The 144,179-nt window shown below is 41.4% G+C and overlaps 9 protein-coding genes across 12 annotated transcripts in view; 5 read left to right on the forward strand and 4 right to left on the reverse strand.

The window, feature by feature from the left end:
* Positions 1 to 7,032, reverse strand: part of adnp2b (ADNP homeobox 2b) — a 7,875-nt gene extending 843 nt beyond the window's left edge. Inside the window, exons 1-4 of the mRNA XM_080045997.1 lie at positions 6,757 to 7,032; positions 5,906 to 6,027; positions 3,772 to 3,876; positions 1 to 2,853 (exon numbers count right to left, since the gene is read on the reverse strand). The exon at positions 1 to 2,853 is cut by the window's left edge and continues 843 nt beyond it. Coding sequence (XP_079902123.1) covers positions 133 to 2,853; positions 3,772 to 3,876; positions 5,906 to 6,013 — 2,934 coding nt within the window. The 5' untranslated portion in view covers positions 6,014 to 6,027; positions 6,757 to 7,032 and the 3' untranslated portion in view covers positions 1 to 132. The remainder of the gene's footprint in view (positions 2,854 to 3,771; positions 3,877 to 5,905; positions 6,028 to 6,756) is intronic.
* Positions 7,033 to 15,557: 8,525 nt separating this feature from the next.
* azin1b (antizyme inhibitor 1b) lies at positions 15,558 to 22,251 on the reverse strand. The gene is made up of 11 exons (XM_080045476.1): positions 22,084 to 22,251; positions 21,062 to 21,202; positions 20,416 to 20,612; positions 19,972 to 20,145; positions 19,588 to 19,760; positions 19,192 to 19,405; positions 18,984 to 19,058; positions 18,325 to 18,490; positions 17,990 to 18,099; positions 17,137 to 17,342; positions 15,558 to 17,030 (listed from the first exon to the last, which is right to left on the reverse strand). Exons 3-11 carry the CDS (start codon positions 20,515 to 20,517, stop codon positions 16,955 to 16,957), a joined length of 1,296 nt encoding a protein of 431 aa, XP_079901602.1. The 5' UTR covers positions 20,518 to 20,612; positions 21,062 to 21,202; positions 22,084 to 22,251; the 3' UTR covers positions 15,558 to 16,954.
* A 5,607-nt stretch (positions 22,252 to 27,858) lies between these two features.
* atp6v1c1b (ATPase H+ transporting V1 subunit C1b) lies at positions 27,859 to 37,767 on the forward strand. The gene is made up of 13 exons (XM_080046028.1): positions 27,859 to 27,997; positions 29,678 to 29,860; positions 29,957 to 30,024; positions 30,255 to 30,340; positions 31,464 to 31,558; positions 31,759 to 31,850; positions 32,364 to 32,462; positions 32,614 to 32,682; positions 33,934 to 34,026; positions 34,419 to 34,512; positions 34,729 to 34,826; positions 34,988 to 35,111; positions 36,824 to 37,767. The coding sequence occupies exons 2-13, from the start codon at positions 29,729 to 29,731 to the stop codon at positions 36,920 to 36,922; spliced, it is 1,149 nt and encodes a 382-aa protein (XP_079902154.1). The 5' UTR covers positions 27,859 to 27,997; positions 29,678 to 29,728; the 3' UTR covers positions 36,923 to 37,767.
* A 1,207-nt stretch (positions 37,768 to 38,974) lies between these two features.
* Positions 38,975 to 40,891, forward strand: LOC307263816 (uncharacterized protein; the record flags this gene model as incomplete). Its single annotated transcript, XM_080045081.1, has 3 exons — positions 38,975 to 39,101; positions 39,414 to 39,538; positions 40,766 to 40,891. The coding sequence occupies 3 exons, from the start codon at positions 38,975 to 38,977 to the stop codon at positions 40,889 to 40,891; spliced, it is 378 nt and encodes a 125-aa protein (XP_079901207.1).
* Positions 40,892 to 43,021: 2,130 nt separating this feature from the next.
* spire1a (spire-type actin nucleation factor 1a) lies at positions 43,022 to 72,857 on the forward strand. 3 transcript variants are annotated; one of them, XM_080046093.1, is made up of 18 exons: positions 43,022 to 43,462; positions 46,738 to 46,769; positions 55,308 to 55,598; positions 59,456 to 59,581; positions 63,218 to 63,295; positions 63,387 to 63,551; positions 63,764 to 63,850; positions 64,283 to 64,412; positions 66,236 to 66,283; positions 66,500 to 66,663; positions 67,240 to 67,327; positions 67,484 to 67,626; positions 68,858 to 68,887; positions 69,723 to 69,860; positions 69,980 to 70,050; positions 70,425 to 70,452; positions 70,618 to 70,769; positions 70,882 to 72,857. In XM_080046093.1, exons 1-18 carry the CDS (start codon positions 43,123 to 43,125, stop codon positions 71,150 to 71,152), a joined length of 2,382 nt encoding a protein of 793 aa, XP_079902219.1. In that variant the 5' UTR covers positions 43,022 to 43,122; the 3' UTR covers positions 71,153 to 72,857. The 3 variants fall into 3 exon arrangements, with proteins under 3 accessions (XP_079902219.1, XP_079902221.1, XP_079902220.1); XM_080046095.1 differs by lacking the exon at positions 68,858 to 68,887; XM_080046094.1 differs by lacking the exon at positions 66,236 to 66,283.
* Positions 72,858 to 77,173: 4,316 nt separating this feature from the next.
* Positions 77,174 to 79,581, reverse strand: klhl38a (kelch-like family member 38a; the record flags this gene model as incomplete). Its single annotated transcript, XM_080046134.1, has 3 exons — positions 77,174 to 77,463; positions 77,947 to 78,052; positions 78,226 to 79,581. The coding sequence occupies 3 exons, from the start codon at positions 79,579 to 79,581 to the stop codon at positions 77,174 to 77,176; spliced, it is 1,752 nt and encodes a 583-aa protein (XP_079902260.1).
* Positions 79,582 to 85,160: 5,579 nt separating this feature from the next.
* On the forward strand, positions 85,161 to 114,534 carry fam91a1 (family with sequence similarity 91 member A1). Of its 2 annotated transcripts, none has more exons than XM_080044945.1 (24): positions 85,161 to 85,436; positions 86,375 to 86,459; positions 87,132 to 87,283; positions 89,057 to 89,114; positions 90,268 to 90,335; positions 90,658 to 90,771; positions 91,378 to 91,468; positions 92,360 to 92,422; positions 101,037 to 101,143; positions 101,281 to 101,319; positions 102,654 to 102,766; positions 103,314 to 103,417; positions 103,947 to 104,059; positions 104,175 to 104,261; positions 105,069 to 105,198; positions 106,523 to 106,671; positions 107,303 to 107,437; positions 108,248 to 108,361; positions 108,586 to 108,658; positions 109,594 to 109,740; positions 110,239 to 110,340; positions 110,478 to 110,601; positions 110,719 to 110,788; positions 112,018 to 114,534. In XM_080044945.1, exons 1-24 carry the CDS (start codon positions 85,365 to 85,367, stop codon positions 112,201 to 112,203), a joined length of 2,496 nt encoding a protein of 831 aa, XP_079901071.1. In that variant the 5' UTR covers positions 85,161 to 85,364; the 3' UTR covers positions 112,204 to 114,534. The 2 variants fall into 2 exon arrangements, with proteins under 2 accessions (XP_079901071.1, XP_079901072.1); XM_080044946.1 differs by having other exon boundaries at positions 103,950 to 104,059.
* Positions 114,535 to 117,646: 3,112 nt separating this feature from the next.
* On the forward strand, positions 117,647 to 119,612 carry lratd2a (LRAT domain containing 2a). The gene has a single exon (XM_080045184.1). It carries the CDS (start codon positions 118,129 to 118,131, stop codon positions 118,972 to 118,974), a length of 846 nt encoding a protein of 281 aa, XP_079901310.1. The 5' UTR covers positions 117,647 to 118,128; the 3' UTR covers positions 118,975 to 119,612.
* A 20,862-nt stretch (positions 119,613 to 140,474) lies between these two features.
* Positions 140,475 to 144,179, reverse strand: part of trib1 (tribbles pseudokinase 1) — an 8,109-nt gene continuing 4,404 nt past the window's right edge. The window contains exon 3 of the mRNA XM_080046035.1: positions 140,475 to 143,058. Coding sequence (XP_079902161.1) covers positions 142,575 to 143,058 — 484 coding nt within the window. The 3' untranslated portion in view covers positions 140,475 to 142,574. The remainder of the gene's footprint in view (positions 143,059 to 144,179) is intronic.

Genomic DNA, 144,179 nt, shown 5'->3' on the forward strand with positions numbered 1-144,179 from the left:
CATTTTATGCATTGCATGATGAACTTGTCTAATAACTCTTCACACAAAAGGCTGTCATTAAATTATCAGGGTTTTTATTCTGCTTTTCAGGGTTTGCCGTTTTCAGGTAGTTCCATTGACACATTTCTTATCTCATTCCATCTTCTCCACCTGTCCCACACCCTCAACTCTTTCATTTCCACTTTCTACCATGGGTTCTGGTCCATTCTCACCGGTCTCCATGTGCTCTGTTGATTCTGCTGGCTGCTCTGCCGGTTCTGTGGGCTGCTGCTCTGGGATGTCCAGATTGTGCTTGACTTTGCTCAGTTCTGTCATGTTGAAGCCTAGGAACACGGCGGTCGATTTCTTCTTGAGATTCTTCATGCACTTGCTGCGCCTCTTGCTAAAGAGGGCTGCCAACTCTGCTTTTTGGATGGAAAGCCTGCGGCACAGCTCCTCAGACTCAGCTTTGGTCGCGTAGGGGTTTGTGTTGAAGTATTTGGTTACGAAGTCTATGCGCTCGTCAGCGGAGGTGCGCTCGAGCGGGGTCGGCTCCAGCGCCAGCTTCACTGTGGGGTCGATGTGAACCACAGGCTCTGGTGGGGGCAACAACTTCTCCTGCTCTCGCTTTTTGCGCATGGCCACCTTTTGTTGCCTGTCCCGCTTGTTGGCCTCAATGGCCTCCCTCAATGCCGTCTCCAGCCTTTTCTTCGACTGCTGCTCTTCTGGTGTTTCTAAAGGCCCTGCCGCAATCGCACGAGTTGGAGTTGGAGCAAAAGCTTGTTTCACCGTCATCCCGTGTGGCATTTGGATAAAGTAGAGTCCGGGTGGCTGACTGACGACAGGCTGAGCTGGTTTCGGGGGTTGCTGGGGGGCTACTGTGGGTTTGGGTGGCTGTGGTGGCTGTGGTGGTTTTGGTGAACACCGGCATCGCTGAATGTGGAGCATCACCGCCTGCTGAGTGACCTTTCCTGTGTACACTCCATTGCAATATATGCACTTGAATGCCTCAGTCTTGAGGATGGCATGGATAGTAGGGGCTACAAAGTGTTTTTGTTTTAGGTGCTGAAGGTGTTTGGATTCATTCTCAAACTTTTCGTCACAGAATGGACAGTAGGAACTGTTTACTTTCAAAGGCGTGGGGCAGATTTCTTGCTGGCTGTTGGGCTTCAATTTGACGAAGATAAGGTCAAGGGAATTGGTGACCAGGGCTAAATTGACCTCTGTGTCTCCTAGGACCTCTTTTGGTGCGGTGGTGTTGACGTCAAAGTAAGGGAACAGGATTCCTCCGACCCCTTTTGAGTAGACCCTGTACTTCTGCCTCAAAAAATCACAGTATGCCTTGCTTGTGGGGTTGTGCTGTTGTACATGCTCGGCCAGCTGCTTGATTGAAAAGAACAATGCTGAGCAGTACAAACAATTCAGCCCATGCAGCAGGTGTTGGAAGACACTTTTTTCTGACAGTAGAATTTTGCACGTTAGACATTTAACAGTTTTGTCAGGCATTTTCTTTAGGAATGCTGCCCGTGCCGCCACACTTTCTGACTTGATTGCAGTGGATTTTGTCTGGTGAGCAACCTCTGTGTGCATGTCAAAGACATTAGATGGGAAGAGTTCATTGCAGAGGGGACAGGTAACCCATTTCTTAGTTTGTGGTGTGACGTTGCTTGTTTGCTCAACAGGCTTGAGAGGGGTATTTGTGCTCTGAGAGCCGGGCATTGTTACTTGCAGTGGAGCAAAAGTGTATGTGGGCATTCCATTCATCCTTTTGCCAGTCGGGATCAGGTGGCTGAGTAGGGACTGTGATGTCAGCATGGTGCCCTGTAGGGTGACTTGGTTCATTGGTGCCTTTTGCGGAACCACAGTAGGCTTATATACAGTTCCAGATACAGCTGCCAAGTTGGCCTGCAGTCCAGTTGGAAGGAGAATCTGCTGTACCTGAGGAGCATGTTGTGTTTGAGAAGTAGCAGAGGCTACAGCAAATGGTGCCTGTTTCAGAGACAAGTTAGAAACCGTGGGGAGCTGGACCATAGTTTGTCCCTGGGGCAAAGCACCTCGGAGGGCTATCGTGGCACCGGGTTGGAGCAAACCTTTAGCCTCAGCACTAGCTAGCTGAACTAGCGCCGATGCTTGAGGAGGCAGAAAAGCTTGGTTGGTTCCGGGGGCACAGATCAGAGTAGTACTGTTTGTAGTTCCTTGTAATTGCTGTAATTGCTGTAATGTCATCACAGTCCCAGCAGGTTGGCCATTACTCTGTAATACCATTTGAGGTTGCAGTTGTGTCGGAGCAATACTTGGGAATGTGACAAACACACCATTCCCATTAGGTGTTGTTTTAATGGCATAGTTCTTGTTCTCACAAATCAAACTCTGCACTTGTGTGGTGACTGTATAGTGCGACGCCTCAATCAGCATGTGATGCAACATTTGGTCCAAGCTTCCAGTGTTCCGCCTACACACCTTGCAGCAATAGACCTTTACGGATGTGGCGCCTTGCATGTGTAATCTGTAACCAATGTAAGTTTCTGCCAAATTGTCTAGGTGCTTGAGAATTATGTGCTTCTTCATCGCAAAGACCGAAGAGGATGGAAATCCGCATTTTCGACATTGATACCGCTCATTTCCGCGATGGCTTGCTACAGATGTGTCCAGTGCCGATTGTACATGACTGGTAGTGTTAGGTTTATGGAAGAGAAACATGTGCTTCTTGACCAGCTTGGGGTGGCTAACAAAGAGGCACTGAGAACAGGGTGAGAGTGCACAGAATGACTCCGCATATCCATGGTTGCGAGCGATGTGGGAACGGAAGTTGTAGAGGTTTTTTGTAGAGTACTTGCACATGGTACAGCACAGAGGTCGAGACCGATAAGGCCACTAGATGGAAAGAGGGGGGAAAACAGTTGGTTATTTTGATTGATTCGATATGGCAAAACATGTTCTAGACCACAAATCATTCCACATACTCTACTGGTTACTGGTTTTAGCATATTAAAATGACTGTGAGGAGGTTTGGGGCATTATAAATGTACACTATGGTCACTATCTATATTGCAAAAAAAGAGCCACAAGGATAAATCATACTGGTTTAAGCGATTACACAAATTCACTATTCTTAAAATCAAAAACATTGAAATTCACTGCCCATGATCATTTTCAAACAGCACAGCTAATGTATAATGCAACACACAATATACTCACTGGCAGTATTTAAAATGTGTTTTTTTAAAAGAGATGTGGATATCATTGGAGGGGGGAGTTCAACTTAAAACATCTCTGTGTAGGCACAAAATTAAAACGTTTTTACATTTCAATATGTGGAGTGAAGCTGTGAAACAGATTGCAATGTGCAGTGCTGAAGAACTGCCAAAACATTACCCAGTTCAAAAAGTGGCACAAAAATATGGTTTTCACAAGATACAAGGAGGCATAAGGGCTTTGACCAGGTGTTATTTATTCATTTACATATAAATGCTCTTTTCCAAAGCTGTATTCGTCATTCAATTTGTGAATTCAATTATGTATTCCCGTTTTTAAAATTGCAAATAGATTTTTAAATGTTCTTATTCAGGAATTCATTATTGTATTTTTTTATTATATATTTATTTTTATAGTTTCTCTATTTTACGAATGTATGGATTTGTAAACCAATTAATTAATTAAATTAAATTCCTGTTTTAAATGTACAATTAGTTATTCAATAAATAAATGTTCCATTTCAATCTCCACAACCCTGGAGGTCCTCCATAACCTACACATGTTGGTGTTTATAATAAAAAAGTTGTAACCAGGAACCTTTCTCTGTTGTCTGCTAGGGTAGCCATCGGTGAAATCCTCCCATTCAGTTTCTTCAAAGGCCTCTTCGTCATCTGGGCTCTTCTCAGAAGTTTCATTCAGATGCTAAGCAGCAAACAAAACACAAGAAAACTAAACTTAAGTATATGAAACATGCCACAATGTTAACAGTGTCCATTAAAATTCCTACATTCAAAGGTGTTTCCACACAAAGGATTAGCCCTTAGCAGTAAAATATACAAGTCTCAAATATGGACTTAAGTTATGATTGTGCAAAACGGTAAGCCATTCTTCCTAGAGTCTTAATGAGAAGGCATCATATGGTACAAATTAATCACATACAGTAAGCAGTTTTCTGTTTAAAATGTGCACCTAGCTAACATCAAAGCTACTTTTGTGAATATGGGTTAGTTCTTGAGGTATTTTTCAAAGTGTATGGTCTTTTTGGAGGCTTCCATTTCTGCATTATGCTGAGAGATGTTTCCAATATTTTGACCATCCCATTTAAATAAACAAGGGTAAAGCACAAATTAAAAGCACCTCTATATATAGCAATATCACAAACAACACCATCCAAAATGAATTAAGTTGAATCGACAGCTCTCCAAAAAAGTTTCATGAAGTTTGGATTAATAACACGAGTCAACTATGTTAGTTTTTGGTGGAATAAACTTACAACTGAAAACATGTTTCACACATTTAAATTCTAAAAGTGACTATAAATTAGAGCAATCAGATAAACATGGTGGAGTAAATACTGTAAGTAGTGTAGAAGAATCAGACAGAAGCAAATAAAATATGCGTTTCAGCACTGTACTGTACCTAGGTTGCGTTCCGAATCGCATACTCTTTCTTTTTTCTATTCTACATACTACATCCGATGATAAAAAGAATCTAGTTAGGATGCAGTAGGCATACTATTGGAGACATACTTTACTCTCTTATTTCATCATAACATTGCGCCTTGATCTTGCCTCTTGCTTTTATATCCGTCGCATCCCCGTTTGTTTTCATATGGAGGCTTCGTCGATGTGACGTCACTTCACGTGCGCACTGGATTGTGGGCCAGAATCGCCCAAATAGGATGCAGTTTTCAACACTAACAATCTTGGCCGCATGAAGTTGGACATCCGGGTACTTCTAACCATCCTAAATCTGGCCACAAGAATCGGGACATCCTAAATCTTTTTTCTACATACTATATAGTAGAAAGTATGCGATTCGGAACGCAACCCTAGTTAATTTTGACCTCTGCGTAAAACCTGTGTGCTCATAGATGCAGTGTTATCGAGAATTATCAAGATTTGAGTTTTAAATTACAACACAAGCTACCAGAATTAAGTGTACATTTTGAAGTTAGGTACTTCATTTGTCCATAGCACTGCTGAGGTCAATGGATTCATCTGTATCCAGACGTGTTGCTATGGGTAGGGGACGGGGTGTGGATGAAATGATTCATAAAATATAAAAATGTGTGAAAATATCTTATAAATCGAGGTGCGTCATCACATTGATGGAGAAAAGTCATGTTAATCCAACATGGCCCTTATTTTAGCGGTTATTCTCATTGATTTCCAACATCATCAACGTTAGCCCAATACCACAGAATATCAGTAGACATGACATCATATCGCCCAACCCATCGTGTTGCCATAACAACCAAAGAAAGGAATCATTCTGGCAATGGCAAGGTGATCCTCATCATAATCACATTCAAATCAACAGGCCTGATGTTTTCACTTTCAATAGGTATTAACTGTCTATTCAGTCAAGTGATCAGTTCACGATACCCAACTTTATATGCAAGAGACTGCTCAAACTGTAGCTCTGTAATTCATGAGTTTTTGCTATTTTTAAATCTATAATCTGAAACTCTATATTTAAAACGTTTTGATGTTAAATACTGCAAAGAGCCAGTCTATATGCAGCATAATGAGTAAAGTGTTAAAGCTATTGTGAAAATGCAAAAAAAGAGTAAGCTACCATAAACAAATACAGAAAACCACACTTTCTAATGTGAAGTGCTAATTATACCTAATACTAGACTAGTTTAGGTAAGGGCAAAATCGTGGAATTCATCTTCAAAGGCATTGACAGGTGTGTCTTGCTGTGTGCAATCCAAGATTAAACAGACCTGAAGCAGGTTTTGGCAGTCTTCCAGGCCAATCTCACTAAGGATGCTTTTCACCGCCTTGCGAGCCCTTCGGATCTTCTCAGCATTTCCAACTGGAACTTGATACATGACTCCTCACAAGTCTGGAAAACAAGTTCTACTGTTATGGAGCATTGGCACAAATAAATATAATAAAGCTTAAGATACCAACAACTGTATCCATGAAGAATAGCAGACAGAACATGGCAAAAATCTATCACAAACAATGTAATTAGTTGTGGTAAGTTAATACTGGGCAGTTTGTGTCTACCAACAATTTAAAAACAGGCGTATCGTCTAATTCTGCTAAGAATTAAAGTTATTAATCGTCTACGGCGTGCCATTAAATAACGGCAAGCTGTTAACAAAATAAAAACTGTCAAAAAGATAAAATAATCTAAACGCTGTAGTAAGAATGACGTAGTTACAATGATAAATGCAGCATAAAGGCAAAATCCATTGGATCTCTATAGAAAAAATTACAGCATGGCTGTACGCGGATGTTATCTGTATGTTAGTTACTGTGCAACAGCTGATTTCACTTCAGCATCACAGTGCAAGCCTATAAATACTACATTAGTTCTATTCACCTTCTGATGGGTAAGAAAATAAACGTATTTAAGCGAGTCAAAAGTGTGCGTTTTGAATTCGATCACATGCAAACTAACCCTGTCCCTTCACATCACTGCCCTCCGTGCAATCACAGCTGTGTCTGTGTGTGTGCTCGTTAAAAAGCACCTAGTAGCACGCTGAAAGGGACACACAGGGTCACTTTCAGGCAACACTGACTCTTCCCACTTGAGGATGCCCGCAGCTTCCTTGCAAATATTTACCTCTTCCAATTTTCGAGGTAAGTTAACGTTAGTTGTCGCTGTGCCACCTCCGATGGGGCTAACGTTGTCCACTTCCACCGGCCCTCAACTGCGTGCGTCCGTAAGCTGCATCTGCTGCCGGGGCTTCACGCAGAGTCATCCGAGCAGCATCCTCTGTCTACACACACAGCTGTGTGAACATTGCAGTCAAATGAGAATGGTGATGTTTGCGAACCTCCTCGACGTATAAGTATTTTTTTGGTCCTGCTTTTTGTCCCTTTCTTCCCCTATTGAGGAAAAAATGGCGCTCAAGTTCAGGATCTGACGTATCCGTCCTCATTTGCATACTGTACAGGCTGACCAATAGGAGCGCTCGCAGCCCAAAAACCTAAATAGCTTTTTATTATATCACTGAGACTGTAATCCATTATGCCAAAGGTCCATGTGATACATACTATAACCCTGCTTATGAATTTCATGTAATAACAGACTTGTTAATTGAACTTTCTTATTCTACAACAAATAGCTAGGCTAGGGGGCGTGGCTACTGCGACCCCCACCCGCCCCCACCGGCTGTCACGTGTTACGTGACTAAGGCTAACCAATGAGCTGTCGAGAAAATGAGCTAAATGGGTGGTCCTTGTGCTGTGACGTCATATCATGCTACTTTTTTTAGCCAATTAAAATCCGACCACCATTTTGAAAGGAGAGGGAGTGAAATTGAATGGTTAGCTGTATTTTAGATAGCATAGCATAAAATGTTAAGATTTTCTTTTTACATGTTTAACGATAAAAAAAAAAACCGATGCAGTGCAATGCTAGCTTCTACCGCAAAATAATTCAAGATTTTCTTTGTGCGTAGTGCTACCTAGGCCTTTTTCTTAATACGTAGTGCTACCTAGGCCTAAACCCACTTGTAAAGTCAATGAAAATATTTCTCAACATTGTTATGTTTGGCTATTTTCATTTTCGCACAAGTTCAGGCAAATGCAAACCACCTATCTTGATTGCGACCCACCAATTAACCTTTACAAACATAGGTTAGTTCAATTAAAGATAAATCGACGATTCTTTATGTTACTCCAGTCTAACGCTGCTTCCTGATTACCTACAATTTCTTGCGTTACCAATCTTCTTCTAAATAATTTTTGACTGCTGAATCTTTTTATTAGCTATTTTCTCGGAACCACAAGCCCATGTTAAAGCGGTAGTGTTGTTATCAGCCAGTAGGCTACATATCCCTTCGAGACGACACTTGTCGTTTGTTATCTGTCCAATCGTGGAAAACTGGGAAGGCTTTTTGAACTTCCGTAGCATAAGGCATTTAGTGTTAGAGTGACTTAATTTAACACTTGACTAACAAGATCACATCCATTGCTTCCCTTTGTCAGGCAATGCACACCAGGATTAATTGATTTCCTTGGCAATTGGGGCATATGAGACAAGGTAAAGTGTCTCCTTCATGATGGCTGTAGTTACTGATACTTATTGCACTGCAGCATCTCTAACCCTGGCAGAGCAGTCACATCCTAGGCAAGTCTGCCAAATGTCAATCAAGCTGTGGAGACACTAACCCTGCGTTTCGAATCGCATATTCTTTCTTTATTCTATTCTACATACTACATCCGACGATAAAAATAATCTAGTTAGGATGCAGTAAGCATACTATTGGGACATACTTTTACTCTTTTATTTCATCATAACATTGCACCTTGATCTTGCCTATGCTTTTATGTCCGTCGCATCCCTGTTTGTTTTCATATGGAGGCTTCGTCGATGTGACGTCACTTCACGTGCGCACTGGATTGTGGGTCAGAATCGCCCAAATAGGATGCGGTTTTCAACACTAACAATCTTGGCCGGATGAAGTAGGACATCCGGGTACTTCTAACCATCCTAACTCTGGCCACAAGAATCGGGACATCCTAAATCTTTTTTCTATACATACTATATAGGTAGAAAGTATGCGATTCGAAACGCAGGGAAGGACTTTTTTGAGATTTCTTCTTCCTTCTTCTTAAACCAATGCAAGGTTATTCAATTAAACCAATCTGTTAGCGACTGAACAGAAACAACCACCTAAAACTCAAACTCACAACAACCCTCTTCAATCTTACTAAAGAGGGTTGTGAATTGATAGTTACTCCTAAAGCATGTCATTTCACATCCATCACGTCCATGATGTAACCATAGAATTGCAGTAATTGTTTGCTGTTCTGCAGTGCATGGAGTGTGCTTCGTTCCCTGCAGTCAAATAAATGATCCATGTTTGCATTATCATGGCCGCCACTATAAAATACAACATGGTCATTTCCTCTGTTTACACTCTAAAACACACATTCTGACATTTGAGACATTATTAATTGATCGATCCACTGATGTTGCTTATTTTCAATTGTAATTTACATGCGGCAGAGTCTCTCATAAACACTTCAACATAACACACTTAATTGGAGCTATAATGTCTCTCCTTAGAGCAATGTGTCCCTGGAGTTGGCATCCTCTCTCACATGCAACATCAAGGAAACGTGTTAGTTGCTGTAATTCAGTTTGTAGCTAATTTCCCCTGAGGAAATCCATGCCTTCACATTAGACGTCTACACATCAATCTTTCCGTCGATATTCTAATGATGTGGAGGCTGAGAGTGAGCACTCGCTAAATATATCTACTACAACATTTGGCATTGGTGATAAATCAGTTCTACATCTTGTTTTATTAACAACCGGGCAACGATCTACTTTTATCCTCACCAGCAAGTTAGAGCAGAGTGTCTTGTTCAGGGACACACTGACAGGACATGTAGGGTAATTTCCAGTAGTGTTGTAGTACTGGATACCTGTCTTGAGACGGTCGCATATCCTACTTACTCAATATCATCTCGGTCTCAGGCAAAGAGCACAACTACACTTAACTGTATGCAGTATAGTATGTCAATAGAAGAGATGAAAGAAGGATGTGGTTCTTTCAGCTCAATTTGAGGAGTGCCTCACAAGTGTGTCATAAAGGGAGTGGTCTATGTTCCCACAGCCTGATGGCCCCACAAGTAATCTAACTATGTAATAGATAATAGTATGTCTGTGTGTGTGTGTGTGTGTGTGTGTGTCTGTCTCAATCCTTTATTTTTTTACGATTATTTTTTTTGGCATTTTCATGCTTTTTTTTTTTTTGGATAGTTTGAAGAGACAGAGGTGAAATTGGGCAGAGAGGGGAATGACATGTAGAGAACGACAACGGGCCGGATTCGAACCCATGGTCTGCTGCTACCTAACTACCAATTTCAGGAACATATAGCTGTGGGACCATCAGGCATGGGGAACAAAGGGCTGTGGGAACATGGAGCTGAACCCGTCATAAAGTGTAGGACTCGCACTGGTCTGGTCCGTCCCTGGACTTGACTTGGTCTCGACTCAGTCAAGGTAGTCTTGACTACAACACTGCCATACAGTGATGGAAATGACCCAAACTTCCCAATTTCACTACAGCCAGCAAACAATAATCCTGGCAGGCAACCTCCTTATCTGAATTTTGGTAGGAGTGGCCTAAGTTGTGCCACTTTTTACTCAAAGTGACTTTAAAGTGAGGCCTTGACAGTAAAGTCTCCAACTCAAATATATACATATATTTCAGGGTGTTGTGCATCCCTGGCAATAAAAACTTTGGATCTGGAATAAACTGTTGAAGAAATATAGCTTTCGGAAAAAAAGTTGTCTTGTGGCACAACTTGCCCCCGGTGTGGTGTAAGTTGTGCCATTGGAGAAACTACCATGGGGTAAATTGTGCCATTGATATATATCTCATAAACTGTAATGCAAGACAAATCCATTAGACAATCACTTATTTAAGGTTTATCTAAAGTAAATAAAGTAAATATTTTACAAAGATTGAAGGTCAATTTTCTTAAACAAGGCCTAGCAGATCTAGGTGGTTTTGCCTGCAAAGCTAACAATGACAAAGTCACCATCATCATCTTTCTGGCCATCTGAACTCTTGTCAGTGGTGTCGTTAAGTGGAATTGAGATGTCAGTCTCTACTGAGCTACTGTAGACAATCACTTTCTTTTGATGACGAGCGTATACAGCCATGCCAATGGCACAACTCTCAGAAATGTACTTTGCACTAGCTGCTCCGCCCTTGTAGAACCAACTGCCACCTGGCATATGCGATTCCCCCTCCATTTCTGCCTTTAAATCATGTCTCAAAACCCATCTGTACACCCTGGTTTTTCCTCCCCATTAACTATCTTACCTCTGCACTACTATCTTTGTTCATATGTGGATGTCTGGGCTTTATGTCTTTTATTTTGGTTATTGTTATTTTACCTTAATTTTGTACCTACTGAATGCACTATGTAAAGCACTTTGGACAGTGCAAACTGTTATAAATGTTTTTTTATAAATACATTTTACTTACTTACTTATAACTCACCTAGGCCCTCTGGCACAAATCACCCCATCCCCAGCATTTTGGATAATAAGCATGATGCAGCAGTTTAGGGCTGACATCGTGCTAACTACACTCAACAAAAATATAAACGCAACACTTTTGTTTTTGCTCCCATTTTTCATGAGATGGACTTAAAGATCTAAAATTCATTCCAGATACACAATATTACCATTTCTCTCAAACATTGTTCACAAATCTGTCTAAATGTGTGATAGTGAGCACTTCTGCTTTGCTGAGATAATCCATCCCACCTCACAGGTGTGCCACATCAAGATGCTGATCTGACATCATGATTAGTGCACAGGTGTGCCTTAGACTGTCCACAATAAAAGGCCACTCTGAAATGTGCATTTTTTTGCTTTATTGGGGGACTCAGAACCAGTCAGTATCTGGTGTGACCACCATTTGCCTCATGCAGTGCAACACATCTTCTTCGCATAGAGTTTATCAGATTGTCAATTGTGGCCTGTGGAATGTTGGTCCACTCCTCTTCAATGGCTGTGCGAAGTTGCTGGATATTAGTGGGAAGTGGTGCACACTGTCGTATACACCGGTCAAGCACATCCCAAACATGCTCAATGGGTGACATGTCCGGTGAGTATGCTGGCCATGCAAGAACTGGGACATTTTCAGCTTCCAAGAATTGTGTACAGATCCTTGCAACATGGGGCCGTGCATTATCTTGCTGAAACGTGAGGTGATGTTCATGGATGTATGGCACAACAATGGGCCTCAGGATCTCATCACGGTATCTCTGTGCATTCAAAATGCCATCAATAAAATGCACCTGTGTTCTTCGTCCATAACAGATGCCTGCCCATAACATAACCCCACCACCACCATGGGCCACTCGATCCACAACATTGACATCAGCAAAACGCTCACCCACACAACGCCACACACGCTGTCTGCCATCTGCCCTGAACAATGTAAACCGAGATTCATCTGTGAAGAGAACACCTCTCCAACGTGCCAGACGCCATCGAATGTGAGCATTTGCCCACTCAAGTCTGTTACGGCGACGAGCTGGAGTCAGGTCAAGACCCCGATGAGGACGACGAACATGCAGTTGAGCTTCCCTGAGACGGTTTCTGACAATTTGTGCAGAATTGTCTGGTTATGCAAACCAATTGTTTCAGCAGCTGTCTCAGTGGCTGGTCTCAGACGATCTTGGAGGTGAACCTGCTGGATGTGGAGGTCCTGGGCTGGTGTGGTTACACGTGGTCTGCGGTTGTGAGGCCGGTTGGATGTACTGCCATATTCTCTGAAACGCCTTTGGAGACGGCTTATGGTGGAGAAATGAACATTCAATGCACGAGCAACAGATCTGGTTGACATTCCTGCTGTCAGCATGCCAATTGCACGCTCCCTCAATGCTTGTGACATCTGTGGCATTTTGCTGTGAGACAAAACTGCACATTTCAGGGTGGCCTTTTATTGTGGACAGTCTAAGGCACACCTGTGCACTAATCATGATGTCAGATCAGCATCTTGATGTGGCACACCTGTGAGGTGGGATGGATTATCTCAGCAAAGCAGAAGTGCTCACTATCACACATTTAGACAGATTTGTGAACAATGTTTGAGAGAAATGGTAATATTGTGTATCTGGAATGAATTTTAGATCTTTAAGTCCATCTCATGAAAAATGGGAGCAAAAACAAAAGTGTTGCGTTTATATTTTTGTTGAGTGTACATAGACACAAAGTGTAGCATACTAAAGCACTAAAACATGTATCAAATGTTTTCAAACTTGTCTATAATTGTTCAGACAGTAATCCAAAAACCTTGATCATGGAAATTTTACTTTGAAAGGCAAAAAACAGTTTTTTTTAGCTTAAATGTGTTTATATGTTATTCCATGTTTATCCCTTCTTTACAGGATGAGTTTAATGGATGGCTCTTCTTAAATATGTGATCACATTTCCAATTTCTTCTATGGTTTTCTAGAAACAAGGGGTGGCACAACTTCCCCACCGGCACAACTTAGGCCACTCTCCCCTATATCATTTAGATGTTTATTAAGTACGGGCCCTCAATGTATTGAGGGCCCGTAATTATTACTCTCCACCATACTTACTTCTTACTTCTTATTTCTTCCGCCACATTTTCTAGCTGCTACTCCTCCCTCACCGTTACACGCAGACATGCCAAAATTTCACACAACGTGCGTCCCCACCCCATGGGGTGTGCTATTATACAGTTTTTTGAATTTCCGCTAGGGGGCGCTGTTATGAAGTCCCGACTGAAATAACTTTAAGAGGCCACGCCCCGCACACCGTAACTCCGATTGACTTGAAATTTCTCACACAGGTGTATGTGAGGGTGCTCTACAAAAAAGCCTCTGGGACCATAAAAATCCTTCAGGGAATATTTCCCGCTAATTAGCATAAACTGAAAAACAGGGTGTTATCCACAACTTTCTGGAATTTTACTGTATCAACACCAAATTTCTCGTGAAGCCCCGGGGGACTACAATAAACATACCCGTAAAAGATTAGTAGGACAACTTGAAAAACATGGCCGCCATTGACCAAAAAGTTTACGCAGGGGCGGGGCCTATCAACAAATTGGCCATAACTCCTTAACCATAGGTCCTATCATCATCAAACTTGCTGGGTATGTGCAGAAGTCATGTGGTAGCATGTCCGTTGAAGCTTATCGAGATTAACCCATAGGGGGCGCCACAAATGCCCCCTGACTCTGATTGACTTGAAATTTCTTACACATGTACAGCTCATGGTGCTCTACAATATAGCCTCTCGGACAATAGGGGTCAGCCATGATTATTTTTTTCGCCGCCATTGCCCAAAACGTTTACGCAGGGGCGGGGCTTATTAACAAATTGGTCATAACTCCTTACCCATAGGTCCTATCATCATCAAACTTGCTGGGTATGTGCAGAAGTCATGTGGTAGCATGACCCTCGAAGCTTATCGAGATTAACCCATAGGGGGCGCCACAAATGTCACCTGACTCTGATTGACTTGAAATTGATTACACTTGTACAGCTCATGGTGCTCTACAATATAGCCTCTCGGACAGTTTTTTTAATTTCCGCTAGGGGGCGCTGTTATTAAGCCCCGACTGAAGAAAGTTTGAGAGACCACGCCCCGCACAACGGAGGTACGGCCGACGGGCGGGGCACCGCCCACGCGGGGATTGGCGGCCTGCGCAGGGCGGCCCGTACTTTCAAAATCTCCGCGGGATTTTCTAGTTATTATTGGACTGTAATTGAAGTATATTGCATATCTTGTATCCACATCAAAGCCCAACTCCCTGGCATGACAGGAAGATACAAAGGGCTGGAAAGAAATCAAAGAATATGCAACCTCTGTGATTCTAATTGTGTTGGAGATGAATACCATGTACTTTTTGAGTGTGAAAATGTGGACGTAATGTATTATAGAAAAAAGTACCTGCCAAATTATTATGTTTATTTTCCATCCATGACCAAACTGATTTCGCTTTTGAGGGCAAGTAGGCCAGGGGTTATTGTTAAAACAGGTGCCTTTTTGAGAAATGTTTTGCCATTGTTTAAATTATGTTTTTCCTTGCCGTGCACCATTGTTTTGTTTTGTAATGATTTCAGTTGAATTGTGTGCTCCATGCCATGTGCTATGGCCGTGAGCCGTAATAAATAAATGAAATGAAAAAAATAAATGAAAACATACATGTTTATCAGCACAAACCACCAATATGAAAAATTTAAGTTTATTTCAGTTAAGAGCTTTTTTTTAATGAAAGGCAGTAGTTTCTATATAAAGGTAATGTAGAAATAGCAACACCTTATTTTAATGACTGTAAATGAAGTGATGTTCAAGTACTGTTTGAATGCCAAGATTTTCATGACTCATTTTACTGTTTTTTTTTGTTATTATATAGTCTTTATTTTACCAGGTTAGTCTTATTGGGATTAAAATCGTTTTCAAGAGAGACCTGGCCTAGATGTACAGCAGTAGTTACCACATAACACAAGTTAAAATACACCGTTAGCAGTAAGTGGGTCTCATGTTCGCAAACACTGAGCATGAACAGACATAAATCTGGTTTACAGGTAATTTAACTACTGCACAACCAGAACACACTTGTGCTGTTGTTCTTTTTCCTGTATCTCCTTGCTAATTTGTATTTTAAAAAGCCTTTAAGTTTTAAGGCCAGGGGACCTTAAAACCCTTTAAAATACCTTTGTAACCCATAATCATGAGTTTTATTTATTTGCACTGTCCCTTTAAATAAACTGATTGATTGAAACTAGATCCATAGCAGATCAGAAACCTATCGTTTTGAAAAAACATTGGCTAACAGTGAAGATTTTATTTAAAAAAACATGTAGGAATCAACTAGAAAAATCACACACACACGATAGATGATTTCAGTCAGAAATGTATTAAATTAACCACTTTCAAAACTTTAACAAGCACAATTTACAGTCAAAAACAGGCTATGGTCCATTAGTGCCTTAGACAAGCAAGTAATTAATACATTAGTTATTTGTAACACACGAGGGCAGGATTCTTTCAAAACTGAAGTTAGGTCAGGTCACCTTTAATGTAATCAGACGTGGGACATTAAGTTGTTCACAAGACTGCATTTTCCCCTCATATCTTCAGAGAGGCATGAGGATACATCTGGCATGTTATTTGTCATTAGTGCTGGCTCAGATCTGTGTACAACTAGCATGTCTTTCACTTAAAAGATATAGACATGCAAGTCCACGTCCGACACATACAGATCATTTATGTTTAAGCACCCTTTAGAAATATGCTGGTTTTTCAGATCCTGGGAGAACAAGGACCAATCCCAGGGCAAGAGACACATATGAAGATCTGAAAAATCAGGGCTGTGTTGTTAAATGTCATTGTATTTATTTAACCTACAAAATATCTTGTGCATTTTCAACCAGATCAACCTCTCTCTCCTAGAGGCAAGGAGTGCATTAAAATGTATCATGCCTTTTGAGTAAAAGGAAACCACTGAGGTCACAAATGGCAATCACAGCACACTTAATCCACGTAGCGTTTTAAAACACATCAATATCTTATCAGGAAAACACTGTTAGATGGGCCACAGCATAATACCTGGGCAAAACACACTGAAAGCTTTAAATAAGCCCCAGTAATATCAGTATCCAATAAATAAAAATGCATCGAGGTGAGCTGCAATAAAGAAAGAGGTTACAACATTGTCATAATTTCCGTTAAACTATGAGGGCTTTGAAGCACAGAATCCACATGAGGCATTGATTCGTTTAAAACACTTCAAAAATCAACTACAGACAAAATGTACTGGTGTTGAAAAGACACATGATTAACACGACTGTCAACAGGTAATCACTAGAGAACATGATTTAAATCCATTGTACATTTTGTAAACTGGATTTGATTTAGGAAACAAACCAACCCAAAACATGTTGGGGGGTCCCATCTCCAAAAAGGTCGTCCATTTTGTTGCATAATGTCATTTAAGCTTGGGCTGGAGTTCTTTTAGCCGACAGATTTTTTTGAGTCCATCAGAGGGAGGAGCAAAACTTACACAATTTTAGGCAATTGAAGTACACGAACAACCAATTGTTTCCAATTTCAAGGAGGTAAAAAAAAAAAGTCAAATTCCTGGAAGAAATCATTTTGGACACTGCATTTTCCAAGGTGGCTGGAATGTTGACCACATTTAGCCCCTTGTCCCAAATACCCCACTGACCTCTCTTCTCACATGGTGAAAGTAGAGGCTAAGGGAGGATCTGTGCAATACAATTTGGGACAGGGCAGAGGGTAGTTACGCACAGTACTGGACCATGGAGAAATTCTTCATGGCGCTGTCCAGTTCCACGCCGGCCTCCTGCATTTCGTACCTGTGGGCAACACCAAGTGTCAGAGTCAGTTCTCTCCAAATGTATCTCATTCTTACATAGTGTGTATACGTTTAGAACCTTCACTCTCAACTCCCTCCAGACTCACCAGTCAGAGGTGGACACAGTGTAGTAGATGGGCAGCTGGGAGGAGCTGAACTCCTCCAGGCCGCACGCTCCCATGTTGGAGAAGAGAAGCCAGTCGCCCACACTGAGCTCAGGCAGCAGGCAGCGCTCCACCACACGGTCCAGCTGGTCCAGCGACGGGCCCCACAGGCTGCTGGGAAACACTGCCTCCTCAGCACACAACAAGTGCTGGAGAAAAGGAGAAAAGTCTTGTTAAAATAGACAACAATCAGAGCCGTCACAAATTGCTCTTTTTGCTCAGGACAATCTCGTAACTAAAGAATTTGTTCTGAAAATAAAGAATTATACTCATGCGAAACGCAAAAAAATAAAAAAAGAGGAAAAGAGCAAGATAATTATATTCTGCAACTAAAAGAGTAAACATATTCCTGCAGTAGATTGCAGATTTTATAGTTGATATACCAACCTCCATTGCTTATTAGCCCTTATGACCAGGACACTATATTTGTTATATCAGTAGCCATCTTTGCCTGTTCATTTTACCCTGACCATCTGTAATCAATGGTCACATTATTAGTCAACTACAGCTCTAGTTTTATTTATTGTGTAGTTATTTTTTGATTGTAAAGGTAAACTGAGCATAAAAGTGGAAATGCATCAATAACTGTCACTGACGATCCGGATGTGGTATGGAGTACAGTTGGGTAACATACAGCTGTTAGGTCAGCATGATCCTTTTTGACATATGTCATCATCCGACACACACACTCAAGCAATTCTCATCCTGGTTCATAATGTGTGACCCCTTTTCCCTATGATCAGATGCTTCATTCAGTCCTAATGGGGTTGACTTTCTTGGGTGGAGGCCTACTAACCTTGTGCACTGACGGGGCAGCGATGGAGTTTCCCAGCAGCTTGCAGCTGAATGGGCCATAAACACCCTCATTCATGTAGTACAGGAACTCAGCATCTTCATTGTTCTCACCTGTGTAGATACAGTGGATGACCAAGTCAGAAATAAAGAACATGGCGTATTATAAACAAACTAGGACTTCACGTCCGATGGTCGCAATGATCAACCAACACCCGTGGAAAAACAAATATATACGCATACCCCTCTGTCTTTTCTCAGACTGCAGATAATTAACTGCATGCCACATATAGAGTCAGACTTACAGAGGACAACATCTGAGGGACTTGCGTAACTCACCTTGAGGGAGGCTGTCCCAATGGCGGGTCAACAGCTTTTTGCCGATCACATTGACAGCCAGGCTGAAAGCTGAGGCCACGTAGAAGCTTCCTGGTTGGGCCAACACTTGTACACCGGACAATGGGCTGAAGTAAGCATCCAGCAGCGGTCTGACTGCAGACTCAACCTGCCCACAAAGAGATACAGTAAATGAGTATTCATGGGAAGTTTCCACGTTAAAACAAATATGTAGAAGAACTTTAGTTTTAGGCATGGAGTGATTTCTAAGACAAAATCCATTACTCAGCACTCAGTTAGTGAGAGGTAACTGATCTGAAGTTAGATAAATGTTAATGTTCTTGAATAAATGGGTCATGTTTTCAATAATATGTTGATGGCCAAAGACAATAAAGTAGCATGGAATGCAATTTATATTATTATGTTTGGCAAATGGAAAAGCAAAATGCATTGTTACAGATTTAAACTTTGAGAAACTTGCTTTATATACACTTGTGGGTTACAGTTAAATATGTCCTTTAAAAACTTTGCAGAACATGTCACCAGTTTGTTGTATGAAAGGCTTTTATAAAGATTTCAGTGACATTTGATGGCAACTTCAGGTATGGGCCAAGTTTCAGCTCTAAAGTCTGATTAAAAGCTGACAAGCCGTTACCTCGTACCTGCTTGAGCTGAAACTCTGAGCCAGTAAATCCACCACCAATGTCCAGGATGTTCATGTTGAAGCCAAGATCCAACTGAATATAAACAGAAGAGAAGCAGTTGTTACACTCACATTTTCTTTAGATTACATATATTTGGCAAATTCCTACCGATTAATATTTTTTTTTTATCTTTTATTTAAAAAGGTATTTTCCAGACCGCACTCACCCCCATGTCAAACACACAGCGGGCATCTGACAGCGCATGGGTGTAAGCCTGTTGCAGCTCTTGGCAGGAGCTGGGGATGTGGAAGGTCACTCCCACCACCTCGACTCCCAAGTCTTTGGCAGCTTCCAGCAGGTGCCTGCAGCTCTTCAGCGATGAGCCAAAAGCCATGCTGGTCTCAGCTGCATGGGCCTCGGTGGTCAACTGCACAAGCAACCTAGAAGAAACAGCCAAGGATCAAAACAAGAATGGGACATCCATCTAAGCAGATAAATAAGGTTTGGACAAAAACCCAAGACAAAGGTATGCATGTCCCCTCAACTAGATTGACAGTCTTCGTTTTACAGAACTGCATGGAATTAAAAGGAAACATTTTTACATCTTAATTGGATAACTTACTTTGCATTAGGGTGCAGGCGGGAAATCTTGGACAACTCTGCCACATTTTCACAAACAAGATGCTGAATGTTGTTCTTGGCAGCATGCTTGATGAGTGCCAGCTGCTTGCAGACACCTGACAGAATGATGTTCTCTGGTGGCACTCCGTGCTCCAGCACCAGGCTTACTTCAGTCTGGGGAATGGGACACACACACACACACACACACACACACACACATATTGGAGAAATTAACTCAACGAAGTCTAAAAGCCCCATCAAAATAATCAAATAAATCATTAACCGACCAGGAATCACAATCGAATGCTTATAATGTAATTAATAGGGTGAAGTACTTTGCAGTATAAAGCTATCATTTTTTTTTTCAGTGAAGTTTAAAAATTACCTTGTTGGCACAAATGAAACCGAGGCCCATGGAGGCTAGCACCTCGATGACGGCAGGGCTGCTGTTGCACTTGACTGGGTAGTAAGGCTGGAGCCGGGGCACTACGCTCTGCCAGCACAAATGCTGTTGCATCAGGACCCCGAGGTCGCCCACCACAAACGCACTCTTCTCCACCTGTGAACACAAGAGGGGATGACGGCTGCATTGAGTAAACAAAGCAACTGGTCAAACCATTAAAACCACATTGCAAATATAATACAAATAGTGTCAGATTTTCAATGGACGTATTGACGTCAACAAGAATTATAGGTCTTAAAAATGAACAGGGGAATAACAGCGATCTGACAGATAAACTGACAGTGTCATTAAAAACTAAGTGAATCACTCTGGGAATTTCTTCCACTGCAACTGGAAGCTATTAAAAGGCCTCAAAGCTGAACTGACCAGAGCCCGCTCACAGATGTGTCCGTCAATGACATCTTCAAGGGTTACTCCTCCCTCCAGGAGTTCAATGATGTAGCTGGGTTTGTCAGCGAGTCCTTTCATCTCAACCGTATTCCGCTAATCCGACAATCATAAAGAACGTGTAAGCAAGTCAGGGGTCACGACTGAGCCAATGGGTCCTGCCGGTATGCAACAAACTGGAAAAGAGAGGGGGGGAGACATTAGAATTAACATCACCCGCCACAGAAGACTTTTTTATTTTACAGCATTTTAACCAGGCAATTGAAACTTCCAGGCAGTGGGCTGATGAACTTCTTCCTATATCAACAGCTATACATATCTAAACGTAGTCCCTTTGGACACTCGTTAACTATTACATGTGTTTTATGAAGCCCAAGACTGTGTTGTCCTACTTTATTCTCTAATGAACAAAAAATAAAAGTCCCATAATTTTTTCTTCCGTCAGTCACAGAAAACTAATTGAACGTTTATTTAAAACCACCTTACACCGCCCCACATACACAAAGTACCAAGTGTAATCTTCCTGAGCAAGATTCTACTGAGAACACAATGATCCTGAACTTTGTTACTGTGTGTGCAGAGGCCAGCTTGTGCCTTTGTGTACACGAGACAGTGAGTCACTCACATGGACAAGTCAGGAGATGGACCTGTCCCGCTATCAGCTAGGATCCCAAGGCGGCTCAGCGTTGAAGTCAAAGTGCTCCCGGTAAAGAGCGGCCCCTAGGCCCTCTGGGAAGCGCTCATACACCTGTGCAGAGAAAGGGCCCTGATGGACAAAACAAATATAAAGTTTATAATGACTGCATGGGACGACTCCAAAGAGGGAGGCATGCACCATGTCTTTATCACAAGCGTAATCACGTGAAATGCAATGCTAAGCTTGTCTGTCATTTACATTCCTATGTCACTACAAAGTGTACCCCTTATATCTATGTACTCACATTTGCTGTCACTGTGGTCGAAATTTCACCGACACAATCGATACGTTAGGCAACTCCCGTTTACGTGGCTTATTTGTTTTTTTAACCCCATAAATACCAAGTATATTATTCCCGTCTAAATCATTATCGTAGCCGCCTTCGGTAAAACAATAAACACTTGTAGACCAAGTATGCGATATGATTCTTAATAAAGCATTGTGTAGGTGGTAGCAACTTGACAAATGAGTTATTATTATGCGTAATCAAAACCAAAACAAAACGAAACAAGAACACTTATACCATACCAATTTCATTAACGGTTTCATTAAACAGGTACAAAAGTGTAACTATATTGTATTGAACGTGGGACACGCCATCGCGAGGAAACACGCTAGTGCTGAGGCTCCTGTCCGAGCGAGCTGCTAACGTTGAGCTGCCAACAGCACGTCGAAGGAAGAAGCTTATGTTAGCACTCTATTTTTGTGAATAATCCCCTAACAAACATCTACGTCGTCACTAAACAGGAATAAACACCACACTCGCTTGACTGCGGCCGCTTATATATCAACTAATACTTTTAAATTTAACAATTAAACGTGAGTCAGAAACAGAGAATTCAATGAATCGGTATGTCATGTGCGGCAAGAAGGCAGAAAGAGCAACCCGCCATGTTACGTCCGCCTGCTCAATCCAAGGAGCTCAACAGAAGTATATTCGCTCTACTTACGTGGTATAACGGCCAGGGTGTTTTGGAAAATCGTCTTCTCTTTTTCGGCGGAATTTTCAAAGAGTAGTAGACACCACGATGTAAGAAAGAAAGAGGGTTGTTTGAGCCATAGGTTTTGTACGAAGGGCGGCCGTTGGTGAAGTCTCTTCTTGTATGTCGGCTGCTGGGCGGAGGACAACTGGAGCCGAGTAGGGGAAGAGGAAAAGGTAATCAACTGCTCGCGGGCGGCGCCTAACGTTCACTTCCACCAATCAGCTTCCAGCATTTTGGAGAACATACCAAATATGTATTTCCGAAATATGCCAGAGCCCGCAGTAGATCTTTGTAGTCGTTACATAACCATATACTTTCCGTAGATGGCCCTCGTTTCTAGGGAACCAGTACCAAGAACTTTGCTCTTGTTTATAACGGACAATTAGATTATAGATACATTTGTTGTTGGACAATTCCAGCTGCAATGGTTTATGTATAGGACATATAAAAAAAATATGAAGAAAAAAAGAGTTGACACTCTAAAAGCAAATAAAAGATCTAAAGACAAACAAGAACAACAAGAAATCCTTGTTTGCACTTCTCTGTGGATTTTTTTTACATGCCCACAGCTGTATTTCCTCGGCCTATAGCCTATTTGCAGACATTTCATTGAATTTCCAAAGTTCAATAGTACAATAATCTGCTGTAGCCAGGCTACACATGAAGGTGTGTCTGAAACTGTGTACCCCCTGTTTGAAAGGAGCGAGGTAACCTTATAGGCTATATATCGTCACCCTCTTAAAATAATGGCCAAAGTCATTTTTTCAGTTTTTTTCAGGAAACTTAACCAAAGATTGAATATATGATATTCATTAATAATTTCACTCAAACAGGTTATGTCAAAAGATGACTCTTGACATTGTAACCTAATAACAATCTATGTCAATTATGTAACATAAAAGGAATAAACCCTTTTTATTAATGTTTAACTTGTGACTTAAGTAATTTTACACACTTCTGAAATGTCATTGAAAAAAAGTAAATTTTGACTTAGGCAAAATAAAACGGCCTAAAACACACTCTTGACATTCTGGTAATATCGTATAATGGCCTATGTCAAGTAAAATCACATGATCTGTTCAACTGAGGATTTAGGCCATTTTACCAGAGGTGGCCAGCACCATGAGGAGATGACCTGCAGTGTGTAGAATTTTGGGTTTTATTTCCTAGCAGACTTTGTAGAAAATAATTATAATATCCATAAGTATGTTTAATTTTGTGCATAACAGCTGAATTTTTTTTTTAGAATTATTATTTTTTTCCTTATAAAGGGTCTCATATATGTCCATATTTCTCCATACTTTGGACCAAGGCCTTGTCACCGCCATTTTGGAAGTGTCATAGTTGGAATGTCATCAGGTGCATTGTTTATAATTTAGAATAGTTCTTGTCCTTGAAGGCCACTGTAGCTTCTGTTATTATTCAAAAGGGGTGGGGTTACCCAGGGAGCGTTGCATTCTAGAACTTTCTAGAACTTACTTGATGATGTCATATTACACACACTGCCATAGACATATATACGTGTATATTATATCTATGACACACTGCACCTTTAAGCAAAAAAATAATATTGGCCAAAAGGTGACTTAGGCCATTATTTTAAGAGGGTGACAATATTAAAGTTAGGCAAGTAAACACTTTCCATGCCTGTTCTGGATTTCTGTTGAAAGCATTATTTCCATAGGCTACATGCCTACGTGCACAGAGATGATAGATGGTGACAATGCAGGCAAAACACTCTTTTTGGAGACTAAATCTATTTTCAAACAATGGCGTGACACTGAAAAACAAAGCAAAAAAACTAAATGTGCCTCCGTCTAGTGTATATTTTGTTATTTAGTGTTCATGGAATGTGGGTGATTATTACGGTTCAAGAGCTTATGAAATATTTGGTTGATTAGCCATTAAGCCTTTGTCACACTCACTTGTAGCCTAATTTAACTGCGATAATTGAATGTTTTATGTAATTCTGTTTGATGGGAGGACATTTATTTATCCCATTGCATGGTGGTCATGATTTCAGTGAAACACTGAATAAATAGCAGGAAGGGAACAGAAACTCAGCCTACAGCCATTCGTATAACTTGTGTTGCACTAACCCAATATTCTGCGTGGCTTCATCTGCATGTGTGTCTTGATGTCCTATAGCTTCTATCTTTGTCAGTAATTCCAAAAGACACTGTCTTCACAAAACACAACCATTGGATTCTTAACATAGATAGTATATAAGAGGTTCTTAACAACAACAAAAGTCTTATTTGGAAGCACTTTGATAATGATATTTAAATGGTTGCAGCTTGGGGACATATGTTTAGAGACAGAGTGGCTGGATTAAATGTATGGATGTATGCTATACGGTCATGCCACTGGCCCTGTGGTGCATAAAACAGGAATAGCCATCAAATTCCTAATTTCTTTGGCAATAAGTACATGAACTTCCTAGATTAATTTTTTATCTATTTTAGACTTGATTATTATTGATTATGGCTGCACGGGAATGGTGAAAATGAAAGCCTTGATTTTTTTTCTAATGCAGTCTTCTTCATCATCTGTTCTCTTAACAATGCGAAGAAATGTCACTTGTAAAGTCAAGTCAAGTATGTGCTTCAAGGTTCATATCAGGGTTCATGAGGACAGGAGTAAATATAATGTTGTGCTTTAGTTCCACAGAATTCAGTCGAATGACTTCATTGTTCTCAGTAAGGAAATTCAATTTGGAGCTAAAATTAAAATATATAAACAAACAAAAGCATGAATAAACAATTATCAGCAGAAAAACCTTTGTTTCAAACTAAAAATAGTCAAGTCAGACAACTTATGAAAGTGTACCAGATGTTAGAGCAACCAGCATACATCTGCCTGTATAGCTCATGCAAATACATTGCATATGACAGCCAAAGTAAGAATAAATGTCAGTAAATGCCCAAACTACTATTTCTCAATTGTAAAATTTCCTGCATAGTAGGGGAGAGTGGCCTAAGTTGTGCCGGTGGGGAAGTTGTGCCACCCCTTGTTTCTAGAAAACCGTGGAAGAAATTGGAAATGTGACCACATATTTAAGAAGAGCCATCCATTTGACTCATCCTGTAAAGAAGGGAGACACAAGGAATAAGATATAAGCACATTTAAGCTAAAAAAACTGCTTTGCCTTTCAGAGTAAAATTTCCATGATCAAGGTTTTTTGATTATTGTGTCTGAACAATTATAGACAAGTTTGAAAACATTTGACACATGTTTTAGTGCTTTAGTATGCTACACTTTGTGTCTATACGGTCAGCACGTTGTCAGCCCTAAACTGCTGCATCATGCTTATTAACCAAAATTCTGGGGTTGGGGTGATTTGTGCCTAGGGTGAGTTATAAGTAAGTAAGTAAGTAAGTAAAATGTATTTATAAAAACACATTTATAACAGTTTGCACTGTCCAAAGTGCTGAACATAGTGCATTCAGGAGGTAAACAATGAAGGTAACATAACAATAACAAAAATAAAAGACATAAAGCCCATACGTCCACATATAAACAAAGATAGTAGTGCAGAGGTAAGAAATGGAGGGGGAATCACATTTGTCAGGTGGCAGTTGGTTCCACAAGCACGGAGCAACTAGTGCAAAGTACATTTCTGAGAGTTGTGCCAGTGGCATGGCTGTATACTCTGGTCACCAAAAAGAAAGTGATTGTCTGCAGTAGCTCAGAAGAGACTGACATCTCCATTTCACTGAACAACACCACTGATGAGAGTTCAGATGGCCAGAAAGGTGATGATGGTGACTTTGTCATTGTGAGCTTTGCAGGTAAAACCATTAGATCTGCTAGGCCTTGTTTAAGAAAATTGACCTTCAATCTTTGTAACATATTTACTTTATTTACTTTCAATAAACCTTAGATAAGTAATTGTCTTATGGATTTGTCTTGCATTACAGTTTATGAGATATATATCAATGGCACAATTTACCCCATGGTATTCTCTCTTGTAGCACAACTTACACCACACCGGGGGCAAGTTGTGCCACAAGACAACTTTTTTTCCGAAAGCTATATTTCTTAAACAGTTTATTCCAGATCCAAAGTTGTTATTGCCAGGGATGCACAACATGCTGAAATATATGTACATATTTGAGTTGGAGACTTTACTGTCAAGGCCTCACTTTAAAATCACTTTGAGTAAAAAGTGGCACAACTTAGGCCACTCTCCCCTATAGTGTTTTTAATAATAGGCCTTTTTACTGCTTACATTTCACATTTGGACGTGTACAGAGTGGGAAAAGAACAGGTGTGTTACTAATAACATGTACAGCTCTGCACTATTCAAGTGTACCAGTAATCCATGACAGCGTGATGAGGAGCCAGCATGACCGTGAGACTGAAGCTGCTCAGTGGAATTCAGACATCAACCATCATCAACATCCAGCGTTGGCCAGGCTTTTGTTTTAATAGTTAAAAGTATTTCTCTAACCTGACTAGGTGAAGATGTATCCATGTGAAACCTGAACTGTAGGATGAGTTAGACCAGAAATATATCGGAATTGGTTATATATTTATATATTTTAAGCGCTCTGAGTGAGAGAAGAGCGCTATATAGCCTAAATAAAATGTATTATTATTATTATTATTATTATTATTATTATTATTATTATTATTATTATTATTATTATTATTATTATTATATATTTTTCATCACTGCTGAAATAACCTCAGAGTCTTGGGATAAGGGAAAAGTGTTAAAAAGTGACTGATGTTCGACCTATTGCAATGATGGACATAAGCTGTTAAGCAGCTGTTAATAAGCTAAATCATTCCACTTAAATGAAATTGTTGGTTTATAGACACGGATTTCTGGACAAATTAACCATTAAGTGTTAAGTAATGTAGTAGTTATATCTTACCAGAAGAGGTCGATATTGAGATGTACTGAGCTGCCAAAACAAACACCCATGCTGCCTTTGTGTACTATCGGAAACATTGGAACAACTATTTGTAGGCCTACATAGATTTAATCAATCAAAAATTACCAAGTTCAATTTAACCAAACCATAGGATTGAAAGAAATTATTTATTTTCTCCATCCCATCACTGTCCAAGATTAAGACCACTATCTCCCTATAACATAGCAGCTAAAGCCAAAACTATATTGAATTTGTAGGACTAGTATACTACCACTTGTAGCCTATATATCGTATTGATTAGACATAGTAGTCCTATGTTTAACTATGTCAACTATGTATTCATTAGGTTTACCCAACCATTTCAACTATGTATAGGCCTACATTAGACTACTTTAACCAACTATTTCAACAAGCCTGTATCCTTTAGGCAACGTTTTCCTAGGCCTATATATAGGCCTAATACATTAGCCTACTTTTAGTCAACTATTTTAACTATGTGTCCTATCATTAGGCCTTTGTTTACCTTAATATTTCAACTATGGATAGCCTATATTACTTCTACCTAACTATTTTGGCTTTGTAGGCCTAGGCTACATACTATCCTAATATTGTATCTTATTAGGCCTACGATAACTAACTGTTTTAACTATTTAGCTACTTTTAGCTTTCTATTACAAACTATTAGCCTACTAGAATTATTTTTATTGCTAAAATACCTGCTTAAGCCCCTCAACATGTGCTGTAGGCCTATCTTTATAACTTTATATTCAGACTCGGAAACTCACGAGGATTTATCAGTCACGTGAACGCAGCATAGTGCGCAACAACCTTTGCGCAGGCGCACAACTATTTTCCCGATCAGCTGACTGTGAGCGAGATGCTGTTGAAGGACCATTGAGTCGAAAAACTGCCATAATCTGCGCTATGTATACGAAGCTGTGACCATTTAACTGAATTACACCGTGCAGACCTTTACACTGAAACCGTTAAACCCCTCGGTGAGTACGTAAATACAACGGTGAATGACGTCGTGACAGCGTGAGACTGCGATGCAAACAAGCTCGTGTCAGCAGCAAGCTAACACTGCATTTAACATTGTATGAACCAGGTTTATTTTTCTGCCCGTCAGTGATTGTATATTAGCGAATGATTATCAAAGAAAAACCCAAAGAGCTGATGTTATTTTATTATTGTTTAATGAGGCGAAGGATCAGTATTTGGCATACATGTGTCTGCTCCTACAGGAAAGACTGATCATATGACATGCAATCAGCAGACATGTCTGTCTCTACTGTGCTTACTCAACCAGTGTGTGTGCAGTCTCCACATTACAACCAGGGGAAAATGAGAGGAAGTCAAAGAGGAACAAAGGGCTTCATAATATGATTTGATTCATAAAGGAAGACTTACAGCTGTTTTTATGTAGGGTAGTTGTGAACAGTACTCATACCCTTTATTCAGCAAGTAGTAAAACCATAATGTGAAACTACTCAGTTACTATTAAAAGTAATGCCTCAAAGTTTGGCATATTAAGCTGCTCACTTGCTTTGCTTGTAAATCTCAACATCCGAAGCAACTAGCGACTTTAATTGTTGGATAACTGTTAGGCTATACAAATCCAAAAATGACCATAAAGTAGTTCTGCTCAGTGATTTTAAACACTGCAGTGCTCATGACTTAACCCACCTAGCGATGTTAAAGCGGATACGAGTAACATTTAAATATCTTTTAAACAACCTCATGTTTCCTCTGATAATCATAAATTACCTTTAACAGCAAACGAGACCATCAGTGCAAAGAAAGACGTTTTTATATAGTTTTTATTACTGCTTTTGGTCTGGTCGCACACCCAGTCCGATTTTCGGTTCGCTCGTGCAGGCTCTATGGTCACATATCCGTATTGGTTGCAGATTTCAGTGTGGCGCTGCAACGCGATTTGAGAAGCCTATCCCTCCAGGTGAGGGAAGGGGAGCGGGAGCCTTGTTTGAGACAGTTATTTGTCGTCATAAATGACTGATAACGGGGCTGAACCATCAAAGAAAAAAAAGAGAATGCAATGAAGAAAAGCGAAAAGGGAGAGTGAGTGATAGGCGGGCGGGAGGACGTTGCCAAGCAACGTGTATACAATTTCACGAGAGCGAAACTAGACTGCTAAATGAATGAGCGGTTGGTACTAACACAAAGTTTGCTTTGCTTCACCATCATCAGATAACCATTATCTGAAATAGTCATTATTTACATCAACAACACAAACACATTACCTCATCGTGATCCATAGTCTACTAACTGCCGTCTCTCATTCATTCGCTTTCTGTGAGGACACAGCTCCGTGAGAGAGAGAGTAGTTAGGTGACGCTGCTGAATCAACTCATTGCAAGCAGGTGTGTGTACTGACTGGCATTAGTTGATGCAGTGTCAAAACCACTCTCACGGAGCCGAAAAGAGTCCTCACACTTTCAACACACGAACATGCACTATATTGCGCCCTTCTCAGTCCACGCTCACGCGCCTGGCACGAGCATTTGCGACAGCGGGCGTCGTAAAAATACTACCGCTTTTGTCCAAAGGGGACGCCAACGTGCCATCTTACTCGTAGTGCCTTTAAAGGAATCATTACCGGGCATGCTATAAATGAAGTGGTGCGATTGACAATCTTTTCTCTCTAACTTCACCCTCAGTGACTTCCTCACATCAAGGGCCCGGTTGAAAAAATCTCTTTAACAGTAGCCATGACAGAATTCTGGTTGATCTCCGCTCCGGGGGAGAAGACGTGTCAGCAGACCTGGGACAAGCTGATGGTGGCCACCACACGCGCCAACAACCTCTCCACTAACAACAAGTTCAACATTCCTGATCTCAAGGTGAAGCACAACAGTCCCCTGTGTTACCCGCCAAAGGGAATCCAACAACACCTAGTCGGAGGAAATACTCTTAATATGTGTTTCGTCTTTTAATAGGTTGGAACACTAGATGTCTTGGTGGGTCTGTCGGATGAACTGGCTAAACTAGACACTTTTGTGGAAAGGTCAGTCTTTGCTATTATTACCAATTACTCTACTAGTAGTAGGTTTAAATAGTTTATAAAATGTATTTTTTTGGGCAGGGGAAACCTTGTGAGCTCAGTTTTTTTTGAAGAACCAATTTTAGTACAATCCTGACTTACATCCTTCATGTGGAGTCTCTTGGGTTTATTTCCAAACCCTTGTGCTGGTCTCTGAAAGCCTCTCCTCTCCCCGTGTTGTGATTTTGCTTCAGTGTGGTGAAGAAGGTCGCTCAGTACATGGCCGACGTTCTGGAGGACAGCCGAGACAAAGTCCAGGAGAACCTACTCGCTAATGGAGGTAATCACTGCGGATCATCAGACTGAAGCCCGTACATTTACCCTGCGTTCCGAATCACTTCTTCTTTTAACTATACTACATATTGCAGCTGACCATAACAATAATTTTGTTTGCATGCAGATTGCTATGATTGGGGCATACTTATACTTATTTATTTCATAATTACATTGCGCCTTTAACTAGACCTTGCCTCTACTGCTATATCTGTCACATCGCTGGTTGGAGCCTCATTATTGATGTAACTTCCGCTGTGCAGGGGATTGTAGGTCAGAACCTGCAAAAAAACATGCTGGTTTGTACACTAACAATGGCAACTGGATTTAGTAGGAGATCAGGGTATCTTTTGGCATACTGCATAAGCATCATGTATCGGGACATCCTAAATCTTTTACTGCCATACTTAAAGGTGCTGTAAGCGGAATGGTTCTTTTAGCTAACTTCCTGTCAGTTACTGCAGTTAGCAGTCCCCTCGCTCGTCCCTACGTCACCACATTAATGCACTGCGGTCTTCAAGCAGCTAGTTATCTAGCATCATCTCCGATCCATAAGTGTGATAAAACATGATAAAAACCATCAAAACAGACATTGGGAAATATTTTTACCCGCTCCGCCATTGTAGGCGCATACACATTCACCCATATTTTGCTCTGGCGTGCACCGGCAGTGAGACCATGGAGTGTATATACTATATATGAGTGAGACGGGTGTCGGTTTGTAGCGTTCTGTCTTCTGATTGGATAAAAATTTTGGGATCCTCCAATAAGTTTATTGGCCGATTACATGCAAAGCAGCTGACTGAGAGATCGGCTTTATGAAACGCGCACATTATGTAAGTGATCACTGTATGAATAAAGAGCGATTTAACACTTATATTAACATAAATAAACCTCTTACTTCACCTTTTAATAGCAGGGAAGTATGGGTATTGGAACGCACTTTTCTCTCTGTTAGTAGTTGACAGATGTGAGGTGAATGAGGTTGCAGACAGCAAAGGGATTTAGTTTATGAGACTTCAAAGAAAAACGGGATAGGTTTACTGAGTCTTCACAAATACAACCCGATCCTGTTTGAATAGAAGTGTTTAATGCTGATGTCTTGTTTTCTTTTTAAATACTCCCCACAGTTGACCTGGTGACCTACATCACCAGATTTCAGTGGGACATGGCAAAGTATCCGATCAAACAGTCGCTGAAAAACATCTCGGAGATCATCTCCAAGGTATGGTGGAAAACATAGTCGCCATTAAGATAAATGAAAAACAACTACGGAGAACAAAAGTACAGCCAGATACACAAACCGCATCATAAACAATCAAATAATGGTCACATATCCACATAGCTGTTGTTTTAAAAAGATTATCATAAGTAATATGTTTGGGGCAGGATAGGATATCATCCTCACATTTAATTCTTTTCTAGCAAGCGTCTCAGATAGACAACGACCTGAAGGCCAGGGCTTCAGCCTACAATAACCTGAAGGGAAATCTGCAGAACCTGGAGAGGAAGAACGCGTGAGTAATATATACTGTAGCAGTTTTTCGCTTAACGACACATTTTAGACATCAAGCTCCCACAGAAATGTCTTCTTACGATGTTTTTTTTTTTTTTTTTTCTAAGATTTTTTTTTGGCATTTTTATGCTTTATTGACAGTCTAGAGACAGAGTTGAAATGGGGCAGAGAGGGGAGTGACATGCAGAGAACGACCGCGGGCTGGAATTGAACCCGGGTCTGCTGCTGGCCGAGGCCCATGGAGGGGACGCCTTACCAACTGAGCTAAAGGCGCCCCCTTCTTACGATGGTTGATTCAACAAATTTCCCGCTAGATCTTTTCTCTGAAATGTAGATGTGTAACATCTACATTTCTATATATTTCTATGATATCTATATCATATTGTCACAGTTCTCTTTGTCACAAAGAAAAATGGGTTGTTTATATTTAAAACAGTATTTCTGCTTTGCACACATCGCTGACATTTGGACTCAAGTTTGCCTGAAACTGTGAACTGCATGTGTCATCCTTAAGGGGGAGCCTGTTGACCAGGAGTTTGGCTGACATAGTGAGGAAGGAGGACTTTGTGCTGGACTCTGAGTACCTGATTACCATGCTGGTGGTTGTCCCAAAGTAAGTACCGGTACCATGGTTCCTTCCTGACTACAGCCACATTTAAAACAGTCTTTACAGTGATTTTTTTATTTTTAGTATTTGCATATGCCTAAATTAATTTAGATGTAAAATACATACCTGTTGTCTTTCCCTGTCTCACCCTCACCAGGACAGGCTATGTTGACTGGCAGAAAGAGTATGAGACCCTGTCGGAGATGGTCGTGCCTCGCTCCACTAAGTGAGGACAACTCTATGCTTCAGTTAAAATTCAGACAGTTGAATTTACATTATCTGGGAACAGACATGTTGCCTCGCTATCTCCCTCTGTCGCCCTTGCGTCCTCTTTAATCGGGTCAGCCTCTCGCTTGTGGCTTGACTGTGATTTAAAAATTGGAAACATTTCATGGTTGACCTTTTTAAAAGGCAACCGACTCGTATTAGAATAGGAAACATTGTGTGGCTGACCTGTGGGAAGCAATTGACCTTTTTGCCAATGAGGCTAGATGATCTGAGGCGTTATGCTCTGCCTTTGCTCCACGGACACGTCTCAGCGTGATGTGGTAACCTAGCAACCTGTATTTCCAGAGCGGATATGGAGCACTATCGGCTGACGTGATTCTTTAATTGGATAGACATCAAATGACCCAACTTTATATGACCCAGCTATGTAAGCAAGTGTGTTTACGTATACTCCGAGTTACACTATGATGATACAAAACTTTGTCAACCATGAAAGATGTTGCCACACTTTTCAAGCACTGTTAGCAATCTATTTTATATCTCTGGGTGTTTTGGGGCATTCAGTCAATAGACAGGACTATGTCAAACAATGTTGGATGTACAAGGCATGTGATATCATGAATCACTAGATTATTCAGCAGATGACTTTTCCATGTTGTACTTTTGTCTATAAATGTTATTTAATTTGAAATTTCATGTTTCAGAATATACACAGTTTATATCAAATCAATTATGTAATATAAAAGGATCTTTGAAGTCGGAATGTCAGAATGGCCATTTGTAATTACTCAATCTATCTAGTTAAAGAGTAAAAAAGTACAAAGAGGAGTGGAAGTATAAAGTAACATAAAGTAGAAATATTCAAGTAAAATAAAAGTACCCTAATAATTGTAATACAGTAGCCTACTACTTGAGTAGCCTACTTGAGTGAAATGTAAAGTTCTTACATTTCACCACAGTCCAGTGGAAGCTGGGGAGAATAGGCAGAGAAATGTTCCTTATGTCCTTCTAAATATTAAATGTCGCTCACTAACTGCGACGGCTTCAGAGTGAAAAAGGAAATCGCCGGGAAAGGGCAACATAACAAATTTGATATTTGACAACAAGTTAGGATATAAAGTGCACAAAGTGTACTTGTGAAGGTGATCCGGTGATTATTTTCTCTCACAATGAAGAACCTGCTGTGATGTGTCATACAAACCGTGTGTATTCAGCTCTCATGTTGATCTTGCGTCCTCTCCTCCTCCAGGCTGCTGTTTGAAGACAACGACAGCGGCCTGTTCAGTGTCACCCTCTTCAGGAAGGCTATCGATGATTTCAAGCACAAGGCCAGGGAAAACAAGTAAATCATTCCATTTAATTCTTTTATTTCACGAGAATAGGAACTGTTCAAAGAGGTGATGTATAGAACCAGGAGTTTTCTCTCAAGCTGTGTTTCACTTTTGGCCCCATTTGACCGACCTTTTGTGTTGAATTGCAAATTCAGTTTTTTTTGTTATGTTTTTTCATGATGATGGCAGTAGAAATATCGTAGTAATAATTGAAGTAGGTGCCCTATTCTTAAATAAACACTGTTTTGTCAGCACTTGACAGCCTTCTCCAATTAGCAAGACAGAGGGATCCCATTGTGTGTGATTATGTATATGTGTCACTGTGTTTGTATGTAGCCCATTTTCAAGCGCCCCCATTTTCTGTTAGCTGATTGCCAGCTCTCTGCTGTTTGCCCTGACCTAGGTTTACAGTGCGTGATTTCCAGTACAATGAGGAGGAGATGAAAGCCGACAAAGAAGAGATGACACGTTTGTCCACTGACAAGAAGAAACAGTTTGTACGGCTGCTGTTTTTTTTCCACTTACAGGCAGGGGAGGGGGGGTTACTGTTACAGATGTATGTTCAGGACCGAAACCAGTGATCATTCATATAAATCTGTCATTACGCCTGCTGGTGATTCAAAAATGTAATAAAATAAATAGTGGACAGGTGTGTTGTCTTTAATGGAAATTCATATTACAGACCTTGATTAATGTTGTTCCTCTCAACCCAGGGGCCTTTGGTACGATGGCTGAAAGTGAATTTCAGCGAAGCTTTCATTGCATGGATTCACATAAAAGCCCTGCGTGTGTTTGTGGAGTCAGTATTGAGGTGAGCAAAGCAAACTTAGTGTGAGTTAGTGGGGTTGCCATTTGTTTGTGCGTTCAACCATTTTTTTTTAAAGCTTTTTGAAGTGTGAGATTTGTCTAGAGCCACACACGTGGAAGTTAAAAGAAGGCCATCACAGACTTGTCGTTACTGTTTTTTGGCAGATACGGGCTTCCCGTGAACTTCCAGGCAATGCTGCTTCAGCCAACCAAGAAGACCATGAAGAAGCTGAGGGAGGTGCTGTCTGACCTTTACAAACACCTGGACAGCAGTGCTTCCATTATGGATGTGAGTCTCACACACACACGCACGCACGCACGCACGCACGCACGCACGCATTTTTTTTCCACTAGGGAAACTTCTTCTTCCATGTTTTGGGTCAGGCTTTGTAAACAGACGTAAGTGAAATTTTAAAGATGAGGGAGAAAACCTGTGTCAATCATCACACTTGGGGAACTTGCACTCTGCCAGAAACAAAGTGGCTTTGACAAGATGGTTTAAATCATCACTACTCAACACTTTGAAACAATGGCACAGCCTTGGAGCCACGTCAATCCCTTCCTTATTATTATGTTGTTTCTAATTGGTGTGATAGATATCACCTCTGTAGCCATGAATGTTAAGACAAACTACGCACAATGTGAAAAAAATGAAACACTACAAAACAATTATAACTTCTGTCAGCACATCTACATGACGTAAACCTTCGGTGATCGTGCATGGATTATATACCTTCTGCTGTACGTCCAGGTTCTTTCTTACGGCCCCCACACACATCCTGCGTCTACCTCTGGAGCGCGTCGCGTTACCTTACTGCTGCCTCTCTCGGACTTTTCTCGGACACACATGCAACGTCTCAGCAGCTGCTGCTTCTAAAGCCCTATCTTTCTACATAGAGTTTTCATAGATAATTCCCATTAAAAATTAAGTTCTTTCGTGTCATCTATGATGCATATGATTTATATTGAGTCTGGACAGTAATCCGTGCGCCCCATTGCCATTTTTTTTCTTTTTTTTGCCATATTTTCGCTTGTTGGAAGTTTTATTTTGAAGGGGACACACCAGGAAATGGTGAAACTACAGCGAAAGCTGCCAGTATGAAGTCAATATGACTCTCAGCAGAGTATTTCAAAAATCACTTTACTGATTTATACGGGAGAGAGAGAGAGGGGGGTGTGGTCGGGGAAGAAGAAGGCCGTAGACACAGATAGAGCAACGGAAAACTGTTGCGCTCATCATGATCTTTTTTATTTCTTCACTATATTGGATCTCTATATGTGTCATTTATCCAAAAATGAAATGCCAGAACTAATTGAAAATTAGGTTTTAAATCCCTCGTATTTTGATTGCACAATTAAATCGTGAAATAAAGGGATTATTCGCGTATACGACTGAGGGATGTTTTATTTTGAAATAAACACACCGGGTAAACGTGTAACTAGAGTGAATGCTGCTGGTGTGACTGTCAGCAGAGTATTTCTCTATCAGTTAAAGCACAGAGACGCGAGAGAGACGCGCTGCTCTCAGAAAAAAAATAGGCGAGCCTCCTGAGGTGAAGGGGAGCGTCGCTGCAGACGTGCCTCCGACGCGCCTCAGCAGTGCGTCTGAGGTTGGATGTGTGCTCGCTCTACGTTGATTTCACAGTCTGTGACAAAAAGTCAGACGCAGACGCGAGGTAGACGCGCAGTAGAGGTAGGATGTGTGTGGGGGCCGTTAGCATTAGAATCAACAACTGAAACACTTCTTTGGCACTTCTTGGGATTTTGCTGCGCTCCTGCTCCAGTGTCAGGGGGTGACACCAATTTGCAAATGCTGCCATAGTGAGAAATACAGAGCGTTAGTCAACTTTGTGTCAACTCGTTTGGCGATGGCTTGAATGTAACCGATGATGAAAAGGTTACGCACTATAGCTTTAATAAAATCCTTCTATAATAAAAGAAAGATAGAAATGTGATATAAACAATTGGTATAGTTGCTCTGTCTTCCTGTTGTGCCTTCAGGCCACTATGGACATCCCAGGGCTGAACCTGAGCCAGCAGGAGTACTACCCCTACGTTTACTACAAGATCGACTGCAACCTGCTGGATTTCAAAGTCTAGACACATCTCGTCATCCCTGTGTGTTCTGATGTGATCTGTTCACATCAGCTTTAATTTATTTCCACTTCCGAACCTTTTTTCTAATTTCATTACATTTTGTGTCCTCATCTTTTCCTTTCTCATGTTCCAGGTACATTCCTGGGTCCATGTTCAATAAGTATTTAGGAAAACAGGAGTGCTGATTGGCGATGCTAGTTAGGTCAGATAGATTTCAGAAAGGTAAACTGGTGGCCAGTCAGAACTTGTGTTCCAATGTGCTTAACAATTGTGGGCCCTCTTCTTTTGTTGTCACTCCCCGTCTGTCTAATGCTGTAAAAGTGAATAGCTTCCCCGTTGACACCCAGCAAAATGGCTGACATTCCCTCTCGGCATCAAGGAACATGCTGCCTTTTTTAAATCGTTGTTTACTTCCTGTTACCCCTATTTCATTTAAAGCAAAAAAAAATGGAAAACACGAAGGGGGGGAATACAGGGACAAAAATAAATGTCTGTTAAATATAGTATTTATTTAAAGCCTCTTAAATCAGTGAATGTGTTTTTGGTTTGTTCTGTTTTTTTTTAATGTGACGTCTTCTTAGCTCCATGTAAGGAATATCTGTTTACAAGTAGATGTTGACCAACGTCCCCCCAAACTCGAGCTATAATCCTGAAACATCCCGAGAAGAAGAGGTTTGTTTTACAGTGTAAAGAAGCAATACGTTTGCTGATTGTATGCTCCTATCATTTCTGTATATTAAGCTGTTTGAGAAAAATAATGACAGGTCTATGTGCAATTACTGTATTGTCAATATAAAAGGAAAATCGAACCATATATTTAACATCAATGTGAAGAATAAATACTCTCTGAAATATACTGTACTTCGGCTCACTGTTCTTTAAACATTTTTATTTATTTTATGTTATTATTATTTTTAAACCTTCTCAGGCTCTCTATGAACCAACATGCAAATCACTGCAAGTCCCATTTTAGGCTACTAATGACAGAAGAATATAACATCTGTTAAGATCCTGTTGACAGCTATATCAAACTAATTTAAACTTTAACAATGATTTTTGAGTTGTTGAGTCATGCTCAAACATAAAGTCACAATTTTTTCTTGTGATGAAATATTTTTCAGGGACAAAAATAAATAAAAATGCTGCCCCATTTAATCTTTATAAGCAGCATATACACATGTAAGGAATGGTTTATAATAACACAATGCATTGGTTTACATATCTAAGTGTTCATTAATGTTTTTGTCCACATACAGGCTACAATTTGTCACCCATAAGAGAAGGCTCCTGTAAAACATTTTTTTAAAGAGTAAAAAACACTTGGAAGATATGTGTAAAAGTAAAACACTTGGATAAGATATGTATTTTCACAGGTGCAATTATTATTTTGAGAAACATTCAAAAGCATTACAAAATACTGCATTGTTTTGTAAAACTATATATTAAATGTAAAGATTATTTGTATTTATATTTGTTGTTTAATGCCAAACAAGTGGGACCTATAGTGAAGTGCTGCCATAATTTTGAGTGGTTTTGATGAAGCCTATATGTGCATGATGATGATGATGATGATGATGATGATGATGGTGATGGGGACACTGTTGTCCCGCACAGCCAGTCGGACTGGCTGCAATGTTTAATCCCCCCTCCCTCTCTCTCTCTCTCTCTCTCTCTCTCTCTCTCTCTCTCTCTCTCTCTCTCTCTCTCTCTCTCTCTCTGGATGACGCAGATAGCTCCGTCTTATGTGTGTAGATGCTGGTGCGCTGCTGTCTGTGGAGAGAGAGAGAGAGAGAGAGAGAGAGAGAGAGAGAGAGAGAGAGAGAGAGAGAGAGAGAGAGAGAGAGAGAGAGAGAGAGAGAGAGAGAGAGAGAGAGAGAGCAGCATCGACCACCACCAACACAGGCAGTAGCCGCTCCACCTGATGATGGAAACGGAAGCGCGGATGGAGCTGCAGTAGTGATCCGGGGTGGTGGAGGACCAGGATGCTGCGGCCGATGTGAGACCGAACCGAGCCCGCGTCAGCTGCACCTGCCACCGTGGATGATCTTCTTCCCGATGGGTTGCGGAGGGAGTCGGGCGGACGCGATCATCGAGCCCAGGTACCATGAGAGCTGGACCAGAGAAACGGAATCGACGTGGCTTACCAACACGGACATAGAGACATCCCTACCAGTAGCAACCAGTAAGAGCTTCCGTCCGTCGTTTTGTCTGTTTTTATAATAGGCTACAACATGTCTATTGCTCATATACTGTGGGCTACATTCCATTCCAAATTCAAGCTATAGGCTACATTTGGGTCAAATAAAAAAGGGCAAAACGATCCACTCAAAATACACAACTATACCGGCTGTCAACTCCCTAAGATAGCCTAGCAGTTTTCTACCATCTCTGTTATTGTAGGCTACTGGTGTTAAAGGAAAAGCCAGGACAAGAATCTGTGGTTGTGGTTGTTTTCAAATGATAACACCAACCCCTTCCACTATATTGTCCAAAGGTAAAGCCCTGGAGGCCAGCCTGCGGGAGAAGAGGATGGTGAACACAGGCACCCAGTGTGGGAAGCAGGCCCTCCCATCCACTGGCTCCAACCACCAGAGGAGACCCAGGCGCTCCCTGACAGATGTAGGTGTCACCGGTTCCGCAGGTGTTGGCATGTCTTGAATGTTAAATTTGAACACAAACAGGCTCTGTCTTTGTGCAGGAGACCCAGCAGCACCACATAGGCTAATGTAGCTGTCCTCGTACGCAGCCTTCATAAGTGCTTCGTCCAGGTTTTGCTTTGCAGGACAAGTCAACTTTATAAAGGAGTCAAGTCATCAGTATAGCTTTTAAAATATGTATACTAAGTGCAGTGAACTTTTTTTCTTAAATTGAACCTCTATTTGATCAGGTAGGTCTCACTGAGGCTGGTAATCTCCTATTCTAAGAAAGACCTGGCCAAGACGGCAGCATAAAAAGTAATTCCTGAAAAAAAAAAATCAAAATAAGGCAACCGATGAAACAACGGTTAAAAGATAACAATGCTAAGATGTTAATACAATAGCTTGGAATCACATTCCTGTATTTAACTTCCTTTTGCAGACTATTTCAAGTGGCTGGAGCAGGGAACAAAGGGATTACAGACAGAAAAATAAGCAACCATTTTAATAACAGTTTACAGTAGGTAAATAACAATACAGTATGTGCAGTATTGACAGTATGTCAATGTCACTGTGTATATGAAGCAGGGTTGGAGCACAAGTAGTGCATAACAGTGGATTCAATATTATATGTATAGGTTCTTCAGCTAGAGCTGGTAACATGGACTTAAACTGATTAGTGATACAACATTTTTTAAATGGGGTTTCGACTGAAATAAGGAAGTCAAACATGTCAGCTTGGGGGTTGTGTAACTTGCGATTGACATTTATCCGTATTTTTCTATGACATTAAGGGTGGATCAATAATGACTTAAGGGTGAATCAATAATCTGATACAAACATATCAGATGCAGCCCTATTCCTATATATCAATGTATTGTGTTTTGAAAATAAGAATGAGTTGCAGCCTTACAATTTTTTTTGTGCATATATTGACAGAGTGCAGAAACTGTTATTTTTGGTGCAAAAACTAATTTAACACTCGAAAAGATCCTTACATTAAAAATCTATTCTTCTGACCTAATAAATGACATCCTCAGCGACTCAGAAACGTAGACTGTTATGTTTTTTAAGGTATCTAACCTTCCACTGACACAGGTCTCGGTGGGACATCTTTGCCCCCCCCCCCCCCCCCCCCGCCTTGCTCTCTATCCACTGCGTTGACATTTAAATGACGTGACATTCAAAATCTGTAACGTGTTTTTCACAGCAAACCACCCGTGACTCCAAAAGGAGGGCATCTAAGGAGGCCGGCGCTTTGTCGAAAGACTCGCAGCCCGTCGCTATCAACGGCAGTGGAGACGCCGAACCAGGGAATGTGTGTGATGAGAGATGAAGACATGCCCAGACTGTATGAGGAGGAAGATGACCGGGATTCGCCATCCATTCCCACCAGCGGATGGGATGGCGATTCACAGAAAGTGCGTGGATGATGTTTGCCAGTGACTTTCGCAAGATCTTGACTGTCGATCTCTGCGATTTAGAACACAAGCATCTGCATATGTCTCCATCCAAAGACCTCGGGATGCTGCATCTTTGTTGTGCCATTGCAACTGCATGTGTGAAGCAGAGAGTGCTCCAAGGCTCTCCACCATGCTTTTTCTCCCATGCTTATGGTGCCGGTCAGGGAATGTGTCACTGTGTTTTAAGCCAATTTTCAGTAAAACAAGAACAGACCGTCCCATATGCACACGATAATCACAATCCGCACATCATTCTGTGTGTGGGGGCCGTCCCTTGAGAAGCTGCTTCAGCCCTTTGTGCACAGGCTATGTTCCTTTTGTTGTGAATGATAAAAACAATAGCGTGAACACCAATGATGATGCTGTTTAACCTCAGTCAATGCTGTAAATTATTTTCCTTTAGAACGCCCTGAAGTGCTGATTAGAAGATGAGATATGGAGATTTGAAGGCTGGAGACTGTCTTTTCCCAGCCTTTGCAAGATTAAGAAACAAACACACCCGCATGTGCCTACAATTCATTTTGATGTTTTCACTTTGAGAGTTAAAAAACGTCTTTATTCAGTATTATGCGTTCTCCAGTTCTCCTACATGTTCTCTTATGTTACATGATGTTACACTTTATAATGATGTGCCATTTGTGCGGCTTACACTGATCTGCATGTATAAATAATTCTCAAACTGGTTCAGCATTAATGACAAAATGTCTCTGCCCAGACTTCATCAAAAGCAAGCTGCCTATAATAAAACACTTTGACCGTCCGATGCACATGGTAACAGAAAACATTCAGGAAGGGATCCAGGATGCCAGCAGATGGTGCTGTTGACCAGCTGGGCTCTTGCTAATTGAATACGTCTAGGGGATTGCTATTGACAACAACAGCAACCACTTTAAGAAAACCATAGATTTAATAAAGGATAGTTCAGGTCGGCTTTGCTGGAGAGCAGTTGAAAGGCTATTGGTCATGTGTTTGAGATATCTTTTTTTTGACAGTTCATAGAGATGATATGATAGCAGTGAAATGTTCACAGGCCAACTTTTACGACGGAAAATAACATTTTACCACACAGGATCTACCATGTTTTTCTTCTTTCAATTAAAATTGTTGCCAGCTTCCTAAGTTGTGAAACCTTTATAGAAGTGAGTGAAGTGTGCGGTCATTTCTTGTTAGCTTCAGGCACAATCTACAGCAGAATTTACTAAGCCCATAATCATACAAGTTGATCAAGGTAATTTGATTAGCTTGCTATTACTGATAGCTAGTACAAAAACAAATACACATCTGATTTAGTTTTCTGTTTCAATAGCATGAAACGTGTAGGCTATTAATTTGTGAAGGTTTATGTACTATATATGCTACAATATACTATATGTAATTATATATATATATATATATATATATATATATATATATATATATACATATATATATATACATATATATATATATATATAATCTGTATCTGCAAAAGTTTTGTAAAATAATATTGGATGAAATGGGACTACACTAATACAGCAGCCCAAGACTACTATTTGAAATAAATAAATATGAATTAAATGATAGGCTAATAATGGAATTTAGAAAGATGAAAAAAACTATACACAAATGATAGGCTATAATAGGGTAATTTTAGACTATATGCAAATATACGCAACAAAAGTAGTGGAGGGGAAGTAGGCCTAAGCAGGATGAAGTGAGTAGGCCAAAAAATGAATTACTTATTTTACATGAGCTTTATAAACTTCTAAAATTCACAATCTCAACCCCAGGAACAGTAAATATTCAAATTTGAATATTTTTTGTATGGACTTTGGACCACTCACCTGTTGGCGGAAGCTCTGTTGTAATTAAAAATGACAACATCCGAATAATGATTTGAATTATTGAGCATTCAGCGGGCACTAGGACCACGCGGACCGCGCTGCCAGCTGGCAGTCACTCCCTCTGAAGCCGTTGGTTTGGTGCTCTCCCTTCGTTCATGGTTCACACCAGAGATTGAACAGCTGACTGCGCGTCTCTAGTTGACTAAAATATCAGTTTAACAAACCCCCTTCGTTTTGCCCTTTTCCTCTTTACGTGATGTGTTTACGGTGATGACGTGAAGATGGCCAAGCGACCGGGCACCGACGAGGGGATGCTGACTTCCCCCACCGCTCTCCGGGGTTTCGCAGCCGAGTTGAACGCCGCTGGAGACGTGAACAGCATGGACTGCGGAGACGGAGCCTCGGAGCTCACACTGGAAGAAATCCTGACACTGTACAGCCAGCCGATCAACGAGGAGCAGGCGTGGGCCGTGTGTTATCAGTGTTGTCGGACTTTGGCGCAGAAGCAACGGAGGAGAGGCTCCAACAAGGGTACCGGCTACCCGAGGAGGATCGAGGGACCCGGGGATGTGACGATCGGGAGAGACGGCGCTGTCAAATTACACTTTGAAGACGGCGCAGGTAAACCAAACCAACCGAGATTGTGGGAAGTGTGGTTTGAGCAAGTGCGCAGCTAAACGATCAAACACTGACTGCCATGTCAAGATCACAGGCTTGACAACAAATAATCATTTTATTATTTCACACACCACTCACAGGCCGAGCAAGCGACTGGAGCATCCCTACATAAAGGCCATATTGTTGTGGCTTATCTGCTTCCAACCATGTAGTGATATTTGTTTACAGGCGCCCGATGCGTTTAACAGACATCATAGATCACCGCATAGCTGCAGGCAACCAGAAAATACCAAGCAAGCGTTAAAGAGGGGTTGTTTTCAAAGCCTAATGCGATTTAGGCCTATTACGATTTTACACATGGCTTATATTATTGCTTCATTCAAGAGAGGGGCTGGTGCAGAATGCCGTTTTGTAATTCCGCTCCTGCAGCGGTCAGTTGCCTACAGTAAACAGTAAACAATGGACCATGTGATGGATTCAAACCGCAGAAAAGCACCTTGCGTCCACGTAGGCTACGTCCCACAAGACATACAGCCAGCATCGAGGCTACAGTGAATAATAACTCATGATGACTCATAATGATGCTAACGACTCCCTTATTATCTGTGTTGTGACATTTAGATAGAAGGCACACAATACACGTGTGTGGTGGGGGTTGGGATGCATGCACCTGAGGGGTAATTGAAACACAGTATAGGAGACACGTTGTAATAGGCTATAGCCTACATGTAGTTTGGTGTGCAGTGTGCACAAGGGCTGCTTAAAGTAAATCCACCTATTTGTGGCCATTGAGGTACACTTGCCTGCAGCTGAAAAGGTTAATTGATCAGTCAGCATAACAATTTTCCTGTGTATTTTCATAATAATTAAATCAGAAATGCCTAGATTTCACTGGTACCAGCTTCTCAAATGTAAATATTTGTTTGTTTTTAAGATGATAAGTTACATGTTGGACTCTTTGGACCCTCTTTTTACTGTATTCATTTACTCCCATTGATTAATCCTTAACGGACATTATCCTCAGCTTCATCCCCAGTTTACCTGACAGCATGTTATCTGTCTGGCCCAATGAACAGGAGCCGGTCAACGGTCTAGACTTGGACGCTGCTACCTTCTTTAATCCATTGGGGAATAGATGTACACTTGGGATGTAAGTTGAAAGAAATAAACTACTGGAGAGACTGCCATTGCTTTGGTAACTCTGGTGTCCGAATTGACTCCAGATCCTGAATGTCAGCCTTGAACACCACCAAGTATCGGTGTACTGACAACTCCAACCTGTGCCGTGTGAAGTCATTTTTTTAAAGCACATTCTCTACTGTGTCTGTGCCAGTTCAGGTGTGGCGCATAATTTAACCAACCGCTAATGTTCCCTGTGTGTGGGAAAACCTGCACTCTTGGTTTCAAACACATACAGCCAGTGTTGTTGAGAATCTGTGTGCGCTGCCAGAAACGGGCCAACATAATGATTAGATGCACATGCTGACTGCAGATGAGTTCGGAGACTTATGAGTGGAGAGTGCTGTCCTCCTGCTCCTCTGTCTATAGTTGCTGAGGTATTTTGGGACAGCTCGGCCCGTCCTGATTCTTATTAGGCCTGGCGATGAGAGAGACGTGAGACCTAATTTAAGTGTTCAGCAGTAGCTCAGCGGCTAGTTTGTAAGAGGTTACTAGCCTGGGCAGAAAATCAATGCTCCTGTCACCCGCAATATGGCTTGTGCATCAGTCAAGTGACAAGGTGGTAAAGATTTGGCCCAGTGCCTATATGCCACCGACTCTTGAGTCTGTGCCTGTGCTCTTCCTTCTGAGTAAACAAGGAAGTGTGTGTGTTTTGGTGATGCATAGCAAACAGAATTGGGCTAATAATAAGCAGCAAACAGAGTCCAAAAATCAGTCAAGTGTTATTTGGGGCTGGCTGAGCGGATGCGAGATGCATGCCGCCCCTGCTGCCGTCACATCAATTCACACAGAGCACGGGGAAAGAAAAGAAAAGATTCACTGACTCCCACTCGCCGTTGCCTGGAGAAGGGATGCTGCAACAGGATGAGACACTTTGTTTACCCCGAGATTTTTTTCAATGAATCATACCGTCAGCTCAGTATCTAGAGGAATTTGGTTTATGCAGCATTTTGATTGGAGTGTTGTTATTCCTTGATGTGGCTAAAAATGGCACCGAGTGGGTTTAAACGTGGACCTCTTCTGTTATTCATAAGATTGGAGTACAGTTAGGGGTACAAGATAAAACTGGTCAATACCCTTTTAGCAGCACAGAGGTTGATATGTCTCTCAATAGGGAAAGTCTGGGTGATACTGTGCGCCGCTCCAAATATGCCCCTCCGTGACTTACTTACCCTGGGAGAGACAAGGGCCCCGGCCAAGCCTTCTCTCCTTGGCCAGGGACAAACAGAGGACCCAGTGTTTTCTCGGACGAGCGTTGCTGGATGACAATTTATTTTCCTTGCCCGTCTGTTGGCTGTAATTCAGTGACCTGTCCGGAATCGAGCCAGGTTATGAAACAAGAATTTTTTGACCGTGAAACGTCTGCGTAGAAACTTTCATCACATGCAGCTGAGGCAATCAGAATAGGCCCATTTTAAGAATGGAAATTACTCAATCACTTTCTCAATGGATGTATTTGAAATAAAAATGGTGCATTTTGTAAGCATTCAGAGAGATTCATTGGACATCCTGCCAAAGAGGCTCATTTATATGCAACGACCTAATTTTACACTTTGGACTAGACTAAAGTCTGACGATTTATTGCTCTGTTTGTACTTTCACCCCTGACGTTATTCTTACTGGGCACTCTAATCACTTGTTGCCAGAGCTTACCTGTCAAAGTGAACTGTATTTATGTAGCAAATGTCATATATTGTTCAAAGTGTGGTGAATTAGTCTTTTACTATTAAGCTCTTAGTTGGAAAAAATGTATATTTACAGATTTGTTGGAGAAGGCAATATCAGAGCAAGAGATAAGATTATCAAAGGTTTCGTTTTTGTTTTATCTTTCGTCCAATGAGGGAAGGTTCAGGTTTTTTTTTCTATTTATGTTCCTGTAAAGGTGATGTCACTTCTCACCTTTAATATATACTGTAACACTGTGTGAGGTGTGTGTGATATCTCTTTGTTCCATTTAAAGATGTCTTGCATACCTGTACAGTACACACAATAATAATTCAGAGGGTGTGTCTGCTGTCTATTCATATACTTGCACAAAAAAATGCATCCACAGTGTTTACGAGGGTGAATAACTCTTTCTCCCTTTTTTGTCATTACAGATAAATATACATCAGCCCCCACGTCGTTACAGGTGAGTTTCCCATCATGGTCTTCTTATTCACTCCATGTTCAATTTGAGTTTTCAACAACCCCCCTTCTTTTCATTACCCTCTGGGTAGAAATATGCATGTCTCATGCAATATGTGATTTATTATAAATGTTTGTATTCATTCATCATAATTATTTTCACTCCACAGCTTTCATGTATGATTTAGTTGACTCAGAACAACACAGAAAAATAATCTGTTTTCACAACTTGCCCACCACTGACTTTATTAGTGCGCAGTTGCACCACACGTAGGTTGGTGCGGCCACTGGGTTGCAATGTTGTTGACATCGGCCCTGATAGATAAACACTTAGTCCATATGGAGCCATTGCATAAATACATTTAGGTTAACTTTGGCTAGAAGTGGTGGTATTTACTTGTGTGTAGTGCCTATTTTCTCTTCTGGAGCTGGTAGAAACCTGCTTTGTTTGTCACATCAGCACAGTTCAAATATAAATATGACATGCACTGCTTTGCAGGTGCAGATGGAAATAGGATATGTCTTCCTGATTTTTTTCCTACGAAATAAACTTAAGTCTTAGTTTATTATCCAAATATGACCCCTGACCTGTGTTGCACTAAAATGAGTGAGTAGGAATGAGCTCTGCACAAATGTCCCTTTTTAATTTATTTTGTCATTGTGTGTTCTAAAGCGGAAGAGCACTTAAAAGAGAGCGCACCTTTTGTTGTTTTTCTCCTCCTTTTGTTCATAAATGCATTACTTTCTATTCAGTTTTACAATCAACAAGATCAACATCAAAACCAGTTCATGAGATAGGAGGAAGAGTGTCCAGTGTCTGTTTGTAAAAGCAAGGTATAATACTGGGAGGAGAAGACTTTCTCGGCTACATTATGTGTACATAGACTAATTACACAGTGAGTCTTCTGCCAGGCGTATCATCCTTCATGTTTGTCTTGTAGTTCATGTGATCACAGGCATTCCTCCACCTCAGCTGACAGTCCGAACATGGACGAAATCCCATGATTGAGCTGCTCGACCTAAATCCATGCCTTAGCCTATTGCTTACCACATTACTACAAATAAACAGGGTGCGTCTGCCATGTTGTTTCCTTTGGAAAAACATAACATCTTGCAACATGGGGGTTTGCCCTAGAGTTGGTGGCTAAACCATTGTTTTAAAAACGCGTCTATTTATTTGTTTGTATTTTGAGGTTTCTTGATTGATGGCACAGATATAATCCCTTGTCATTGGTGTGAGAGCTCTGCTTTTCCAAGTCAGTTTTTTTAGTCTCACATGCTGTTAATGCCAGTTTGTCTGTGGTTCCAATTCCACCATTTTGGTTCACACTTGTATAACTCAACAACTTCTAGTGTATAGCTAAACTGTAGAGGATGATGCCCTGACTAGTTTTTTTAATGAAATGTCCCCAACATATGGATGGATTGCAATTGACATCCATGTCCTCTTCAGGGTTAATTGTTGTAACTTTTTTTTTGGTACCACCATATTACAACCAAATACCTGAAAAACATTCCCATCAGCCTCTGTTTCACTTCAACTGTTAATATGAACATGTTAGCAATTAGCTAATTGTGTCTTGTGTTTCCATTTTGGCCATGGTCCTGTGTCCCTTGTGTGTGTATGTTGTTTGTTGTGTGTGTCTTGTGCCTCTAAGTGAGTCAATGTCATTCCCTCGTACCTCTGCTTCTCCTTACTCAAGTTTAATTGTTAGCCTGTATTGAGCTGACCCACTTCCCATCAATGACAACATAGAACCTGTGTTAGGATAATAATCACCTATGTCAAACAAGTTGCAGATATATTACTTTACATTAGAACTGGTCCCGAGTAAGGGATTTCTCTTGTGGTGCTCTGTCGTCATCTTTAAGTCTTGACTGTAAATATTGTTTCTAATTGGCGTGAGACATGCGCTGTCTGTTGTAGCTGTCACCACAAGCTTAACCCAATTTCTCATCTATTGAAGATTAAGGTGAGATTAGTTGTAGTATCCGATTACTGGTTCGCTAGGTTCGCCAGGTAGGCTATGCTCAGGTCCCTTTTGGGTACATTTTTGGCTTACGAGACAATTACGCACAAGGGATAAAGTCTTGGACCCAATTAGATTTGGTTAACGTGTTATTTTCATTCCCAATTCTCCTATTGGTTGGAGGTTTGATGCAGTGTAGCTGATTGCCTCAGATCCAGTAGAGAAGTGAATATTTTTGCATGTTAATGGTGTACAGTACTGGCTTCTTCCGCAGCACTGCAGCTGGTTGGACAGGGCTTGGTGCATGTGTAAGCATGTGAGGCTTCTGTTCTGTGTTTAGTGTGTGTGTCTAGGCGTCTCCCTCTCCCCCAGGCAATGAGCTCTGTCTCTTCAATAACGGTTCCTCCTTACTGAGTTGTCACCGTTGACATTTTAAAGAGCGAGATACGTCATATTTTATGTCATTACTAATGATTTCTGGAGAATTTTGGTAGGTAAATGATTATTTTGACTGCGTTTGTAAATTAGATTTTTGATAAATATAGGTATTGAGTTTTAGGTTACAGTTTGTTTTGTTGAGTTTGGACACATTACCCTTGAGGGACTTATTGGCACCCATTATCACACTGCTTTACATTTAACATTGTTGCATCCTGCTTTTATCCAAATAAATCGATAGATTTTTTTTTTCTTTTTAACATTGACCGCTTCTCTCAAAAGCATTGCATGTGTGCAGCTTCTATTTCAGTCCCGAGGTAACATTTCTGCCTATACAGGGATATTCACAGCATGCACAAAGCCACAAGAGTTCAATTTATTGAGCATTCCGGGCTAATTCAGTCAGGGAATCCTAATTATATATCCACACCACAGAAGAAATCTTCTTCCCATTGTGGTTTTTATTTGGTTGCTCCAGTCAGGACCGAGGGATGAATTGAGTTTCCTCATCAGTCCTTCAAATTGATAAGGTTATCAGATCTTTAGCCACAGATAAACGCTAAGAAGTCTTGTGTGGCTTTTGGAAGAAGAACAGTGTTTTTTTTTTCACTGGGACAAAATGTTTTTTTTTTCTCTTCATGGAAGCTGCCAATCAGATAAGTGCGGTGTGTCAGGCCATTATGGGGACTGCTAATAGCTGTAGTAAAAACCACTACACCACAAGCGCCCCCAGGAGATTATTTTGATTTTTAATGTTTTCTGTATCCTACAGTACATCTGCATTTTTGGCTTTTTATGCCTACACCAACCTAATTGAATGACAAACAATGTCAGTGATGGCAGTTCAGAAGGAGGTTTTTCCTGGTCCTCAGCGATTTCCAGATGAATTGCAAACTCAGAAGCTTTTGACCAGGAGATGTGAATGAGCAGCATCGTGTCACTGTGAACCGCGACAGTGATGCTGCTGCAGACGGAAGGAGGCTGAGCATCGGCTCCCCCTAGATATTTAGCCCGGGTTATGTAACTGTCTGTGTTGTGATGGTTTTGCTCTACTACTTCAGCAAACGCTGAAGGCTGCTTAGCTCACAGGCTTCTGGGCCGAGTGTGATTGTATTAACCATGCATAACTGATTCAGACCAGTCACTTTTTTTTTTTTTTGCAATGTTTTAAAATGCAGATGCCAGACTTTTTCTTTTGAATTAATGATGCTATTTATTTCGCGCTTACAAGGAAGGCTAGAAAAAGGGTTTTGATCAGTTAAGCCCATGATTGTTTACAGTGACACTGTAGTAGGCCTACCGTTTCTCTCCCAGACCCGCCCTAGCTTTGACTCTATCTTGAGACACCTGCAATAATGCAGTTCAGAATGTCATCAGCCATGTTGCATATAACCATACAGTGAACTGATATGAATTAACAATACATTACTGGTATACTACACATGTATTCCTGGGAACTTGTCCATGTGCCACTGCCAACAGACCCAACATTGCATAAGTCTACTTTTTCTTTTCTCGTGTGTTTGTCTGTGTGAGAATGGTTCTCTTCAACACAATCCACTCATTCTTTGCCCATCTGCGTACTGGTTGACTCACCGATGCTTCCCCCATCATGGTTGCCCCCCTTGTTCTGCTTGAATGTGTTTATGTCAATGCATTTTTTGTATGTTTTTCCTCCCAGCCCCATTGAAATAAACTGGCTGCTTATCAGAGCTTCTAAGTTGTTAATAACATTCTCAGTGGTTTCTAATTGCAATAGCTCCATGTAAAACATTCTGTACTTCAGCTAATTTAGTCTAACTAGCTATGGGAGTAACATTGAGAATTCTTCAGTTTTTCAAGCAATCTCTGGCCAAGAAAGCCTTATGGGGTTTTTATACAGGATTTAAACTCATGAGTGATCAAACATTGCCCATCGGAGCTGTTGGGTCCGAAATCAGACCAAGCAGATGTTTTAATTATGTGCCCATATTCGTTTTTAACACTGAAAAGGCCAGTTTATTTTCAGAGTGGACAGCTGGACCCATTTGAACAGGTTAAGGGGTTAAGTAGTTCAGTCTGTACTCGTTGTGTCTATTGGGAACTAGATCTGGCGATTGATGTTCAAGACTTTTATATGAAACTCAGCGTTCCTTCCTGTCACACGTTATGGCAGTGATGAGAAAGAGAGGCACGTCTGGTTGAAAAAGTCTCTGGTGTTTTCCTTTGATCCTCAAGCCTGACAGACACTGCTCTTTATGGGAGAAAGAGGTTCTCTATTATAAAACAACTCATTGTTTGAATGCAGAAGTCCGAAGCGCATCTTTCCCCGGCAATCATGATGTCATGCATCATTTGTTTGTGGAACGTGGGAAAAGTTGCCTATGAGGGAGGATGGAGTTTAATCTGTATGGGGTTTATTTGTATAACATTCATGTTAGAAACTGCTTATTCATGTATTTAGCAAACAAGTGTTAAGCATGTCTCAGTAATTCACAGCATTTAGCTGAATTATGCTGTGATGCAGTTTTATTTTGCTCTGACACCCAGATGACTCATCTTGCTGCATTTTGAAAATGGAGGCGTTACCTGTGGTTGGCTAAGACTAACAGCGATGAACATATGTGCGTTTCGTCCTCCGTGGCAGGCTTCCACTTATCCTGGGTGGAGCATGGTTTAAATTAACTGTTTGCTACCAGATATTTCTGCCCGTGCCTGAAACTTCTTTCCCAACTGTTTATCCGCATACTTGTCCCCTCTCTTTTCTCCTTGCCCAATTCCTCTGAGTCACACGTCTGGAAGAATGAGATTGTGATTGTGTAATTGGAAAAAACCTCGCTCCCCCTGTTCTGCCCCTCAGTCAGCCTCTCCATTTACCTTTTGCTTTGCAATGCCAGTCAGCCATCTCTCCATTCTGTTTAAAATAATTCATGAGAGAATTCCTGTCATTCTTTGATAGAAGGCACTGAATGAAGCAACACTTCCGTGTTTTTGGAGTGACACTGTTGTGCATCCTCCACTCATATTTTTTTCTAGCAGTTTGTCTGGATTTAACTGTATATTCGGCAAAAATCCAGGGCACTATCATTACTCATGCTCTGTGGCCCAACATAAACCAGCTTATTGTTGAGTGCTTTTAATGAGTTGACAGGGACATTGGATTTTAAACAATAACCAAATCTAAAGATGCTTTGCCACTAGATAATTCTTATTGTAATTCACCTGCTGACATTAGAAATGGAGGCTGCAAAGGGATGTTAGTTTCCTACGTGTGTGGTCAACCTTTGCGTCCCAGAGGCCCATGAATGAAACCCTCTGTCCAGTCGCTAATACCTCTGCCCACTACAGCCCATTCTGTCCTGCATATGGATTATAAAGTTACATAATAAGACACTGAGTATTTATTTTAGCCCTGCAACAGGATTATGAGTCGCACACAGAGATGGTTGATAAATCATATCAGCACAACGCCATGAACAAGGTCTTACCCCAGGAGAGAATAGGATCCATAGGTAACTGTAGAGGCTGCTGCCACTTTTATGGTGTACTGATAATTAGATTTTATGTAATGATTTTTAATAGGGATCAGAGTTCAACTGACAGTTCAAAGCTAAATCATGAAAAGACAGTCAGGGGATCACTGTTTTCTTGTCAACTTTTTATATGCAGAAAAGAAGACTTGTCATGATTGACATATCAATAGCTATTATTGATGAAGCAGATACCAGTTTCAAAAATGTTTGCGATTTGGGCAGCGGGCAGCAGCGCCATTCTTCTCCGAGAGATACATCAATGTCAAAAACAATCTATAGGGAAAACATCACAGGGATGTCGGAGTCCAGACATGAGGGAGGCACTTCGACTCTTGTATAACATATCAAAATACCAATGATGCCAAACACGCTCGGTCAACACCCTGCCCTTCTGTGCGCTACACTCCCAGAAGCCTCAGCCAGGTGCTGCTCCCTGGCACCTCACCCAAGCTGTAGCCGGCCATGCCCCGTGAACTGCAGCTTCACCCGGTACAACCCTCTGCTCTCTATTTGGCCACCTCCCTTTTTCAACAATGTAGCGCCATTAATGTCTGGATAAGAACATGCAGTCCAATCATGACTCAAAGTATGCGGGACATTTGATTTCTTAACAAAGCCATTTCAAAATACAGAATCCTTTTGTGTATTGCAAACCATTGCACTGTTTTGTGGGCGTGCTCAACTGCCTACCGTCTGCAATTCAGAACAGGTTCTAGTGTTTTTACAAACACAGACCCATAGTCCATCCGCTTTGGGAGATAGCTAATGATCACAGAGCAACCCAAACAAATAAATAGCAGCCAGCCGTTTCTATGAAGGGTATAGCGTCCAAACGGTTATGGACTGACACAATGTTCTTATTGGATATTATAGAAAAAGCAATGAACGGCACTCACTGCACACCACAGCACCGGAATGGGGATGGTGTCTACAGTTTATTTTCTTGCAGACTGAGAATGCATTGTGGAGCAAATAATACTGAATTTAGTAAAGACAAATATATCTGGCAGATGCAGGATATCACATGAATAATATTGGGTCACAGGCAAAAAAAAATCTTCACATCCTTAGTGTGATGTCAGGCGTTTTCATCTTTGCTTATTCACTAAACGTCTTAATACTATAAAGAGACGTACACATTACTAACTAGAAAGTGCTACATTAGAACAACTTTTCAAGATGCTACCCTGTATCCAGATGTAGTGCCTGTTGCCAGAATTTCTACTTTTCTAACTGAGCTCTGATTTTAAATCACTTGTCGTGCCTTTTATAAATCACTTGATCCAAGAGCACTTTATCATGAGAGGACTTGGCACCAACTGGGCGTGCTGCAGTGAGAGAAGAACCTTGTTTCGGCGTAGTCCTTCCAGTTCTTTTGAGACATTAGGATGAGTAAGAACAAGTGAGAGAGAGAGGAAAATATCATACTCTACTTTGTTTATTTTTTTTTATTTTATTTTTTTTTAACTTTTTTATTTACGTGATGCCGGACAAGACAGGTGAAAGACATAAAATTAGGTGAGGTACATGACAATTTAAGTGTTCACATTTAAGACAGAACGGACGAGAGTAAGAACAAGTGAGAGAGAGAGGAAAATATCATACTCTACTTTTTAATGAAGTAGAGTATGATATTCCAGTGATGGAATGAAATCACCCCAAGATTATGGTACTAAATTGCGGTTTGGACGAACATTGTGGCCTCGTTTCACATCTGATTTAAGGACACAAACCTTCTCCCTGTCTGCTCAGGAGTTTGAATTGAGTGGATGAAGTTGTTATCTAACTTAGACAAGGCGGGGTGCCAAGAATTTGGGTCTCATCCATGAGGATGTGCTGGTGTGCCATTAATTTTAGAGCAGCCGGGGCAAAGAAAACAGGAAAAGGAGTGTTGCCTGTCAGCTGGGAATAACAACAATGTGGGCACACGTACAAGCAAGTAAACAAATGTCACTCAGTAGATGGGGGGAAACAATAATTTAACTACTCCCAGCTTAATTAAAAAAGTCCCCATGGTCCCCAAAAAATAATGTTGTGTTAATACACAGCCTAGATTATGTAAACAAAGGGTATGTAAAAAAGGGGGGCCCACCATAGCGAGCAAACACACCAGTTTACAGAGCCTAGGCTGTGTTTTGACAATGGATTTTTTTTATGCCAGCGCATGCACAGTATGGACAGGGAGTGGACGTGAGGAGTTAATCACTGATTTTGACAAAGTGATTTTGACATCAAGCATTCTCCAGAATCGCTGACTCAACCTTTTTAATTGTCAAGTTAATGTTGTGTGTATCTGAAAGATATTTATGATCTCATATGACCAAAATGGATATGTTTCTCTAATGATGTTCATGTTCTTTTTGTCTTTCATGTCTATCTTCGAGGTTTAAGATCTGATATTGTGGATATCAATCTTAACTTACTGTGGGTGTACACATACGCTCTTTTAAGACTATCACTGTGACGAAAGGCTCCTATTAAAAACCGCTCTCATCCTACTCTATTTTCCTTTTCTACAGAAACTCAATAAAAAAGGAAGCATTTTGGTCTCTGTGAGCAAAGCCTTTTAAATTGTATTATCTAATAATCCCCACCATACCATTTCGTCCATTGTTCCAACAGGTTATTGACTCACTGGGTGTCATGATCTACAAAGCACTGGACTTTGGCCTGAAGGAAAACGAGGAGCGGGAACTCAGCCCGCCACTGGAGCGCCTCATCGACCTGATGACCAACACGTCTGAGGCGGAAGAGAGCGACCCGTGTCCCGACGAAGGCTACGAGGCCACCGAGGAGGAGGATGAGTGTGAGGAGGAGGAGGAGCAAGAAGAAGGCCGAGATGCAGAGCTCGCCGCCGCCGCCACCACCGGCTCAGTCAGCGCCGGCATCCGCAGCTATCGAGACATCCTCACGGTAGGTTGTGTTGTGGGGGCAGGGATTGTGGAGCATTTCATGGATACTTGAAAGATAGAACCCTTGGGGGGGGGGGGGGGGGGCGCTCGTGGTGTAGTGGTTAGAGCGCCCGCCCATAGAGGCTCAGTCCTCAGAAGCAGCAGACCACAGGTTCGAATGCATGTCATTCTCTGCATGTCATTCTCCTCTGCCACATTTCACCTCTGTCGCTCCAAATTGTCTAATAAAAGCATTAAAATGCAAAAAAATCATCTTAAAAAAAAAGAAAAAAGAAGAGAACCCTCACACTCTCTGCAATGACTCTTAAAAGTGAACTACAACGTTTGGATTTGTCACGGTTCAAAGAATCAGGCCGATGGAGATCCGTGATGGATCAAAATGACGTAGCAAATGATTGAAGTTTAAATGTGCACATTCCTCTTTCACTTTGAATATTTCCCCCGATATCTTGTACATTGCACACAAAAAGACAGCCTCTGTGTTTGCAAGTTAAGGTTTTTTTTTCACATCAGATGAAAAGCGGTGCATCCATCCATCCATTTTAACAGAGCAGTGCATCCATCCATCCACACACAATTATCCCTTCCAGCTCCAAACAAATTCCCCTGATGGCAGAAGCTGACACACCCCCAAGTAGGTTCTGAATATGAGGCTGGTATTTATAGCTGAGTAAACACACTGGTATTTAGGGAATAGGCTTACAAACGTTCCCAGCCTGTTCCTTCTATATGACGAAAACAAACGTGAGGTCTGTTCGCTGCCGGTGCCTAGCCTATGAACCCTGCACCCCTTCAATCCAACAATTACTCTTTTAGAATGTAAACTGACATCAAATCAAATCAATCTTTATTTATATAGCACTTTTCCGTGAGTAGGCTACCTGCGTATGCCTAGGAAACGCTATCATAGGATCCTTGAGAAAACACCAGAGACAGAACTCCCAGCAGTTGAAGTAAAATAAATGGTATACGTAAGTGGAATTAGAAAAAATGTAAAAGGGCGAAAAAGCAGGGAGGGGCTGGGTTGGAGTGTCTGTTAACAAAACACAACCAACAAATGCCACTATGTAAAATACAGCCATGGACCGGGATTGTTCCGATAAACTCACCACCACCACGCATTCTAGTGAGGCAGAACTGATCATTGAGAGGAATTTTTTGTGTGACTTTATACTTTATTTTTTCATAAAAATGTTGCATATATAATTATATAATACTTTATTTCAGACCCAGGGGGATCCATATCCATAGTGTGCCTTTGAAATAAATTCAATAAACTGCAATCATAAGCTGAAGAAACTAGAGGAATAGAATAGAATTTAATTAAAAGACAAAATAAAAAGCTAGGTGTCGAGCTGGCCTTTAAATATACTGTATGTCGGTAGGACACGGCTCCATTAGATGACTGCACATTCCTAGTTGACCTCCTATCCTTTCCCTGTTCTCTGCTGTCCCGTCAGGCCGAGGCAGGTTTGGGCCGGCGAGGCATGATGACAGTGACAGAATATGACAGGACTTTGCCAGTGAAGCATGATCCCACTGAGTCAGGAATAGTTAGACACTGAATGCACCAATTGGGTTTTCCTCATTGGGATGCTTTAGGGAAATGGAGTGAAAACGAGGAGCGGCTGCATGAGCTGTCACCTTGCCAAAACTGTCGATCTTGGATGTGGATTGTAGTCCGCTCATGTTGATGTGAATAACTGCTCATCAGATGATTTCACACAAAAGAGGCCACCGATTAAACTCCCAATTCTCCCACACGTGACATTGACTACGTTTCCATGCACAGCACAATTCTGATTAAGGTCCATATTCCGGTTAAGACAATATTCTAAATACGGTGTTTACATGCTCAGTAGCTATATGGGGTTATTCCTGTTTACATGTCAATCAGCATATTCTGAATATTCTGTCTATAAAATCCTGTGGTAGAAGCGTCATGATGTCTGACATCAGTGCCTATTTTCCCGGTAACAATTCCCATCCCGTCCAAGGAAAATGGGACATTCTTTATGTCATTATCATTGCCTTGCATTGTTTTGTCAGCCAATAATGACACAGTTTCTTTAAGGAGCTTTGTTGCTTGTTTACACAGTCTTGTTTAACAGCCATAAACCGGGGCATGGTATACATACCACCATAAATATATTTAAAAAAAATATATATAATATACTTCAGGTGACTTAACCCGGTTATGGCTGATTTTAAGGTGAGCAATAACTGCTGTTTACATGTCTTAGTCGGAATATAACCTCAACTGGGTAACCGGTAATATTGGAGTTTTGCTGTTCATGTAACTTGCTTCACCTGCAGTTTTCCTTTAATTTTGTGCTGTTCTTGTGGGTTTCGTGCCTGATACAGATCGCTGTCTTGTTTAGAAACAGTGAGAAACCACCTGACGCAGCAGTATTTGAAGCACGATAACACGTGTCGCTGCACAGACAGGTGTACTTTCTTACCTGTGAATTTCCCTTTTAAGTGGATGAGCAGGAAAACACTTTCTGCTCCGTCAAACATTCCTGTGGCTAGCCAAGCCCATCAGGAGAGCATGCAAATATGTCATCGGTCGGGTTTGCTCCCTTTGTGTCCCTGGTAGATAATTTCACAGCTCATGCATTACTTTGGCAGGCGCTCTTTTATAGTCACTATTCAAAGTCAAATACCTCATGGGTCAGAGCTTTTAAACACTCTGCATAGGTAATGCTTGTCGGGCAGTCTCACTCGGACTGGACGACCAGGTTAATGCTGTTGAGGATGGTTCTTCTCGCTCCACACACATTTGTGTGTTTTTCAGCCACAATGACAATGTTGAATGAATCAGCGTCATACTATGTACAGACAATGTTGAATGAATCAGCGTCATACTATGTACAGACAATCATGTTTCTCTGGCACCCGTTGAAGCAGATGTTAATGTTATTTTTTTATTAATAATCTCAACAACTACTGGGAGGGATTGACATTAAAACATAAAGTAATTACAATTCATCCCCAGGGCCTTGTTCATGTTGCCAAGACTCAACTTGCTTCCACTGTAAGAGAGATCTGTGTTGAAGAACCTGCTCGCCTACTTAAGATTGAAATTTGTCTCTGTGAACATGATTAATTGATATTTTCGCATTTAAAAATGTAATAAATAATAAGACACAAAAACACTAATCTTTCTTTAAAGGTAGAGTCAGCAAATTCTGGAGAACGCTTGTCGTCAAAATTTCTTTTTTGTCAAAGTTAGTTAATATCTCCTCATGATAAGCTACCTGGTCGTTCTAGTTGCGCCCTGAAAAAGAAAAGACGTTATAAATACACAGCCAAGGCTCTGTAAACGGGTACGTAAACAAAGGTGCTCAGACTGAGCCACCATATCTAGCAACAATGCTACCGCTATAGGCTAAGCTTGTCTTATACTTTGGCTTTGATAAGTATTTGGCTTCAACACCCATTCAAATATTGACAGGCTTATCATCACACTTGATACAGTAGCCTACTACTGAAAACACATGCTAACTGTATTTTCAGTGATAAATCTTAGCCTATATCGATGGCATTATGTCCAGCTACGGTGGGTCAGTCCGAGCCGCTTTGGTAACATACCCGTTTACAGAGCCTAGGCTGTGTATTAACACTGGATATTTTTCACACGGTACGGTAGTGAATTGTGAGGAGATATTCAATGATTTTGCCAAAAAGTGATTTTGCCAACAAGCTTTCTCCAGAATGACTGAGTCCACCTTTAACTCTATAAAAGATCTATTTATGTAACACTTATGTATTTTTACATTGGCCATGTTTTAATTAAAGCTTATTCCATAGGTAACACTATATAAACCGATTCCTTTCCCCTTTTTTCCTATCCAGATATGTTCTTCCCACCTGCCTAGCCCATCAGACGCCCCCAACCATTACCGGGCAGTGTGCAGGGCCCTTTACGCTGAGACCAGAGAACTACGCACCTTTCTGGAGAAAATCAAAAGTGCCAAGGAGGTGAGAAACTGAAGCATGTGTTCTAGCATGCTTTGACAAAAAAATTAAAATCTTTATATTAACATAAAGATTAATAATACACTTAATTATGAAGTGAGTCACTCCATATTAAGTTATGATACACACTCAAAACATTCGACTCATTTGTCCCTCACAACCCACACAATTTTAAATAATAAGAAGAGAAGAAGTAACTAAAGCGATAGGAAAGTTGTGCACAGAGAACATATAAAGGGCTTTGAGAAAGTACCAGACTCTGTGGTCCCTAGCTCGGGGTTTTTGGTACGTGGATTTACTGTATAGCATTCAGCTGGTTGAATTAGGATCAGGCACTAAGAAGATACTAGAGAGTGTTTCCCAGAAATGGCAAACGGCAACAAAAACAGCCCACAAAGTGTTCCCGGTTCAGAGGGATTGAGACTGTGTGGGGTGTCCCTGTCCAACCCCCTTGCCAGGCCAGTGTAGAACTCAACACCGGTTGCTTGCTCTACTTGGCGTGACTTCACTCGGCATGGACAAGAACTGGCATCCTGTTTCCCATGTCGATATATCTTATCTTATTGGTAATTTTATTTAGCTTGGAGCAGTATTGGTACTGTTGTAATTGTTTTGGATTGATGAGGAGTTTCCTATAAAGCTCGAATAGACAGCTGTTTTAGGCTTTAACCAGTTTTAACCAAGATGTGCCTGAATTTACTTTAATTAAAATGATGAATAGAAATTGTTGGCATGGAAAAAATAAATGTTTTAAATAAATGTTTGTTTGTTTGTTTGTAACCTTTATTTAACCTCGAAAGATCAATTGAGGGGTGACCCTCTTTTACAATGACGTCGAGTACAGATACACAATATACAATGAGAATACATAACAAGTTTACACACACACACACACACACACACACAGACAACAACAATTTGAAACATTCAGATCAATTGAATGAAATAAATAATAGCCTAATTAAAACAGTTACAAGTGTGGAGGGGTTGATTCAAAATAATACTTTTAAATTGGTTAACAGATATGAGTGTATTTATTTTAATTGTATGTTGTAGGCTGTTCCAGGAGTCAGGGGCACTATAGCTAAAAGCGGTTTTACCAAGCTCAGACCGGGCATAGGGGACATATAACATGATCATGTCAGTTGAGCGGGTTTGATAAAGCCCATCTGAAATAAGCAGCATTTCTGTCAGATAGAGTGGTAGCTTTCCAGTCAGAGCTTTATATATAAAAATATGCCAATGTGCATCACGTCTCTCCTTAAGGGAGGACCACCCAACCTTTTCATATAAAACACAATGGTGTGTATCATAAGCATCTCCTGTAATGAATCTCAAAGCAGAGTGAAATACAGAGTCAAGGAGTTTAAGGCATGAACGAGATGCATGCCGATAAACCACATCACCATAATCAAGGACAGACATAAAAACTGCCTCAATAATCCTTTTCCTACTAAACAACGGGAAGGTAGCTTTATTCCTATAAAAATATCCAATCTTTTGTCGCAGACGACAGACAAGATTTTTTATGTGAAATGTAAAAGAGAGTTTTTCATCTAGCCAGATACCAAGGTACTTATATTCAGAGACTTTTTCGATCAAAGAACCGTTTACAGCATAGATGCATGCACTATTGTCTAAATCTCTAGCCCTAGAGAACAACATGAATTTAGTTTTAGTCTGGTTAAGGACAAGTTTAAGTGAAATAAGAGCATTCTGAAGAGCATTAAAGGACAGTTGCAGGTTCTCAATAGCTGACTTTGCAGAGTCAGCAACACAATACAAGATGGTGTCATCAGCATATAAATGGATTTGACAACCACTGACAAGAGACACAATATCATTGATGTAGATGGTGAATAGTACCGGACCTAAAATTGAACCTTGTGGAACACCTTTGGTTATGGGTAAGAAACCAGATTGGATAATACCTAGCTTCACACATTGAGATCGGTCAGAAAGGTAATTATGTACCATGGAAGCTGTCATAAGCAGCTCTAGCAGACCTAGACATTACAGATCACTGTCTGGTTTCATTTAAGAAAAGGTTATTATCATATGTTTTATTTTTAGAATTATTACAATTTTGTTTTAGCACTTTTTGACCAAAATTCCAAAGCTGGAAGACAATAATGTGTTGTTGGTGCACCATTTCTGATAACAAACACTTAAATGTGCATATATTAAAATATAACAATTTTTTTAATTGACAACCTTTTGCTCAGTCTTAAGAAAAGTGTAGTCTAGAGCTTGTGGGCAAACATTTGTCCCACCCCACCCAATCATTCAAGATCATCAGATGGCATCAGATAAAACACTCGTACAAGTTTGCATTCCCTGGTTGAGTTGAACTTGAGGCTTTAGAGAAGATGAAGCCACGTGACATATTCCATAGCTATTCAGACATTTTTACTATGCTCTGTGTACACACACACACACACACACACACACACACACACACACACACTGGGGACAGGTGCTAGCTGGGACTTCTGCAGAGTGGCGTGTTTACTGAAAAAACTTTTACGTAATATAGAATCAAGTTTAACCTTATTACGGCAATTTAAAGGGCTTACAAGGGGTGCATTGCTATAGGCTTTGCACTTCCAGTAGCAACTGAATGTCCCAGGCATAATTGCTAATAAGTAACCATACACAGTACCACACATGCTTGCAAATTAGGACGCTAGTCAATGAGTCTTTCATCCAGTTTCTCTCACTATTGATGTTGTTTTTCTCTCGGTCAATGTTTGTCGGCCTCTTCTCCTTAGATTCCCCCTCTCGTGTTTTTATGTCGGTCTAGAAATAAAGTAGAAGTCATTAGTTGTGAAAGGTGTTTTTTAAGTGTGGTAATGGTTATAAACAGAAAGAAGTGGTAAGAAAAGATGGAAGATGGATTGGCCGCAGAAATGTATTTAGAAATTTGAAGAGTAAGGTCAGACCAGCAAAAGAAAAAACTATTCGGAAGAAGGAATGTGTTTCTGCAGTAAACATGGGTGTGGATGAATAGATGTAGAGGGTTTAGATCTGTGTGATAAACAATAACTCTAAGAGTTTTAATTATTATTCAAGTAGACTGTTTATGATGGAGGAAAAATGTACTAGTGTCACTATTCATTTGCTGAAGCTACCCGCCCCTCCATCCGATCTTGGCAGTTACATTGTCTGTCTGTCAGAACGTGGTCATGCCTTCAGTAAACAAATGAACCGAAAGGATAGTTTGACAGTATCCAGAGTTTCCCCATGCAGCTGACTTATTAAAAAGGATGTTGAATAAGTCCACAGGGAGGGTGATCTTTAACCTTACCCAGTGAACTGCTCACCCAGAACTTTCAGTCACTAGCTTGTGCAGTGAGCGGCAGACAGTAATAGCAGCCATTAGTTGGATATTGGCTTCTTTGTTTCCCCCTCTGCTACACTGTCAATATAGAACGAGACGGACATGGGCGTGCTCATGTGAAACAACATCAATCGATTCATTAACCAGACTACAATGATAATATTGGCAGTTGGCCAGTGACCACCAAGTTTAATTTCAGCCAGTGCTGTGAATGCAGTGGTACACCTTCTGAATACCATGACATTAAGAAACTATAAACTAACTCTTATCCTCCCCTCCTGTCCTTTTCTCTTGGCTAGAACCTTCGGAGAATGGAAGGCGACCCTCACCAGCAGGAACCCGTTAAAGACCTTGACGACTTGCAAAATGCAGACTGGGTAGGAAAGATATCTAGAAAATCTCTTTGTGTTTTTTTTTAATCATAAATGCATCAATTATCTTGTTAAATATATATTTTCTTTTCATCAGGCCCGGTTCTGGGTGCAGGTGATGCGAGATCTTAGGGACGGTGTTATGTTGAAGAAGGTTCAGGAGCGTCAGTACAACCCACTACCCATAGAATACCAGCTCACGCCGTATGAGATGCTCATGGACGACATCCGCTCCAAACGCTACAAGCTGCGAAAAGTCATGGTAAAGCTGCCCACGCCCTCACCATAGGCATGCACTTACTTATAGCCATTTTCTATGCTTGTTTTGCCATGCTGAGGATTCTTGTTTCCTTCATTGCCTTTCAAACATTGATGTCAGGTGTCAGCTTTTAGGTAGCATCCCACTCACCTCTTCAATGCAGTTTTTTCTTAACGTTATGTCCCACATTATAACGTTTAACCATGTCATTTCAGGTCAACGGAGACATCCCAAGGAAGTTAAAGAAGAGCGCCCATGAGATTATTCTGGAATTTATTAGGTCTCGACCACCTCTAAACTCTGTGAGTAGAACACAACATGGTGCCTTTTAGAAGACACGTTCACCTTTGTGCACAGTTGAGCCTTACCTTCTAAAGTTTGTATGGAGGCTACCTCCATTTTAGTACATACGGTATTCAGTACTGATGACAACATATACATATGAAACTGATATTTAGTTGCCAGTTGTCAGACTAGAACAGCGGCATTCACAATATATACTAATTGACTGGGTGTGAATGATGGGGCACATAATGACACTTCCATGCCTTCCATGCCAGGGCGTGTCACTTTGTTAATAATTCTGCCACGTCATGACGATAATTATTCATAATGACATTACAAAGCATGCCATCTTTATGGAGCAGGTGTGAGGGAGGGAGGGGCAAATCTTACTGTGGTCTCCATGGTGACGGCAGTCGAGGGGGTTCTCACTGTTGTGGTTTTCTCGACAGGCCGCAGCCCGTAAACTGAAACCCCATCCTGTACGTCCCCGGAGCCTCCACGAGCGGCTGCTGGAGGGCATCAAGACAGAGAGGAAGCTCAAGCCCGTCTCGCCGGACATGATCCGCAGAAACCGCCTCGGTAAGGAACCCACTGTCACACACTGAAATGCACTGATGTTTATGTGCTCATAAATGAATGGACTTGTGTAATACTCTCCTTTACAAAGCTCCCACCATTTATTGGACGTTTTGTTCAAACTATGAAACCTTTATTCTAATGTTGTTCTAATGGAGTGTGTCTGTGAACTTACTGCATGGCTGCTCTCCATGAGCCTAACAGCCTGTCTGCCTGGGACAAAAAGCCATTAACCCTTACTTATTCATGCTTAAGCACATCCATCATGTTTAGTCACAGCCCTCTTCCTACATTGATCTGTTCACTTAATCAAGACTGACGTAGTGTTTAAACAAGGATCACCCTGACTGCAGCCGCCGGCCTTCAGTTGTCTGCTAGACCTGCCCTGCTGAAGCAGCAGTTGTGTTTACAGTCCAATGGTGGACCAGTAAGGTCTTTCGGTTTGAACTTAGTTGTTGGTAGTAGTAGTGCTAATAACATTGTGCCCTTCTTGGTTACTTGGATAAAAGCAAGCAGCGCATAGGACTTAGATAATCCTTTTGGTATGCAGTCGCCACAATTGGACATAGTGTTTCAAACTGTTTAAGGCTTTAATCAGATAAAAGCAGCAACTATTTTGACAGTCTATACCATATAGTGCTGACATGCCTTTAACACAAGGCTCCTTTTGTCAGGGGATTTATGAGCGTAACATGGAGCGCTTCAGGCCTATTCGTACATAAATACAACGGACTGTAAAAGGTTATCTGAAACAGCTGAAAATAATACAGTGTTTTTATAAACTTGGATATTCAGAAAAATCTTTTATGAACTTGGGTGATTTGTTGACATCACCATCCATTTTTCTACTCTCATGGATTTCATTTTCTCCTATTTGCTTCCATTTCCTTCTTCTTTCTTACCAAACATGGGCGTGTCTGTCAGTCATGCGACCGCTTAGCATGTCGTACAGTTTTGACTCAGCAGGTAACGTTTCCTTCATCACCATTGTGTTCCTATTGTTGTACCTTGTGTTTCATTCCAGGCTATTTTAGGGTTAGCTCCACCTGGTTTAAATGCAGACACACCCTTTTTTTTGTTGTTGTGTGTATGCCTCACTGAGATGTCCCTCACTGGCTGTTGTGATGCAGACACTTACACTTCCTGAGGAAAACACAGAGCAACCACCTTATCCCGGATTGTGCTAAATAAGGATTTGGTGTTTGATCAGTTTTTACGAGGTATTTTGCTTTTGAAGTAGAATAAAAGAACGTCAGGAATTCTATATTTGAGGTATGAGTGGTACACATTTAACAGCATCCCCAGGGATATATTTGTAACTAAGAGGGAACGATCAGTATTCTCTGTGTTGAGGGGGAAGCATATGAGTCAGAGCCAGCAGGGTGAGATTACAAATCATCACTCTGCCGCTGCGGCCAAGCCTGCCCCACTTGTCGACCTAATCCGCTCTCACTCAGCAATAGGAAAAGTTACATAACGCCGTTGAATGGGCAGACGCACGGTCCGAATGTAGCGCTACGGTTTCACAAGATGACCATAATCCAGATGGGAATACACATTTGCACTCTGTGGCCGATCTCACATGTCTGTCACCACTTCCACCTTCATTTCCCACCCTCCCCCTTGTGCTTTCCTACTTTGCAGAAGGTATTTATGTGTCATCGTAACCAATCATTTAGAAAAGCAATCCCCTCAATTCACACCCGCCCTGACAGATGCTTGCTGCTGTTGCTGTCGTCGTCATGTCCTCCCCTGTGATCTAAAAAAATAGGAATATGTGCGGCCCCATTCTGAAGGTTATATATATTGCGTTAATTCCTTCACAGGTGCAGGGAAAAGCATCAGCACGCCTCAGGACTTGTTCCGCAGCACAGGTAAAGCAGTCACAAAAGCGTTGTGTGATACATGTGAAGCCAGCGTCTGTGTCGTGTGTAGTACACTATGCATGCATATAGTAAGAACACTCGCTGTTTACGCAGGAGGCATGTTGGTCAGCTGTTACAAACAAACAGACAGCTCCTGATTTTATGTTTATGGTTCACTTGTAAAACAACGCTGTTCATAACCAAAACCGTACCTTTTGTCGACAGACGCCCCTAACGCACACAAGAAGTTGGCTGTCAGCACCCAGTTTCTATTGGACGCTGACCTCACGGGACCCAATGAAACTCCAGTCCCTGAGCCCCCACTTGGCCAGAGGAAGAGGCTGCTCAAGGCCCCCGCGCTGGCCGAGTTGGACAGCTCCGAATCTGATGTAAGATGTCTGACTTTTTAATTGGCTGTACTAATTTATTTATTTATTTATTTGTTTATTTAACAGGGACAATGCACAGCACATAAGCAGTACCAGATTGAGCTATAAGCTAATTTTCATCTGTAGTCCCTGGACAGGAAACAGAGTAATACATCTCTGTCAAAAAGGGAAACCTAAGTATAAAAAGGGAAACCTAAGTATATGAAATGATCATCCCCCTTAATCCAATTTGAATGCAGTATCTTTGAACTTAGTATCCTTGTTTGAGTAAATGTAATAGCCAAGTATTTCTGTCCATCTGTGGTTAGTAGATTAGTTAACTTTACAGAAGGTACAAAAAGGACAATTATCAATAACGAAAATTATAATCAATAATGATATGCTTAGTTATATAAGTCTTTAAATGGTAATGTTCCTAACATGAAGAAGCATAAACTGGCTTAGACAAACAAGTGTTCTAAAAGTATAGCTGAACTTATCAAAGATGACCAATTTGCTAATATCTCTTAGTGAAATTGGAAGTCATCTAAACCTTAATCTTCATCACTTGACTAAACTACATGATTTGGTTGATAGGGGGAAACTACGCCCAGCAGCTCCAGTTTGTCCACCTCTCAGATGGAGGACTTGTCACCAGAGCCTGTCACAGAGAAGAAGAAGAAGGGTAAGAGCTAACATTAAATATCTGGTATTATTAAATTCCTTCATTGACCACTACAAACATGTCCCAAAAACCCTGAGTGGCCATCGAGCTCATCGTATTGGTCCCTCTTTAACAGCATTTTCAGTTTATTTTTTTATTTTGGCCATGTTTCTCCAGCTCCTCCAAAGTTCCTGCCCGTCTCTGCCACACCAACGCCAGACAAAGGTCAGTCTCCACAGAGGCGGCACTCCATCGAGAAGGAGTCCCCCACCAGCGTCTGCCCCTTCATACCTCCGTCCAGACAGACCTCCAAGTCTTTGGTACGTCTCCCACACAAACAATTTCATCTCACTTTCTTTAACATCCCACCTGGATTAACAAACATTTCAAACAGAACCGATTTCACTTCAGCAATTATAAATAGACCCTCAGGATGAAATTTATCAGATTATTCTCCTGTCACAGGATCTTGGATCAGCTACATTTAAATCAGTTTGCACAGTAATACGACATTACTACATGAATAGGAGAATATACTTAAATATTACAAAGTGGTTTGATTACAGGCATACATGTCTATGGCATAGTTTGTAGAATAAGACATCGCACACTGGATATTACGATTTGAATGAACTCTGACTAAATCTACCATCAATTGTGGAAGTACAATAATATATCTGTTGAATTGACTTCAGTCCTGTGACCAGTCATTTGTTGGCCATGATGTCATTGACTCTCTGAGTGACTCTGCGCCGGTCGTATGATGGACGTAATTGAAACCACAGGACTCTTGATTCACTATAAAATCATCAGCAGTATTTATAAATCCTAACATGTTACAGCTTTCTTATATGAATTTTCCGTAATGCCATTTTTTGTGACTGATTACATCCTGTTTTGCAAATGAGGATAATTAATCATCTGTGTGACAAAATCCAGGTAATTAAAAGCCACACATTTACAGTTATTTCTTTAACCAGAGACTATGTTTCTTGATAAAAGCACTTGCTGAAACATGCTTTGGCCTTTCACATAAAAACCAGGACTTGAACTTATTTGGTAGATGTAAAACAGTAAGATCCTTGTTGCAGTTCCCCCCTATTTCTGGTTCTCAAATTACTTCTAATTTAAAAAAGTTAACATTGGTCAGCTGTCTTGTCCCAAGAGACTTGCTTATTGCCCTTTCCTATATTATATAATACAGCAGCTGTTGGCGAAACCTGGCACCAAGGTAACTTTGTCACCCTTCTGTCAAGCCATCTCCATTTAAAAAAAGGTTTGCTTCATAACAGCATAATGGTAATTTAGTACCGGACAAATAAGGGGGAGACTCAGGGTGTAAGATGTAGCCTCGCACAATCGGTGGACTCCGAGTGGTAGATATTTGTCACCACCAGTGAATATTTATGTAACTGGCCGCCTCTAGAAATATCTCTCATCTTATGTGGTTCCTATATTAGGTTATAACAGACGTACTGTATGTGATTAGCTGGTTATATCATAATGTCCTGCTGCTGTTTGAATGTCCTGTCCCCTCTGTCTGCTGGTCAGGTGGGAGCTGCCAGCGGTGCTCAGGGCCCGGTATGTCACCGTTACTGCATATCATCAGTATTGTATCATCAGGGCCACATAACACTCTGTGGGGAAGCCATCCAGAATACCTCATGATTCAACAAACCTGTTTTAGATTAATGGGACCTTGTGCCCACAACGTTTGGATGAATGGGAGATCTGATGCATGCTGAAAATGGCTCAGGCAAAGTTAAAAAATGGAAAACGGACAAGAGTTGAGAGATTATCCGTAAACATTCACAGCAGGGTCTCACATTTTATAATCCAAGCCAACTGATGGTAAATGAATAGTAGAAGAAATTTCCCTGAGCCATTTTCACTCCTGTGGAGTTTGACACTGGGTGCACTAAACTATTCAATTAGTTTAAACTGTTGCATAGGCTGCTAGTAATTTCACCAAACTCCCAGGGAGCTCAGCCTGCATCATGTTGGGGGTCCACACTTGCACATTTGGTCTATTAAGTGATGTTACAAATTGAACAAGCTGAACATGCTGTGTGGACCACCAACATGACGAGTGTGTCATATCACCAGCATGGTGTGTACTTCTCTTCATTGTCACACTGTCACGCCATTGGAAGCAACAACTGTGGTTCACGGAGAGCATAGATGAATGGTGTTCTCCCCTTCACCATTTCATTGCATGCTTTGTCTTTTGGTAAAGTGGTGTGTAACTGTTGTTGTTGTTTTTCTTCACATTAACATGGTGTCAGTTTCATTATCAGTATCCTTGGCAGCAGAAGATCACTTCTAGCTGTTGCACTGGTTTGGGGGTTAACCCATTTCCTAACCTGCATATTGTCTGGATTAGTGTGTTGATGTGATGTGTGGTTTGTCCCTTAAGGAGGAGTTCTGTTACCCAGTGGAGTGTCTGGCTCTGACGGTGGAGGAGGTGATGCACATCAGAAGGGTTCTGGTCAAAGCCGAGCTGGAGAAGTTCCAGGCGTACAAAGACATCTACACCGCGCTCAAGAAAGGAAAGGTAAGACGCCCCGCATGGAGAGTTTTTGTCGTTGGAGTGATACTTTTCCTCCTTAATTGTTCAAATGGAATCGATTCCGTGAACCTTCTTCGCCTCACATAATTATTTTTCTACCCTAGCTTTGCTTTTCGTGTCGGACCAAGAAGTTCTCTCTCTTCACCTGGTCCTACACCTGCCAGTTCTGCAAAAGGTAAAGTGAATCACTATTATTAGAACTACTCAACTTAAAGGTTAAAGGAGCACTCCATCAACTTTACAAATAAAAGTCTGTTCATAGGTCTTAAGGCGTAATACTAAATATGTAGAAAACAGCTTTGTGAAGCCTTTTGTGGCTCCAGAGGGAGCTGGGTTAAATCTCATGGTTGGGGTCGAAGACTACAAGTTTGAAAATGAAATACATCTGTCAGTTTGGAGAAAGAAAAAAGGGGTTATTTTTTTTGTTTTCAGCTGTCCATGAGTCCAAGTGGTTTAGAAGCAAAATGCTAAATGGATTGTGTACTTTCTCAACTGTAGTCTCTTTAAGTAATTTTCACATTAACAGTTAATTGTTTTTTCTTCCACCAGGCCTGTGTGTTCCCAGTGCTCAAAAAAGGTAGGGGGCTGTCGACTTAAAATGAACAAACTTTTGAGCACTCTTAAGTGACAACCTTGACGCTTGTTGGCTGCTCCATGAACACCAACAGGCGTTTCATAAACTGCAGTGCATACTCTGCATCTATATAAATTATTAACCATTTTGTGAATCTTTCTACATCAGATGCGGCTGCCATCTAAGCCCTACTCCACCTTGCCTATCTATTCTTTGGGCCCCAGTGCTGCAGCAGAGGGAAGTGGATCATCAAATGACCCAGAAAAGCAGCCGTTTGGGTCCGCACAAAGCCGAAGCAGCTTACGCAGAAGTGTCCACAGGTATCTTGTTGTAGAACTCCCTTTTATTTTTCATATACTGAGGAAATGTGATAAAAAAAAAATGCCTTGCTTTAGTCAAATCAGTTGTTAATTTAATTCCTTCTGTCCTCAGGTTGTCCAGGCAAGGCAGCAGCAGCAGCATGAAAGACGGCCGGTCGCAGGGCGAGCTAGAGTTGCCCAAGGAGCTTACCGAGGACTGGGTCACCATGGAGATCTGCGTGGACTGCAAAAAGTTCATCACGGAGATCATCTCCTCCAGCAAGCGCAGCCTGTCGGTGGCCACTAAGCGCGCCCGTCTCAATCGCAAAACCCAATCCTTCTACATGTCCTCGTCCAGCTCCGTCAACTTCAGGCCCTCAGAGCGCACCATCAACGAAGTGTAGAAAGTAGGGGAACAAACGCCTTGTGCACTTTATTTTCACGTCTCTCCCAGAGCTAAGCCGTTCAATGAAAAACACAAACAAAACCCCTCTCAGTGCAGTTTAGACACTGACGGCTTCACTGTGACGATGAAGCCGGTTCGACCCCCCCAACCCCCAAAGTCAGTGAAGGTTGTTTTATACCTTACATCTCGTCTCAGGAAAAAAGTTGGCACGCTACGATCGTGGTCATCATGACTGGTCAGTGGTGGCCAGATAACAAAGTACTAGAGCCATGTTTATATAAGTGGGTGATAATTCAGGACACGGTGGGTAGAGTGGATACGTTGAGCTGATGATGTCGCTGTCGTGACCCAGGTATATATATTTGACACAAGGGGGCGATATCAAATGATGCAGCCATAAGGAGCCATAAGGTGTGAGTAGTTTAAAGGCCCGTCCATAATATTAGCAATGAATAGATTCTCCCAGTTCCCTGTTTACTTCTAGCACTCAGGAAGAACAACAGATTGTCTTTTGACAGAAATGCACTGTAGATCCTGCTGTCAGGTGTGTTGGGGGTAGATCTTTGCCGCTCCCCTGCCCTCCCCCCCTCTCTCTCTCCTATTCTTCCAGCAACAATTATGCCAAATGTTACATCCTTCATCTTTTTAGCCAGTATCAGCGCATACAACACACTGCTCTCTCATGTTGTAGGGACCACAGGTTGAAGGGGTGAGAATAGGCAGATTACTATTTTTTTCTGGGCGGGTTTGAGCTTACAGTTTTAATTTATATTCAATTCTGTGCCTGGTGCCAAATGTAATGTCCTTCTTTGAATGCCTTTTTTTTGTAGTTATGAACTTATTGTACATATGTGTGATAAAACTCCAAGGGGAGACTTTTTAAGGGTAATCCAAGGTTCGGTTTCTTGCCCCTCCTAATGTACCAAGCTGGGCAATAGAAGCATGAAGGGTTATGAATGTGTACACTGTACATGCTGTATATCTTAAATTGTTCCAAATTTAATATAAAGAAAAATTAAGTAGAGGTATAATTTTACTATGTTTTAAGATTTCTGCCTCTGGAGTTTCTTTATTTGAAATTCTTCTCTCAAACCTTTAGGCTATTGTTAGTGTCATGTTTGTGTCACTGTTAAAAGATTTTATTTCTATTGTATAGTTTATAAACTCCTCAGTGTTAAGATGCAAATAGCACTTTTATTAGACCAATTTCTTGTTTATGTTGGGTTTTTGTCTTAATTAATAATGATAACAATACAAATCTTTGTTTTTCATCTCTTGGGTATCCGTAGTGCCATTCCATTTTCCCTGGGTTCCTCCTGAATGAAAGAATGCGTGAATGGTGAAAGGTTGTTTGTAAGAATGGATTAATGGCTACAAGAAAAAACAAAACACTCCATTAAATTGAATGTAAGTGTATAAATGTCATTGAATATGCTTTAGGAACCTTTATTCCATGTCAAAACACACAGACACGCACGTGCGCACACACACACGCACACACGCACACACACACACACACACACACACACACACACACACACACACACACACACACACACACACACACACACACACACACACACATACACACACACACACACACTAAATATGATCCGTTTTATTTTCAGAACTCTGTAAAGAATGTATGCATGCTCTTCTTTGATCGGTTTGTTGTTATCAAAGAAATTCTAATAAAATCATGTTGATTCTCATATTTGACTCAATTATTCTATAACACCATTTAAAGCCCGGTTGTTTGCATTTAAAGAAGGAATGTGCAGCATAAGAGCACACAAGCACTAATACTTATTAGACAGCAGAGGGCGATGCTGGTACACTGAAAGGAAGTCCCTTTTATACTATGACTTTATATCACCCTGTGGTCTTGGTGACATCAGGTGGTGGAGGGAGTGTACTGCAAGCTTTTGAAATTACTTCACTTTCCATATCATGCATCCAATTATAGTATACTGATTGAGAAACACAAGATGTGATATGATAAAAGGAAAACTGCACAATGTAAAACAAAAATCGATTTCCTTGTTTATTTTCTTTAGATGTTTATGCAGTATATTTTATAGAACTTAGGTGAAGTACTGAACGTTTTAGAGGATACTTCATATTCACATCTTAGCATTATTCCTCTAACTTTATACAAAACCTTTAGTTGAAGCTTGCGCTTCATTTTCCAACCAAAGTCCTACTGTATCTGATGCATCTGATCATAGTACGACTTGTGTAAAAGAAAGTGGCAGAACCTCTTAGCATTTCTTCTGGCTTCCACCTCTGGCTTAAGTGTAAACCTTCTTAATCCCCCCATCCATCACATTAACACACAGGGGTAAGGTAACAGACTGCCAGTGGGCCCTCTCACAAGACATCGGGGAAACCCCTCGAATAGTATCTAAAACTACTTCAAGGTGCTGCACTTGTTTGTTATAGTTTTTTCCAAACAAGAAAGTCTCTCGAAATGTTTCTGCATATTGAGTTCCAAGGCTTTAACCATGAACTAAAACTATATTTTATAGTATTTAACATTTCTTCACCTTTAGGTGCGACAGTACTGATACTTGGTAAAACCTGACGGATTAATCAGATTAAGCAAACAAAATTCATTCTAAGTATGCAAATAGTTTTCAAACCACAATTAATATATGTGTGTATGCTCATACATGCACACACAGACACACACACACACACACACACACACACACACACACACACACACGCGCACACACACACACACACACACACACACACACACGCACACACACACACACACACACACACACACACACACACACCCACAATGGGCTAGCTATGAAATGCTATCTCCCTGGATGGGTTAGTAACAGGCACTGAAAATAAACTGCCAGGCCACAGCCTCCGTGAAGGGTGACCCTCACACACTGGTTTCTATGGAAAGACAGCCAGCAAACACACAGTCAATAAACAGGCCGAATAGACCAGGTACTTAGCAGCAGCTCAATAAAAAGTTTCACAAGGTGTTGTTTCAAATGCTGCTCTGGCTAACTGAGATGAGCATATGACATCTGACTCAAGTTGACTGCACATATTAAGAACCGACGATCTTTGTTGCTAGGTAAAAACTGTCAAGTTTCAGGTTCAGTTTTGGAATCTAAACATTTGGCTGGCTGTTATGTTTGCGTGTCTTGATAATAATTGAGTTAGGCATCAGAATCCACATAAACCCAACAACCCATTAATATGTTTGTTGTGAGGCATTCGGAATGACCGGGCCAACAAGGAGCCATTTAAGTCAATGACAGTCTAGGCTTGCTAATGTGGAGTGTCATGAAATTCTCTTTTGGTTGCTGCTCCTAGGCAAGTTTCAGTGTTCCCCCACTAATGGGCAGAGATTAAAATATAAGAGTGAAATCTGATCCAGCATCTACTTCCCTCAGGTCGACTTAACGGGCGGCCTGCATACAAGGCCATACCATACAAACTGTGAGCCTCTTGGGGGGGGGGGGGGGGGGGGGGCGGTAGAGGGGGCTTGGTGATTAGATATTTAGCCTACAGTCTCTGTGATGAGAGTGTAGGCCTGAGGGGTCAAGAGGCTGGCAAATGTCAGGCATACTATATCATGAGGCAAAGTATGCATGTCATGCCAGACTATACGGTGTTCATTCTTAAAATATTAGATGTATGGAGAACAAATGTGTCACCTGACACCAGCCAGTGGACATGTCACTGTGTTCTTGTCAACAATGTTCCCTTGAGAATGAAAGGAGCGTGACTCGGCCAGTCTGCAGACAAATGGAAAACCATTTAAACCCCCACCAAGTTTAACTGAAGACAGTGAAGCAAAACAATAACAACATTCGTACTGCAGTCCAAAACAGATTCTATATTTGTTCTTGTGCGCAGAGAAATTTCAAGCAATAAATTAGAAATGGGATTTTCTTTTGCGGCATAACCACATACATAAATAAACATAACAGTTTTCTCTTTTATAAACCAAGTCACAAACAGGATAATCAATTTCCAATATGTAAGCATATTGTACAATAGGCAATACAACATTTTCAAAAAAGAAATGCAAGACAAAGTCAATTGTGCAAGTATCAGCAGCACGTTGTGCAACATGCTATGGGTCAGTGATCAACTCATTACAGGGAGGCATGCCATGGATGATCCAATGTGATGATAACAGGGTTGCCATGGCAATGGTTACCATGGCCAGAGGATGGTAGACAACAGTGACTGTATTCTCCATAAGGGTCAAGAGTGCCAAAACACAAGCAGCAGTAGTGGCCTGCAGTGGTGAGAGTCTCTTTGTCTTATGTCTTCGTCCAATGCCTTGCTGTTTCACTTTTATTTGACTTTTTTCTCAGACGAACAGAAGCTTGGTTCGAAATCAGAGGACATGCTTAATGCTACAAACCACCTGCAGGTTTCATTTGTACTAGAGCCCGTTATACAATAACCTCCTCATCACCATTTTCTTTCATAGTTGCCTTTTAGTAGGTCACTGCATCCCTATGCACTTGCCCTCAAAGGCAGCATTGTCACATTTACTTACATCAAAATAGCTGCCTGGGAAGCCATTTCCTTTATCTAACCAATGTATATGCTGAAATGAAAAGTAAACCATCACTGAAGCACATCTTTGTGTTTTCAGTGCTTTGACTCATCTAAAACATCTTGTCTCTACACTACACACAGATGCACTACATACTGTATGTTACAAGAGAAAATATGCATGAAACATACACAGCATGCTTTGTTGGGGGCTGTATAAATAATGATCAAAGTCATGAATCAAGTCAGCTTAAATGGAATACAGTTGACCCAGATAATTTCATTTAAAGGTGGAAGTCAGCAATTCTGGAGAACGTGTGTTGTCAAAATACCTTTTAGTCAGCGCCAGCCCGTAGAGGCTTAGTCCTCGGACCTGTCTAATAAAGCATAACAATGCCAAAAAATAATATACATATCCTCACCGTCCGCTACATGTTCATGATGACCAGATCAATATTGTAAAGAAACTGTTCTTAATGTTTTATCTGGAAAAATAAAGGTTAAATAAAAAAATAAATAAAAAAAGATGTCCGTACTGTGTGTGGGCTGAAAAAAGAATCTAGTGTTAATACACAGCCTAGGCTCTGTAAACAGGTAGTTGCTACAGTGGGGCCCTATGTTAATGTACCTGTTTACTGAGCCTAGGCTGTGTATTAACACTGGATTCTTTTTTCAGCCCACACAGTACGTTCAGGTAGCAGATTGTGAGGATACTGTGAATTCGTGGATTGACAAAAAGTGTGTTTGATAACATGCATTCTCCAGAATTGCTGACTTCACATCAACATTTCAGCAAACATGATAGACTAGGCTACTGTAATTTCAGGGGGGCATTTGTACAGTCAAAATGGCTCTCATCAGAAAATGCCCTCTTATAGAAGTAGCATGTGGGTGAAGGAGGAATGTATTTATTATAAAGTGCAAATTTAGTGGCTGTCTGCCTTGCCTTTTTCAATTTCACAAGACAAGCAGGGCTCATACTGTAGAGTTAACAAGCAGCCAGACATTCAATTCCCTACGCATTCAATGTATACATGGAAGTCCACTGCAGCTGCCAGACGGTGATATGCTGTGTATACATGTCTGTGAAATTAAAGCATTAATACTTTAAGTTATCATCTTATGAAGGGGCTTTTCGAATTACATATGTTTCTGAACAGCTGCTTGTTGTGAAGGCTATGTATGACTGCCTCTAGTCATCTCTTGGTTTCTCTTTTCAGTTTCACCCCAGGTGCCTTAGTAAGAAGTGACACATGTGCTCTTCAGCTGAGCTCCCCTTTGAACCAGATGAAAGTCAGCCCTGGCCTAACGTGGCGCTAAGTTGTGGCATAGACTGGGCTGCATGAAGGAATGCAGCCGGCTTGAAAATGGTTACCCATTCATTTGATTGGAGCCAATAAATCTTTGGCAAAGGGGAGGTTAAGAACAAGGAGTAAATGTGTTCGCCCAAGTGGCTGGTGGGATGCCTGGTGGGTCACGGTGGGTTGCGTGTGTTGGTAACACAGACCAGTGGCAGGGAGCCATGGTCGAAAAGCTTGTATGGCAAAGAACCTTTGGAGGTCCAGACGTCTGTCTTGGGGTCGTAACACTCGAAGCAGTCGGAGTCCTCGATGATGTCTTGGCCGTTGAGGATGCGTCCGCCGGTGACGTAGAGCTTGTTGTTGATCACTGTAGCGCTGTGATGCATCCGCCGCTCCTTCAGGTTCTCACACTTGAAGAATTTGTTGGCTTTGGTGTCGTAGGCAATCATTCGCTTGGTGTATCCTGGAAATTAGATTTTGTGTATTGGGACAACTTTAAAGAATATGCTGGGTGATATTTAATAATTTTCTTATTATCAACAGATCAGATGAAAAAGAGTAAAACCAACAACAAATTGACAAGTGTTGTTCCTTTAAACAAAGCCTAATTTAGTTTATTCCTCTGCTCTGTGCTAAAAATACATCACTGAGCCCGACTGTTGCACTGGGAAAAGAAACTAAAGTTTATACAATGTGTATTAATCCCCCTCTGAAAATTGTCCCCCAAAAAATGCAATATTTACTCCAGTTTGAGTAACGTTTGCTCAAACAGCAGTGCCCTGCTGTTTGGGGAAATTAATGAGCCTTTTCATTAATTAAACTACACCTTTAGTAGGAACTATTGCTCTTGGGGCTAAGTGCCATATAACAAGTATCTAATTCGGAAAGTATTGAGAGATGGTTTTATGATTACATTACTTATTTGGCAAGCGCATCCTTAGCTTACCTCCTACGATGTAGATCTTGTCCTCAATGACAGCAGCAGGAGCACAAACGTTCTTCACTGTCCTTGTCTCTAGACTGCACCACAAGTTGCGAGAGATGTGATACACCTGTTGACACATCACACACATCGACAGACAGTTTACTAATGTTACAACTCATGTTCATGAAGGCCTTTGATCATTAATTACTGACATTGAACTCTGTTTAAAACCACAACTGTATTTGAGGAGTTGGACTTAAATGTAAATTGTTTGCTGCTAAAATGAGAAGTCTCCTCTACCTGAATCAGCCTGACTGGATTCTGCATGGCGTCCTCCCCTCCGAAAACATAGATTTTCTGATCAGCAACTGCGACAGCTGGATGCAGTACAGCTGTGGGCATTGGTCCCATGGCCTCCCATTGATTAAACATACTGTTATATCTTTCTAACGACTGAGAGATGATCTTGTCTACCCCAATGCCTCCTAACACAAAAATAAAGTGCAGATAGGAGACACTTTGGTGGGCGTATCGTGGCTCCAACATGGGCTCAGCGGTCCGCCACTGGTTGGTCTTGAGTGAAAGTGTGTAAACTGTGGCGCTGACTGAGCTGTCACCTGACGACATGCAGAGGCTGAGCCCGCCCAGCACATAGAGGATGCTGTGAATGCACACATAAGCAGCTTTGTAGAGGCGCAGAGGGAGCTTGGCCAACCACTGCCAACGCTGAGTCCTTTCATCATAAAGCAGGGCCTCTCTGGAGGTCTGTTCGTTGTTTTTGCGTCCTCCGACCACCACCAGTTTTTCCTTGCAGGTGTAACGTCGCGGTGTGGTCCAAAGTGGCTTGAGCTCTCGACTACACCTGCTGCTGACTGTGAGCATGAGGCGGCGCACCGACTCGATGATCTCAGTACAGAGGCTGGAGGACTGCACCAGAGGGTCATTGGCAATGAACTGGAAGAGGTAAGTCGGGTGGATGTAGCGAAGACGGACTTTCTTGAAGAGATCGTGGATGGCACCGCGTCGCGAGAACGGGTCATGATGGATCCAGGCCAGGAGGGTCTCAAACACCTGTTCCTCCTCGGCACAAAGTCGGTCGTCTTCCAGGTAACACATGAGCTCAGGGAGGGACAACTCACAGAAGTCTTCTGTGGCGGCCACATCAGAGAAACACCTCACGGCCATCTCCTTCGCCCGCTCCTTCAAACTCTCACAGTGGAGGATCTCAGAGAGTCGTATCATGCTCAGGCAGTTCTCTGGACTCAGCTGCTCCTGGAGGAAGTTGGAACAAGCCTCAAAGAGACCACCGTAGTGCAGCATGGAAGCCGCCTGCATGAGTGGCAGCACAATGTCCATGGCGATACTGATGCAGCCCGTGTAGACATAGTCCACGATGCCACTGAGGACATCAGAAGAGATTCCCTTCAGATTAACTCGAGCCTGGCTGCTCTCCAGAAAGTTGCTGCAGAACATGGCACGGAAGTACGGGCTGCTGGACACCAGGACGTTCCGGTGGCAGGGGAACTCCTGGTGCTCCGTGCAGAGCAGAACGTCTGTCAGGACGCCATCTTGTCGGAGGATGTTGAGCTGGACAAGTAGCTGAGAGGGAAGCTCTGAATCTTTGAAGTAGAAAACATCTCGAGGTCTACAGGCCATTCTGTAGAGAGGGGAATGATATAAAAGATACACTTCACAATCACAGAGTTGTACTTTTATGGTTGACAAAAACATAGGTATACTGACATTAGGGCTACACAATTGTAATAAACTATGGCGAACCGAATGTGTTGAAATTTAATTTGGAGGAATTGATCAAGAATTATGTTAAAGTTGAGTAACTGTAGATTTAACCCACTTCAAAGGAATTTCCAAGAGTTGGCTTAGCTTAGCTTCTTCTAAAGGCGGGAAACAGGGGAACAGGTAGCCTAAAACTGACCAAAGGTCGTCAATACTCTTCCCACACTTGTAAAACTCAAAAGACACTAAACTTAACTTTTATCCTTAAATTCCTTCAAACCAAAGTTTTTGGAGGTTGCAGAAGTTGCCAGTAAAAAGCTGTAATTCCATGAAGTCAAAATGTATTTCCTAGAATCTCCTAAAAACTATTTCTTCGATGTCCAAAAATACATGCATCGACCGTTAACCCAATAAATCTACCAAAATAAAACGGATCAGTTTAATCTGTAAACTTTAAAAATACATTTGTATAATATATACATAAATAATATATTACCTGATAAAAGGCTAATATTGTTTCACTCAGACAAACACTGCAGATCCATCTAGCAAACCATTTAACTTATCAGACAACTCTCTAACTCTTTAAAACTCCTGCAGAGCAGCTGTCCTTAATGTGACGATTACTGACTCACAGATTTCTATTTTTACCCCTTCCAAATGATCTTGATGTATCCATGTAGCATTAGGCTCCATCTCGCTTATCAAATCAGCCAACATTATCAGAGCTGCGTCAGCAGACCATCTGTGTTGGTCTCTCCATCTCCCCAAATTTCCCTCTCTCTGGACCTCTCTCTCCCTCGATACCTCTGTTTGCTATTGTGACTATTTTATGTTTTTCCTTCACTGTATTCTAACTCTGTCATACTGTCAGTCTGTATCTCCCTGGTTGGAGGGTTGGTGATGATCCTCCTGTTTGAAGAGCGAGAACTTCATTGGGGCATTAGCGACACTAAGTCTTTTAATCAACCCCCCCGTGACAGCTACTGATTTACTTCCACTATCTGTGCCCAGCCTGTCTGATATATTTGGACTTCAGATCGTTATTGTATATTACGTAACACCAATGACTGTGTGAGAGAGAGTTCCCATCAGATCTGAAACATGACCTGCTCCTAGAGCTCCTTCTGATAAATTGCACAACAAAATGAGTCCCTCTCATGTTTAAATCATATTAATACACACAGGATAGTTTCTGCTTTCTGTCATCAGTAATGTGTCTGAACATTTATCATGTAACCAATATGGCTTTGAGTGCTCTTTTTTGAAAGATTATATATATATAAAAATAGTTTCAAATACCAATGCGGATTTAAGCATATTTATAAAAATGTATAAATTGTATTTAAATGTAAAGAAATATATATACTGTATAATTGTTTAAGTATTTGTTAATGTGGTACATCTGGATTATATAAGCAGTGTCTGACTTCCTTAAACTGGAAAAAGCGTGATTGATTAAAAAGATTATCAAATTAATAATTAGAGTAAAAAGTTGAAGCAGATAGTGAGGCTGCAACCGTTTTGCAGTTGTGTTGTTACACAATACATCTTTTTTAGTACTGAAGCATTTAAATATCACATTTGTATCAAAATAATGACTTTAAGAGGAATGTCTGGCTGTTCAATCTGTTGCCACACATCTGTGAGTGAGTAAAATCCTTACCTCCTGCCCTCAGAAAATCAATAATATCCAAAATGTCTGGTCGGTCTAGTCAGAAAAAAAGATCAGTTCTGATGAAAAGAGAATGTAAATTTGGTTGTTTCGTCGGGGAGAATAAAAGGAGCATGACACATAGGAACCACGAGGCTATCCAGTAAGGCACTGTGGAGCTCGCCATGAGGCCACTGTGTACATTCCAACAACTAAGAATAGCATCCCGGGCCACTGTGACTCCAGCCCGGCCTCTCATGTGACACAGAGCTGTTTGGTACCCAGTTGTTGGCTTAGCAGCTCTGCCAGGGTCCAGTGGAGAGAGTGTTTACAATAGCCAGGGGAGGGAGAACCATCATGGCGGGGTCCTGACTCATATGGAGCCCACCCAGATGTTTTTTTTTTAAAATCAAAGTGTCCCTGGGCTGCTTGACCCTTGTAGTAGGCCTACAGGCATTTTGTGAGAAAATAGGGGTGGACCTTAAAAAAATGTTAGTAGGCTACTTAGTAGCCTACTAACAGGCCTATGTCTGTACGCCAAAATATTTTCATATTAATAGGCTATGTATGTTCATCAGTTCAAAAATGTATCAATTTGTGCCAGTTTAGCATTCACAAATATTTGTGTTTTCTTATATTGTTATAGTAGGCTATTTTACAAACATTTAAGCCTATGTCTTTGTTAGAAAACAAAATTAAAACTCATACAATGCTACAGAATGTTTATGCAACATAGGCCCAAATTATAAAGTCACAGCGATGTTTTCGGAGATTGGGCTTTCATTTTCGGAAAAACATTGGATTCACCCTTAACTACTGACCTTCACTGTTTCTGATGTTGTATGTGGTATCATTGTAATCCCTGACCATGAAAACATAGGGGTAGACATCACTAGTTATGTGTTATTATGTTTGGTTCAGGAGTTATGAGGAAAAATGCATAATTAGGCTATGGCGGAAAGTAAAATGGTCGCCACGGCAACCATGATTACATTTTGCAATGGCTAAATATCTGAAACTGCTCAGGGCCCCAAACTGCATAAGTGTACCAAGTTTCATGCTTTTCTGAAAAGGTTAACAATTTGGCACATATCCCCTCTACCATAAAACAGTACATAGGAAGCCGAAAATTGGCATAAAAGGTGTGGTTACGAAAACCCTTAAAAAATAACTTTCCACCACTTGGATTCCTTAAGACTTTTAGTAGGCCTAGGCCTATGTTATTTATTAGGCTACATATTCATGTAATATAATATAATGCCTGGACTATTGTCCATCTTCCTGTGCTGTTTAAAGGTGGACTCAGCGATTCTGGAGAATCGGTGAATATCTCCTCGCGATCCGCTACCTGTCCGTAGCCTACTGTGTGTGAACTGAACCTAGCGTGAATACACAGCCTAGGCTCTGTAAACTGGCATGTTGGGTGGGACCCTTTGTGTACATAGCCTTTGTGTACATAGCCTTTGTTTACATACAAGTTTACGGAGTCTAGGCTGTGTATCAACACAAGAGTTTTTGTCAGTTCACAACTTCACACACAATACGGACAGGTAGGACAAAATGTGATTTCGATAACAAACATTTTCCAGAATCACTGACTCCACCTTTAAGTCCTCCCCTCGTCATCCTCCTCCACCCTCATGTGTGTAACCCATGCAGGATGAAGGTAAATATAGAACAGCGCTGATGGGCCGGCTTGATCAGGGGAAACAGCTGTAAGAACTGGGCTCTGTCTGCCTCAAGCTCATGAGTATGCACAACCGGAAACAATTTGAGTCTGGGGAGGGAATGGTGGATTCCACCACAGTGACAACTACAATATGTTGAGTAAATCCAGAAAGTGAATACAGTGAATGACTAAAAAGTCAAAAAATATATTTACAAAATAGACAGTATCTCAACAGGATTTGATTTAATAAACATCTTAATATATGTAAACTCTTTAAAGTTTTTCTTAATTAAATTAATTGGTTTAGAGTTTTTTCTCTATATATTTTGAGTTTTTCTTCATTATAGAGCAGTAACATGCCCACTTCTCTTGCAAGAAAATTCTTGAAAGAAAGTCATTTCTATCGGCAACAACTTTGCCAAAAAGGCTGGGAAACCGTGACATGGGGGAAGCATTAAAGTGTCATTCCTTGATGAAAATTATAAATGAATCTGGACAGAATCTGTATTAATATTATATGAAGTCACTGATGGGCAACATTAAAAGAGAAATGAAATCCTTCTTTACTCTTCCTCATGGTTGGTATTCCTTTATCTCACAATGGTTCCTTATCTTCAGCCACTCTCTTACTCCTTGCAGCTCCTGAGGTAGTGAGATGAAATATTGTCATGTTTGCTCAGCAGCATATGGCAAGGAACTGGAGTTACATTTACACAGATCGAATGACATAGCTGCAAGAAAGTGAGCTGTCAGCAAGTCCGACATCATGACATGCAAGCATACACAGCTTTAGTGGACTCTGTAACACAGTGAAATCCTATACTGTGTCACCAGTCACCAAGTGGCGGCTTAATGCTCGTAGGTCATGCTGTTGTGCACAGACTCCTTCAAGGGTGAAGCGGAAAATTTGATGAAAACAAGTTTCCTACAAAATACAGGTTGAGGTGCAGGATGAAGGGTCATATTTTCCACTTTCATTTCATTTTACCGGCTCAATTTAGCGCATACAAATAAAAATAAAAGACAAACTTGACCTCAAACTAACTTTAAATGGTTTGAATAATAATTTACATATCTTCAAATTTCATATAAATGGGAAAATCCTCAATACAATATGTATTCATCATAGGTATTCATGCATACGGTGGGCGGTGGGAGCCATGACTAACAGTTAAAACATCAAAATGGACAGATTTAATCTAATCCTTTTGAAATCTAGTGTTTGGACTTTAATCATGACAGGTTTCTGCTTGTACAACGTATATTGCATTCCCAAAATGAATTTAGGTTTTACCAATTCACAACACAGAAACTTTATGCAGGTTAATATTATACCAGCACAGACAAACTGTACAGAGGGTCAAAGGATAAGTATTATATATTTTTATTTTTATCAACAAATCGAAACAATTTCCAAGATCCAAACGACGGAAAGACCAAAACTAACTAAAATGTATCTAATTATATTGCCTGTGTGTATCCACAGCTTGATATATCCTACTATTCCTGTGAGCATATATGCCTACCTCTGTTGTTGTCCTAAAAACTGGTTAACTGTAGGTTACTTTGAGTCAATCATCATCCCACATTATACTGACATGTATTAGTCAACCGCTGAAAATAGTCTGTAACAAATACACTATTTGGTGCTGTTTGATAGAAAGTACATTTATAAGGCCTACATTTCATAGTTTGAAAGAAAGAAAGAATAATACAGGCTTTTCATGTTCTCTTTCAGATTAACATTTTAAGGGTGAATGGGCTTGATGCTGAGGGGTGGACTAGCACGCTGCTAGTTTACAGCCTTTGCACAATTCTGATGACATTAAGAAAATAGCCATAAAACCTGTTGCTAGGGGCTTCATACTACTTGTTGTAGTTTTGGTCTGGCTTTGCGACACTACTAGGGGCTCATAAAGTCATTATGCCTTGGGGGCCTGCAGCAGAATAATTTGTCCACTGATATTTTTCTCAGTAGTATCTGAATGCCTGTGTAGGCCTATGTCTTCAGAATATGCACCCTTTTTAGAAGTTAAAAACACTATTTGACATGACATTAATTAGGTCTGATAATCCCATCCCCTTTCATTTGTCCCCTCGAGCTCGAGCCCCATTCACACACATCCACGGTCACGCCTCGACAGGAAGTGACGACTGTAGCCACGAGCGTGACGAACGGCTTGTTCGAAAATACAACAAGGAAGTGACCGCTTATTGTGAAGGAAAAATAATCACCAGGATTAAACATCTCTACGAAACGGGGGGCTCTCTTCGCACGGTTGTTGGGTGTCGGGAGGATAAAGTCGCCGTGGACTTGCCCGAGAGCCCGTTTCCTGTCGTATCGAGGGATTCTGCTTGTAGCCAGCTAGCTAGCTAGCGATGAACACGGACGTGGAATTTCACATCAGGCAGAATTATCCGTGGACCAAGCTCCCAGCTAATGTCAAACAGGTACCGTGTTTTATCGTTTCCTCGGGGGCTGGGGGAGAGGGGGAGCACCGCCGTGTCCCTGGGGGGTGAACCTGTCAATGTCACCGCAGTGCTCTCTGTCTTACGGGCAGCTGTCAAGGAGGCACCACTCGCTAACCCTCTCTGCAGCGGTTCCACCATTCAGTCCGAGCTATCATTCACCATCATTACATTACAGCCATTGAAGCTCGGCTCTCCTTCACTGTGCATCACATGACAATATTTTTTGATAGGTGGCGCCACATGATCTTTGCGCGTGCATGTACCCCTGCAGATATTGCATTCACACCTTTACGAACACTGTGTTATAGCCATGCAAAATATGTAAAAAGACGATAACTATTAATTGTCTGCATCAATCCCTCGTGCATGTGCCATTTTGCAAACATGTCGTGGTGTTTCCACATACTGGGGCTTTGCGCTGCTGTTTGAGCTGCCTGCCTCCCCTTGCATCCCTTTGCATCCTTCTCTGATTTTCTCCCAATCAGAGAAAAGTGTGCTTCTGCCCAGGTGCCCCAGACCTCCAGGCACCTTGTCTGTCAATTGGTTTGTGCTTATATAGTTTTACATTTTACACCAATCTTTCAAGATATTGATCTGATAATAGTGTTGTTGTCCCTTAGGCTTAGATGTATCTGTATTCCTCACTGTGTGTATTTAAGTTCCGGATGCCAGAGCCGTTATGGCACTAAAAACTGAATCAGTGGCCTGCTGTGTGTAAATGAATGTGGTGGTCTGTAAGCGAAAAACTGAATGTTTTAATGATACCGATTGAGTTGTTTTTGATCGATGCTGCATCTCTAGAAAAATGTAGTTTTAAGGCATGGACGATTAAAGCACACACAGTATCAAATGCCACCCTGGCAGGTTAATTCAGCCATAGTCCTCACCCGTATGCTGTTTTTTCCTTTCTTCTGCAGAGTTTGGGGAACTCTCAGCGTGAGTATGAGAAGCATGTGCTGCTGTACAGCATCCGAAACCAGCTGCGATTCCGCAATAACCTAGGTGAGCATGTTTGTTTGTTTACATATCCAGTTCCTCAGATACCTGGTAAGACACATCATGAGTTGTCAGTTTAAGTTGAAAAGACAAGCGCTAACAAATTGTTGTAATTTTTAGAATAGAGCATGTCCGACTCCGTACATTTGGACTGGACTGGCCAAACGCACGCTCAGTTTCCAGTTGAACAGGTGTATTTAGTCGAATGCACAATTCTTAAAAACACAATACTCTGCAATAAATTAACTTTCAAAAAGATGATAGGATATGTACATCTCATTATTTAGAGTCTGGCCAGACTGTATTATATTGTGTCACTGGAACCTGCAGAGATACTTCATTCTTCTCCTGCTACGCTTGAGAGTGAATGATATTGACAATTTACTTTAGCATACTTGTCTTGCCAATAACCTAAAGTGATGGTTTTACCAGTTAGGAAATACGTTGCTGAAAATAATGTGTGTAATAGTCTACAAATAGGTGTGTAATAAGAAACACTTTATCTAATCAATTGCATATCACTTCCTTTTGTGACCTTCTGGAGCTGGTTCAGGATCGATACTCCTCCTTTAAACTGGATTGATCTGACGGGAAGTGTTGCTGTATGAACACTCACCGCTGGCTTTGTGTGTGTTTGTGTTTGTGTGTGTGTTTGTGTGTGTGTGTTTTCTTGAGCAGTTCGCCATGTGAGGAAGGATGAGCGCAAGTATTATGAGGAGCTCCTGAAGTACAGCCGGGAACACCTGATGCTGTACCCCTACCATCTGTCTGACATCATGGTCAAAGGGCTGCGGGTCACTCCGTTCTCATATTACATAGGAATCATGGAGGTAAGCATTGCAGCGCTGCTTTTCAGAACAGAATAGGGCAGATGGGTAGCCGGGGAAATCCAGACCTGCCGCTGGCAAATGTAAATTTGCTCAGCTTACTGGTCTGGGCACAAACCATTGGAGCACATTAATTATGTCGGAAAATTCGGAGCTACCAATCAAATCGTAAACAACAAAGATGGATGCGGATACGTTGTTTAAAATGGCTTTTGATCCGACACTTAATAATTTGGAAGATGGCACTCAAATCTTTCATTAGTATGTTTTGCCGACCGACCACGGCAAAGGTTTAATTGACCAGTTAGCCCAGCTGTTCGCTAAACAAACTGGGGTGAATATGTCACCTTGTTCATTGCTCTGATTGGTCGTAGTGCTATCCAATTGCGTGTAGTGGTATTAGAAATGCATGCGTTGGTGCCGCCCCTTGAGTTGGGAAGGTCTATTGCTCATCGCCAGACCTTACATCGTTCTAGATGTGGGTCTGGATTTCCAGGCTAGCAGATGATGCGGGAAAAAAACATATAATTACATATTGATAAGCAGCTTCTAATACACCAGCACATTTATCTTTTTGCGGAAGGTCAGTACACCAGCCCCGCTTTCTTCTGAAACCCAAGACAATGCCATCAGTGATTTCACATTTTCATCTGTGCTGCCTTTCAGAACAATGCACCAGCTAAACACAAAGGCACAGAGCAGGAACAATATATGTGCGGTAGCAAAGAGTCGGTAATCGGTTTGAAAAAATTCTGTCTCTCTCAATTTAAACTGAACAATGTCTTCATCTCTGGCATCCCCACTGCAGAAAATGGCAGTTTGACACAAAGGAGAAAATCCAAGAAGCCATTATAATGGATGAAGGATCTGAGCTTTTCACAACACCCTTCCCTCATTTGTAACGTGTTCTTTGTTACTTGGATAATTGAGACCTATAATTGCTCAGTCGATGCATAGAGGAGAAACCGGTGTTCATCACTAGCTAGCATGAATGAGTCAGGCACTGGAAATTACATATTGTAACATGTCATGAAGTACCGGATGGGGCTGTAGTGATTGCATGAAATTATAAGATGTATTCAGTTCATCTTTATACAGACTATCATTGTGCAGGTTTAGGAGCGGCCATGGTGGTGTTGTATTTGCTATTTTGATAGACTTGGCGTCAGTCTGTCACTAGGTGTCAGTCGGTGTCTTTGTGAAGCCTTGTGTAATCGGCTCAGGGAGACGAAGAGGAGCGATCCAGACACACACACGCACGCACGCACGCACGCACGCACGCACGCACGCACGCACGCACGCACGCACGCACGCATGCACGCACGCACGCACGCACGCACGCACGCACACACACACACACACACACACACACACACACACACACAGAGAATTCTATGCGGTTTGCTCTGCCCTCAGTTTGGGCTTGGTCCATATTTGGCTATTATGCCCAATGTTCTTTTGTTATGACTTCACTATTTATCATGAATAAAGACGAACCATTTAGCTTTCAGCTCTCAGTAAAAAATAGGCTGCACCCATTTAAACAAAACTTTACAGAGCCTTGTGGCCACTGTTTTGCTGATGGCTATGTCGTATTCTGATAATCCATTTTAAGCATTTAATGGGAAGGGGGTAGTTAGAAATGAGCACGGCCTCTCATATCTGCTAATCCAGTTATTAATCAGAGGCAGGCGGGTGTAGAGAGGAGGAAAGGAAAAAATGAGTTTAGTTCTTCTTTTCACTGTCTCCTTTCTTTTTCTCTCTTTGCACCTCCAGGATATTATGAACAGCGAGAAGAGTTACGACTCCTTGCCCAACTTCACTGCTGCTGATTGTGAGTTTTTTTCTCATCTTCCTCCCTTCTCCCCCACCTATTTTAAGAGGCTTAAAACCTAAACCTTAAAATAAGGAATCTTCAAAGGTTACCTCAACTGACATTGCTGTAATATACATAGTGCGTATCAGTTCTTCAACACATCAATGAAACTAGAGCTAAAACAATTGATTTTCCGATTGAACACTTTTGATAAATTCTTAATATAATCTATTTTTTACAGGTGCATCTGTTTTTACCAGGTGTAGATTTGCTTCAATGTCATGTTGTTTAATTACCGTAGGCCATCTTTTGCGAAAAAACCAGATATATATTGTGTTGAATCTAAAAAGTTAAAGTGTAAGGGCAGTGGAAGCATTCTACGACTTTATGTTGCCAAGCGAAACGGGTTTAGGCGTTGGCCCGTGAGCGACTGAGTCCTGGCAGTACAGGAGCTTCATGCTGTGGAACCAGAAGGCTGCCAGCAGGCTGCCGTGCTCACAGGGGCCTCTCTCCTCTAATCTCCCTGGAGGAGCTTTGGAAGTGTGTCATGCAGAAGTGGGTGTATGGAGAGGCAGTGAGAGATATAGTGTGTGTGTTCGTTTGAAAGAGAGAGAGAGTTTATTTTTAAACGTGGGTGGCTGTTAGTGTGTTGTGTCTTTGTTTCCGTGAAACAGCATGATCCAGGCGTATGATTCTGCTGTGTTACAGGGCCTAATGCAAACATTCTTTACCGGTCCCTCTTTGCATTGGCAGCCGTCCCATTGTGTCGCTGTCCCTTCCAGACCTGTGCCGTATAGGCTAGAGGAGATGACACGGTGGGACTTTAGAGCCAAAATGGCATACATCTCCTTCAATACAGGCTATACAACTTAACTAGAGGTTAATTTAATTACAGATAAGAAAATCACGAACAAGCTCAATTTTATTATTTTCATACAGAAGAATGTACTCTCTTGTACTGTGAAGTTGGAAATATCCAGGAAAAAATAACTCTCAAACTTTGCTTCTTGCTGTAATTGTTTCTCTTTTTTTTGTATAAATTGTAAATTGCTGTAATTGAAAAATGCCACTGACAATCTGGCTGCCGCAAATTTGCTGCGAGTACGAGTGTACGGCAAGTGACTGGGGCATGATTGATTTTTACTTTGCTAATTTTCTCACGGCCCCCCAGGTCTGCGGCTGCTTGGCATCGGGAGAAACCAGTACATTGACCTGATGAACCAGTGCAGGTCTTCCAAGGTAAGACATGATTCTAGTTATCATTTATAGAACAACACCTCACACGTAAACTGCGTGTATTGATTCACTTTTGCACATAAAGTAGGAATACAGAATTTTGAATCCAGCTGTATCTTCACTGATTGGCATGGCAATACTCAATATGCATGTCTTCACTATAATAGCCATAAAAGAGAAGCACAATCAAGCTCACACCATACACAATATAATCTTATTTTGGCAAATATTATTCTCTTTACAATGGAACATCATAACTTAACGACCCTGTTTTTTAAGATTTTAATGACTCCATCTCATTTCACCCGCTTCCCCATTTTTTCAGAAATTCTTCCGCAGGAAGACGGCGCGAGATCTGCTACCGTCCAAACCAGCGGAAATCTCTGTTGAGCCGTGGTGGGTTGCGCACACAGGCTACATCACTGAGGATGATATCAGGGTGAGAAAAAGATATTCACGCCTTCTTCACATTTCAGTTTGATATGTCTGTAGATATGGGTTCAGATATTTTATTTTTAGGGATAGCAGGCAGCGATGTGTGGAATCATGCTGATGCGGTAACCAGCCTATGAAAGGGTGTTTGGTAAAAAAATGTTTTATACGTTTATATTTATACGTTAATACATTATTACATTGAGGGAGGTCCAGTTTGTTGTTTAAATCCTTTTTCCTTTCATGTTTGTTACATGTACCCATGATCTTCAAAATAAGTGAGAGATTGCCTTGTGTTGGTGGGATTTTATTTTTCAACCTGAGCTTCTTATTGAAATTCATACACATTACTCACCAAGCTACAATGGCTCATCCCGTAAGCCTTTGCACTGAATATGGAGAACTTACCTGACTAAAAATAAATACCTGCCAAGTTATTGTTCCCCTACCAGGAAAAATGTACTTGAAAACAGTCTAGGAATCCACATAGTTATAATATGCATACATAGTCATCCTCCCAGAGACTGCACTAACACTGTTTTGAGAAATCCAGGGGCACAAATCACAAATTGGAAAGTATGCTCTAATGTGTGTTTGATGTGTGTCATTACAGATCTGTTCTACAGCAGAGAAGAAATCCATTGATAAGATGATTGATTCTGGTCCTCAACTGGCTGGATCAATGGAGTACAACGTGGTCTTAAGTGAGTATCTGTCACATGTTATGTTCCCATCAAAAACATCTATCTGCTTATTACGTCGAAATCAAAATGAAATTATTGATTACGTCCATGCCTCGCTTTCTAACTTTCCTGATAATAAGAACTTTTATTCTTTTCATGAATAAAATAAATCTGACAATATTTTGAGCAATATTCAAATGTGGCCAAATTTTTTATTTATTTATGGGAGTGGTAACATAGCACAATATTGTATTAGGTGGCCATTCCTCAACAGTGCCTTTTATATTCCATTAGATACCATAACCACACCCAGACTCAGTTTAAGATTTTGCACAAAGCATTTCAGTGGATTGTTTAATTTTACTCCTTTATTTTAATCTGATCCACTCCAGTCTCCTCTTACATCCTGTTTTCGAATGCAGTTAAGGAAACGCGTTGCATCCTCAATCCTTGTGCAACATCACTTTGATGATTCAGCTTTAAATATGGCTATCAAGGGGGCAAAAGTCTGTGCACACGCAGGCTGATTCTTGTGTTACAGTTGAAGGTCTTTCATCTGCGTTCTGGTGTGAATTCCAAAGATAAGGCTCAGGGACTGAGGTTGTGTCTATACAGTTTAAATGTTAATTAGAGAACAGTGTGACGGTAAGGAACCTCTGCCGCTGGAGTGCCAGTGACTGAGTGGTAACAAATACAATCGCATACAGGAGACGAATGGCAATTAGAATATAAGTATAAGTATATAAGTAAATATATAATATAAGCTATATAACACAATTCAGTTCTATTCATTAAAGTTCAATAACCAGATTGTTTATATTGCAAGATTTGTTTTCACTAAACATAGCACAATGTTAAAAGATGTGTCCATAATGCCCACAGTATTATAATGTGTTTGTTTTTGTACTCTAGGCTTGTACAACCGGGGCTACATCTACTTGGATGTTCCCATATCTGATGACAGCTGCATCGCAGGTACATAAATTTGTGTGTGTGTGCGCGTGTGTGCGTGCGTGCGTGTTTTTAAAGATCCTGCTATTAACCACCCCTGGGTGGTGTTGGGAATTCATAAGGGGTAGATTTGGTCAAAGTCAAGAATATTATTAATTTCGTGGAAATTATAATATTAAGAAAAATTGTTAATTAATGATCAATTTAATTAGTCCAGCTAATCAAATTACTTATTAATACCTACGGAGCACCACCCTTTGAAAAAGGGAACTTTGAATCAAATCAGAAAACAGTCTCATAATGTTAAAGGGATTTATCTTGAAAATGTCAAAGTTGGTTACAATGTACATTTAAGATAATGAAGGAGTGAATATTCGAGCATAAACCTTATTTACCAGCCATTAGTGAAATACAAGACACAAATATCACAGACACTGCTTCTTAAAATCAAAATGTAAGGGTTTATTTACTTAGGCAAGTTGATTAAAACGATACACATAAGTCAATAACCATGAACTAATCTAATTTAAGAAAGCAGACATAGCACAAGCAATAATAAGAACAGTTTAGATTATAAAGCCATGTATTTCTATCTATGTGTGGGTGAGTGCACACGTGTAGTGTGTGTGTGTGTGTGTGTGTATGTGTGTGTGTGTGTGTGTGTGTGTGTGTGTGGTGTGTGTGTGTGTGTGTGACAGAGGAACGTCACTCTAGGAATTAGATGAATGCAGATGGCAGACGCGAGACCTTGATGTCACGCGAGAGTTTGAATTGGCTTTTAAGCCACGGGTAGATCAATTGCTAATAGCAATGTGTACAACTTCTAAAAGTTGAATATTCTACCTTTAATCAGTAGGGGAAGTAGCATGCAAAGCATGTATGTAACCTACTGCTTCAATCAAACACATAAGAATTATAAAGGATGATGCTGGGAGACTTTGGGTTTGTCTTCACGCAATCTTAACTTTAAAATTACAGAAACTCAACACTCATGTATTCATGAAGAATACTTGAGGGGGAAATCACGAGTGTCAGTGTGTGTGTGTGATGTACGTAGTTAGAAATGAGAAGGAGAGGAAACAAAAGACAGTAGCCGCAGCTCCAGCGCGTAGTGAACTGTTTCCTCCAATCACACAGTGGCTGCAAATGCGCATTTGCGTATACTGAGTTGAATTGATGAAGAGGAAATAATTCACTGGCTTTAAGAGTGACAGCAACAACACATCAATACATTCCCGGTTAACGGGAGAAAAACACTGTGAGCGAAAAACACTTATGTAAAACATAAGTCAGTCAGAATTACTTTAAATCAGGAAATAATGAAATAGTGAGCTCGTCAGCTCTTACGTTTACTTCAAGTTAATGAACAACATAAAATAACTATCTTAGCCCAGACAATAGCCTCACGTGAATCGCTTGGTCCAGCGATGATTGGTTGAAGGCAGCTGGAGGAGATAGGAGGAGAAAAAGGCCGCTTGCCGGGCCTTGTGCGCTGATGGAGCACGTCTTGTGGAAGACAGGGGTGTGGAACCAGCTCAGCTGATAAGGGCAGCGTGCCACACGATGCCAAGGCAGGAAAGCAGGGGATCAGCAGCTCTTCTTGGCAATAGCGGGCTGTCTGCGGTCCGATGGGCAGCGTAGGAACGTAGGCAAGGAGGAGAGAGGGGAGCGGGAACCTCGGCTCGCCTTGGGAGGAGAGGAAGCGGAGAACTCCCTCTGCGTCGGGCCTTGCTCTCTGCTGGCGCTGCGTCTGGGGGGCAGTGTAGTGGCGGCCCAGATGATAAGTGGTAGGCGGCTTCACTTCTCGGCGGGTCCGCTGGCTGGCTCTGGTCCGTGGAACGGGCAGTGCAGGCGTCTTGATGAAGGGATCCTGCGTCTTCGCTCACGCTTTACGCGTGTGGGGTAGTTCTGTTTTGAGGAGAGGCTGAGGTGGCTGCTTCAGCTCTGCGAAGAGGTTTTCTGTAGGAAAACTCTCTCGAATCCGGGAAAACAGAAGAAGATGTTCCAAGCAGTCCATCAATTCGTCCAGCGAGTATAAAGACTGGGGCTTGGAGTTGCTTAATCCTAGGCCTCAGGTTTAAGCATTTCGTACCTTCTATCACGGCTGGAAGCCGGAGGCGAATGGCAAAGATGAGAGGATTGCATCCTGTATTAAAACAGTCCAAATGCATTCTCATCCAATCAGAAGTTAGTTTGTCTAATCAGCAAGCAGTGTTTACATTCAAACCAGCCAATAAGATGCTTTTCCTTCCTTAGGAAAAGACAGCTTTGAAGCTTGTGTCTCACAGTTGAGATAAGGTAGACACAGCAGGGTGCCTGGTTTCAACTTATAGTCACTTCAAACAGAGTTTCATCCTGTCCCAAAGGTCTGGTTGGATTAACCAACCTCCTAGAATGGACTATCCCATCTTAAATTAGTTTATGACCTCCACAGGGGTCTGGGATGGTTGACTCTACAGAGAAACTTATGTAAACATGCGTTAGACTTTAGTCTCTTGGAATGCACTGTGGCATCAGTCTTAACCCATTACAACATTTCAAATGAGACACTCTGTGTAGGCACAACAGTCCCCCTGTTGTCCTGAAGGGCGCGTTGTCGGATGCAGTCTTCATGACAACCATAGGGCCGAACAGTTCATGCTGTAAAAGTCCAGAGCGACAGGTTAAAAAGTTCAGATTTCAACAGGTTCTAAAAGTTCAAAGGCATTGTGTCTGGGCAGACAGTAAGGCTTCTTTGTCTGGGCTGACTGTAATTAGCTGGCTAGTTACATTCATCAAACACAATTACTGCTTAAACCGTTTGTTGATTCTGACTTAAACCTTAAAATCATACATTTGAAATACAAAAGAAAAGGGAAAAGGAAAGAGACAGGAAACACTCTAACCGAAAGAAGAGAAGGGTGGATAGAGGTTATTAGCTTGCTTTAATTAGGATTAAAGCTAGCCAATAAAGTGTGCATCACTGTGGTGATGAGTGGTGGTGTTTTAGTGTGAATGTGTGTTTTCCCTTTCTAAAACTAAACATTCAATAACACTTGAGTCTATAAGACTACTCTGCCTTTCTACAGTCGATAGGTTGTAGATGAGACCCACTTCATAGGGTTCAGAGATTTAGAAATTGCACTTTAGCATTGCCAAGACTAAATGTCAACTGTACCTGAGAAGTTGCACAAAGTGTTTACAGCAGGCTATAGGATTTTGTGAGAAGACCAAGTGAGACTGGGTAGGCTGGAATTATTTCACAGCTCTGGTGGTTACTTGAGTAAAGCTAACCTCTCTGATAAGGTCACGCATTAAATCCTGAACTACTGACACATCAGTCAATCTTCCCTTACTACTGAACTGAGTCAGTAAAGCATGCAAGGTGTATTCCTGTAATACTACTGAACTGCGTACTCCCTATCTTCGAGTGGAGGCTGCGCCCCCTTCTCCTGGAAGTGAGAAAGGTTGGTACACTGGTGACTGTAGAAGTGTTATGTATTGGGCTGCCTCGTAGGCAATCACAATACATAAGTGTCCAGACTGATAGGAAAGTTGGAATAGCAGAATCACCGTTTGAAAGGTGATGTTCAGGTTGCAGATTTCAGTCTGCCGTGGTTTGCAGAGGGATAGCGATGTTCTGGCAGCCTTTGTGAAGGTGCTGGGGCACATCAAGCTCTTCCCTGGCCAAGGGTCAATGGGGTTGAGGGTGGTTACACCCCCTCCTACCATTGCTGGTTTGAATCTGCAACAAGCGTTTCCATGGTGCACAAGGTCAACCAGGAAAACAAGAAAGGAAGCAGAAGGTAGGTGGTGGGATTTACAGAGGGCTCTGTGGGCCCCCCTCCCCAGGCTACCAAGGTTACCTTAGTGGTAAAAGGATGAGACAACCGTTCTAGTCATGACGAGTCAGTATATGAATCTGCTTTATTAGGGTCAAAGTGTTTTGTGACACCTACAAGTGATTCTAACTGACGTTGCCTCAGATCTGGTTCTTCAAAGTAGACATGGGCCCATGTCCGCTTGAAGTAACTCAGGTTACCATGGCAATGAGTGTCATTTCTTATCTGTTACAGTGAAGAAAAAGACAAGTCCAAGTGTTGCGAGATATAAGACGTGTACTGCTCGCAGTTTAAAGTGGCCTTCAAGCCATTTGAGCCACTTGGGGCTCAAAGTGTACACCCCCTGAAGGGGTGAAGAAGATGACACGTCAAAAGGAAAAGCAGAGTCCAGGCAGCTAGAAAAGGGTGCACTGCCCAAGGTTTGGTCACATGAATAAGCAGGAATTACTTGCTGGCTAGGAAGGGTGCACTCTGGGAGGCACCTAGCTAAAAAGACAGATCTTTAATCTCAAACAGATCAGCTGAGCTCTCTCCAAGCGGGGCTCTATTAAGCATACCTGGTAAAGCATCAGTTTAAGATAAGAGGTTCTGAGTTCACAACCCTGCTCAATCTCAACCAGATCAGCTGAGCTCTCTTCAGAAAGGGGGGGTGAGAGTGCTCGGGGGAGGATCTGGTGCATGAGAGGAGGCGGTGTGGTGTGAATTTACAGCAAGTATGTCTGTGACTGGTTAAACCTGACGTTGGGCATGTTCTTCATGTAAATGGGAGAGCACCAGGGCTTCTGTTTACAGACTGGCACTGCTTTGCTGCACAGCCTGAATAATGTTAGTTAGCTGCTGGTGGAGGAGAAGAATTCAACCAAGCACATCCCAGGCAGAGCTTGGTCTCTGCCTAGACGTGCTGGTTAACATTGGCCACTAGCTCTTCTAGTTTCTCCTCACAAGTACTAGCGTCATAGCTATTTAGGTGGCAAAATCCCTCAGAATAGAGGGGGATGAGACCAGCGACCACCCCCTGACGGGCTGTGTCGACTGACTCAATGGGAGCTTCCACTCCAAGCTCACATAGGTTATGGCTACTGATTTTGCTGGCCTAGCAGAGCAGCCCCTAGTGACTTATCACTTAACATGATGCAATCTGTCAAATTGAAAGGAAGAGCAGGTGAAAATTCAACCTGTAATGTGACCGTGGTCCTTATCACCCGAGGTGATAGAGCAGTTCAATAAAATTTGACCGGATTCACAGGTGACCGGTTCACCATGTGATATAGCACTTAGCTCTTGCTACTTAATAAATGGCGAATCTGTTAAAACACTGACTATATTGCGCAGGCTTTCCCATGCGGCTTACAAGCTCAGATGCACACAACAGGCATTCGACAGGTGACTAGCTTCACCTTGTGAGAATAGCGTTTAGCTCTTACTACTAAAAGTGGTGCATCTGTTTAAAAACTGACACAAATTGCACAGGACTTCACCCTGTGGCTTACAAGCTCAAATGTCAAACTACTCCTTTATACATACAGCTAATCCTTGTCAGGGTGGATAGTGAAGTATACTTGGTGAGTAGTTCTGTGTTTTGAAAGCAGTCTCAGTTCAATCAATCTCAAATAATCCCTGCTAACTACTAGCATCCACTGAGGCAATTCTCAAACTACAACTGTATATATGCTTGGCAGAATTTTTTTTTTAAATTTAAATTAAATTAAATTTGGAAAAACATTTAAATAATTATTTTCCCCAATTAATTAAATGTTATCTATTGGAGAACAAAAATTAGATTTGGACAAAAATAAATATACTCCTTTTCAAATCAATTTACCTTAATAGATCTGGAAATTTAAAACAAAATTAACTTTGAAAAAAAAAACATTAAAATATTTTTCATTTCAAATCAATTGAATTCAATGAATCTAGAAAAGTTGAAAAACTGAATTTGGAATGAATACAATTATTCTACTTCAAATCAACTCTATTGCATAACTCCAAACCTAAAAACGAATGTAATTTGGAAAAAATAAAATCAATACATTTCTCAAAATGATTCAATTATTTTTGATCAGGATTATTGTGCATTAATATCACACTAATGCTGGTATCTGAAGGCCTCACACGGGGCACCAAATGTTGGGAATTCATAAGGGGTAGATTTGGTCAAAGTCAAGAATATTATTAATTTCGTGGAAATTATAATATTAAGAAAAATTGTTAATTAATGATCAATTTAATTAGTCCAGCTAATCAAATTACTTATTAATACCTACGGAGCACCACCCTTTGAAAAAGGGAACTTTGAATCAAATCAGAAAACAGTCTCATAATGTTAAAGGGATTTATCTTGAAAATGTCAAAGTTGGTTACAATGTACATTTAAGATAATGAAGGAGTGAATATTCGAGCATAAACCTTATTTACCAGCCATTAGTGAAATACAAGACACAAATATCACAGACACTGCTTCTTAAAATCAAAATGTAAGGGTTTATTTACTTAGGCAAGTTGATTAAAACGATACACATAAGTCAATAACCATGAACTAATCTAATTTAAGAAAGCAGACATAGCACAAGCAATAATAAGAACAGTTTAGATTATAAAGCCATGTATTTCTATCTATGTGTGGGTGAGTGCACACGTGTAGTGTGTGTGTGTGTGTGTGTGTGTGTGTGTGTATGTGTGTGTGTGTGTGTGTGTGTGTGTGTGTGTGTGGTGTGTGTGTGTGTGTGTGACAGAGGAACGTCACTCTAGGAATTAGATGAATTCAGATGGCAGACGCGAGACCTTGATGTCACGTGAGAGTTTGAAGTGGCTTTTAAGCCACGGGTAGATCAATTGCTAATAGCAATGTGTACAACTTCTAAAAGTTGAATATTCTACCTTTAATCAGTAGGGGAAGTAGCATGCAAAGCATGTATGTAACCTACTGCTTCAATCAAACACATAAGAATTATAAAGGATGATGCTGGGAGACTTTGGGTTTGTCTTCACGCAATCTTAACTTTAAAATTACAGAAACTCAACACTCATGTATTCATGAAGAATACTTGAGGGGGAAATCACGAGTGTCAGTGTGTGTGTGTGATGTACGTAGTTAGAAATGAGAAGGAGAGGAAACAAAAGACAGTAGCCGCAGCTCCAGCGCGTAGTGAACTGTTTCCTCCAATCACACAGTGGCTGCAAATGCGCATTTGCGTATACTGAGTTGAATTGATGAAGAGGAAATAATTCACTGGCTTTAAGAGTGACAGCAACAACACATCAATACATTCCCGGTTAACGGGAGAAAAACACTGTGAGCGAAAAACACTTATGTAAAACATAAGTCAGTCAGAATTACTTTAAATCAGGAAATAATGAAATAGTGAGCTCGTCAGCTCTTACGTTTACTTCAAGTTAATGAACAACATAAAATAACTATCTTAGCCCAGACAATAGCCTCACGTGAATCGCTTGGTCCAGCGATGATTGGTTGAAGGCAGCTGGAGGAGATAGGAGGAGAAAAAGGCCGCTTGCCGGGCCTTGTGCGCTGATGGAGCGCGTCTTGTGGAAGACAGGGGTGTGGAACCAGCTCAGCTGATAAGGGCAGCGTGCCACACGATGCCAAGGCAGGAAAGCAGGGGATCAGCAGCTCTTCTTGGCAATAGCGGGCTGTCTGCGGTCCGATGGGCAGCGTAGGAACGTAGGCAAGGAGGAGAGAGGGGAGCGGGAACCTCGGCTCGCCTTGGGAGGAGAGGAAGCGGAGAACTCCCTCTGCGTCGGGCCTTGCTCTCTGCTGGCGCTGCGTCTGGGGGGCAGTGTAGTGGCGGCCCAGATGATAAGTGGTAGGCGGCTTCACTTCTCGGCGGGTCCGCTGGCTGGCTCTGGTCCGTGGAACGGGCAATGCAGGCGTCTTGATGAAGGGATCCTGCGTCTTCGCTCACGCTTTACGCGTGTGGGGTAGTTCTGTTTTGAGGAGAGGCTGAGGTGGCTGCTTCAGCTCTGCGAAGAGGTTTTCTGTAGGAAAACTCTCTCGAATCCGGGAAAACAGAAGAAGATGTTCCAAGCAGTCCATCAATTCGTCCAGCGAGTATAAAGACTGGGGCTTGGAGTTGCTTAATCCTAGGCCTCAGGTTTAAGCATTTCGTACCTTCTATCACGGCTGGAAGCCGGAGGCGAATGGCAAAGATGAGAGGATTGCATCCTGTATTAAAACAGTCCAAATGCATTCTCATCCAATCAGAAGTTAGTTTGTCTAATCAGCAAGCAGTGTTTACATTCAAACCAGCCAATAAGATGCTTTTCCTTCCTTAGGAAAAGACAGCTTTGAAGCTTGTGTCTCACAGTTGAGATAAGGTAGACACAGCAGGGTGCCTGGTTTCAACTTATAGTCACTTCAAACAGAGTTTCATCCTGTCCCAAAGGTCTGGTTGGATTAACCAACCTCCTAGAATGGACTATCCCATCTTAAATTAGTTTATGACCTCCACAGGGGTCTGGGATGGTTGACTCTACAGAGAAACTTATGTAAACATGCGTTAGACTTTAGTCTCTTGGAATGCACTGTGGCATCAGTCTTAACCCATTACAACATTTCAAATGAGACACTCTGTGTAGGCACAACAGTGGTTACCTTGACTTAACAATGCACATACCTAAATTACAACTGTGGCGACATAAGCAAGCATTATGGGTAATAGACTTGCACCGATCTGAAATGATGCCTAATGGTGTTCTTACACATAGAGACATTATTTTAAAAAGTGAAAAACACAACAATGTGAAAGATAATGTCCTTAGATGCGTTTGCACATCTGCTACACTCTGTTTGTGTCTTTCAGTGCCCCCTCTGGAAGGCTTCGTCATGAACAGGGTCCAGGGTGATTACTTTGAAACGCTCCTCTACAAAATCTTTGTGTCCATTGATGAGCAGACAAACGTAGCGGAGGTAGGCTTAAGACATATGTTATATTGTGCTCCTTAAATGTAATATGACTGTGGTGCGTGTGATCAACTTTTCAACCGAGTCCTACTTTCTTTTCTCTCTCTCTCTCTCTCTCTCTCTCTCTCGCTCTCTCCTCACAGCTGGCAAACGTGTTGGAGATCGACTTGGGCTTAGTGAAGGTTGGTATCCACTTGCTACAGAATGTGAGATTTAAAAAAAAAATGCTATGTATAGAGCCAAGCAAGGTTTTTCACAAGAGGAGAGAAAAATGGTAGATGTGGGAAATTCTTGCAATTTCAAAATCTTGCAATTTCAAAATCGACACTGACAACACAAGAAGGTAGTTTTAGTTTTTTTCCTCTCTTTTGAGACATTCCTTTCGCCTCACTTTATACTTGGAAATTCACAGTAGCAGTCGAAAGAAGCAAAGCAACCAGCTTTATAAATATTTTCCTAAATAAGGGTTTTGCAGCCAAATAATCCGTTTGACATCAAATCCGAAAGATGAAAACCGTTTTCTTATAATATTTGTTCCTTTGAATTTGCCTTCCAAAGGTATGCTACTATTACATTTAGGGGCTGGCAACTTGTTGTATACATGTGTCTTTATACAATTCCGTAGCACTAGTACATTGGCATTGCTGTCTTTTTTGTTGTAGTAGGCATTAGATGTCTGCAGATAGATGAGAGAAGTAGGGATATTGTGTTTCCTTAGAAAGCAGATACTCCTGCACAAATTCTTGATTCATACTTGCACAGTGTACACCTGTGAGGTCGACCCAATTTCCCCCAGATTCCTATTCACTCTCCTTCAGACATGGAGCAAGAAAGCCCCCACCTTAAGGTTATGACCTCCATTGTGAAGAGCTGAACTCCCCTGCCTCTGGCTCTCACCTCATCCTTGCCACTGAAAAGCAGCCCTTGAGATGAGTGGTTAAAGGCAGCGGTTGCAGCGATTCCGCGGGAGAAACCTTGCAACTTAATAGAGGATTGAGACATCTGAGAGGTCTCCTTTGTGCAGAACTTTCCCCATCGTGACACAAGTTTAACTTTCTCTCGAATAATGACCTCTTCATGGCCCGAGTCACTTCTTTTGATATGATAGAGGGCGGCTAAGACTTGACCTCAGCTTGCACCGCCGGGGAATTAAGGTGTAGAAAGCAATCTAGCCCACCATACTTGACTGAGGTGAATAAAAGATATAACGGCAAGGCAAAGAGACAACATGAATATCTTAAGGAAATGATGAAAGAGCCAGCCGACATTTAAGAGGAAAGTACACAATGTTACCTTTTTATGTCTCTTTTTCTTTTTTGTGTCAATCTGATTCACCTGCATATAGAGGAATGACTTTACTGTAGATCCTTGTTACTATGCAGGTCCAGGTTTTTTGACTACGCATTGTATAGATTAGTACTGAAATGGTTGGGAGAAATACTTAAGATGACTGACTGTTTATCGCATTGTGAAGTATTAAATGTGATGTGAGCGTGTCCTTGCTGTGTTTTATCAGAATGCAGTGTCCATGTACTGTCGCCTCGGCTTCGCTGTGAAGAAAGGTCAGGCGATCAGCTCAGAACAGCTCCACCCCACCTGGAAGAACGCCCCGTCTGTCAACAGACTCAAGTATGTGCTTCGTGTACAGAATGCCAATATCCACCGGTCAATTGCAGTGCATGACATGCGTTAAACCATGTTCACTTGCATTGTTTTGCATTTTTAGATACATTTTTCATTTCCAAAAAACTTGCTTTCCATGATACACTACAGGGAGGTTTTTTACTTTTTATTTATTTTTTGAAGATTCAATCTATTGCTTAATGGTATGTTATGGAACTCCAGACAAGTTGGATGTGAAACATTTTAATTTCCGAATTTCGACCTCAAAGCATTTCCATCTGCACAACGTCAAACCATTAATGTGATGTCAGAAAACTGATTCTCCGTGAAGTCGGGGTAGGAGGTCGTAAAAATGACGACTTCCCAGTTGCACCATAACTCTTCACGTGGGAAATAATTTATAGTTGGGATCCATTCTTCCATCTTATAAATCCTTCATCTTCATAAAGGATAAATGACATACTCTTAAAGGCTGAAATATGTCAATCATCTCAGCTTAAGAACGTAATAAATTGCTACATTAGTTTTGTTTTCTTTCAATGGTCTGTCTTAGGACCGTTGACCCTCAGAAGATGCTGCTGTCCTGGGAGCAGGGCAGTCCTGTCATGGAAGGAGGCTCGTCAGCCACTGACACTGACACCACCAGCCTGGAAGAAGGTCTGTTTACACGCATGCATGCACACACACACACGCACTAGCACACGCGCACACGCACGCACGCACGCACGCACGCACGCACGCACGCACGCACGCACGCACGCACACACACACACACACACACACACACACACACACACACAAAGCATTTCTGTATGTTACTAAAGTTGTTTTGAAACAGCGGTGCTAATTAATCCGTTAGAAAGCTCAGTCCTGCTTCTCACAGTTGTTCTTATTTTAAGAACAACTGTGAGAACAAAATTTTTTCCAAAAATGTCTGGTCCAATTTTAACTTCGTTACTGCTGGGCTGTTAGACTAAGTGGCTGAGTTTAAATGTTAATAACCAATTAAAATTCAACCATTTGACATGGAGACATGGTTTTGGGCTGGTCCTTGTAAACACATTTTGATTTCAGAAAATCACTAGCTCATATCTTCGATTTATGAACCATGTAGCCATACAGTCATGCTATTACATGAATTAATGTTGTTTTTATGTGTTTTTTTTTCTTCTTTTTTTCTCTGTAGCAGACACAGGCAGTGTAGGAAGCCTGAGCATCCCAGCCGCACCCACAAAGAGGATTGCATTCCTTTTTGATTCGACCCTTACCGCCTTCCTCATGATGGGCAACCTGTCTCCGGTAAGTGACTGCATGTGAACAAACAGTTTCTCAGTGTTTAAAGGCTTAGTATAGACAGAATCACAATCAAAATATTGGGCGCCTTAACGCCTCTTTGTTTTTGTTCTGCTGTCAGAACCTGAAGAGTCATGCAGTGACCATGTTTGAAGTGGGCAAGCTGTCCGACGAGACTCTGGACAGCTTCCTGGCTGAGTTGGAGAAGGTGAGACCATCAATGGAAATCAATGGTGTGTTTAGGGAAACATCAGAAGATGCTAAATCATTATATAAATTGCTTATAGCTTGATGTGTACATGCTAGCAAGTATAACACACAGTACACACATTTATTTATTTATTTATTATTCTTTCGGACAATTCCACACAATACACAATTTTCTCTTGCAAATATTCATACATCATACTTTGTGTTGTCCGAAGGGAGACGGAAGAAGCCAAAGGCTTATCAGGTCCCGCCCCCATTTTCATCAAATTCGGATTCAGATACACAGATTACTGTTACAAAATAAAAATAAAACAAACAAAAAACATTATTTTTTATATATATATAGCTATATATGTATATATATATATATATACACACATATATATATATATATATATATATATATATATATATATATATACACATATACTTTTTTTTTTAAGAATCTGCAGTCCAATACACAGTCAATTTTAATCTAATTGCTTCAGCTTTTAAAATCAGTTCAGCACAGTACAGTTTTTCTGTGACAATGCCAAGTGTATAAAGTGTGAAGTGGCCTTGTATTTGGCCTGTTCCATTACTAAACTGGTAGTCTAAACACTTCTGCAAAAGTATTCCAAAACAAGTCTGTCTGCTGGCCTGTATTATTTGTTACAACATTGTAATGAAAGTGACATTGACATTGTGCTCAGGTTATTAGTCTGTAATTTTCAATAATTTTTTAAACATAATTTGCTTTGAAATTGCGCAAGCTGCAACTCATACACTCTTCTTTTAACATAAGTCCTGGTTTCTGTGTCCCCAGGTGGAGAGCACCGCAGAGGGCGAGGCCCAGCGTTACTTTGACCACGCTCTTACTCTGAAAAATACCATCCTCTTCCTGCGCTACAACAAAGAACTCACTCAGGACCAAGGACCTGACATCCCAAATATAGGTAATCATACTGATACACCCTCACCTGCTCATGCCTGCACGTGTGTTTAATGAGCACCTTGCCGGCCGGTTATGTTCTTGTGTCTTCTTGCTGCCTTCACAACCTCAACAGCAAGCTAATAAGTACTCATATATTTGTCTGCTGACTGCACACTTTCACTACCTTGCTTCAGCTGTAGGGTTTTATAGTTCATTTTCTGCCAATAGTTGGCATCATCTGTGATACCATTTTGTGAAGGTGGTTTCAAAATCTCTTTTAAAAGCTGCATCTATGATGGTTTGTTAATTTGTGCACGATTTAAAGCAAAAATGGTGCTCTAAACTCTTGACTCTGTTATTCTAAAGGTATTCTGAGCTAAATGACTCCCATTCAACTGCTTAAACACTTGCTCTGTGGTCTTGGAAAATCAATATTAAATCAATTAAGCATTTAAAAGTGACTTTCATGTGAAATTGGAGTGGAAACTGGAAGCAAAAAAGAAAAAGTATGCTACCTTTGGCAAACTATATCTTTGTGTCACTCTTGGCTGTGTGTTTCATCTTTGTGTAAACAGTTCCTCTTTAATATGGTGGCGTTTTCCTGGATATACACCGACGTGCAGTGAGAGTAGAGCTTGTATTGTTCCACTGGCGTCTCTAGGGGGAGCAGGAGTGATTGAGTCCTCCCAGTGACGCCAAAGCAAATCTCTGCATTTCCATGCCGCTGCCATTGTGCCACCAGATGCTGTTTGTTTGGTTTGGCGGTGTGCCTCGCTGCTGATTGTCTTATCTCTCAGGCCTCCTCAGCTGCTGCTCCAGGCGTCTGCCGAGGAGGGAGTGCGCTGAGAGCCGGCTGGCGTAAAGCTGAACTAAAACCCACAGTGACACAAGAGTCTAATGATGATCCTAATGATTGTCCTTTTAAGATATCTTGCCAACAGACAAACGCTCTCAACAGATTGTTTCGTGCTCTGCTTTTGAAGTGCTGCACCACATAGTGATAAAGAAAGCTGAATTCTGATTGACAATGTTAAACAACAGAGGCTGTTAGATATTTTTGGTCTTCTTTACAAGTCACCTTGGAGAGAGAACGCTCTTCTCAACACCAAGGCAATAAATAAATAATCACTAGGCAGAGGAACATCCAGGATCTCCGTTTACCATTCAAAGGGAATGTTGGGAAATACGTTTCACTACTGCTTCAAGTCATTCATATTTGATCCATGCAGTTAAATTCATAGAAGACACAATAACTACATGCATACTACTACTAACCACTTGTGCTTGGTTCCCCAGTCTTTTTTGCACAGAAGTTGTGACGGCCCCTTGTTTTTCACTCCCATTAGGCTTCCCCTTGGACATGTTGCGCTGTGAGAGCCTGCTGGGTCTGGACCAGGCCACCTGCAGCCGTGTCCTCAACAAGAACTACAAGCTGCTGGTCTCTATGGCACCGCTTAGCAACGAGATCAGACCCATCAGCAGCTGCACGCCTCAGGTATGAGGGAGAGAGAAGGGGATACTCATCTGGGATGTTGGATCAAATGATGCCCTGTCTGTTTTTTTTTTTAGTCTGCAGCAGGGCATGTGTTTGTTTTTGTGTTGTTGCCCTTATACTGTGTGCTGGTCCAGAGTGATTTGTGACTCTCTGTGTGTATGTGTGTGTGTCTTTGTGTGCATGTATGGTATGTGGGCGCTTGGCCTGCAGTTGCCCCCCAACAACAAAACAACACAAAGAGAGTGAGAGAGGAAAGGAGGCGGTGAGGCTCATGAGTAATTCCTCTCTCTGGCCACACTCCAGCTTTCTAGCTGAGCTCCGATAGACAGAGCGAAGGAAGTTAAACTCTTGTTGTGCCAGGCACGCTGCTGTTTGTTCTCACGCTACTGGGACCCAGCAAAGTTTAATTCTGTGAATTATTTTAGGTTTGTTTTTTCCGCACTTCTCTTGAAAGACGTACATCACTGACACAATAACGCCCCTTCTTCCTTTGTTCATTTGAATTGTTTATATATGTGGGAAATAAAAGTTGAAATAAAAGTGTTCTGAGGACAATGATGTTGATGTGGGCATGCGTTAGCTCTGCTCCTACTGTATACCTAGTGTATAAATGTTTGTTTTTTCCCTGCAGCACATTGGCCCGGCCATCCCCGAGGTGAGCTCCATCTGGTTCAAGCTGTATCTGTACCATGTGACCGGCCAAGGCCCGCCGTCTCTGCTGCTCTCTAAAGGTTCCCGCCTCCGCAAACTGCCAGACATATTCCAGGTAAGCCTGCACCCCCCCACCAAACTAATGATTAAACAGCTACGTAAATTGACTAAGTGTTGGAGAGTCAGTAAACATATGCTGATACGGATACTGTAAAGGCCCCAATGTGATAAGAAAAACAACACTTTGAGCCTTACTCAAGATGTGATTGGACACCCTTTTTTTCTTCCAGCCCTCTTAATAATTTGACCTTGCTGTTTCAGCTAGAGGAACAGGTGATCAGAGCACTGGAGGTAAAACACAAGGCTCTTTCCGTCCGTCCTCCCTGCCAACATTCATTTTACTCACAAAGCACCTGGTGCATCACAATCACGGTCATACCGCACAGCGCACCTGCATTTTCCTTCTTTCAAGGCTTCTCTTACCAAGGTCTTGGACGTTTTTTTTAAACTATCTTGGGAATGCAAGACAGGGGACAAAAGAGAATTTGATGCGGCGAATTATCAGGAGAGGACGGGTAATATCATGCAAATGGGTCACTCTACAGGAACATAGCAGCCTCTATGTTTCTAATGAACCAAAGTAACAACCAGATTTTCTATTCCTTCACTTTAAAAGATGAAAATAACAAATGCAAAAAGAAAAGAAGAACACCTTAATGTCATGGAAAAAGCTCCGACTCAGTGTTGGAAAGGATGGTTTTACAAAGAGCAACATGTTTTTATAAAAAATGCCTTATTGTTATTATTACTCAATGCTATGTGATGAGCTGTTGGACATGTGTTCCCATGATGCTGTTCACCTCATGGTTTCAGTGGTGAGCGGCTGCAGGAGAAGCCTTTGTTGACCTGCTCTATTTCTGTTCAGGTCTACGACAGGTTGTTGATCACCTCCTGGGGTCACGACCCCGGTGTAGTGCCAACATCCAACGTGCTCGCCATGCTCAACGATGCTCTCACACACTCAGCTGTGCTAATCCAGGTGAACACATACATACACACACACGCACATATGAGCTCCAATTTTACAATGATGTTGTTTCAGGTTGTTTTGGGAATTAAATTGACATTCACAGCTGAACACTGCATCATCTGTTGTTACGCATCAGCTCTTTGTGTTGTTTGCAATAAAAAACTTGGTACCAAGTCTCACTTTATGGATATGTAAACTGCAGTGTGTGTGTATGTGTGTGTGTCACCCCTCAGGGTCATGGTATGCACGGTCATGGAGAAACAGTTCACATCCCTTTCCCCTTTGATGAGGAAGATTTAAAAACAGGTGAGTTATTGTATGTGGATGTAGCTAAAAATAAATTAATTCACAATTTACATCCTATGTGTGATACTAATACATTTATTTATGATAAGCTGACACGCTGGCGCTCTAACCACTACACCATGAGCGCCCCTTGCAGCTCTTTAATATATTTTTATGAATGGGAGCTTATGCTAAGATACAGGGGAGATGTGTTTTTCTTTTTAAAGAATGTTATTGAGGGATTTTACAGGAGATCAGTATTAACTAGTTTACTAGTGTTAATCCTTGAGTTGATTCATTAGAAAGAAATGTCAGACTTTGTGATATGCTTAAAAAACTAAACTTATTGACTGATAATATTATAACCACTATACTAAGGGGTGTGCACGTGTACATGTGTAACCGGTTAATGAATCATAACCATTTAGGAAAAATCAATAAACAAAAACCTTTTTATATTTTAAGTTTTGAAATTACTTCAATCTGTTCTGAAAGCACGCAGTAATTCTTCTCAAATCAGAAATGACAACGGTTAAACGTGTACAAGAAAAAATTGCAGTCGTGTACCCGTTTAAAATTTTTTGTATACGTTCACACCCCTAAACCAAACCATACCCTAGTAATATCAATGTTTGGATACTGTCCCTGCCGTGTTGTACTTAAATGATGGACGTCACTTTGGCCAAGCTGCTCTCCTTTCACTGCTGACTCAGATGATCAATAGTTTTTGCATCGAGGAGTTTGGCTTGTCACTTGTATCGTCTGAAACCACGTCTTTGCTCATTTGTGTGCCAAGATTAACACTAACAATACGTTGCCAGCCAGAATATCGCATCCTCTGGAGAAATAGTTTTTATATGAATGCCTCGCTATGCATATACTAAATAGAAAGGTTTATGTGCTACATTCAAAGCATCTCTCCTATAATTTGTGTTGTCTCTGTCCTCCCCGCACAGAGTTTTCCTGCTCCAACATGTGCACACACAAGGCACTGCTGAAGCTGAAGGAGCAAGTGGACCTGAAGCACCAGTGTGGCTATATCACCATGCTCAACTCCAACAACAGGCACCGTCGCAGGCCAAGCGACAGTGTTGAGTGCAGAGGTGGGGGCACTAACTACACACACACACACACACACACACACACACACACACACACACACACACGTACACTTTTCCTTTTTTACTTTGCAAATGTTTTAATTTGAACTTTTGGAGAGAAGACGTATAGTTGAATTAGTAACAATGTCTTTTCCTCTGAGGGTCCAAATTAAATAAAGATTGCCCACAGTCCAGTTTAATTATGCTTGTTTGTCTGCATAATTGTTTCCCTCATTGCGATAGCCTTTGCTAATGGATGTGGATCGAACAGTATTAGCCTTTACCGTGCGAATCACTGATTGAATCTGGCTGACGTGAAGTGATCACACTTCTGTTTAACATATTTATGCAAAAATCAGATATTTGTTCAGAGAAGGGAAACTTATTGAAGAAAGTAGTGCTTTCAATGAAGCTTCTCAACTTAACTTGGTCAATCAAGCCGTTTCTTAAAAACACCTTCTCTGCATTAATGCTGATGGAGCCTTGTTGCTTTTCTTCAAGGGGAAACCCATCTAGGTGGAGGCCTGGACAACAACGGCAGCACTGAGTCCTTTGAGCTCGTGACAGAAGAAAACAACGGGGAAACCAAAGCCAAGACAGACAGTAGGTCTACTATATTTTGGTTAATATTGCTATTAATTTATTTCTGATTAGAAAAACAGCTTTAAATAGTCAGCTGATATAAAGTTTAAAAGGACAGGTATGATGGTATCCCCTCCCCTCCTCTCCCTTTCCTTTAGCCAATTCTTCTGAAGATGAGTGGGTCCCTCTTGAACTGTGCTTCGGCATGCCCCTCTTCAGCTCCGAGCTCAACCGCAAAGTTTGTCGGAAAATCGCCACGCACAAACTTTGCTGCAGCGAAAGGTAAAAAAACAAAAAAACACCCAGCATTCTCAAAAGTGTGACTTTTGTTTTTAACACTGGAGTAGGTGTTATGACTATTGTTGGAGCGTTGCTTCAGCTTTGTTGTTGTTGTTTCAGCCTTCAAGAGCTTCTTCACTCGAGCCGAAAGCTTTCGCTGAAGGTGCTGAACTTCGTCCAGTCTTTCCAGGTAAACACACTCTGACTTCTCTTCAGGTTGCCATTTGAGAACACTTGCAGAAAATGACAAACAACTGAACAACTTGCAGTAGTGTTAGTTGTACACTGAGTTTCCTGGAAGGTAAAGAGTTAACAAAAGACTGACATGGGAAAAATAGCAAACAAATAAATAAACAAACAAAAACAAAAGAAAATAATGATCAAAGTTGAAATTGAGAGCACAGGGTACTTAACATTTACGTATTCATTTGATTTGCAAATGTTCTTGTTTATGTGATGGTTTACGAAAGGGTGAAGAGAGAGTGAGAGAGACGAGACAGTATTGAGCGGAAAAAAATAGAGGAGAGAAAAATAATGAAATAGAAAGGGTGAAGGCATGGTGAATATGTCGTTTTTAGTTTCAGATTTGAACATCCTGTCTCTTTTGTGTGCTGTTTGCCTATGCCGCAGACCTTGCTGCTGTGACTGAGCTTCTTGACCCTGTCTGTCTAATACATACACACATTTTCAGCCGCATGATTTAGCATTTCAGTGGAGCTGGATGGTTTTCTAAAGCAGCCACAGACTTTAAAATGACAAAGTGCGAAACACCATTCAAGTCAAGCCAAGTCCAGTTTATTGTCGATTTCTGCAATATGTGCCATATATTGAAAACTAAAGAAATTGAAAATGTTTGATGTAAAAGCATAACAATGTTCGCACTAAGTATAAATAGATAAATGTAAAAAGCACTTTTTAAGTAGAAAAGTGACATTCTCTCTAGCCAAGGCATGGGACGACAACTGGTTACAAGTGTCTCTGTCATACCAGGTACTAGAACACATGATGTTAACATAAAAGTGTATTATATTCAGAATATTTCTGCATCAAAACCATTTTTACTAGAAGAGAAATGTGTAGAAAGTGAGCATGTCTAAAAACTTGCCCACCTAAAGGACTGCTTTGTTTAGAATAATTCAATTATTTGATTTTTTATGTTATCACACACATTTATTGATTATGATTTTCAGGATATTCTATATGTTGTTTAAAAAAATCAAAAGATTGTGTTCAGGCTGGGGGAAATGTTTAGTTTTTATCCAGACATTTCAAAATAACACATTCGAGAGCTTTAATCACAATACCGTGAAACCGGTAGAATATCATACCGGCAGAATATCATACCGGCCCATGCCTATTCTAGCCTTTCCATACTTTTTCTGTGGCCACTGATCTGTGACATTTGCCCCGTGTTGGCAGGATGGCATCACGGCGGCTGACATGGACAGTGGCGTGTCAAACCCTCTCAGTCAGCCCCCCGCGGAGTCCGGTGTCCCTCTGCCCGCCCTCAACCTCCTCTTCAAGGACGGGCAGCTGAGGGAGTGGAGCGGGCGGGCCCCTCCTCCTCTCAACATCTCAGCACTGCAGAAGGACCAACCCACATAAAGCCAACCCAACACCCCAACTCTTCCAGATGTGTGTCATGACTCATGAGGAAAAATACGTGTTCAAGGTCCAACGATTGCATTTTCATATCCGATCACAAGGAAACACAGTCATTCAGAATGCCCGCCCTCGTGTCCCTCAGTATCCAGTCATGGGGAAATTAGCCCTTTTGCATAGCACTTTGTCATTTACCTACTGCATGAGGAATCCTCCTCCTGACAGTGTTTTCCCGACACTAGTTGGACCCCCCCACCCCCCATCTCCTTTCTCTCTTCCCCTATGTGATTTCTTGTATTCATAGCAAGGCAGTGTTATCTGTTGGAGTGGTGCTATTATCACAGTATATAACAGCAATGCAGGTAAACAGCATATACACTTGGAAGTCCATTTGACAGGAAAAGACGAGCGCCGTTCACCCTTGATTAGCTCCCCTCCCTACCCTTCAATCAGTGGATGTTTTGTGGTCCCTGAGAGCGGAGTGTAAAGCGGTTGATATTGTATAGATGTTTTAACAACTACAAAAAAAGGACCCTTAAAAAAACAAGTGTCGAACAGACTCCTTCAGGAATCATGTGAAAATATGCATATTCTAGGACCAGGTCTTTTGGACTAGAGTCCAAAATACGACCCCACTGATCTCCCCCCCTTCCCCCTCCCTCTCTATTGTCTCAAGTTAAGTGATCTGATGCATGATACCGTTGCACAACTTGCACCATAAAAAAAACAAATACTTTCCTCTTTTTTCGTAATAAATATTGAGGGCATCTATGATTTGCACTGCACAGGGATTTCTAAACCTGCGGATTAAGTAATTTCATTTATTGAATTTTTTTTAAATTGTTGGATACCTTGTAGTGGGCACATGATTTTAGAGCTCCCGTTTCGCACATGAAAATTGTTTCCTCTTGGAAACTCAAGAAAGGTTAGAAATTAACTGGATATCAGAGAAACCACTGTTTTTTTTATCCTTTTGTTATCATTCTTTCTCAGTACAAGAGAACACCAAAGACCATTTTCCTTTCCTGTATATGATTTTTATATTTCATCTTCTGACTGTCATCTTGTTTATTTTGCTGCCTTATTTCTATCAGCCAATCAAAAAAAACAAAAAAACAACCAGGTCCTTAAATCGAAACTCTGAATTTGATTTGCTCATGTTAAGTTTCATCTTGCCTTGTTTATATTTAGCACTTTTTTTCTCGTAACGATTTCTGTACATTTGAATGAGTGTATATAACCAATAAAAAGCAACAGCATTGGGTCACAATACTACCAACCTGTTTTTAAGAATTCGACAAGACCAACCATCTGAACCTAATGGCACAGAACGGGAACAGTCATGCCTGTGTGTGTTTGACCCAGGCTTGTTGCCATTGTTGGCTGCCAGTATCTCTCCCTGGATCCACTCCAGATTGTGTGCAGTGCAGTGCACTCTTGGCCGGCTCGCCACACTCTCCAAGGGATTCTGTTTACGCCATGTATTTTGCAAAACAGGGTTTGTAGTCTGGAGAGGAGAAGGCGGCGGCGCAGTGAAGGCTGTCTCAGATCCGTGGGAAGGGAAATGCTACTGCTTTTGCCCGGCGTCTCAGAGATGTGAAGGCCCCCCAAAAAGTGTGCGAAGTCCAGTCATGAATTTTCAGCGTGGTTCCAAGAATACTTTTTATTGCATTTACAGTGATTTCTTTTTTGAGTTTTGTTTTTTTGAAGGAATCTTCTATCTGCAGTTTTTTGACCCACTTGTGGTTGTTGTTTCTAATAACGTGATGCTGGAATAGACAAAAAAAAACAAGAAAGACTCACATGAGGTTCTGCTGAAGCATGATGACTGTGTAGAAACTGTTGTTGTGTGTATGTTGTGTATGCGTGTGTAATGTACACCTTACTCTTTGGTGTGTTTTCATATACGCCTACCTTTCACAAAAAGAGTCCCTCCCCAAAATCCTGCCTGTCTATTATCTACTTGCAGTGCTCAGTCACCCCCCACGCCCCCAACCCACAGGTATACATCCACTACAGTGTTAAAAAAAGAAAATGCTAGTTTTATATGTCAGTGTATATTTTAGGAAATCTGTGTTGTAGCTTGTTTCATGGGACTGTGAATATCATTGACTGAGTTAATTATGATGATGCTCTTGTTAGTAAATGGGTTTAGAAAAAAAGAACAAAGTGACATTCCTTCAACATGCTCTTCCTCCATCTTTGCTCCATTCTGACTCCAGAGAATTATTATTATTATTATAATAATCATCATAATTATTATTATGATTATTATTATTATTATTATTACAAATACATATGTAAAAAGTATATGAAAATATAAATAAATATGTAATAACTTTTTCCTCCCTGAAAATGTCTCCCAATCTTGTTTTTCCTGATCCATGCTTTGTGGTTTTATGTCACTGATTCCTATCCAGCCCCATACTGGCTTCGGAATAGGAGCCAATCGCATTACACGATATTAAGCCTCAAACTCGCTGTGTTTTCCCAGCCAGGTGGAACAGATGGTGTGCAAGACGCAGCGGTCCGGATGCTCTGTCCATCTGCCTTCAAGTACACACTTGTTCACCTATCCTTGTAGATGTAATTGGACACTCAGCTCAACAACAATCTCTTGATACATGAATTGGAAGCCATTTGAAAAGCTACAAAAAAAAACATGTATTTGGGAGAAAGCGTAATGTGTCAGTCTGTGTGCCCCCTGCGGACAGGTGGAGCCCCGCCTAATTGCCTGTGGGTCTCCCAGGCCCTATAGCTGCTCCAGTAATATCCCAGCACCACTGCAAATGACAGTGTGTCACTGTAGGAAGGGGGGTGGGGTGGGGCAGGCAGGCACCCAGGGGTGTAAACTGGGTCATGCCACCTGAGGACTGAGGAGAAGAAGCTCCTAGAAGCGGTCAAATAGGCTGCATGTCATCACTCTAGCTGTTAATTTTCTTTCCTCACACTCTCAGCCCTGAACCGACGCTTGGGAGAGGTGTAATACATGTGATGAATTCATTCTGCAGGTTTTGTTATTTTTCGACTTGCATCACATGCGTTGTCAAACTGGGACTGCAGCAAGGCTTCAGGCTTGAAATGGCAAAAAAAAAAAGCCTGGAATTGAAGAAACAAAATGAGGTGCTGCACATTCACAGAACAGTACATGCATACACTTGAGCCAAAGCTGATAAAATACCAGCAAAGGTTATTGTGAAATGGCACCGGCCCCCTTTGCACACAGCATTCCGGTGCTTTATCATCTCTAGTGGAACTGGGAGTACAACATCTAGATAAAGTTCCTTTGAAGCATGGCATGCATCAATCGTGGGTCAAACCATGACGCTACAGTTGATCCCTCTTGGTGTACAGGCTTTCATACATGTCCACATTTGTATTGAACCTACCTAGACTCCAACTTATAAATAGTGTATCTGTGATGCCAAAACACAGATCTATTTGAACAAGATTAAGAGTTTCCAGCTATGTTAGTGGACTACCTTGGCTGACTGAATAACATGTCAGGGATTTAGTCAAGCATAAAATGTTTTGACCAAGTGATGCTGCCAATTAAAAATGTCAGTGGATCACCAAAGCTATTACAATTCATCCTGAGGGAGACATGGATGTCTGTAGCAATTCTCATTGCAATCCATGCAATGGCAGTTTCAACCTCGTTGTGGTGCGACAGGAAAAGTTTAAATTAATCAAAGTCATAAGGGTACATTTTCTGGTAACCATGGATGTCCATACAATCATTTGTGCAAACCTGCTTCTCCAGATGAGTTTTGATGTGCTTTTTGCGCTGCAGGAAATGGGGGAATAACAAAGTCATCCTTTGGCGACCATGAATGTACTAAATTTCATTTTGCGGCCTACTATCTTCTAGCTGTGGACTAGCAAACAACCCTGGGAAACCTGTATGAGGAAATTTGAGTTGAACCCTGTGACCCAGGTGGACATTTTACTAATAAGGGAAAACATTCAATCTGGATTACATAGGGTTTGGAAATCACACAGTGTGATCCTGTGGAGTTCCGCGTAAACTCAGTCTCTTAATTAACCTGATACTCTTAAGGAGTGCCGTCAAAAGGCCTCTGTGCTAATCTTCAGAGTCCATTGTGGCCAATGAGGGAATTCTGCCTGTTTTAATAAGAAAGAGAGTATTATTTTCTACTCAGACATGTCCTCTATCATATCTACTGTACTGGATGACTTTGCAGTTGCTTTGTAATGGGTCTCCCCCTGTGGGTGCATGGGGTCAAACTCAGGTTTATCTGCTCTGTTCAAGTTTGTCTCTCTCTCTCTATGTCTCTTCTTCACAGGCTCACGCCCGATACAAATCTCCCACTCTATCACTCGAAGCCATTTCCAGCACAAGTGTTTTCACACAGAGGTTGCAGCAGTATGAGCCATTTCGTGGCATACTGCACACATTCTCCTTGCCTTTGGGATACAGTGGTGAGAAAATAGCCCATATCTGACAACAAGTCAAGGAAGGCCACAAGCCACTACAAACATAATACAGACATTATGGCCCCACCAGGAGATGGAAGGGTAGCAAATGACTGCGCAGCTTCAGTTGAATCAAGGACAGACAGGTGGCAAAAACAGACAAATGTGCAGATGTTGGACCCCTCACAGCACTCCTGGCTGGGTAGAGTTGTAATTTTTAACAGGTCCACATAAATAAAAATCGAACAAAATTACTGTATTCAATAAAATAAAAATAAATCTACAAAATAACATCAATCAATTAATTGAAATTAAAAATATATATTATTATTAAGTTGACCCAAAAACATGACATAAAACAAAATACAATACATTTTTTATACAGTATGATTATATAATCCTATAGGCACACTGTATGTACACTCAACAAAAATATAAACGCAACACTTTTGTTTTTGCTCCCATTTTTCATGAGATGGACTGAAAGATCTAAAATTCATTCCAGATTCACAATATTACCATTTCTCTCAAACATTGTTCACAAATCTGTCTAAATGTGTGATAGTGAGCACTTCTGCTTTGCTGAGATAATCCATCCCACCTCACAGGTGTGCCACATCAAGATGTCCATCTCATGAAAAATGGGAGCAAAAACAAAAGTGTTGCGTTTATATTTTTGTTGAGTGTATATATTATTAGAGCAGTTCTAGCCAAACATCAGGTCTCAAGGGAGGTTTCATTTATTTATTTTTTCATGTTAATTAAAGCCAGCCAGAGCATGTAATAGAAACAGCTTTATGATCGAAACTTTTCCGACGGAGGCACGACACTTAACTTCAAACAGAATGTAAATTGCCTGCAAATGAGGAACGGATATTAAAGGTGCGGTAATGAAAAAATTGCGCGCACTTCCGCCTTTAAAAGCTTGTCTCACTGTGTGAAGCTGGAGAGAGTCGCTGTGGCGATGCCGAGCCGCAGATCCGCCTTCACTTCACCTCCGGCCGGATCTCTGCTGCTGCACCGTGCGCAGTGTGCGCGCCGACAGCACAGTGCACTAGTTTATCTGCGGTGTAATCAGCCGTATTCGCAGTCCTGTGTGTGTTTCGAGTATTTGGGTTTATCTCTCAGTGTTTCCTTTACGTGACAGCCGGCGGGCGGAAGTTTACGCAGCGAAACAGCAGGTGAGTCGACGAGGCTGCACCTGAGGGGATTATTCTCTCCGCTGAAGTTGAAAGCAGATTGTATTCTCCTCTCAACTCCACTTGTTGATGGGGCATTACCAGGCTATCCCAGCGGCTGCATCACGGAGATATTCTTATGCGTAACTTGGATAAAAGCCCTGTCGGACGGCAGGGAGTTTTAACCTGCGAGCCGAGGGTTCGTGGCAGACGGTGGTGATGTTTGGGGACCGGTAACAGCTCTCGACTCTGCCTTAAGATCGTGTTACACGGGGCTGCTGCTGTAGCCTACCCGGTGAGCAGCGGCAGCGGCATGGGGAACCAGATGGACAAGCTGTCACATTTAAGTTACGCAGAAGTTCCCACAGTGGACCCGAACGGCGTTGACACGGAAGAGGGTCCGCGGATCGGCGTCTCTTACATCTTTTCTAACGACGATGAGGAGCAGGAGGATGGCTGCGCGGTGGATGGCACGGAGAGGAGGGAGAGAAGGGAGAGAAGGGACCCCAATCAGGAAGAGAAGCAGTACAACCCGCGCGACGAGGTGGAGTGCGCCGTCTACTACCGAGATGAGTGCATCTACGAGAAGAGTGCTAAATGTGCCAGCCTGGAGGTTTACTCCCCGGAGAACCTGCTCAACAAATGCAAAGCGGGCGACCTGGTGGAGTTCCTGGCCACCGGTCAGTTCCCGCACTGGGCCGTGTACGTCGGGGACTTCCAGGTGGTGCACCTGCACCGTGCCGAGGTGAAAAACAGCTTTTTGACAGACGCGAGCCAAGGCAGGAGGTGTAGGATCGTGAACGATTTTTACAAATTCAAAGCTCTGGGTCCGGACATGGTGGTGCAGAACGCCATGGAGCAAGTGGGCTTAAAGGACCGAGAGCTGAGCTGGAGGAACTCCGAGTGCTTCGCGGCGTGGTGCATGTTCGGCAAGAGGGAGTTCAAAATGGGTGGGGAGATACGGATAGGCAAGCAGCCCTACAGGTTGAAAGTATTCGTGTCCGACAAGCACTCCCACGTGCTGGAGTTTCAGAGTTTGGAGGACATGATCATGGAGAAGCGGAGGAACGACCATCTGGGCAGGACAGCCGTGTTGCAGGAGCTGGCCACTCATTTCAGCAGCGTGGAGGAGACAATATGTGAGCCAGGCTCTGACTGACAGTCTGCCCTTTTAAGATGCTCTTCAAAATAATTGCTTTGCAAGTAGAATAGCCTTCACCAAACATAAACTGTTTCACCCTGCTTTTAATCTATTACAAGACTTCACTCCTTCGATTTAGGTTTTAATTGGATAGACACAAGTCCTCATTTCTGTACTTGGACACGTCATTTCAATTATGATCCATGTTTTCACAACGTGATTGCCTTAAAGCCACAATCCCTCAACCTTCTCCTCTGATGCTTCATGGCCTTAGCAATTATGAGTTCAATGGCCTGAGAGAAATTGAATTAATGGAATTAGCAGATGGCCACTTTGTTGCTCCAGCATCCCCGCTCCACACAGATTAGAATGTTTTATAGTTTTTTTTATAAAAGCTTTACTCGTCTGTCTTAAAGTGTCATGATTGTGTAAGTAGAGTAAGCGATTCTCTATTCATGGCGTGTCCTGTTACTTGATCCCTGTGTGGTTTAACTCCAGCTCACCCAGACAGCAACGTGTCAGTGCCGCTCCAGAAGGATTCTCTCTCTCTCTCTCTGCCTTTTTAAAGGGGTAATTCTCACACCAGCACATCTGAAAAAGAAACACTGTTGTGCAGCTGGTCTGTGTTACACTGATCAAAGTCTGTCTTAACTGTACCCAAAGGTCTAGTAAACCATACTGTCTCTTTTTTAAATGAGTCTTCTGTCATATTGTTTTACTTGCACGCATAAGACTTAACACCAAATTCAAATTTGATCAGTTTGCACTGTGTCTGGGAAATGCTTGTCCTGTTGTCCTCGTGGCATCTCCAAGTGTTTTGGACAAGTGAGTGGAATTTCATCGTTTGAACTGCTGCACAAGAAGATTTTTTTTATTCAAAGATTGTGCTCAAAACAGAGGAGATGAGATCAAAATGTTTTCCTCTATAGATGACCCTTTTGAAGATCACATGTGAATATCCCACACTTGATGGTAAAACAAAAACGCTGACATGTTAGAAGAGTCCTTGACTTTAAAGTTGGTTGGTGGAGGTTTTCCCATTTTATTTGGCAGACTATATTACCAAAGACGAAAGACTTTCACCAACCATGAGGCTGGAGATTCATCCAGTGCTCTGTGGCGCATAGCAAGGTTTATAGGTTATAGTTGAGATAAGAATCCCTATCCCTAATATCCTATTTTTTATATATTTAACAGACTAAACTATTTAATAAAAAAAACATTTGACTGATTTAATGGATGATAACCAGAATGAATGCCACAGTAGCGTCACTACTTGTGGGATGTATGATTGTAATGATTCCAGGCCAGGGTCCAACAGCTAGAGGTGACACATAAATGGCATTTTGAATCAAACCTGAAGCTATATTCTTCCAGGTACCCAGAATTCCTAGTCCTGGCCACTCTGACAGGATCCATATATTGACAAAATGACTGCATTCAACTGAAAGTGACGATCACTAAAGGAAAAAATAGCCCGCTTGTTTGTAACAGAACTTACTACAATGGCTAGGTTCAGCATTTTTAGATCATCTGGTTGCTTTAGCATTTACCTAGGACCTGAAAAACATAGCTGGTGGGAAGTTAGCCAAATTGTTTGCTGTATATAAATTCCACTCCATTTTATCAGGATCCCACACAGTTTATTGTTTTTGACTGCAGCCCTGGAGAACACGAAGGAACATTGTTATACAGAGTGTTTTTATAGCCTCTGTGAGATGAAACATTGTATCAATAGAAAGAATGCTCATTGTGCCCTGATGATGGCAGTGATAAGCTTACGTAGTTATTGTTGCAGAAGCCCTACTGTATACCATCTGCAGTTTTCCCACCAGCATTTATTTTGAAGCCTTCACTTAAGAAACTATTGCGTTTGAATAGTTTTTTTGTTTTTCTCATATTCATTTATTGTTTTCGAGAGAGCTGAAATGTTACTCTCAGGGCTGCACTACAAAAACTAAAATATATGTATATTTTCACGTCGCCCTCAAAAAACTAAAATAAATGTTATAGCAGAAAAAATGCATTGTTGCACTCAACTGTTGAGATGGCTACAGGTCTGACCTACAGATTCACACTATTTCACTTTAAAATAATCCTCGACAGTCTGTCAAATCTATGAATTTTCTTCCATAATGACAACAGGGAAAAATCCCTCCTAAATGTTATGCTAGACATTGGATATATGCAGTATGGTACACTGCCAGCTATGTGGCTGGCTACTGTAGTCCTTCTGTGCTGAATTTTCCCAGCAGTTACTTTAATGTTCCTTGCTCCAATGTAATCAAATTAGGACATGTTAAACCCTCCCAAGGCTCTTGTCAAGTTCAGGCTTACACTAACTCTATTAGACAATTTTATTTTGGACCGAGAGACGTTTAACAAGACAGGAGTGCAGCTGTGCAGATCTTACTGCTGTAGGTATAGTGGAGGGGTTTTATATCCTCTGCTGTGTAAATGCAAATGAACTTCCCATGTGTGAGGTGCAGTGGAGATAGTGAGCTATGCGCTGCAGGTCGTGGTTTTTGCAATGTTTGGCTTAATTTGAACACGGTGAGAAGATGAATTTCAGTGAGGGGGAGAGGCCAGATTGGTGCCTGGTTCTCTCTGTGTGTTAAGGATGTACGTTTGTGTTTGTTTTCTCTGCTCAGTCAACACAGTGGAACATTCAGCAGCTAACGAGCCGGATATTTCCCTCAGGTGTTGGTAGAGAGAGAGACCAAAAACTAGAGCCGAATGTTGGACTTAAATGTGTCAACACGACTCCAAATGAATGATAATGTCTCTTATAACTCTGTGAATAAGCAGTTTACTCTGAAATCATCCGAGCATGGCTTTCTATTAGTTTTTTCTGCAAACCTGCTTAAACTCCAAACTTTTGGCCCGCGGGTTGTGTAACACGATACAGTTTAAGGTCAGCCAGGAGTGTAAGTTTTAAATGCCACCCGAGTGCCTCTTTGTTGCCTTTCATTAATATTGTGTGTGTTCATAGTTTTCGTTGGTCTTATTTTTTGACCTGAGAAGCACTTTATCACACTTCCTATTTGGAAGTTACTTTAGAAATAAACATAACTCTCTCTAAACTTTCTGTCATATGTTAGTCTGTTAGATAGGGGACTCAATTGCTCATAATGTCACATCCTGGGTGTTTCCCTCTTATCTTCATCCAGACCATTCCCCTTTTAGTATACTGGCTGGATGTAATAAAGCTCCTGCTGCTTCTAACAGTGACACAGCAGTGATCCAGCATTTAAGTGTCAAGCTGTTCCTCTTGATGGGACGTGAACGCTTAGACGTAGTGCAGGCAACCCAGTTTTTAATCAGCTGTCATTGCTCGCCTACAGCCTACCTCAGCCTGCTGCTGCTGCTCCTTCAGTAGGCCTCTGTGTCCCATTGGTTCACTGTCTTCACACAATAAAAAGTGACATTAGAGACCAAATCATAATACTTCAGATGTTTGTTTGTTTTCTAAATGTTTTAATTCAAACTTTTAATTAATGTTGATAGCCTAGTTAATGTGCGTTATGGTGAGGCAAGACGGTATGCTCACTTTATGTATTAATGATGACTCTCACTTCCTTGAGAGTTAGATGAGAAGATCGATACCATCCTCATGTTTGTGTGTGTGCTTAATAAGAAGCTTGACCCAGTAGCTGGGTAGCTTAGCTACAACCAGTAACTTGAGGAAGTGTTCACTGCTTGCCTGGCAACTGCTCCCAGCGATGAAATAGTGAAGTGCATTACGATGGATAACATGATGAACTGTCTTTTTTATGCTTTGTTCTTTTTGGTCTAAACAAACAATATAACGTGTTGCTTTTTTAAACTTTTGGACTGAGCCATGCTAGCTGTTTACTGTAGCTTCCCATTTACTTAGTAGGCTAAGTATTAAGTAAGAGTAAAATCAAACTTCTCATGTAACTCTTAGCATGAAAGTGAATATGCATATTTACCAAAATGATGAATTATTTCTTTAATTATCAAGAACAAGTTCCAGTGTTGGTAAAACAGTGTTTTCTTGTTACCATACACTTTAAAGATATCAACCCTTTAACTACATGAGAATACATGTTATTATGCAGTTTTACAAGCATAAAGGTGAAGAGAGTGATTCATGTGTTGACTCAGAGCAGCACCTAAAAATAGATTAATTACACACACACACACACACACACACACACACACACACACACACACACACACACACACACACACACACACACACACACACACACACACACACACACACACACTTCTATAAGAAAATAAACAAAAGACCCAATTTAGGATGCAACATGGAGGCCCCTCTTGGGCTTCTTCCGTAACAAGTAATCAAGCATGAATCATCTCATTAAAAAGTTTAAACTGCATGCACTGAAGAGCTTGGAAATGTTTTAGGATTCAAGTCCAACTCTCTTCGTGGGATGAACTGTGTGGGAAAAGTTTTGTGATTACACCTGCCATGCTGGAGTAATAGCCACCCATAGCAACACAGCCTGAGTTAAGTCATGCCAGGAAAATTCCCCTGATCGTCTGAGGAGTGGACAATTATTATATTGTGATGTCATACTTGTCCTATTGTCCCACTTCAGTGCTATGGACCAAAACAATAAGTTTTAACACTGAAATGTTGAATAATGATAAGTTTGATAGGCGGCCATTCTAAAGTAAATTTTAAGCAAGACTGTGTATGTTTTTGAAGAGCATTCACTGTATCACAAGCGACAATTACAGGATAAATAGTGGAAGCTAGAATAAAATGTTACTAAATAACAGAAATATAGACAAGCGGTGTAAAAAATCATGGATCTGACATTGTATCAAGCTGGCTGTGATACATGGAAAACACTTCCTTGTGTTCAATTTGACTCCCTCCAAACTTTTAAATTTCCCATAACTGGGAAGCCGATCTGAGTATTTTGACCAAAATGTTGCCTGAAGCTATGGTCTTTCATTTGAGGTCTAAAGCCAAGTGGCTTGAAATGCAGAGGAGGCAGGTGGCTTCATTGTCTGCCCGGGCTTTGTTATCTCCACTGTTGTTCTAGTTTTTCCCGTGGCGATGTTTGCTGGCAAAGAGTTCTGTGAACTGGTCAATCGAGAGATGATGGGGCTTTGTGTTGGCTGGAGGGCAACCAAGCCACATTAATTAAGTTGTTTTAAACCGTCCCGATTGGCTTTGAGGTAATTTGCGTCAGCTAAGTAAACACAAGCTCTTGAAGACATGTTTGTATAGAACTTTTTAGCAAACAGGTTTGTTGAAGTGGTACGCCTTTGACCAACCTGATCCGTAGGGTTGCATGAGTCACTTGCTATGTATCTCACAGCAGTTATATTCATTCATGTTATAGAACACTTTGCTGTATAATGTGAGGCCGGGAGAGCAAAAGCAAATTTGCATAGTGTAACCCAACAATAAAGGCTTTTCTCGTTAGTGTTGACGCACCATTAAGCTGCTAAATTGGAGGGCACAAGAGCAGGGTGTCTGAGTCAAAGGACTCGGTACACCAACTGTTTCCTCTTATCGCTCCCTTATCTGTTCACACAGCTGTATATGCAGAAAGGGATCACCTTTTGAAAGGACAGAATGCAACAACAAATTAGACAAACTCGACAGTATGAATAAATCTAATTATTTTTCCATTTCATGATTGTACTTTACAAGGGCAATACACTTTTCCCTGCATCAATGCAATGAGCGGCTCCTATTGAAACATCTGGATGGTTATATCATTTAATTTGGCAATAATTTCATAACCACGGTTTAATGGTTTTTGCAGTTTGGAGTTATGCAGCATATACCTTATCTCTAATATATCTTGTCACACTTATATCGTCTCTTTAGTCCTATCAAGCCATGCGTCAAACTGGTGCCAGACAAATATTAGTTGGTAATAGTTCTGCGTGCATGTAACTATGAGCTCATTTACATATTGCTTGCGTTGAATATCGAACAAAACGAATCAAAGCTCTTGGTTGATGTCTGATGTTTTGCATAAATTATATCAAGACTGTGTGAAGTGAAAGTACATTGAGCGTGCTGTTACTGAACAGAACAGAGTGGAGGAAATGTGTGAATAATGTATAAATATGCAGTATGCCAGATCTTGGGGACATATTTCAGTTGAACTATACACTGCTCTGGCTGCATTGTGACGACTGTGTTGGTTTTAATCCTGCCTGGCCACAGTTGTTCCTATGCTTAAAATGATCCATTTCTAGGCCATTTCAAGGAAAGAAAAGTCTACAAGAAATGGGTAATGAGCAGGAAGGAGGTACTCCAAAGAAATTGATTTGCATTCTGCCTCTCCTCCTCGTACCGCTTCAATTTCCCCTCAACAAATAAATTAACAGCAACTTCCATGAGGCTAATTACTTGTACAAATGGCGATGCTCTTGAGAGCACACCAATTTGTACCGCACCACATTGCCAATTTTGATATTTGTTATGAATGCATGCAAAACTTTCTAATGACATCATCTTCTCACTCAGTTATTTCCAAACAAAAGATGACTTTCTGAATTAACTTAGGTGCACCACATCTTTATAGTTACATAACATGGCGTTTGGCCATTTGCAAAAGCCATGATGGATGTCTGTCTACATTGATAATTTTTATTTATTTTTTAAAGATATTTTTTTGGCATTTTTATGCTTTATTGATAGTGTAGAGACAGAGTTGAAATGGGGCAGAGAGGGGAGTGACATGCAGAGAACGACCGCGGGCTGGAATCGAACCCGGGTCCGCTGCTGGCCGAGGCCCATGGGGGGGACGCCCTACCAACTGAGCTAAGGGCGCCTCTTCGATAACATTTTTGATATAAGGCAAAGTACACTCATAATAGCATGATGGAGAAATTCTTCTTTTGCAATGTGCTCATCTTGTGTTTTTTTAAGGTGAGTACCCAAATATTCCTCAGTCCTTTGAGACATTCTGTTTTATTGAATTGGCAGAGCACATGATGGAAATACACTATAATTGCACATTTTCCTGAGCCTCCTCTGAAACCAAGCATATTGGTCATATAATTTTCATGGCGGATGGAGTGTAGTAGACGGGTAGATTGTCGTGCGACAGCCCTTCTCTGCCGAGCTGCTGCACACAGCTGAGGGGCACGCCACACGCTCTCACTGGCACATGCCATCTGTCCTGAGATCTGGGGAGCAATGTGTTACTCCGTATGCGTGTCACTCATCTGTGTTGTGAAATCGGAGCAAAGACGACAATTGATCCCTTTTGGAAGCTGATCTCGGGTTGTTTTTAATTTTCAAATGACCTGTCTTTTCAAAGAGGACATTTGTTCAGGTGAAGTGTCAGCGTGCTTGGCTTCTCCTGCTAATGATTCCATAGGTTGTCTTGATTGTTGTCAGTAACAGCTTTGCCAAAAGAGAGAATTGACTCCTCATTGTTCTTCATAGTTTTGACTGCAGGGAGGGAGGTAAGCCAGTGTTACATACTGATATACCAATATTCATGAAATCTTATCCTCTCCTGTTTAAAAACCCTTAGCTCTGTCTTCCTTGATCTAATCAGGTCTGGGGAGCACATTAGGCCAAATGAGCATCCAAGTACTAATTACTTATTATTTGCATAATTGTGTGGCATCTAGGTGCCACGAGTATTATGGATACCAGCTGTCTGGGTCACCTCTTCAGCATATGTGAGTGATCTGTCACCTCTATTGACGCTCCAATTTTGTGTATCTGTGTCTGAAATATAATTTTCTCAAATCTCATTAAACCAGCAATAAGCATTTGTTTTTATATAACAAGTAAAGTGAAAGTTGAAACTCATAATGATGAACCCACAGATAGTTTATCACCTGACTCAGCAGTGTCCCTCAACATCGTATTATTTTTGATTGCAGCACGTATGGCTTTTTCAGCAAAAAAACGCTCTAAAAACCCGCCGTAAACCTCATGATCAGCATCAAACCGCAGACGGACAATCTAAGGGCTAGCTCGTGAACACAGTGTATTACAATTAGCTGCTTAAAAAACTAAAAAGATATTTCCTTTGGGAGTTGGTAGTGACCAATAACTGAGCTATGACTTGTCTTCAGGTGGTCAGAGACACAACCCCAAAGTATGCTAACAAGCTTACCGTCTCACCCCACAGCTAGTTTTGGCTCGAATGAAAAAAATAATAAATCATTCCAGCTTTATATCTCTTTCAAACACCACTGGATGAATTGAGGGGGAGGTGCAGAGAGCTTTTGAAAAATCTTAACCATGGAACACAATACTCACCCAGGGCTGGTAGGATGGAAAATGAGTCTGACAATCAAGCTTAACCTGGAGAAAATATCAATATCTGTGGGTCGCTGCTGAAGTAATAATGTACTTAATTTGATGAAAGGAAATTATGTGCTTAAACTCAAATTTAGAGGTATTCAAAGAAAGAATTAAATAGGCATATATTAATTTATATATATTTATTACTATACGTATGCATTTACTAGTTTGACAAATTCTGAAAAACACATTGTTTTTGATTATGGTGTGTATCCTTAATTTTACCAATCTGCTGTGCACTTTAACAGCCATCAACAGAAGCTTTAAGACACAGATTTTTTTTCTTTACTCTGTGTTCCTGTGAACACAAAGACAAGCGTGATTATAATATGTTAGGATTCAATATTTGGACATTATTAATGTAAATTGACATGTCGAGGCTGCTGTGTTTGCAGCAAACCCGGTGCCAGCGTAGAATTTGAGATGAGGATTATAAAACACTAATCTTTGTAGTTCTAGAGAGGAAACGAAACTGAAGAACCTCTTGAGATATTCCTACTACCCAGGTAGTAACACTCTGTATTTGTATTCACAGTGTGTAGTCAAGGCGAGAATAATGAGCTGGCGAACTCATGAGGTGCATTTTCATCACTTTCCACCCAGTGGGTCAGCAGAAGCAGAGGAAATTCCAGAGCTTCAAGAGGCTTGATTGCGATAATAACAGCAGCACAGAAACAAAGGATCAAGTCAGTTTGCTAGGGGAGTGTGAGGGTTGAGAGCCTCATTCTGATTAACACAGGGTGTTTGAGCAGCACGTTATAATGGAGGGAATGTTAATAACAGCGCAAAGAGTCACGCAGTGCCACAATTCAAGGAACAACATAAGTGTGCTCCAAGTACACCGCAGAGTGCATACAGTTCAGGTGACTTTATTTAGATGTGACACATACTCCACTGTGTTAGGCACTGCACTGTGCATAATGCTGGTGTTGAAATGAAACACTGAGGCCTTGGTGCTGGAGGGAAGGTTCAAAGTTTAACAGTTACAGATTTTTCATATTAAATTTCTATCTCATAGAAGCACATTGGCTGACCCGTATCGAAAGGGAGTCTGCAAGGTTACAGAGTTACCGCTCAGTCATCTATTTTGTTTGGAAAAGGAAATGTCCTGTTATTGTTCACTCTCTTGATATCGAGACTTGTTAGTTTCATGCATGCAATTTGTTTTTTTTTATTTCAGTTTTATGAATGTTTGTTTAGCTACGTTCCGGCATATAAATGAACGTAATCATTGTATTTGTCTCACACTAACATGTACAACAAGTCTTCACATTCAATGCCTCTTATCACAGGTAGCATCATTCACAGCGGTCCAGCAGGAAGCTGGTTTGGAACCATATCATTAGGAGGGAAAATGCAACTGTGTGTCTGATAAAAACTACATAAAGGTGTGTGCTCAGGGGTCGTACAGAACGATGCCATCGAGGTAACGTACCTGTCCTTGCCTGCCTGGGGGCTTGTACTGTACAGGATGCAATCTGAGAACAGGCCTCGTATCCTCTCCATAGCTGCACCTCAACCCATCAACCTCTGCCTTCAACAGCAGGCGTATGTGTCAACCGAGAGAAGGTCCTCATGTTTGCCGAGGTCAAAGTCATCTGTCAAGCCCGGCGAGACGGCTGGCTGCCTCCGCCGAGGTAATTGGTAGCAATGCTGCCTTCCAGGAGAAGCTGGACAAAAATCCTGCCATGTGTCAAGGAAGTTTGTCCGAAACAGGGCAGGCTCCTGCTCTTACTGATGGCTGGCTCTGCTGAAAAGCAAAACACACATGCTGGGCGCGACAGCACATGAAAGAGATACACAGCCGCGATCAGGCACCTGCGGAAAATCAAAGGATGTTGATGATATTTGCTCCAGATGATAAAATCACTACATACAAGAAGCTTTTATCTGCCACCCAAGAGCCCAGAGAGAAGTCAAGAATAGTTGCAGTGTAAGTTGCTTTTTTAATGAAGAGCGTTTAAAGGAAGGAACTATTTTATTGCAGTAAACAATGGAGTTGTAGGACTGAATAGGTGGTCGTTCGAACTGTGACATATTTGTCTCTTAGAAATCTTCCCTGGAGATGTTTTATCTCTGGGCGAGGGATAACATCCAATCATATTTCAAGGCCAATACTATGGTTGCCAGGATACAGACATTCATATATACGGAGTAGTTCCAGCCAGGCTTCATGAATAGAGGCTGAGCAGGGTAGTGAAGATCAGGGAGCTAATTAACCAGCGTCCTTCTAGTTCTCCTGTTTTAACTTTGGCAAGGAGGTTATGTATCCTTTTGTCTGTCTGCTTCCATGTCAGTGAGCAGGATATATTGGAAACTAATGCACAGATTTTAATCAAATGTGGTGGAACGTCGGGTTGTTGTAAGGCAAATTGTCTTTCTAAAGTGCTTGTGAGCGACCTACACAGACTTTCTGTCCTACAAAGCAGACCTTATCTTTGTCTCGTAACAGGGGTGATTGGCACACAGAACGAAGGTCTTGTCAATGTCCATCATCCCATCCCAGCTGTCCCCCGGAATGAGTGAGTCATCAGCAGCCTGGTTTAATGAACCAGTAAGTGAGTCAGCTAAATCTGACACAAGATCACATTATCCGGGCCACGAAGCTGGTGAATAGTCTATATGTAAAGATATGAAACGCTAAGTTTGGTTTTCAATGGCATTGGATGCAAATAATGCTGTTAGTTTTGCTGTTAGCTAATGCTGAATCATAAGCATCTGATACCGTAGACACATTACCACATAAGGGGAGTTTCAACACTCTGCTTCCCTTTCCATTAGACCAATGTCAATGTGTCATGCAAGCCTGCTGATAACACATATTCATGTGGTCCTTTCTTTTAGCAAGACTATGCCATGTTATTCCACTATCTTTGCTATTCTTCATCATCATCAAACATCACAGACATGTCAGGTTGGTCAGTCAGTACCCTGCCGAGATGTTCCTTGGCTCCACTCTTGACCGATGCATGAGCCGAGAATCTTTTTAACTTTGGTGCAATTGAAGGTCTGTCACAGCTCTTTTGATGTTGCTCAGCAGCAGGCAGGTGCTGTACTGCCAGATGAGAATGGGGCTCAAAGGCCCAGAGCAGCTCTTGCACAGTGGCTTGGAGAGGTGCGACCTTCAGACGAATGCAGGGAACAGGGGGGCTTGTGGGAAGTGGATGCTCGGAGTTGGGTTGCCCTGGCTGGACAACACTTCAATAGGCACCTGCAGCTCTTTTCTTTATGTCATGGCATTCCCTGTTTTCTTTTGGTTCATTGGAGAGTTATTGCAGGGTAGAGGGAGAGAATGGCTGGGATGAGGATATAGAAGGGGAATCACAAAGGTCACAGACACAGCGGATGTACTGAGCAAAGACAGAAAGGTTTTGACCGTCTTAAAACACACAGGATGAAAGAAAAGAGTTGAGATTTGATTTGGAGCTACAGTGTCACTTAATGTTTGAGAACATTTAAACAAGACTAAGCATCAGCAGCAATGCTAATGGCTTGTAAGGATGTACTTGGGTACAGCAGTGATTTGAGCTAAATGCTAACATTTCTAGCATCTAGCTCACAATGACATTGACAACACTAACGTGCAGATATTTAGCAGGTATGTTTACCATATTAGTATAGCATGTGAGCATGCTAACATTCGCTAATGAGAGCTAAATACAAAGTAAAGCTGAGGCGGTTGGGAATGCTATCCGTTTAGCAGGTATTTGGTCATAAACCAAAGTATTCAAGGAACAGAAATGTTGACATGATGATAGCTTAATATAAGGTTACGGGATCAATGTTTTAGGGACGTGAAAATCTGGACCAAATTTCACATCCAAGGAATTTATTTCAATACAAATACGGTGTTGGAGGATATGTCATGCTGTGGTGCACCCCAAAACTTTGGAATTTGTGAGCTAAAAATATGTGAGAAGACGACTTTCTCCAGGACATCAGAAAAAAATAACAAAATAAGACTGGTTGCAAGTTACTCTGTAAAGTACAGACCAAGGTGGAATGATGACATGTTTGAATGTGGATGGGAAAGAGAAAAGAGTCAGAGTCTGAGCTGCTGAAAACAAAACGGAAGTGAAGAGGTTTCTAAAAGGTGCAATGAGAGGAAAGGTTGGGAGTCGCAGTGCAGCACCTTGGAGACGGATCAACACCTTGCATTCATGCGACCCAGTCGTGGTGACCATGGGAACAGCTGTGAACCGGATTCAAAGTTCTTTTCTCACACCTTCAATGCTGTTCTTTATTCTTTGTGCCACTGCTACATTGCTTGAACAGGAGAAGAAGTTGGGTCTGCTTCCTTTTCTTAGAAAAAGTGTGAAGCTGCTCAAGGGGTTTCACAATGGCTGAATGATTCTATGTTGTTTATGATACTGACTCAAGAATCATCACATCTTATTTGCAATCAGTTCCTGTTTTTTTCTTCTTTGCTGTTTCTTCAGTGCTGTTTTCACCCTGCTGTTTGCAAATCAGCCTAAAAAACGACTTGGACGGAAACATGAATTATTACACATCAAAATCCACCAATAACATAGATGAAAGGTCTTAAACTTTGAGTTCCTTAGCACTGTGCGGTTGTAGTATGTGGAGAATAAGAGTACTTGGATAATGCCTTTGTAAGCTTTCTGACGTGCTGAGATGTTCTCCAGCGCAAACGTAATTACGGCCTGACAGCGGGCGGAGGCCCTCACAAAGGCCCAGATAATCAGAGGCTGGTGATCGGAGCATGCGGCTCATGACCAGGAGAGGCAGTGACGCTGAAAAGTAATTAAAGTGACCCGCAGAGTGGAGCCATGCAAACTGCACTCCCCCAGCTTGCTGCAACACCCCCTTCTTGACTTCTCGCTGTTCTGTTATTCTCTCTGTCCTCGTTCTCATTTTATCTCGCACCCTACTGCTGCCTTTCTTTCTGCTATACCTCTCTCGCTCCCTCCATCCCTCCATCCCTCCCAACCTTGGTCTATCTCCCTCTAAACTCCTGTCTGGCTCTCTCTCTCTCTCCATCTGTCTATCACTGCTCCAGCCTAAGAGTGTATTTCCTCCTCTCCATCCATCACCTGACTGACTCACCCAACGCAGCATCTACCTGCTATGCAAAGGCAGTGAATAAATGGACCAGGGCATGCCTCAACCCCTCAGACACACACACACACACACACACACACACACACACACACACACACACACACACACACACACACACACACACACACACACACACACACACACACACACACACACACACACACACACACACACACACACACACACACACACACACACACTTGATACACAAAAAGCAAGTTTAATCGACTTTACCCAAAGCCTTTATTGTGCACTGCACTTTTGTGCGTCATTGTGCTGCCAGTTTGTAAATGCCATGTAGCTCAAAGCGTACTCCTCATGAGCTGTGTGGGCTGCATTGTGTTGTGCTGGTTCTTTATCTCTACACACATGTATTCCCGTGTCTCTGCATGTATAATTGATTAGCTCATGTGAGTCCTCTCGGGTCGCTCAGATGTTTGACCAACTTTCCTTTTAAAAGTGAGCCTGTCTATCTAACATTACTTGCCGGGCATACTGCAAAGAGAGCTTATCTCCTGAGCCTGTATGCTATGCAAAGGAGTGAAAGCTTACACCCTTTCCCTGCTCCCCTGTTCATAACCCCCTCAGAGTAAATGGAAAGAAAGGGGGGAAGGCCATTGTGAAACTATGTGGAATGGTGACTTAATCCCTTCCTCCACTTTTCTTTTTAATGTTCAGCACAGTTCAGGCACTGTACAAAAAACTTCTATGTGTTCCTTTGCTGTAACTAATGAAAAGATGTTTAAAAGTAAGGGTTCATAATTTCTCCCACTCAGGGACAATATTGCTATGGCAATGATCAGTTCAACAATTAGCATAAAGTCCTCCCTAAGCCAAATTCTGATCGTAAAAGCTCTGATTCAGTGCTTGGCAAGGGAGGCCACCTATTTCTAAGCCCTAAATCCTACTTTAAAATTACAACAGACAAACTAGTACAAGCTTTTTTCTCTCAAATATACAAAAATATGTTTTTATTAATGCATAGTTGTTAGGGCCATTAGAACAAGCATCAGTAGTGGAATTAAACGAGTGTAGACAGAATGTCGAGGGTGTGTGTGTGTGTTTAAGCCTTCCACTGGGATTAGCCATGTTTAGTTCAATTAGAGAATTGTCATATTGTATATTGTGTAAAAGTACAAGCTCATGAAGCACACTTACAGTTAGGTATTACACCCAATTTGAAAATAATCAATTTCAAGTAAAAGTACTGCATTAAAGTAAACCTATATAAATATTTAGAAAAATGGACTTATCACTGCACTTATTATCACCTGACCCAGCTCATTGTTTTTGGTTTAACTTTATCATTTTGTAAAAGTGGTCAAGACCAGTCTCAGTCTTCAACGGTGTTAGAAGCATAAATAAAGATGTACAAAAAAACATTCACATTTCATTTAAATACTGTGTAAATGCTTTGCACGTTTCATCACTGGATTTATTGTTTAGATGCTCAGGTTCAGTGGTACTCCAGCTCATTTCCTCTTCAGCGTTACATTTTGATCACCAGCATACAAACAGGACAAGGGTAAATGCCGCTGCTGGGTGCCACCAAATGTTCTCCTGCATTCAATAAGACCTATACGTACATAGCATCTTCTCCACATATTTGAAGGGAGCAGCAATCTGGCTAATCAGTCATCCTAGAGAATAAGAATCAGTTCAAAACTGTCATGAAAGAGCGCAAAGGGCTGCAGCCTTAGTCACTGTTTACTCATTTAGTCAGCATGGCCTTGAGTAGCAGAGCAAATCCCTTAAACACTGTGCTCTTTGTTTCATTTTGAGCTGATCTCATTGGCCAATGCACGAGTCGCTCTCTGCTATCAGTAAGAAAAAGTGCTGATTCATCATTTTAGAGGGGTTTTGAATTTGCCAGCTTATACACCTACATCTTAAAATACAAATGCCAGGTGTCCCTTACTGGTCTAGAATGTTCACAGTTAAGGATTTGTTTCCTTCTTCTCGTGGCCTTCATATTGTGGAGGATCTTTTTAAACCTTCCGACAAGAAATAACCAACACCTGTCCGGGCCGAATTCCAATTCATACCATGGGTGATGAAAAACACATGACGCCTCATTTCAATTCTCTCATAGTCCTTGGTTCTGTTGCAGAGAGATTGGCAGTTATTGTGTTCAAGCACTCTGGTCTGCAGGGGCAAACTCACCAGGAATTAGGAAGGTTGACGCTGTGCCTTTGAACGAGGTAGCCCTGAAAGCAAAAGCCATGTGACCCCTTGTAGCATGAGTGACATGCAAGAGAGGGTATTTTTGAGAGAAAACACTTCACAAGATGATGGCAGAGTATACTGCTTAACTTCAATATTTCCCCAGAGGCCAGAAATAGCATTAGTACTGAAGGAGAGGAAAAGACTACAACATGTTGTTTATTGCCTTCCTGTTTTACGTTTTAATTCAAGTCTTCATAAACCAAAAAGAATATTCAATATTTAAAAACTCTGCAATTTAGATGGAGCATAAGAGTGTTCCTGCTGGTGTTATTTCTGTTTGAAAAATATTGAAACATTGGAGGCAGCTGTAAGCTTAATTATAGGACCGATTAGGTTGAGATATGTTTCCTGCGGGGAGTTATGATATTTTAGAATGGTTGCATCCAGAGTTCTCTCACAGCCAAATATCTAGTCAGATCAGAGTGTGTGAGATGGCCTATTTGAGAGAGACCTGTGATGTTTTTTTTAGCTTTGTTGATTCTGCCTCATCTTTAGCCAATTGCATGCTGGGATGGGCTCGACGAGCCCCTTGTGACTTTGACCAGAAATATTCACAATTGGCGCTGTAATTGAACTGAAAAAATCCAGATTTTTCAGGACTGTCTGTTGGTACGGTCTTTATGAATGACACAAAGCTTTCAGGCAGCGCTTTGGTGCACTCCATTGGCCCCATTAGCAGCAGTCGTGAGTCAGTGATGTCACACCACAGCCTGAGTGCACCAAGCCGGCGGTGGAATAACCCTTTTCTAGGAAAACTGCAGCAGAACATACAGTGGAACTCATACGTATATTAAAGGAAATGCAGCCTATCTCCTGTTCACATGTTCTACTGAAGCTATTAGGGATAAATGGATGTAATGATGAGCATACTGTATGTAGGATGTAGAACACACGCTGTTTGTTTGGCACTTAGAATCACTTCTGTTGTTTGGTCTCCTTTACAGGAGAGGCATTTATTCTAATCAGACAAGCTCAGTAACCAGTGTTAGATACACAGGATAATACAGCAGCTACATCTTTTTTTGGAGAGAGGAAACTGACTACCAGTATGTAATATTACAAGTATTCTATTACATTCTATTATTGTAGTGACAGAGAGATTAGAGGTTTAATACAAACCTTCAGCCCACCAGGTATCTCTTTAATTCTTAATATGTCTCCACAGAGTAAATACTGTTTTCCAATCAAGGTAAAATCTCGAAAATCATTCAAGATAACTCACAATACATCACAAAAATATACTATTAAAACACTCTGATAAGAAACTGTATAGGCCTAAAATATCATTTTGAAATAAAATATGTAGATGTATAAAAATCACGACATGACCACTGAAAAAATTCAGATGTTTCACATTTTGTGAGTTAAAAACAGGTTTTGAGCTAATGGGTGTTTTCACTCTGATTGGCTCATTTGGCCACATCTTTAACACTCTGAGTTGAGGCCAGGAGTGGCTGATTGGTTGTGCAGACAGATGGACGGTTTAACAATCAAACAATATAAGCAGTTTTGATCAACTGCTGTTTAAGACCCTCGTTGATCACCTCAAACTCAACAGTGGTAGAACAGTATTGCAGTATTGGACTTTCTATTGTTTATGACAACAACTAGAGCCAAATGGTGGAAGCTTTGTTACCATTCAGATAACACCTGATAGTTAATCTGTGAATAAGACAAATTACATACTTCTTGATCTCTGTTCTTGTCCATGATCCCATACTTTCTCATCTGAAAAATATAACCTTGGATCCCATCGGTTTGAAAAGATTGAATAACTCATATACGAGTAATAACCTGGACAGGTGCAAGAAAACACTGCCATCTGCTGGACTCTTGTTGTCACGTCCTATGATATACTGAGCCGTCTATGGGCTGAAGTCTGATATGAAGAGTTCCCACAAGTCTCAACCCAAAACCCATAAAACACAGGATAACGCATTGTTTAATGTATGCCTTCATCTCTGGTTGTGCTTTAAGAAAGAAAAATTACTGCTTTGATCATACAAAAAGAGTATACAAGCACAGAAGTACATTACCAAGCACATTAATCAACACAAAGGTATTCAGATAAATCACGAAAAACAAACCTCGGAAATCAGGGCCACCCAGGGCCATGTCATCAGCACATTTGAATATCTTAACAATGTTTTTCTGTAACACTGTGTGTCTGAATAGAAAAACAATCACGATGATAACGCAGAGCCCCGAGGGGCCACTTTGCTTGAAATAACCTCATCAGAGAAACGCTCCTCATTCCCCTTCTGTCTGTGCTTAAGACCCTGTTGACCCAGACAACAAGAACTAGCATTAACCTCCAGGGGAGATTCATGCTGTCTGAGAAAGATTTTATTTTATTTTAAGTGCAAAAAGCAGTTTTTGTTTCTGATTAACCTGACTTATCATTTTCTACTTTACTAGTAGGCCTATGCAAATACATGTTCCTATGAGCAAATCCCTGTTTTGTTCTCGTGCCCGCACACAAGCACATTGGTTGAAACGATACACATACCTGCCAGTGGTTGAACATTATTGCACTGATCGACAGGTGGTGCTATTTTAGTCCTTAAAAGCAGTGAAGATGATCGCTAACAACTAAAAGTGAATCAGTGAAAACTAAGTGTAAACATATATTATGTTTGATAACACGAAAAAAAAAGATCATCTTTGATCTATTAGTAGGTTGGTCTAGTTAATTAATGTTAGAATAAAAATTGGAAAACAATTCCAAAGTTTTACTTGAGATGTCTTCTGTTGTCTGGCCAACACAATACAATTGAAATAACTCATAATGAACAGGGAAATGCAGACATTCATTCCATTTCAGAAACTGGAAGCAGAAAATGATACGTCTGCTTGAAATATGTCATTAATCTTTCTGCGATTATCAAAATGCTAAATTGCTAATTCATTTTCTGTCCATTTCCACTGACTAACCGTTTCAGCTCTACATTTTTAAACTCTTGATTTCAGCGTGGAGAAATTAATTTCCATAGATTTTAAAAGCAAAGAGCCACACTTCATAAATGGCCTCTCTTGATAAAGGCTTTATTAGAAGCCATGAAAAATGGATGATTAATGCATAATTGATACAATGAAAAACAATTCATTAGAACAGGTTGTGAAAAATGGTTCATTAGATCTTCCTCCATGATAACTTAGAGATACAGAACATATGACTGAAATCAATTTATTAACATCAACAAATGTCGAGTGAGCAAGATAACATTATACAGTAGATGCATGGTAAATGTATATGAAGAACATGAAGCTGGGGGTTTGTCAAACCAGTTTCAAGTGCTGCGAAAAACTTGATAAATTGTAATTCTTGTATGTATATTAATAAAATGGTTGAAAGTTTTTCTAATAAAAAGGAATGTTACAGTTTCTACCCTATAAGGAAATCTTCAGCATTCAGTACAGCACATGATCTGTAAGTGAGCTGCAATTCGCCTTATTTCCACCAGGTCGCAGCAGAGGTCATAGCTTTATTTCATTCCAATGAATTCCAGGTATGCGTATGCCTCTGCTATTTAATGATGACGGCTGGAAATACCAGCCATATTACAAGCATTCAAACTCCTCACTGAACCAGGATCAAGACAATACCTCACATTCCTTTAGGGATTTGTATTATGAAGTAAATCAGGCCAAAGTGTCATTTAAACAGAGGAGGTTGTTTCCATTGCATCACTGCAATTGCTGGCCAGTGCCAAAGAGTTCCAGGAAGAAGCACAATATACTGACCAGCAGGTCTGAAGCAGGTTCTTTACTGTCAAATATCAGATCTGCTTCTCCTGGGGTGGCCTTGGAGGGAGAAATAGGAAATGGTGTCCACCTATGTAACACTCATTTCATGAATCCACATTGATGGTCAAAAACAAGTTAACCCACATAGTTTTGAAAAGTTCAAATTCCTTGATGATATCTTGTGATATAGGTCTACTTTATGTGGCTGTAGCACTTTTTTATCTGCCTAAAAAGAAGCTTAAAGCATCAGAAGCATTGCCTGAATAAGCAGCAAATACTCTTCTGAGTAACTTCATCAATCAAATGAGGTCACAGGGGATAAAGGAAATATCGGATGACACTGTGTGTTTGACATCCATGCAAGAGGGAGAACACGTCATGAGGAAGTTTGCACTCGTCTGTTATTCAAAGGTTAATGTGGTTGGGAAACTTAAATAATCCCGGATCACAGGGAAGGATACAGTTTACACTTGTGGCCAAGGGACAGGATGAGATCACAGACACACAATATACCTGAGAACATTTCCTAACACCTGACCTCACTTTACGCCTCACCCCTAAACACTTCTGTTTGAACCCTCACCACAAAGTTCAGCTAACCTAGCCATTTAAGGAATGGTTTTTCATTTTGAAAAGCATGCTTATTCCTTTCTTTTTTTTTAACGAAAGTTAGATGATTGATGTTAGATTGAGAGGCCTTCAGCTTCTATGTTTGCATGGTAAAAAGTATGCTAACGCTAGGATTTCCCTATCAGAAAGTAATAAAAATAGCCTACAATCACTTCTAAAGTGCTTGGCAACATGCCAGTGAAACTGTGACAAGTAGGGAAACCTAATTAAAAATTCCAGTGTCTTTGCAATAACGCAATTGACTGAAAATGCATTATCTTATTCAACATTATGTTGTGTTGTTAACTAAAATACTGCTTACTTCTGCTTAATGTGCCAGACTTGTACAGATTTAACTATTTTGGGGCCAACCTAAAATAAGCTAGGCAGCCATAAAGAGTAAGGTATCAACATTTTCATCTAACTAGCGGTAAGAAAGTTCTAACTATTTCCTCATTGACAAATCTTGTGACAGCTGAATGACGGACCTCTTCGTTTACACAAAAATACAACTCTTAACACACCTTTGCACAACCACAGCTCTCCTGAAACACACCCATTCCCACAATTGCTTAAGATATTCATTACTTGACCTTCTACTAGCCTACTTTTTCGGGGGCCCTGTTGTAATCCCTGGAGGAGCCCGGGTCTGATGTGTTGTTGGGCAATCCCTGGTTTGGCAGCTTCCCAGAAGCAAAAACACACCAGCCATCCTGTTGATACCTAATCTGTCCCTTGTGCACACACACACATACACACACACACACACACACACACACACACACACACACACACACACACACACACACACACACACACACATACACACACACACACACACACACACACACACACACACACGTAGACACGCAGGCAGGTATGCACATGAACACACACAAAACGCTTACGCAAGCCCCGGCCAGCCAAGCCTGCGGTAGTCATAACACACAGACGGTAGAGACATGCCAAGCTCTTGTGTCAAAGGGCAGATGATTCATAAGGAAAAGTGGATTAGATGAAAGAGAATATGTATTTGGATTTAAATAGTGCTAGTGGTCAGTGCCTGATGAGTCGACCTTGACATCCAACAGTAACTGCTGAATAAAAAAAAGAGTGTTGCAGGATATGCTCCCCCTCGCATAGCCTATTACAGGAAATAAGACTGACCCTCTATTGACATTTGTGTGTTTGAGGAGTTAAATGTTACATTACGCAAAGGTCAGAGATGAGTAAATGGTTAGAGGCAGCGATGGAGGGAGAGGGGGAGAGCTTTTCTTCCCTTCTAAGGATGAAATTGAAAGCACTGAGGAAAATGAGAAAAGGCTTGCTCTCACGGTGATGAAGAGCCACGTCTGCGGAGAGAATTCTTGCTGGAGAAAACCTTCAAGGCATGCAGTCGAGCTGCGTAATGTGCAGGTGTTCACGTTGGTGTGTGTGTGTCTGTCTGTGTGTGTGTGTGTGTGTGTGTGTGTGTGTGTGTGTGTGTGTGTGTGTGTGTGTGTGTGTGTGTGTGTGTGTGTGTGTGAAAGACAAAAAGCAGTCATGAAAAAAACAAGCCAAGTGAATATGAAAAAAGTGATCTTTATTCAACAGTTCCACACATATTTCAAATATACATATTTACATCTTTTGTACAATGAATATATCTCTTGTGTGTAACCTGTCTGGGCTAACAATTGCCTCTAGGTTGTGTCACAAATACATAATTCACAGTGCAATACGAAGTTTGTGCACCCATGTCAGTTTATTCTACGTGTCACATGACTGTGTGACTCTCTCTATGAACCAGGAACAAAAACTACAAATCTCTTAAATTACTCTGTGAGGATTGTCACATGTCTGTTCCCGTCTGGAATCTCAAGCAGATGGGAGAAAATAATAAAAAAAAAATCTGCACCAGAAGTTTTTTTCAGCCAACTGTGTGACCCAAAAAAATGTAATGCACAGCGCTCCTCGGATAGGCTTACACAAGATTCAGTACCGTCGTCAAAATAAGCGTGCCAGAAAGAAGCAGCCCGCGAGGATAAACGTCACTAAAACGCTGCATACGCCTGTCACAATCCAAGATAAAAGATCTCGGTACATCATGTCACCATGGATCCTAAGCTTTCGACGGCAAAAAAAACAACATAGGAAGGGATGGAAGGAAGTACCATTATAAAAGGTGAAACAGTCTGAACAGATTCTTCTTGCCAAGGTCAGGACCATTCTCTGCAGACGCGCTCAAGTGGTGAGTCACCATCAGACATCAAATATCGCCCGACTGTGACAGATTCAGAGCCGCTCAGTTTATGAAACACAGTGATACGGGCACATCACTCAGTAAACGTACAGTATATAGGCCTACGCAATGTTCCTGCCTAAATGAACAGGTTCTACCGCTCAACTGAGAAAGCCTTCATTTTCCTGTAAAGTGTTTCTTTTGGATTCAATAGTTCCTTAACTGGATATTTGACACCTTTCTTGAAAGATAACAATCAATGTGGATTGAGGGGTTATTCCATTTTGTGTCAGCAGGAAGTACCATTTGAATTTCCTGTGAATTTGGACTTTTTCTTACTGAAACGTAGCATGCCTTCAGGCGTAAAAAATGTCGCAACCATATCGCTAGCTGGAGTTCTTTCCATCACTTTAATGCAAAATCAGAAGCATTAGTGTTAGGTTTAGCTGTGGCTGATTGCACACACACACTGCATTTTAGAAGAGCCTAAACAGATTGCAGACCCTGTTAATAGACACTTCCTGTTCGGATATGATATTTTTTTATAGCTTGGACAGTATTTTAAATAAGGGTAAATGTTTTAGTTTTAAAATGTGACTTGTACATTTCTCTGTGAATCACATACAAAGAATCGTGTTAGCCCAGAGCCACTGCTCATCGTTGAGAGCGTGTGCGTGTGACAAACTCTCCTCACTTTCCTGTGAGTCTTACACCAGTAACACCCGGCCTTTTTCTCAACCCTGTGCGCTTGGTGTGAGATTTGTAAACGCTCTCCGTTTTGCTGAGACGTTGCCAGGTTGGCAGTGAAACACTTCAGTCCTCCGCTAACCGTCTTTCTCACTCTATGATGACACTATAGCCTGGTGCCAGACCTCAAGCGTGTACTAGGTCTTTGGACGAGGCTGTCGGGTGAGTCAGCCCATGAAGCCTGCAGCCCATTCAGAGTAGTGAGAGTAATAACAACCAGCTCAGGAGGATTCATCATAATGCTTTCTGAAGTCCAGGCTGAGAGCAGGCATCTGTGACTATACTGTTGTGCCATTATGGGTTAGTTAATTTTTTTCTGTGATATACTCACAGTATAGGCCTTTCGCATTATTTCCTCAACAATATCTGGCAAATTCCGAGTCCTTTTTTTCTCTCTAGCACCAAATCATTTAAAAAAAATGCTCTTATAAGAAAACACAATGAACGATCATCGTGAACAATGCCCTTAGCGAGTAACACATACACGACGACAAAAAATACAGTACAGTTCGTTTTTGTAGAAAGCTTTTGAGGGGTGTATGTACACTCGACAGTACACAAATGTTGTTGTTTTTTCTAAAAAGTGCCAATGTAAAAAAACAAAAACAACGATGAATCCCTTGTAGCAATCTTTTTTTTGTTTTTGGTCCCTCTGAGCCAGACTCAAAAGCTTAAAATGGAGTCAGTCCGTCATCAGCAGAAAAGATCATCCTCTTCCTCCACGTCAAAGGATGGCACCGTCTGTTCCGCCGAGCTCACTTCCTGTTCGCCCGGCGCTGCTTCCTGTGAGGACGAGGAAGATGGCGGCTGGTGGAACCACGGGTGGGCGAACAGCTCGCTGGCGGTCAGTCTCTCCCAGGGTTCTTTCCTCAGCAGGCTCTGCAGCAGACACTTGGCCTTGGGCGACAGGCCCTCTGGCAGACAGCACTGGCCCCGGCGGATCTTGGAGAAGAGCGTGGCGGGGTCCGGGTCGTGGAAGGGGTAGCGGCCCACCAGCATGGTGTACAGCATGACGCCCAGGCTCCACATGTCGGCCATCTTGCCGGAGTAAGGCGCCGAGCTGCTGAGGATCTCCGGGCTGACGTAGGCGGGGCAGCCGTGCGTGTCTGACATGGCGTCGTCCTCGGGGTCTTCCAGCACGCGGCAGTCCTCCAGGCTTTCCAGTCTCACCTGCGTCCTGTGAAGAAGAAGAAGAAGAAAGAAGAAGTCAACATAAGGTCAGGGCATTTCAGGGACATTTCAGTTTCAACCATTTAGAAATGTTTTTATTATGTTTGCTGCACGTTTGCTGAACAAGACATGTTCAGATCCCCTCTCTACAACAACAGCAGGCTTTAGTTGCACTTTGAATTGGATGAGTGCCTACACTGAGATGTGACGGCAATGACATCATCTTTTATCTTCCATAAAACTTTACTCATTGTTGTGAATGCTCAAAACTGACCGTCCACCAATCCAAATCTGCATTTCACAAGCAGAATGCATTTCGCAGAATGTCATGTTCTTGTTAAAAGTTATGTTCTCAGAGTTCCCAAGTACAACAGTAATTACAGCACAAGTAGCTCCATGATCTAGTACACACAGTCTAGTGTGTGCATGTGTGTGTGTGACAGAGTGAGAGAGAGAGAGAGAGAGAGAGAGAGAGAGAGAGAGAGAGAGAGAGAGAGAGAGAGAGAGAGAGAGAGAGAGTCTATTTCTAACAGTGTCAGGCATTTCAAAGATCTGTTAAATTTAAGTCACTGATTGCATCATGGAAAAACAAGCACCCTTCCTTTTGCCTCAAGCTGGCAGATGGACATGTACGCACACACACACACACACACACACACACACACACACACACACACACACACACACACACACACACACACACACACACACACACACACACACACACACACACACACACACACACCAGTGAACTTACTATGACCTAAAACAACAGAGTGTCCCGTTTGAGAGGCAGAGCTACCTGCGCAAATCTCCTGTGACTTCCTGGCACACACAGGGCCACATACATAAATATACCACTCCAGCACCCTCCTCCTCCTCCTTCTCCTCCTCCTCCCCTCTCACACACACACAATACTATATTTAGCCAGGTTAATGACAGGACATACATTTGGTCCACCAGTGCAGAGTAAGATTGCGAGAGTTTATTTGTAGAATGAGACTGTAACCACTGAAACACTTGCACTAAATGATTGACAGGACCGATAATAAAAAGCATATGACAGCAAACCTCTGCTGTTTCTATGTAGAGGCATTGAAATATCCAGGTATACATTTCAAGGGTGA

This window comes from Ammodytes marinus, assembly GCF_949987685.1.
Source record: "Ammodytes marinus genome assembly, chromosome: 17".
Lineage (NCBI taxonomy): Eukaryota > Metazoa > Chordata > Actinopteri > Uranoscopiformes > Ammodytidae > Ammodytes > Ammodytes marinus.

Bases quoted from the DNA above. Each gene is read 5' to 3' on its own strand.
- azin1b (XM_080045476.1), bottom strand. From the start codon at position 20,517: ATGAAAGGACTCGCTGACAAACCCAGCTACATCATTGAACTCCTGGAG. The intron at 18,491-18,983 runs GTACGAGGTAAC...CTTTGTGGGCAG, and splicing joins CAGAGTTTCAGCTCAAGCAG to GTTGAGTCTGCAGTCAGACC. The intron at 18,100-18,324 runs GTGAGTTACGCA...GTATCTACACAG, and splicing joins TTGGGACAGCCTCCCTCAAG to GTGAGAACAATGAAGATGCT.
- spire1a (XM_080046093.1), top strand. From the start codon at position 43,123: ATGGCCAAGCGACCGGGCACCGACGAGGGGATGCTGACTTCCCCCACC. The intron at 63,851-64,282 runs GTGAGTAGAACA...TTTTCTCGACAG, and splicing joins CTCGACCACCTCTAAACTCT to GCCGCAGCCCGTAAACTGAA. The intron at 68,888-69,722 runs GTATGTCACCGT...TTGTCCCTTAAG, and splicing joins CCAGCGGTGCTCAGGGCCCG to GAGGAGTTCTGTTACCCAGT.
- lratd2a (XM_080045184.1), top strand. From the start codon at position 118,129: ATGGGGAACCAGATGGACAAGCTGTCACATTTAAGTTACGCAGAAGTT.
- atp6v1c1b (XM_080046028.1), top strand. From the start codon at position 29,729: ATGACAGAATTCTGGTTGATCTCCGCTCCGGGGGAGAAGACGTGTCAG. The intron at 30,025-30,254 runs GTCAGTCTTTGC...ATTTTGCTTCAG, and splicing joins CTAGACACTTTTGTGGAAAG to TGTGGTGAAGAAGGTCGCTC. The intron at 32,683-33,933 runs GTGAGGACAACT...CTCCTCCTCCAG, and splicing joins GTCGTGCCTCGCTCCACTAA to GCTGCTGTTTGAAGACAACG.
- fam91a1 (XM_080044945.1), top strand. From the start codon at position 85,365: ATGAACACGGACGTGGAATTTCACATCAGGCAGAATTATCCGTGGACC. The intron at 85,437-86,374 runs GTACCGTGTTTT...TTTCTTCTGCAG, and splicing joins TCCCAGCTAATGTCAAACAG to AGTTTGGGGAACTCTCAGCG. The intron at 91,469-92,359 runs GTGAGTATCTGT...TTTGTACTCTAG, and splicing joins GGAGTACAACGTGGTCTTAA to GCTTGTACAACCGGGGCTAC.